At 43.4% G+C, this 143,692-nt stretch overlaps 4 protein-coding genes, 1 long non-coding RNA gene and 2 other non-coding genes across 9 annotated transcripts in view; 4 read left to right on the plus strand and 3 right to left on the minus strand.

Moving 5' to 3' along the window:
* The first annotated feature begins 2,246 nt into the window (after positions 1-2,246).
* LOC129624945 (uncharacterized) lies at positions 2,247-7,614 on the plus strand. Of its 2 annotated transcripts, none has more exons than XR_008701205.1 (3): positions 2,247-4,101; positions 4,421-4,790; positions 6,035-7,614. It is a non-coding gene; the product is annotated as an uncharacterized LOC129624945 (long non-coding RNA). The 2 variants fall into 2 exon arrangements; XR_008701204.1 differs by having other exon boundaries at positions 2,250-3,767.
* TRNAW-CCA (transfer RNA tryptophan (anticodon CCA)) lies at positions 3,485-3,558 on the plus strand. Its single transcript has one exon. It is a non-coding gene; the product is annotated as a tRNA-Trp (tRNA).
* A 2,912-nt stretch (positions 7,615-10,526) lies between the features above and the next one.
* On the minus strand, positions 10,527-46,416 carry NET1 (neuroepithelial cell transforming 1). Of its 2 annotated transcripts, XM_055544154.1 has the most exons (12): positions 46,151-46,416; positions 34,882-34,948; positions 32,243-32,302; positions 17,150-17,257; positions 16,565-16,732; positions 16,127-16,189; positions 15,711-15,807; positions 15,291-15,367; positions 14,454-14,711; positions 13,871-14,041; positions 12,706-12,892; positions 10,527-12,363 (listed from the first exon to the last, which is right to left on the minus strand). In XM_055544154.1, the coding sequence occupies exons 1-12, from the start codon at positions 46,276-46,278 to the stop codon at positions 11,975-11,977; spliced, it is 1,773 nt and encodes a 590-aa protein (XP_055400129.1). In that variant the 5' UTR covers positions 46,279-46,416; the 3' UTR covers positions 10,527-11,974. The 2 variants fall into 2 exon arrangements, with proteins under 2 accessions (XP_055400129.1, XP_055400130.1); XM_055544155.1 differs by lacking the exons at positions 32,243-32,302; positions 34,882-34,948; positions 46,151-46,416 and adding an exon at positions 22,091-22,301.
* TUBAL3 (tubulin alpha like 3) lies at positions 46,277-65,126 on the plus strand. The gene is made up of 5 exons (XM_055543296.1): positions 46,277-46,463; positions 47,926-47,987; positions 61,185-61,428; positions 62,129-62,277; positions 64,182-65,126. The coding sequence occupies exons 1-5, from the start codon at positions 46,277-46,279 to the stop codon at positions 65,124-65,126; spliced, it is 1,587 nt and encodes a 528-aa protein (XP_055399271.1).
* A 6,632-nt stretch (positions 65,127-71,758) lies between these two features.
* Positions 71,759-72,262, minus strand: UCN3 (urocortin 3). Its single transcript, XM_055543286.1, has one exon. The coding sequence runs from the start codon at positions 72,260-72,262 to the stop codon at positions 71,759-71,761; it is 504 nt and encodes a 167-aa protein (XP_055399261.1).
* Positions 72,263-91,438: 19,176 nt separating this feature from the next.
* On the minus strand, positions 91,439-91,510 carry TRNAC-ACA (transfer RNA cysteine (anticodon ACA)). The gene has a single exon. It is a non-coding gene; the product is annotated as a tRNA-Cys (tRNA).
* Positions 91,511-131,982: 40,472 nt separating this feature from the next.
* Positions 131,983-143,692, plus strand: part of LOC129625173 (dihydrodiol dehydrogenase 3-like) — a 14,721-nt gene continuing 3,011 nt past the window's right edge. The window contains exons 1-6 of the mRNA XM_055543297.1: positions 131,983-132,319; positions 134,749-134,916; positions 135,221-135,337; positions 137,130-137,207; positions 137,623-137,745; positions 138,583-138,692. Of these exons, the coding sequence (XP_055399272.1) occupies positions 132,236-132,319; positions 134,749-134,916; positions 135,221-135,337; positions 137,130-137,207; positions 137,623-137,745; positions 138,583-138,692 (680 nt within the window). The 5' untranslated portion in view covers positions 131,983-132,235. The remainder of the gene's footprint in view (positions 132,320-134,748; positions 134,917-135,220; positions 135,338-137,129; positions 137,208-137,622; positions 137,746-138,582; positions 138,693-143,692) is intronic.

A 143,692-nucleotide genomic window follows, 5' to 3' on the forward strand; every position in this document is an offset into this window, starting at 1 on the left:
CCCCCCACCAAGATGGGGGATTCCTCCTGCCGGGGGCAGAGATGGCTGGACAGGACGTTTCAGTGGGTCTCTCAGTGTTGGGGGCTTCGAAGACCACTTGGGCTGTGGGCATTGCGAGTTTCCAGCAGTTGCTCAGAAATGTGTGTTGAGGCCCCCAAGCTCCTGAGGGTGGAGTCAGGGAGGTTCTCCAGCTGCCTGGGCATGCGTCCGGGTGGCCGCCCATCCCTGACCACACGTGGAAAACAGATGATGCAGCACTTGTGGTTTGTTCGGTGAGAACACCATTTGGGGAATAACAGGGGTCCTTGGGGGAGAAGAGTTGGGAAGCACTGATGTGAGGTTCTCCAAGACCCTCTACGGCAAGGCCAGCAGGGGAGGAAGGAGGAGGGTCCCAGGCCCTGAGGGTGAAAGCCAGGGGTCGGGCAGGACTCAGGTTCTGACCTGAGCCTCACTTGCTCTGCCTGCAGCCTGCAAGGATGATGGGCCAGTTGTCCTGAGTCCACCTGGTCTCAGGGAAGGCTGGGAAAGAGCACAGTGGAGACCCTGCCCGAGTCTGGGGAATCTTTACCCATCCCTCGCCCCCTGCTGCTGAGCCCCGCCCGCCCCCCCCCCCACTCCGTCTGCCCCAGCAGGGGGCTTGGGCAGCAGGTGATCCTTGACGTGAGGACCCAGCCCTGTAGCCAGGGCTCAGCTGCCCTCTGGGGCGATGGCCCAGTCGATGACGGGGGTCACGGTCCTTGAGGGGAAAGAAGGCTGGACAAGGCGCCTGGTCACCAGGAGAAGAGCCCAGGGAAGACCGTGGACGGGAGGGTGGGCTGGGAGTACCAGGATCTCCCCCCAGATACCCAGGCTCACTTTGCCAGGGGCCTTGGAAGGAGTGAAGCTGACCTTGGTGCTGACCTCGAGTTAGATCTTGGCCCTGGTTTTCTTGTTTGCAAAATGGAGGTGGCAATACTTTTCCCCTGAGGGCTCTATCAAGTGGTACACAGGGGCCAAACCACCTCAGACATGGTAGAATAAGCACAGAGGCGGCCGCCTGAGGCCGGGGGGTATGTGTGTCTTGTCACAGGCTCCCAGGTCCGTGTGGATCCCCGGGCCCGAGATGATGGGCTTGTTTTACTCCTGCAGCTCTGGGTGGAGCCTGAGAGGTCCACGGGGCTCCGCTTCCTCCTCTGGGTTTTCCACGTGGCAGGGAATTTCCTGGCAGGAACCACTGCGGTATCTGTCAGGGCCAGTGGGCAGGGATGCTGGAAACACAGCCATTATTGCTCCCCGGACAATGCTGGTGTCTTGCTCTGTGGGTTGGTGCTGGCGAAAAAAGAAAAAAATAGACTTTTTCAGCACATACTTTCAGACCAGAGGATTGTACTTACATGTACATTATGATTTTTATGGGGGAAAGAGAGGGGAGAAAGAAACAGAAAAATAATTAAACCAGTAAATCTTTTGGTTCTTTTGTTTTTTTTTTTTTAATTTTTTGGCTGCTCCACGTTCAGGATCTTAGTTCCCCAACCAGGGGTTGAACCGGTGCCCCCTGCAGTGGAAGCATGGAGTCTTAACCCCTGAACCTCCAGGGGAGTCCTAAACTGGTAGATCTGAAGGGAAGTCCATTGTTGACCAAAGTTTGGGCCTGATGGTGCCCGAGGTGGTGTGAGGACTTAACCTGACAGAGATAGCCGAGGAGAGAGCTGGCCTCCCCCTCCGAGGGGGAGTGTCCCGGGCAGGACTTATCTCCTGGTGTTTTGTTTTCAGGACGCTGATTGTTACTGTTTGCTTCTATTTGTAGTGAGGAAAGTTGGTTTTCCACTTATAATCATGGCCTTTAAAATACATTTACTGAGTGCAGAATGTGTGGAGTAAAGAACAGCAGGTAGTGAATGGTACAAAAAAACCAGAGAATTGTGATGGTGGTTCTAAATGACCCGGCCTCTGGAGATATCCATATGCCCAAGCCTTTCATTGTCCTGAAGACTGGCGGAGGCCCCAGGAGAGGTGGGCTTGACCAGAGTCCCAGGAGGGAAAGATGGGGCATTAGTGCCCTGGAGAACGAGAGAGACCGGGGGTAGAAACAGTGATGATGTAGGAGAAAAGGTCAGAAACTCCCCCAGTGGGATGGCTGAGGCAGGGGCGGGAACAGCTGAGGGCAGAGGACCCTGGACCTCGCCCCTCTGCAGGGGCAGGCTCTGTTGCCCTGGGGAGGGCCCCAGCATGGTTACCGCCTGCTCCGTCCTCAAGCACCGGGGGAGCTCGGGACTCAAGCCAGAGGCCAATATCTGGCCACAGCCACAGGGGGACCCTTTAAAAACACAGCTTCCGAAACTTCTGATTCTTTGCAAAGTTTTTCAAAAACTTTTGGAGGTCTAAAAACTTCTGTTTTTGCTCATCTGCACAAGCACCGTGAACCACTTTCTGCCTCGTGACCTGTAGGTTTCCACCCAACTCTGAGGACAAGTCTATCCTCCGCTGTAAAGTCAAGAGATTGAGTAAGAGTGGGCTGTTCAAGTTCAGCTTGTGGGCCTGGGCCAGTGGGACGCAGGATTTAGGGGCAGAGGGCGGCAGGCCTCAGGCTACAGTCCATGTTTGTGACCTACTCCCCTGTTTGCTGCCCTGGGAGAGTGGCCTTGGTTTCTCTCCCTGAGGTTTATTTTTTGCTCCCTCTACTTTGGTCCAAGCCCCAGGACATGAAAAGGGAGAACAACCCTGCCTGAACTCTACCTCCCTAAAGGTGAGGGGCTGGGGTATTCACAGGGTAAGGACGCAGCGTGGTCTGAGGTGTGGGGAGAAGGGAAAGGTGATGGGAAATAAAAGGTGAGTTTCACTGTTCTGAGCAGGCCTTGACTAAGCTGTGGGTTTTCCATAGGACACTTGTTCAGTAGATGGAGCAGTTAGCAGCTTCTGAAGGTAGCCTTTTGGGCCCTGATGTCTCAAAGGTCACCAGGCGGACACTCGTGCGTGCCCAGTGGGAGGCTTGGTGGTCCCAATCAGCCTGAACCAGACACAACTGACTCCAGATTCTTAGAAAACAACTTGGGCAAACATCTTATTGTTTGTGCTCAGTGATGTGTGGAGGACACGCAAGCCTTTTGTGACGGCAGTGAAAGCAAGCTTGATAAATGAGGACAGGTACAGGTGTATTGGATTTAACAATTTCCTTTGGTTTCAAAACCTTAGTAAACATGAGTGTGTGTATGCTAATTCTCTTCAGTTGTGTCTGACTGCGACTCCATGGACTGTAGCCCACCAGGCTCCACTGTCCATGGGATTCTGCAGGCAAGAACACTGGAGTGGGTTGCCATGCCCTCTTCCAGGGGATCCTCCCAACTTAGGGAGTGAACCCGCACCTCTTACATCTCCAGCGCTGGCAGGCAGGTTCTTTACCACCAGTGCCACCTGTGAGGCCCTAATTTCAGTTTCTCCAGGAGCAAAGTAGCTAGTAGCTAGTTCTGGCCCAGTGTCTTTGATAAGGTTGCCAGTGGCTGGGACGTCCCTGGTGGTCCAGTGGCTAAGACTCCATGCTCCCAATGCAAGAGGGCCTGGGTTCAATCCCCAGTCAGGGAACTAGATCCCACATGCCAAGACCCAGTGCAGCAAAATAAATAAAAATTTAAAAAGAAGATGGTGGCTGAGGTTACAGCATCTGAAGGCTTGGCTTGGGGCTCAAGGTTTCCTCCCCTGCTCAGGGGCCCCCTCACGCTCTGGGCAAGCTGGTGCTGACTGTGGGCGTGAGGACTCAGTTCCTCTGCCTGGGGGCCTGTCCACACACCAGCGTGAGTGTCCTTACAGCCTGGTGTCTGGCTCCCTCCAGGACCGAGCACGGCAGAGCGGCTTCAGAGTCATGAGCTGTCAGCTCCATCTTATTCTGTTGGTCATGCAGGCCAGAGCTGAGGCACTCCAGGAGGGGGCGGGGGAAGGTCTGAACTCCAGGATGGTGGCTCATGGCAGGCCTGGCTGCCATAGGGCCCTCACAGCACTGAGGGTCTGCATGGGCCAGCTTCCGTCTGGTACCTTGACTCTCTCTAAGGCTGAGTCGAGATATTGTGGCTTTTCTGGTTCATTCAGCAGATATGTCTGAGCACTTTTTCTGTGTCAGGAGAACTGGTGGTAAGGACGCAAAGGACAGTAACCTTACAGACAGTAGAGAAGGTGATACTGACGGTGGGAAGTGCTCAGTGTTGCGGGGGCAGCAACAGATCCCTGGGGGGACTAGTGGGGGTATGGGTCAATGGGGCCTTGGAGGCGCAGCCTGGAACAGGTGAGGCCTGGCTGGGTCTGAGGGATTGAACCAAGGATTAGTTAAACCCATCGCACCTGCCTTTACTCATCAAGGTGCTTTTAATTGTTGCTGCAGACGTCTGGCTCATCCTCCAGGCTGCAAGGCGCCTAAGCAATAAATAAGACGCTTGCTCCGGTTGTTTTCCAGAAAGCTGGAGTCAGCTGTGTCTAGTTCAGCCGAGCAAGAGTCAGCGGTGTCCAGTTTGAGCTGAGCTGGTTGAGACTGGCTGGGACCACTGACCTTTCAACTGAGTGTGCGAACATGCAGAGGCCTGTTGCTGAGCTATGTCTGCACAAAGCGACGACCGGGGCACCCTTTTCCATCACCTTTCCCCACGGTCCCCGTGTCTCAGACGACCTGCTTCTTCAGTCTTCATCCCATAAACACATAAGCCCCTTGCCTGAGGGGAACTGGATTTGGGGTTTGTTTTCCCATCTCCTTGCTTGGTGGCCCTGCTGATGGACCCTCTCTTTGCTGCAGACTTTGGTGTCTCTGTTTTGGGTTGCTGTACATCTAGGTAAAGAGGAGCTTGGTTGAAGATGGGTAGGAGGGAGAGGGAGGGGGAAAGAGGGGGAGGGGGAATGTGTGGAAGTAGAGGGAGGAGAAGGAGGGAAGAGGGGGAATGGAGAGGGAGGGGGAGGAAGGGAGGGGAGGAGGAAGGAGGGGAGGGAAAAAGGGAGGAGGGAGGGAAAGGGGAAGGGGAGGGAGGAGAAGGAGGAAAGGGGGAGGGGGAAGGGGAAAGAGGGAGGGAGGGGGAAGGGAAAGAGGGAGGGGAGAGGGGGGAGGGGGAAGTGTGGAAGTGGAGGGAGGACAAAGAGGGAAGAGGGAGATGGGGGAGGAGGAAGGAGGAAAGAGGGAGGGGGATGGGGAAAGAGGGAGGGAGGAGAAGGGGAGGGGGAAGGGGAGAGTGGAAAGGGGAGGGGGAAGAGGAGAGGGGGAGGGAAAGAGGGAGGGAGGAGCACTCTCCCAGGTCGGGGAGCCTGCCTGGCTGCTCAGGGTGCGGGGCATTGCAGGTCAGGGTGTTACTTTCCATGGCTCTGACTGAAGAACCTCATTCTGCACCCTTTGGACCCATGCTGATCAGCAGGCAGATGCCAGCATCTGCCCTTGCTAGTCTGTTCCTGCAACAAAGAAAGTGACTGGAAAGTTGGGAGCTCCTGCCCTGGAGGACCTGGCTGTGTTAGCGCTGGAGCATGGCTGCTGAAATAGTTTCCACTTGTGGGAAAGATCGCCTACACGCCCCTACCCCGCAGGCACGCAGCACGTCACGTTCCAGGGACTCTGCCCAGTCACTTAGATGCTGTCCCGAAGTGTGTACTGACATGCCTGTGGGTCTCTTTCCCTTGTTTTGGAAAAGCACGCTGCCCGCTAGGATCAGCCACATGGAGGTCTGAGAGGACTTGCCTGACCCGGGCCTACTGTGCCCCCAAAGCTGTGCTGCTCCCTGTGAGATGCGGGCACCTCTGATGCTATGAAAAAGTCATCGCTGGCTATTCACTGACCCCTGTGGTTTGTGAGGTTTGTCCCATGTGGGCTTCATGCCCTCTTGTCTTAGGCCGCACGTTCCTTTGGGCAGAGACTCTGGGCAGCCCCCTCCTGTCCTGAGGCTCAGCTGGGCCCTGAAAACACGGTGGTGGAGTGGTAAGAAAGCAGGGGTGAGGGCACCCCCAACTCTGCAGAGTCAACCTTGGGGGTGTCTTCTGCCCATCTGCTTCCTGCCCCTCCCCCAGTCATCACAGCTTCCATGTCTTTCTCTGGCAGGTGGGTGAGAAGCTGAGGGCTGAGCATCACACCTGGAGATGGAGCCTGGTGGGAAGACGAGCTCATGTTGGCAAAGCTGCATGCTGGCAGATAACAGCCTCTTTTCCAGCCCTGGGGCGGTTTCCAGCTTCTCCAGTCACGTTCAACCCACAGCTGTAGCCTGAGAAGCCAGAGGGGCGAGAGCTACTCCAACCATGGGGGGAGGCCTGCTGCTTCCTGATCCCATCATAGAGCCCCACTGGGGAGGGGCCAGAGTGGGAGCCCTGCTACGGTCCTCCATCCTCGAGCACAGAGAAGATGGGAGAGAGGCAGGGGTCTCTGCCCGGGGCTGGTCCACCCCAGCTCAGCTGAAACACAGGCGTCTCCAGCCCAGACTCCATGGGGGTGGACAGAAGGCAGTTTTGGGCCCCTCCCACCCAGACTGTGGGGCAGGCCCAGGATGCATGCCTGTCTTAGATACTGGCCCTTCAGGAGTGGCTGCCCTGGGTGGGTTGGGGCTGGGATAAGCCTGAGGCCTGGTCTCTGGGTCACTGTGTTGGGTACCTGCTGGCCATGTTTGTAGAGCATGCACACTGTTACTTGTGTTCTGATCTCTGCAGACTGTCCTTGAAGGATGTGTGCTCCTGGGTCTGGGTAATTTTTTTTCTTTCTCTTAAAAGATAAGACTTCTAAGAGCAGCTTTAGGTTCACAGCTAAACTAGGTGGAAAGTGTGACATTTCAATATTCCTCCTCCCTCACACCCGTGGCTTCCCCGTCATCATCTCCACCGGTTGGTACTTGTGTTACAACTGATGACCCCACATGGACATGTCATTATGACCCAGAGTCCACAGTTGACATCAGGGGTCACTGTAGGTGGTGTGTGTCCTGTGGGTTTGGCCGAACAAATAATGACACGTATATTATACATCAATACAGTATCATACAGAGAAGTTTCACTGCCTTAAAAACTCTGTTTTCCACCTGTTCATCCCTCCCTCGCCACAATCCCTCAAAATCAGACCTTTTTATCCTTGGCATATCTTGCCTTTTCCGTGACATCAAACTAGTTGCAATCATATAGCGTGTAGCCTTTGTTTCCTCCATGTCTTCATGACTTGACAGCTCGCTTATTTTAGCATGTAATAATATTCCCATCTGGATGCCCTGTAGTTCATTTATCCATCACCTACTGAAGGACACCTTGGTTGTTTTCAAGTTTTGGCAATTATGAATAAAGTCACTGTGAAAAAGCACCCATGTGCAAGTTTTTGTATGGACATGAGCGTCTTAAGAGGCAGGGAGGTGGTTTACTGTCTGGTCCTTGCTGGAAGCTTCCCTTGTAGCTCAGTTGGTAAAGAATCTGCCTGCCAATGCAGGAGACCAGTGTTTGATCCCTGGGTTGGGAAGATTCCCTGGAGAAGGAAATGGCAACCCATTCCAGTATTCTTGCCTGGAGAATCCCATGGACAGAGAAGCCTGGCAGGCTACATTCCATGGAGTCACAACAGTTGGACACGGCTTAGTGACTAAACCACCTTTCTGGAAGGTTTCAGGGTCGGGCTGCGTGGAGAAGCTTCCCTGGGGGACCTGGAAACACCTGGTTTCTCACTGGCTTAGCTCCAGGGGGAACCCATGTCCGTGTGTCTGGGAAAGAGGGCAGGCGAAGGAAGCCACTGATGGAGAGGGAAAGGAAAGGCAAACAGGGGAAGAAAAAGAGAGGAAAAGGCTGTGTGGATTAAACCAGAATCCAGATTTTTCTGATTCTGTTGCCAAACGGTAACATAGGACATGGATGTCGAGTTGTTGAGGCAGGTTTGTGTGTCTCTGAGAGGGCAGAGAGTAGACCATCTGTATTTGATGAACATTCTGCCTTTATTATGAAAAGTGAAGCCTGGGGGTTCAGAGGGGGTTAAGAGATTAAGGACTTGGATACAATCCTGGAATTTCATTCTTTTTAACTTTAGCATTTTTAATGAAAAATTTCAAACATCTCTTCAAGAGATATGCAGAGTATAAATTCTCATGATGCCTCATCTTGCTTCAGCAATTCTCAACTTATGTGGTTTCCTTTTTATCCCTAACTATGCTCTTGCCGTATAATTTTGAAGGAAATCTCAGACCTCATGTGATTTTTATCCATAAGGATTTCAGTATGTCTCTCTAGGGACACTGCAATCATAGTACTTCTGTCAAAGAAAATATAACCATATCTTGTGCACTTTATCCAGTCAATTCTGGATATTTTGGATTGTCTTATTTAAAAAACCATTTGCTCGATTTAGGATCCAAACAAGTCCATACATACATCACAATGGTTTGATATATCTCTTAGGTGTAGGATTCCTCCATCTTTCTCTTTGAATTAATTTTACTTTGCTGAATGAACTCATTTGTCTTAACTTCTTGCAGATTGAACTCAGGCTGACTTTCCTGGCAAGACTGCTTAGGTGGTGGGTGGGCGCCTTGTCTGGAGGTATGGTGGTCTTTATTAATGGTTGACATCTAGATCCATCAGGTCATGAGGGCTTACAAAACGGTGCTATTCTATCCTGCCTTCTTCACTGATTAGCTGGGCCACTGCTCTAAAGAAAACATTCCCTTCCTCAGCTATTTAGTTACCCTGAGATATGGTTTGTGGAGGAAAGGGCAGAATAAATGATTATCAGTTTTCAAAGGAGTTGGGTTTCCTGAGATACTCCAAAGGGCGTTTAAAAAGTGGTGTTTTCTTCTTATGGAATCACTTTGCAGCTCTGGGTTTAAATACTCATTATCTTAGTGAACGTGTCCATTGTCTCAAAGCCTCATGATACATAGGACTATGGACACTGGATCTGAGGAAACAACTGTACCTGGTAAGTCCGAAGACTTGCGGTTCGTTCTGGAATTCCTCACTTATGCAGGCAAAACTCCAAGCCCTTCTGATCTGGGAAGGCCTCTGATCTAGGATTGAGGGAGATTTTCTTTTCTAGGATACTCCTCTCATGGGAACTGGCTTCACTGGACAAAGGGATGCGATTCTTTCTAGAGTGTTCTTTAACACTGATTAAGAAAAGCCCAAGTTTGCAGGATGTTATCAGCTACTTTTACCTCCAGGTTGTGTAACCCTAACAGACAATACCACCCATCCACCAGTGAGTGTCTCCTCGAGGGACTGGCAGTTCTGATGAGGAAGAGAACCAGAGAGATGCCCACGCGCGTCTGCATCAGTCACCAAGACTGAATCATGGCGGCCCAGGCCAGGCATCTGTTGATGGTTGTAAAATGAACTCAGTCACATTAGCGTTAGGCGTATGTACAGAAAACCGAGCACTGTGCCAGGTGTGTGCGTTCGCTCAAGCACTAAGCATACAGGAGAGCTAAGTCAGCTCAAGAGGGACCCAAATCAGCCAAAGAGGCGCCAGTCTTAATCGATTCAAAGGCGACTTGGTGACACTGGTGCCCCACTGGCTGACCATTCGGCCCGTACCTCCCCTCCCACCTGTGTGCACACAACCAGACCGAGCCCTGGGTTCAGAAAGACCACTCTTTGCTCAAAACAACACACACAGTGTTTTGAGTATTCTGCTTGTATATATTTAACTTAGATTCTGTGAAGAGTTTAAAGGCAAACTGAGAAGCAGGTTAAGTAGATATATGTCAGTACTACCTACATACCTGCTGGATCAGTGATGACTAAGAGCTGACTTGTGGAATTCTCTGTATCAGAATTACTGGGGGGAGTGTTGACAAATATAAATTAGGACCCCTGTACCCCACCCCCCCTCCCACTGATTCAGTGAAACAGGTGTGGAATTGGGGGAGGGGAGCTGGGGGTGAGGCCCGGTTATCTTCATTTTTTTTCAAAGTACCCCTCATGACTCATGCCCAAACAGGCTTGAGAACTACTGGAATAATCAGAGATTTTCAAATACAGATGCAATTTCTGAAGGGTGTTCATTCTACACAATTACTCAGTTTCTGGGTCTTATTTCTTCCCTAGAGTGATCCCAGGAAAGCTATATAGTTTCCAATAAAACATCTTCTGATTAAGAACATAGGAACTATCATTGTTTCTACAACTTAGGAAGCTTATCAAGGTAACTCTGGAAGAAACTGTATTTTACAACATTTCTAGGAACGATTAGAAATCTTGCCAATTTCCGATCACAACCACTGGTGTAATCTACACTATTAGGTTTGAATTTGCAGAGGCAGAAACCTGAGTTACCTAAATTAAAATCTGAAATTAGATTAATGAAGGACCTTTGTTAATAGCTTGACTACTGTATCCAGAAAGTGGCCAGGTGTTCAGCTGTCTTCAATTCAACTGCTGTTTCTGATTAGAGTGTGTTCTAATTGTTTAATAAGATTCAAAAAACTTGACCTAATCTTTCTCTTTTTGATGCATTTTGAAGGCATATTTGTGACCTTCTAAAACCTCTGTGAAGCTTGTCATCACCTCCTTGGCTGTAGCAGCATGTTCTGGCAGAGGTCCAGCAAACATCCACCAGTCAGGAAACCTTTAGGTGATTATGGGTGTGACTTTTTTTTTTAATTGTATAATTCATTTATACAGAGAAATCATTTGGAATTAATTATTTACAGTCTTTTTCAGTTTTCATTTCCACTGGCCGGATACAGTTCACATAACAGTCCACGTTTACTGGAACAGTCACCATGACAAATCTTCCACGACATGGGTTTTCAGTCCTCCCCCATCCAAGACAATTACATTTGAACAGAAACATTTCAGAGTAAAACACTCACCGGTCTCTTTTCCCCTCTTACGAATAAATCTGCCAGAATGGATCTAGATCTAATATGGTCAAATTTTCAACACATTTCCTTTTCTTTTCAAACCCCTTATTTGCAAGTACTGTAAATCAAGGCAAACACCATTCACATCCCCCAAGCCTTCTACGACTTACTACATACTCTCGACTTCAGCTTTTACTATCTCTTCTCAGAAATGTCTGACACAATCAGACATTTTTACTTTAAGACAAAACTACACTCTTTTTCCCTCTGTTTTTTTAAAAAAATACTTATTACCAGTCAATTGCCTTCCCTCTTGCTTTTCAGAGAATATTAACTTTCCATGAAATCCTTAAGATGGTTTCCTTTCAGTAGTTCAGAACACACTGAGTCATTTCATGTGTGTCCACCACTCTGAAACACTACACTTTAAAAATCGCAATTTTCTTAATTGGCTCAAAAACAGTATGGCTTGATTTCACTTGGTAAAGTTAATATGATTTAAAAACATACACACACACACACATTTTTAATCAAAGGAGAAAAATACTTTAAAGACGTGCCAATTTGAAAAGGGATCAAAGTAAAAAAAAAGGAAATACTAAAAACTACTTTACAATAAAAAAAATTAAATAATCGGCAGGTTAAATCAATGAAAAATGAGGAATGTAGAGTGAAAAACAAACTAATAAAAAGCATTCCAGTTGGCAAAATGGAAAACCGATTAAGTTTGGTTTGTTTTCCAAGAACTTATGTTTCAATGTAAATTTTGAAATATTACAAATATTCCAAGTAGATTTAGATGCCAATGTTACAATTTCAAATTTTGCATGCAAAGTTCATCAAAGAAACACTGGTAAAATCCTGGTATTTGTAAAATTTTAAGTTTTGGCAAATATTGTAAATATCACAATTGGTATTAAAAAGTCATGATGAATGCAGAATGAAAATACCTGTTAAGTATTTCATTTGATTAAAAATACCAGGTTTGCATGTTCTAAATGATCTGAGAAGAAAAAACAAACAAACTGCAGTTTAACAGTAATCTGTATATGTATCTTTAGCTGCCATTAAAAAAAATAAAAGAACAACAACCAAAACCAACCAACCACACAGAAGACATGAGACAGGTACTGAGTAATGCTGCCTTGCTCACAGGACAGAAAGAAAAACTGTACAACGTCATAAATAAAGTCTCTCCTAGCTGTTGCCCAGAGCTTCCTTTATACCAGGGTCTCCTTCCTCTTGCCACCGACCTGGGCTCTGTCCCTGGCTTTGCGGAGGCTGGTGTGGGCTCGGGGTGCTTTCATGCCCGTCGTGTGGTCTGCTGTGTGCACCGGGGCGCCACACTCAGCAGCGTCTCCATCAGCTTTGCCCTGAGTCATGCTAGAGGCCATGGATGCCCGTCTCTGGGCCCTGGCGTTGCTGGTGGTGGTGGGGTTCTCCCTGCATTCCTGGTGGAGCTCCGAGGGGCCGGTGGCCTGCTGGAAAGGGGCGATGGCGCTGCGGATGCAGCTGAACCACTGCTGCTTGTGGAACACGTCGTTGGCTTGGAGAGTGTGGGACTGGCCCAGACAGGGGTCTTGGAAGCGAACTCGGAAGATGTTTTTAGCTAGAAAAATAAACATTGACAAAAGGAAATAGACTTAGAAAGCTATTCCTAGATGTGGTCAGACTACATGAGTATGGGTGCTGGTCTCCCCACAGCAGACATCTAGGAGGCAGTGCCCTATGTATCATGTATGTATGAGGCAGTGCCCATGTATATCAGGTACACATGCGGGAGTCAGAGCACCACAGCACCTGACGACTCAGCGAGTGGACCAGCTCGGGATGACATAACCCATTTCATGTTTAGTGTGTTGTCTGGGGACAGATTCTTAATTATTAAAGCTGAAATCATTTAGGTTCTGAGCTTATGATCATTGAAACCATTTTAAAGTGTGACTGGTACCTTTATCTGAGTTGCCAAAAGCCCCTCGGAAGGACCCTCCCATCCTCACGTCTCCATCCTGCAGGTCTTCCAAGACCAGCTCCTGGACGGGGATGGGCTGCCGGTAAACCTGGTAGGAGTGACGCTCGTTTCGAGTAACAGGCCGAGTCAACACCAAGATGTCTTGAAACAGGAAAATGTGCAGTTTCTGGAGAAGCAAGAAACAAATACTTCTTAAATATAGAACTTTGTGACTTTAAGTGAGTGAAATCCATTGTTAAAAAAATGTGACTGGATCTTAATTTTATCAAATTCATTTACTAAGATCTCCTTACAAATGACTTCATAAAGATGGCGCTTTAAAAGCAATGCACATTCTCCTTGGAAAGCTTTTCTCACTGTAGACTATATACAACTTTTCTGTCCATGTGTAACATTAGATCAGCAGCAGCCGAGCAAACGCCACGCACCACAAAGACCTGTCGGTGGCGACGTGACTGGAAATGCCAGGACTGTACACTACAGTCTTCTAACAGGGCAAGAACTTAAAAATGTAAGCTGGTAAAAATGTTAATGGTTCTGTTTTGTCTAAACAGAGACAAACCTAAGCTTTTATAGAACAATGAAGCCTTATAAGAGAAATCAGAGATGTAAGATTTAACTCTTTCCAAACAGAACCTCAACTTATGAATTGGGCTTCTGAAAAGCACATGATGAAATAAAAAAACCATTCCACGTGTATACTTAGTTTCAGCAGGTACCTTTGTAACTAAGATTGAAAAAAGAAGTCTGCTCTCATTCTATCTGCTGTCAAAGTTTGTTTCATAGTGCTAAAAACTTCCACTACTATAAACTCTTCAAAAAATTATTCTGAAGGATATGCTTTTTTATTAAGCATCATAAAACTAGCAATTTATTTAGAAACGAACCCCTAGCCAAACAAGTTGACTTATGCTTCAAAACTAAAAAATAAATTATTACTGATTCTCCACCAAGACATTTAAGTCACTCTGTAATGACAGAAACCAACTATTTGCTTTATCAAAGCTGATAACATAAAATCCAGTTACTTTCAGTATGTGATGAGTTTATTTTATAAACCTGCTTCATAATTCATGTGGAAAAAACTAAACAATGGGAAGAGGGCAGGAACTGCTCACTTCACATAAGTGTTAAATGCACTTACATGTCCGTTTTTATTTTTCAGTTCCCCATGGCAGAGCAACACTTTGCTTGCTTCAATTCTAGGGTCCTTCTGCTTTTCCTCCAGATACTCCAGCTTGTCAATGTAATATTGGCATTCTGATTCACCTTTCTTCACGTTGATATCAGAGAGAACTCCTTGTATTATTAGTATCTAAAAAATTATATATATACAAAAAAATCAATGGTGCATTTTCAGCATATTAATTTATCCCTGTTTTCCTACAGGATTAAAATGATAAAATTTTACAACTTGAAGGGACCCCAGGAATCAGATAATTCAGTCAGTCCCTTCATTTTACAGTGTCAGCCACACTGGTGATTTGCCTTAAGTCACACAGCTAGCTAATGAAAGATGTCAGATTAGAACCCAGTCTTCCGACTAAAACATAGATAAAACATCTGTTACACCTCTTTACTAGTGCATAGTGTGCTAACACACAAGAACTGAAAGTTCATGTACTCATTCAGCATACAGAAGCTGTGAGGGGATCACTGTGTATCTTTCTCAGGCAAGTTAACATGCAAACTGGCAAAGCATAGGAACCACTTCTTGGGTTACTTACAGCCTTCTCCAGGAGCTGAACATCCGGGTGATCTTTGGGAGTATGTCTAAGAATCTCTTTCAACAGTAAAGGGTATTTGACAAGGCGGCTTCGAGGAATATCGAGGAAGCTCCAGAGATCCAGTTTTCGGCTGAAGGGAGACTCCAGACACCGCTGGAGGAAGTCCTGGACTCTTGGGTCCTGTTTCTTCTGATCCAGAAGAGCCTTGGCTGCCAGCTGGTTACTGCAGTAGCCTTTGTAGGCATTCAAGCCCGGCAACTAAAAAGCAGTAAGAGAAATCAAAGAATAGTCCATTAGTGAGACTGCAACATGTCTAAGTTTCTAAGACATGAAAGTGAAAGTGAAGTCGCTCAGTCGCGTCCGACTCTTTGCAACCCCGTGGACTGTAGCATACCAGGCTCCTTTGTCCATGAAACTTAAGAGCTATTCGTGAAAGTTTTTAACAAGCTGTGAAGATTCTCCTGCAGGTGATAATGGGTGACTGTTCTCTCACTTGACTGTACGTGCAAAGGCTGTCTTTCATCACCGAACCTCAGCCATTCCTCCTAGAACAGGGCCTGGCATCGGCAGGCACTCAGATGTTAACTCAGAGAGTAAGACAGGTAATTAACAGATGTAATGTGGGAATTCTGTCCAAGGAGGAACATATACTTAAAACAAATGAAACAGTGTCATTCATGATATGTTTTTCTTAAACAGTGACTGTAACGTCTATGTACATTTGTTCAGTTTTAGTGCCCCATTTATCTGATTTTAGAATCCACTAACTGGATCAAATCAGTGTGATCCTGATCACAAGTGACAAGCCTGCCCTGTCTGCATAAACCTGCTACATACCCAGTTCACGAGAATCTGGCCAACGTGCTCCACTGTCCCGCCAGGCTTGGTGGCTTCTCCTATTCTCTCCAACAAATCTGAAGTGTAAGAAAGCAGAAATTCCAAGAACAAGTTTATTTAAAAATAATTCAGGGAGGAGCAAGACAGTGGTAGGGGGTTAAGAGGTGCAAACTACTATGTATGATATAAATAAGCTACAAAGACATACTGCACAGCACAGGGAATGTAGCCGTAACTTTAAATGGAGTATGATATTTAAAAATAGTAATCACTATGTTGTACACCTGAAACTAATTTTGTAAATCAAACTCTATGTCAATAAAAATTTCAAAAATATCCTGAACTAAATTAGAAGTTTAGATTTAAAATTACTTGTTGTTGCTGTTCAGAATCTTATGAAAATTAGGGAGCAGATCTTACCTTCATGCAGAGGTATGTAAGCATCCAAATCACCAAATATATGTGTGAGCTCCTCTTCTGACATAATAGACAGCTTTAACATGGGGTCGTGGTAGGCCTGTTGGAGGAGAGAAGTACATCACACACAGATCAAGCAAATAAAACACGAAGAGAGGTCTGCATGTGAATCAAGCCTGACCATGTAAAAACCAGCATGACTACTATTTTATACATAACAGAAATTAAAGTACATGTTAATCTTGAAAAACTCTTCCTGATATTCACATTTGAAGAAATGTGTCTGATAAACCTCATCTAAAATTAGTATACACCAATAGATACTCTCTACTTTTCAATTTCTAAAGGTAACACCCTTTAGAATTTGTGGAATATAAGTCTTAAAACCTATGGCACAGGAGAGAAAGTTCTTTACTGACCTTTCTTGCAAGTTTTAGGTCCTCAATTAAGTCCTGTTCCCCTCGGGACATTTCATAGATTGCCTAAAAAAATCCAGCAAACATCACAGGTCACTCCTTCCTTTCAGAAAGGAAAATTACATGCAATGGATAGTTACCATTATTTAACTGATGTTTGAACAGCGCTTTTCAAAGTGACTCAGTCTGAACACTATAATTCAGAATGGAACCTCTAATAAGAGGATGCCATACGTTTCATATTCTACCCCATCAGGGTGTTAAACCAAATGACCACCACCCTCTGCAAGTGCTGAAAACGGCTACTCAAATGCAAAAATGCAAGTCTATCTTGCCGGAGGTGTTAGTTTGCTATTCTTCCGACAAAACACATGTTTAAGAATCAGAGTCTATGTTTCATCTTATGCTAGAGCACATAAAGTCTTGCTGTGGGGTGCACACCTCTTGACGTCTGATCTCCCTGGAGGTTAGAGACTGCTTCATGCTACCATCTAACGTCTCCGACCACAGGGCGCTGCTTCTCCTCTTGGCAGGCACTGGGACTGTCGACCTGCTGGAAAACTTTTGGGCTGAAGCTGGGGATCTGCTGTCACCACGAAGGGTAAATGACTTAAAAGAAAAGAAAGAAAAGTGAATAAGAAAAAGCTTTGGAGGATACAGAAACTATTTATTTTTTCCTCAAAAAAAAAAAAAAAAAAAAAAGGACAAATTAAAAGGTTGTGGCAGTTTCTTTATGCATAAAAGTCATTTATGCCAGCTTCAATCTGACAGTATTATAAAATATTTGTCAGTCAAAATTACTTTCTGGGAATAAAAACTATCGAAGTTCTTGCTTTGCTCTAAGATGTAAACTAATATAATGAGGTTATATAAATATTGTTTTGACAATAATATTCCTTAACAGCATATTCCAAAAGAGGAAAATTATATTTAAGTATAACAGTACAAACTTGTCTGTACAGCTCAAAGAAAATGCACATTTTAGGCTTCTATAAAACATTGCCTCACTGCATTACTTGCTCCTACCTGTATTGTTTGACCAAAGCGCCTGACGGCTCCATTTCTTACAGGAGAGATTAGATTTGCCAAGGATGTGACCCGAGCTAGAGGTCGCACTCTTTTATTGCTTGGCTCCTGTGAAAACAAGAACAAGTTATACTAAACATGTGTTTAGGTATAACTATTTCACCAAGTTTGTACAAAATGTTAAGCTCTCTCAAAAGTCAGATATTTGTACAGTATATACAAGAAACATGGAACTCTGAAAGTAAATGTTGTTTCTCATTGTTAAAACATAAAGAACACTAATGAGTAATGGAAAATTAAAAAATAAATGGTACAAGAAAGGTCAAATATCTGAACATCACTGAGAACATAACATACTATCATTAAACAAAACAAAACAAAAAATCCAAAATTAAAACAAAAGAATGATACTTAAAATCCTACAGAAACTTTTAGTTTAATATTAACTTTTGAAAAATACCTTCATATTATGAAAAATCAAGCATACACAAAAGGGGAGAATTGCATAATGGATCTTGGTCTAACAACAGGTTTCATCTGTGCCCATACTGAAATATTTTACAGCAAATGCCAGACCTTCTATCATTTCACTCTTAAAATACTTCACTTAACGAACAGCCTTTAAATGAAGGTATCTGACATTGGGATGAGTCAGCTCCAAGGCAGCCAGGTCCCTGTGGTGGGAGGTGTTCAAGCATAGGTAGAACAGTGGTTAAGAGGAGGCTGAGCCTCTGGACTCAGACTGACTGGGCCCAAATCCTGGTTCTGACACTTGACAGGAAACATCCTGGGTCCCAATGTTCTCATCTGTAAAATGGAGTTAACATGAGAACGTCTCTTATAAAGGTGATATGAAGATTAAATAAGATGTTTAAAGGGTTTAGAATAGTTCTCGAAACATACTGAGTTTTATCTATTACTGACATCCTTTCTCAGGAATATTTCCACTTACTATGTAAATACTGATATTTATAAATAATTAGATCCTCTCACACATTTAATTATCAAGGAAAAATATATACAGATTGAGAAGATGTAATTATTTTACATATATTGTTTTTATAACAATAATAGTATAGCAAACACATCATTTACCAAAGATTCCAAAACCTTACAAACTGCATTTCTTTAACTTTACAGCTAGGAGAGTGGAGGCACTCCACCAGGTGACTCACACAGCTGCCTAGGTAATGAAGGTTAGATCATAAAACAGTCCTACCCTTTATAATGTCCATGGTGCGTAATTATTTGTTTGTAATTTTTGGTGCCTTTGGCAATTTGTGGCATGCTTGACAAAATTTTAATGAGGCTACAGAAGGGTACATGATGAAAAATTACACAAAACTCACAACTTAAAAATGACAGATGAAATTTTTTTCTAAAAAAACTTTGATATGACCCAAGTCATGAAAAAGAGGAAAGTGAATAAAAATAATCCCGAGAATAATTTGAGAGTAAAGTGGCAGAAAGGGTTAAAATCCTTCGGAAAGAACTTAAAAGATGGAATATCCAAACAAGCAATGAGACTTTTCAGGCTCTGAAGGTGTGGACATAGCCGTGGCCAGGAGGCTCTGCAGACAGACCACAGTCCAGGCCCCTGGGTCAGTCCTGAAGAGGTAGTGTGGCAGGCCAGCCCCCACCCCCACCCCAAGAAACTGACTCCGAAGTAAAACCGTGAGTATAAAGCCACAAGTGTGTGAATGTTAAATGAACTGAAAAAGAAACCTCCCGAGATATCTACTAAAACAACGCACTGTGTGGCTGAGGACATGTGTGAATGCCTTTACCAGACCCATCTGTGCAAGACTGAAGGGACACATGCGCGGGCAGAAGGCAGGCAGAAGGCATTCCTTTCTATTTAGTAAAGGCAGGACAAAGACGCTTCTGTGTGAACGGAGATAGAATTACCTCACAAAGTAAGATATGCCAGTGCCAAGGAGAAACAGAACAGTTGTCAGAAAGATCTGCCCACCGATTGGAAGGAGAGGTTAATTCCTCATCCTTGTTTAGAGCATAACCAATTTACTTCCTGGTAAATCATAAAGTATTTAATTTCAATTGAGAAGTCTTTGGAAAGGTGTTCTTCCCAGTGAATTTGAAAGGAAAAGTTAAGTTTAGCTGGAAGGAAAGGAATTTCTGATATCTATTTTAATACATAAAATAAAAAATTCTTATCTTTGGATCAGTCAGTACAACTACTAATTTCCTGGTAACGCAAAACTGTGATATTTAAAATGAAAACTACTGAATTTAGATAATTAAATGTAAAGATATCTAAAGCATCTTTCTGAAACTAAAACTGAAATGTGGATTCTTTCTCTGAGGGTGGTGGGGTATTATGCCAGGCAGTATATGTGTGGTATTAATATGTTCCCAGCCCTTGAGAAGCCCACCCATAATCTCCACAAAGGAGATGCCAGTCTCAGGAGTTTATCTAATCTAAAAGGTCTGGGAGGAGCGTCTGGCTAGCTCTGTCACAGAGCAAGATACTCTTGAGTCTGTACCAAAGTAGTGCTGAATCAGTACACGGAGGAGGGCCTGGGGTGAGAGGACATTTTCGTACTTTCCACACTGGCTTTTGGGATCTGAAAGTAATTTTCATGCCTCACTAAACGTTCACATGTGAAGAATGCTTGTAAGATACAACACAAACTTTTAGCATATATATTTATTATAAAACTACAGAGAATTTTAATGAATAATTCAAAAAGTATGATTGAAAGGCAAAGATTTAATACTGAATATGGCTCACTAATCTCAGGATAAACACATTTGAAAAAAATGAGAGACAACTGTTGTGGAAAAGTGTTATAGACCAGGTCACCTATAAGGTAGGGACAACAAATTGTCTGTTATGGGTTAGAATTTGGTCTGTGTGAGCTACAACCAAGAGCACTGTTTCTTGAGAGGCTGAGATGCGCCATCTAACCTACTCTGATTTCTTGTGGGGAATGCTGTGGAATCCACCCATGTCTGTCCCTCTGCAAGTGAAGGAACAGAGGGTAGGAGTCTACCTGTCTTACCAGTACCCAAATAAGGCTTTCTTCCTGGTTTTATTGTCGTGTTATTTTTGTTTTGAAGTGTTGTTAGCAACATTATGGTACATATAAGAAGCTTAAAGAATGCATACAGATACTGAGACTGTACACCCTCCTTCAAAGAGGATCTGAAAACCCAGGGGAACAATAAAGAACATAAACAAGTTTCACATGTTCAAGGAACTTTCTACTGTCGGCAACCTTTCACTAGGGCTAAAGTTCATTTGGAAAAAACCCAACACCCTCTAATATAAACTTATGTTGTTTATTTAGGTTAGCTTTTAACCAGACTATCTAGGTTCGCCAGGCAATCACATGTATTGTTATAGGGAATTTACTTGAGACCTAGAATTTAATCAATTTATTTATTTCACTAACCCAGTTGTACTTAGATTTTATGCCTTAAAATATTTTCTGGATAGCTACAAACAGAAAATTCTTAAAAACAATTTAAAGTCTTTTACTGGGATGTACCTTGTGCATAAAAGCAACAACATGGAAAAGTTCTAAGGTGAACTCTGTTTTTTGTAAAAAGTTTTTTTTTCTCCTCAGGATGTCACATAGAGGATATTTTTTTTTGGGGGGTCGTCTTTTCTAGAGTCAACCAAATCAAGACACAAAAAACCAAGTATGTGTCTAGGTTTACTCATTCGGGTTACTGGATAAATAATTTTCTCTTCTATCTGGCAAAAGCTTTAACAAGAATGAAAAGAAAAGTTATTTATAAAAAGATAAAAATGAGTTATGATCACATAGGATTTCTTCCCTTTCCTCTTAGTACTAAATAGTCAAATATAGTTATTTATTTATGGCTGTGCTGTTAAAAGCCTGATGACATTCTTGGTGTTTTTAATCTTTGGAATAAAGGTATGCTGTAACACGGTCAGTGTCTGATACCAAACAAGACTAGTTCCGCTTTAGTATTTACATGATGACCACTTTCGTGAAAACTGAAACACATAAGCCAAAACCAAACAGAAAAACGAAAACCAAAGCCAAATCATGTCTTTTAAAGATGGCAGTTATTTTAACTACCAAAGGTGTGTGTGTGAGACACACTGCGCATATTTAAAATGTATAATTACATGTTTTGATATACATACATGGCCACAAAACCATCACCTCAAAGCAGCGGCATATAGTTAACTGAATACAGGAATGATATTTCTAGTCCATCAGCAATGATAAAGTATATACCATAAAGTATATCTATTGCCGTGTGCTATATATATATAGAATGAGCACATAGCATTAACTATTAAAATTAGATAAGAGGCATAAAAGTCACTTATTTTGATAAATGTTCACAAAGACCTTAAAAAAGTACAATAACTAGGTAATTAAGGCAAGGACGGCAGAAGTACCTAAATAATGGTTCACTGGCTTAAATAATTTAACATATTTTTCTTTCTGAAGGACAAAGCCACACACAACGAACTTATTAAATGTGGAAAGAAAATTAAAAATGAACGCTGGCATTTTGTTCACTAGCATTAACTTCTAAGTAAGGGATTCCTACTTTCTGCTTACTCCACAACCCAATTCCTAAGACTGACTAGATAACAGAAATAAATGCAAGACAAAAAAACCCCCCAAAACAAAACCTAACCAAACAAAAAACTGTATTAAACATCAGAAATGTGACCAATTCAACCAAACCTAAGTATATACATTTAAAATCTTTTTCTCTTGTATAAAAGTTTGTGTACACTTAAGTAACGCTATGCATAAACACATTTCAAACTTGCATGTGAATCAAGGCCAATTTTTTTTTTTCCAAGGCCACTTTAATGCTCAGTAAGAGCAAAAGTTCAGTTTAACGTCATTCTGTTAATACGCTGTTCAAGAGGCTAAGTTTCGTGGCGTTAGAAACCTTCCCTGGGCTGTTCTCGTCCAGTCTTACCTCCTGCTCTCGGAAGGACTGGTTGTTCACGTCGAGGACTCGTATGGTCCTTTTAATGGGCAGGAGACCTCCGACCTCATCGTGCGCCACCATGCTTCCCAAATGCCCCCGCGTCCCCAGCCCGAATTCCCGGGCTCCTCCCGGCTGGGTGCTCAGCCAGCCAGCGAAGCCATCAGCTAGTCTCCGCGCGGCCGCAGCTTCTGCGGGCGCCCGCCTGGCTCGCAGCCTCCAGGCTCTGGGGGCGGGGCCCCGGGACACGTGACCGCCTTAACTGACAGCCGGGCGCACCTAGGCCTCTCCGCTTTCCCTGCCAGAGAAAAGCTATCAGGGGTTTTGGAATTTCTACAGTGAGGCCAGAGGGCAAAAGGAAACTGGGTTAATGTAAGGCTCTTCCTGATTTAAAAAGCATTCCCAGAGACAAAGGAACTGCTTATTCAGGTTACCTTTTTCGTACTTAGCTGCAGACACGGATACTTTTTCTATAAAACCCTGTTACTAAAAAATAAATTATGGACTACTTGACAACGTTCAGTTCACTTCAGTTCAGTCCCTCAGACTCTTTGCGACCCCATGAACTGCAGGACGCCAGGTTTCCCTGTCAACTCCCGGACAACTTTAAGAAAATCGTAATTCAGAGTTAAATAATGTCGATACTGAAGACAAGAGTAATTGTCCAGGGACCTCGCTTTTATTTTACATAAGTGCAATTTCTAGTCCAAAACCTTACCTCTATGAAGCAACCCTACTTCTGTTGGTTTGGCAGGCCTACAACCGAGCAGGTTTTCTTCTTTTTTGGCAGGCCTACAACCGAGCAGGTTTTCTTCGTAGACAATAAGTACTGTATTCCATTTTGAAAAGTAGAATTTTCTCTTAATTATATGGTAATTAAGCCTGCCAGGAGAAGGCAATGGCACCCTACTCCAGTACTCTTGCCTGGAAAATCCCATGGATGGAGGAGCCTGGTGGGCTGCAGTCCATGGGGTCGCTAAGAGTCAGACATGACTGAGCAACTTCACTTTCACTTTTCACTTTCATGCACTGGAGAAGGAGATGGCAACCCACTCCAGTGTTCTTGCCTGGAGAATCCCAGGGACGGGGAAGCCTGGTGGGCTGCTGTCTATGGAGTCGCACAGAGTCGGACATGACTGAAGCGACTTAGCAGCAGTAGCAGCAGCATGAGCCTGCCAATGCAGGAGACCCAAGACATGGGTTTGATCCCTGGGTCGGGAAGATCCCCTGAAGAAGGGCATTGCAACCCACGCCAGTATTCTTGCCTGGAGAATCCCATGGACAGAAGAGCCTAGAGGGCTACGGTCCATGGGGTCGCAGGAGTTGGACATGACTGAGCAACTAAGCACACATGCACTATGAATGACAGGATGCTGGTAATTTATGAAAACAATTCTTAGGATTTATTCAGTTCAGTTCAGTAGCTCAGTCATGTCCAACTCTTTGTGACGCCAGGGACTGAAGCACACCAGGCTTCCCTGTCCATCACCAACTCCTCCTGGAGCTTGCTCAAACTCATGTCCATTGAGTTGGTGATGCCATCCAACCATCTAATTCTCTGTCATCCCCTGCTCCTCCTGCCTTCAGTTGATTAGGATCAGAGAAATCTGAGGCATCTCTGTAAAGGCACTATTCTAGATGATGCAGGTGATCGAAAACAATAGGTTCCACATCCACTTCTGAAGTGCTAACAGATCATTGTGTAAAGCAAGGCCACACAGAGAGATAAGTGATGCAAGACAGCTTCTTACAAGTCCCAAAATAAGTTGTATGGCTAGTGAGGCATTCAGGAGAAGAGACCACTTCCAGAGTCTTCCCAGCTGAGAGGAGGATGGGAAAGACATTGGGGGCGGGGCTGTAAGACATTGTTTCAGGGCCTTGGAAGGTCATGTTGTGTTTTTCATAGGTCTGAGCAAGGGAAAAGTACAAGGCCTTCCCAAAGGAGCACAGGGAACAAACTCATAGCATGAGGTCACAGGCACAGATGAGCACATGGTTTTATTGAGCAGGTGAGAGAGATAAGAGGTGTGTTGTAAGGTGGGGTTTATGATGGTTTAAAACATGGCTGGAAACGTAACACAAAAATCATAGCCAGGTATCAGGAACTTTGCCTAAGGTGGGCCAGTGGGAAAAGCAAAGGACAGATGCGAGACAACATGTGCAAGACCTAGTTAGAGATTCCGACGACTGTAAAGTTAGGAGGTAACTGTTAATGCACATAAAGAAGAATCAGCTTTGAAAGGACATTCTGAGTTTCATTTTAGATATACTGAGTCTGAGGTGGTGGAAAAACATGCAAATAAAACTGAAGTTAGTAGTTGGAAATGTTGGACAAAGACTCATGAAGAGGTCAGAGAGTGGATTTAGACTGTGCAGTCAGAGACACAGGGATCAGAGTTGAAGCTCTGGGAGTGAATGAGATGCCTGGGGGAGAAAAGCTGGACAAAAAGAAAAGAGGCCCAAGGATCTAACTTTGGAGAAATGCCAAGGGAAAAAGAATTTTGCAAAAGGAACTGTCAAAAGGAAGGAAACAAAACAGGATGCCAAGGGAAGAAAAGGTGTTAATTATGGCAAAAAGGTTACGAAGGGTAAGAAAAGATTCATGTATTTACTGATTATAGGTCTAATGAAGACCTTAAGTGTGCTAGCTCAGCAGAATAAAGACAGAAGAGAAACCACAAAAGTTGAAGACTGAATCAAGCAGAACAACAGTGGGCATAGACTATAATGACAAATAATCTATAAAAAACAATATACTAAGATTTGCAGAACAGCGTTACTTCTTGCAGGGAGGAAGAATGCTGTCCTTCCATAAACACCAATGTGTTTTGCATTTAGGATCGTGTTAATAATCTGTCGGCTTTGAGACTTGGAAAGAGTAATGGCAACTGGCTATCATCAACTAATCTTTATTACCAAGTCACACCTGGGCAACATGTGCGACGCACGGGGCCTTAAGAGAGGCTGCTTGTAGTAGACAGTTCTCTGCTATACAGCATAAAAGTGGAAGCACCTTAGAGATCCTGGAATCTTGTCCCCTTATTTTACAGGTGAGAACACTGATCTGCTTAAGCCCTCGGAGCTCATAGGGTCCAGTAATCTGGTTCAATTAGTTTCATCCATTAAAAAATAGTTGCAAGGAAGGCTAATACCTTGTGGCTACTTAGTTTCATAGGGAATAAAGGACTTATGCAGAGAGGGATTGAGGAAAAAAGCTGCTAGCGTATTTTCCCAGTCTCTTACCTGACGTCTTTCTCAAGGCTCTGTTTTTCTATTTAGTTCTGATAGAGGTAAGGCCAAGGTAATTGGGGGGAAACGACTATCTCTCACTTCTCTCCTTCAGTAAGGATGTAAGGGATAAAGGTAGAAATAGCCACAAAAGCCAAGGAGGTATAGTGATAGTCCCAGTGGAAAAAAATCTCAGCTCATCAAACCTAAAATCTTAGATTCAGTTTGGATGTCCAGATTTGTGGTCTATATCCAATTAAGACAACTGTAGAGATTATCTATAAAAGCAACAGTGACCCTGGGATTCAGTTCAGTGAGCACTCTGAATGATGAGTCTGAGGGACTCTTGACTCTAACAATACTCTATTAAAATCCAATGGCTGAAAAAGGTCCCTTGTGACCGCTAACTCACCCTCCTAAGAAAACTTAAGAGGAAAATGGACAGTGGGGAAAAGAAAAGGGAAATGTGAGTCCTTATTCTGTGCTGGGAGCTTTATGCATATTATCTTGTTCACCAGACTTTATGAAGTATGTATTATTACCTTCATCTTATAGATGGAGGAAATCAGGCCTCAGAAGGTTTGAGAAACCTGTCCCAAGTTTCAGGGGTCATCAGTGGCTAGACAGGTTCGAATCTGGTCTGCTCAACTGCTGCTGCAGTGTCCCTTCCCCATGAGACAGTCTGTGTAGCACCTTCAGCTCAGTGCTCAGGCATGGCTGGTTGTCATTCTGTGAGTTAGGAGCAGAGCTGAGTTTAAAACCCAATCTTAGTCCCAGGCTAGTTTTAATAGGTAACTGCCAACAGTTTACAGGGAAGCAAACCATAGTAGAAAGATTATTTGTATTATAGGCAGGTAAATAAAAAGATAATAATGAAATTATTATTAAGCAGTTCCAGCTGCTTAAGTTTTAGAAAAAAACCCTATTTCAATCAAGTTTACTTTAATGATGTTATTAACAGCAATTTGACTTGCAACAACTGGCATTAATTGGAACACAAATTGGTTAAGTGTCCTGTCTGTGTATAAAATCTAGAATTTATAAACATAAAAACAAAATTGCATTATCTAAAAATAGTAATGCAGCTTTGTTTAAAAAAAAAAAAATCAAGTTTTTGGTAAAATTACTGTTTTCCAAAAACCAAGTGTAATGATAGCCTATGTTCATCTGTTCGCATGGTGCCTTCAATGCTTACTTTCCTAAAATTTGAATACTGTGAAGAGAAAGATGTTTTCCTTCTCTATAGACAAAGGACTATTAGCCAATTTACCTTTTTTCTCCTTTTAATGTGAAATAAGAATTCTGGAATTTAGAAATAAATTAGAGCTGAAGAATAATCATTACTTTTTTTGGGTCTAGATACTATTTGTTCTTATTTACTTTTGTCTGGAACAATAACAAGCAATTGGAAATTAGGCTAGGAAACCCTTCTTAAAGGTAAAGAAGAAAACAAAATCTAAGCTCTCTGCTGCCCTCTACAAGGGATAATGTGAAATGCAACCGCCAACCTGCTTTTCTTCAACTTTGTAAGGATCTTATATTGAGGACAATAAAATTTTTATCTTTAGCCCTTGTATAGCGCTCATGTTTTATATTGCTAAATTAAACATATTTTAAAGTTGTAGAAGTATATAAAGAGATTGCAAAGTTCACAAGATATATTTTAAGAACTTTTTATAAATATAAAAATCTATGTTCAACTTTAAAACAAGTTCAAGATTACAAAAACTACTGTACTTCACTAAAAATACTTGAGTTAAAAACAGAATTTCAAATCTTACTAAAAAAGGAAACACTGATTGAAATATTAACAAAGTGGTACTTCTGAGGAACAAGTGCTCCACAATATCTAGTAATGAGTTAAAAACAACACCAAAAAGGCGTTCACATTTGGGTGAGATGCGTATGAGAGAAGTCAGCAATGAAACTATATGTGGATCTGAAATTGTAAAACATTTGGATTAAAATTTGAGTAGTATGTCCAAGCTTTACTAAGAATTTATTTTGGGACAAGATCAACTCAGATCAGTTAATACTATGAGAAAGACTATAACCAGAATAGCTGACAGGCTAAGAAGCTTGGTATTATCAAATCCACAGTTCTCTTTGCAATGATAACCCAAGCATCAAACAGAATCAGATACTGCTGCTGTAAGTGATGACTTTTTATCTCAAGTGTACAGGATAACATTTCTTGCATCATTTAAGATGGCCTGTGCTTATGTATTAATATCATGATGTTGAGTGGGATTTCCCAAATTTTTCCCCTGAAAATCAGCTAAGGCCCAAACCCAAAGACCAACTGCACTGCTCTGAGCCAGTCCTGTGTTTTCAACTCATATCTCACTCCAGCTGCTCCTGCAGCAATGGCTCCGCCTCAGATAGCCCCTGGCCCCAGCTGCCCTGGCCCCAGCTGCGTCGCGTTCTCACCCTGGGCTTCTCAGAGGCGGAGAGAGGCATTTACACGTGGTTGCCTGGAAGTGTGAGGGATTAACATCCCTTGGGACACCCACTGACTAATGGAGCACAGAAGCTGGTGGGTAAAAGCTCCCCGGTGAGTCCCCGGAGAAGACAACTGTGTGGTGTATTTTATGTGGCTCTTTAGAAGGTCCCATAATTATACACTTGCAGTAGCTGCCTCCATGTTCCTTGGCGCCACACCTGGAACCCAACTACCTGTCCACTACCTCATGCCTCAGGCTTGGATTTCTGGAGGGACCACAGGCTGAGACACCGACACGGAGACTGGCCCTAGAGACCAGACACTCGGGATGGGAGTCTGAAACTGGTCACTCATGGATGAAGTGGTGACAAGGACCACAGGTATGGACTGGTACAGATGGAGCGGTGAAGCAATGGTATATGTAGCAGGGATGACATGGGGGCAACAAACTGTAAGGACTACTGAGTTGGCTGGCTTCTGTTAATTACTTTAAGAGACTGAAAAAGAAGATGGTAACCTTCATGTTCTCAGAAGTCATTGCAGAGGGAAGGGCAAAGTGGGAGCCCCTGAAATGTAACCCCCTACCCCTGGGCCAAGGTAAGAGACTGAAGCAATATTGCATACCGAGAGAAAACGCAGAGACAGCTATCAAATTTGGAGTAAGCAAGAGCGGTGATCTCTACTGGACCTCTGTTAAGCCTCCTGCAAGGAGGTGGTGGTTCTTTCTCTGAAGGTTCAGATTTGGGGATCTCATTTTCTTAAAAGTTAATAATGCATTGAAGGGTTACATTTTGAGTACTGGTATACTCAAACTGTATACCAATCTGCAGAGTATAATGCTATACTCTACAATTTTAGATTATACCTAATACTAAATTATATATTTTATTCTTTAATGACTATGACAGGCAAGTGGTACTTTAATACTATGAAATACTATAAAAAAGCATGAGGTAGCCCTATATATTGGAGAAGGCAATGGCACACCATTCCAGCACTCTTGCCTGGAAAATCCCATGGACGCAGGAGCTTGGTGGGCCGCAGTACATGGGGTCGCTAAGAGTCGGACACGACTGAGTGACTTCCTTCCACTTTTCACTTTCATGCATTGGAGAGGGAAATGGCAACCTACTCCAGCGTTCTTGCCTGGAGAATCCCAGGGATGGGGGAGCCTGGTGGGCTGCTGTCTCTGGGGTCGCACAGAGTGGGACACGACTGAAGCGACTTAGTAGTAGTAGTAGCCCTATATATATTTATAAGATATAAATTAAAAAAAAGCAAGCTATAGCATATGTACAGTAAACTCATATGTGTCACCATTATACACACTGTGCGAAAATAGGTAAATAAAAAGGGCCTAGAACACATAAAATAATAATTAGTTACTTCAGAGGATGGAGGTGAAAACTGGAGACTTGAAAAAGTTTTAATTTTGTACAAGGACAATGCATTTGTGTGTTATTTTCACAATGAAAAAACAGACAAAAGTATTTTAGATCACGCAGTTTAGACTCGACTGTCCCAGACCACTACTAACCTAGACTTGCTACATAAACAGAAGGATTATATTTCAGAAAATAATTTCAAGAATCCAGAATGTTGCTTCTGTTGTTTTTCATGGGAGATCAATAAATTCTTCAGCCTATCATTTATAGCCTTCAACTAAGTGGTCAATTAGCCCTCTGTACTTCATCTCTTAGTTCTTCTTCATATATTATTGGACTCTTTTCAAATCATTTGTTCATCATTATGTTAACATACTACTACTACTACTAAGTCGCTTCAGTCATGTCTGACTCTGTGCGACCCCAAAGACGGCAGCCCACCAGGCTCCCCTGTCCCTGGGATTCTCCAGGCAAGAACACCGGAGTGGGTTGCCATTTCTTTCTCCAATGCATGAAAATGAAAAGTGAAAGTGAAGTCGCTTAGTCATGTCCGACTCTTAGCGACCGCATGAACTGCAGCTCACCAGGCTCCTCTGTCCATAGGATTTTCCAGGCAAGAGTAATGGACTGGGGTGCCATTGCCTTCTCCATATGTTAACATAACTGATCTTAATTATTGGTACTTGTAGATGCCCCTTCTCTATCTGGGCTGGTTTTCCCTAGTTCACATTTGCTTTCCCAAACACCCAACTCCAAATCAAGATCTCCACAGTATCTTCTGTTACTGTTATAACTCCTCCTAATACCAATTGGGGAGAAGGCAATGGCACCCCACTCCAGTACTCTTGCCTGGAAAATCCCATGGACCGAGGAGCCTGGTGGGCTGCAGTCCATGGGGTCGCTAAGAGTCAGAGACGACTGAGCGACTTCACTTTCACTTTTCATTTTCATGCATTGGAGAAGGAAATGGCAACCCTCTCCAGTGTTCTTGCCTGGAGAATCCCAGGGACAGGGGAACCTGGTGGGCTGCCATCTATGGGGTCGCAGAGAGTCGGACATGACTGAAGTGATTTAGCAGCAGCAGCAGCAATACCAATTGGTACTTCTGCAGTCTACTGTAATCTATGCAGGTATGATTCTGTCAGAGGTTCTTGTTTCCTGTTTGTATACAGTCTTCTCTCTAAAGTTCAGTATAGTATTTGAAATATTGTGGGTACTCTAAATGTCTGTGGTATTTTTTTTTTAAATAAAAGAATAAAAGAATTTAGATCAGATCTCAGTGAATTTTGGGTATACAAAGATGATGTTCAATAAATAATTATTTCAAATTCATTCTTTCATTACTATAGTTGTACACGAATCCTTGGCTTTGGAACAAATGGAGACTGCATATCGCTGCATTATTCTCTTTGCAGCTGGGCATGTACTTAATGCAACCAAAATTTTATAAGGATTTCCTTCTTGAATATAATTCCTCAGTTTAAAGGAAGTTAACAACAGTATGTACAAATATACAACTACTGCCCTAAAATGTACTATTAATAAATTCTGAAGGGCAACAGAAGCCTGTCTTTGGCTAGTTGGTGAATATTAGTTCATAATATAATATCTGCCCTCAAAATTATAGTAATTCAAATAATTCCCATAAATTCAATGTCAATAAAAACTGCTAAAATGACATCAGGTTTAGAAGAAAGCTGAATTTCCCTTTCACCAGACTGGGGACAAAATAACACGAGGCAAAGACCATATGACCCACAAAGGCTTGGAATACCTTGTCGTCCAGGAAGAAAAGGAGGCCATTTAGCCTCTGGTTTAGCTGTGAGGTGAGGCTATCAAAAGGAATGGGGAATCAACCTGCTGTATACATTAAATTTACCCAATGTTGTACGTCAATTATATCTTACTAGAGCTGGAGGAAAAGGACATAGGAGCCATCCAGAAGCCAAAGATGGGACAATGTGAGCCCAGTAAGAGTAACAGCTAAAATGGATCAAAACACAACAAACGTGTTCACATCCATGAGTTCATAGTACTATTAAAAACAAAAATCACTAGTTACTTTTAGAGGATTTTAATGACTAAAACTCATTATTTTTGAAAACTGATAAAGGAAAGGAATCAAGCACTTGTCCAGCCTTTATTATAAAAGAGTACTCTGAGTAACCAAGGTTGATGAGAGGAATTTTCTCTTTACAGAAGTGTTCCAGTTAATAAAGAGCTGATAAAGGCACAATAGAACTATTCTGCAATGTCAATGAATAAATGAATCTAGGCAATGACAATTAATCTTTGATAATCAAGCAAATTAACCAGATTTGCTAAAATGTTGAGGGGCAGACCTGTAAAAATCTGATTTTTAGAAAATATCTGTCTTTAAAAAGTAGCAGCTCCCATCATTAAACATGATGGCAAACATATTTTAAAAAACCTCACTTAAAAATGTATAATTTTTTCATAACAATCTTTTAAAACCAAGTTTGTTAAAACCAAGGTGGTTCTGTAAAACTTCCAAGTGACAAGAGTGAAATAAGTAATTCCAAAACAGTAGTTTTGGACTTCAAAGTACAATTTTACAGAATAGGAGACATAATTTGTTTCTAAGTGTGCACTGAGCTCTGGTTGATCATACACCACACACTGGAAACCCCGGGCCACATCTGGCTTGCAGATAAGTTATTTGGCTTGCACAGTTGTTAGAAAAAATCTGATCCAACATTTAAAATTTAGGATTTCATACAAAACCCCAGATTTGGGGATAAGGCACAGGAGAAGCTGCCTCTCAGAGGAGGGACACGTGCTCTCCCATCCATCAGCCACCCCCATTCCTCTGCACAGATGACAGGCCTGGTCTCCTCAGGTACAGGAGCATGTGGTCACTACTGTTTTGAGTGACATTTTCTGCTCATTCTTCACAGAGAAGTAGAACAGAAAAAGGAGGGTATCTGTAAGAGCCAATACTACTCAGTTCTGCACTTAGAAAATCCAAAATGCAAAAAACTCAGCATTCGCTATTTTTATAGCACAGAAATTAAGTGCTATCTGCATATTCTTAAAAGCTTTTCTTTGCTAGAGCATAAGGCTTACCTTCAGATCAAGGCTGCTAAGGCTTACGACATCATCATCTTTCTCTCTTCGTTTTCTTTTCTATAAAAAAAGGAAAAGATTTCATTCTTATATAGAAGGAAAATCACTTTTAAAAAGTGAAGCCTTAGGCTGTATTCATAAGAAAGTTATTTTTATGAGGGATACTCATAATTTATCACTGCTGCTGCTGCTAAGTCACTTCAGTCATGTCTGACTCTGTGCAACCCCATAGAGGGCAGCCCACCAGGCTGCCCCATCCCTGGGATTGCCCAGGCAAGCACACTGGAGTGGGTTGCCATTTCCTTCTCCAATGCATGAAAGTGAAAAGTGAAAGTGAAGTCGCTCAGTTGTGTCTGACTCTTCGCGACCCCATGGACTACAGCCTACCAGGCTCTTCTGCCCATGGGATTTTCCAGACAAGAGTACTGGAGTGGGTTGCCACTGCCTTCTCTGATAATTTATCACTAGCACATACTATATACTTTCTAAAAAGTTCCCTCAGATTGAATTATCTGGTGTGAAGTGATTCCACTCTACTAAAAAACTTATCTAAAGTTTTCCAGAACAGAACTCTTATGTAAGTCAAGCCTATACTTGTTAGAGAAAAAGTAAAATATATTTTATATATACAGGCAGAAATATTTTTAAAAAGGAACACATTTTATTTATTCTATGAGGGGGTGATTTCACTGGGAAAGAAATATCCTTTTTTCCTGGTCCAAGTAATTAAGGTTTGTTGCCCAAAGCAGGACTTTTCAGCTGGAGGAACATGCACGTACCTAAAGAACCTCCAGTAATCATTACCACCTTCCTTCAGCCCTACAAGTGCCAGCAGTGACCCAACTGTGTATATAGCTTTAACTTCTAGTCCTTAGTCAATATTGCTGGGAAAGATTGAAAGCAAAAGAAGAGGGAGGCAGAGGATGAGATGGTTGGATGGTATCACCAACTCAATGGACATGAACTTGGGCTAACTTTGGGAGATGATGAGGAATAGGGAGTCCATAGGGTTACAGAGTCAGACATGACTTAGCGACTGAACAACAACAAAGTCAATACTGAAAAAGAATCCTTAAGTAACATTTCTTCTGTATCTCAAAATAATTTTCTGATTAAATATGACACAGCCCAGCTCCTGTGAACTCTCAACACTGAGCAGCCAGGACCTGGCCACCCCACAGAAGAGGAACTAGGAGAACAGAATCTACACTGCGCAGGATGGGGACAACTGAGAAAAGGAAAGATAAAGTCCAGGTAGAAGTGGGGGAAATACATGGAAGGGAACATGGCTAGCACTTTATCATCATGTATGTTGCTAGTGGTAGGTCTCAGGCTAAGTACAATGTTCTAGTCTATATTCTCACCTTGGTTTGCCAAGACTTTTACCATGATTGGGTGTTGACTTTACTTTTCCACTCTTACTTCTCTTCCTCTTTTCTTCAGTTCACTCTATTGTTCTTCTCCTCACCCCTTGAGTTAGATGCTTAATTTTTGATCTTTTCCTTTCAACTATGTATTTAAAAAGTAATAAATCTCCCTCTTAAGTTTTCTTAATCATATTCCAAAAGTGTTAATACATGAACCATGAGATATTTCTTTTGTCATGGAGACCTCTATAGAAGTGTTTTCACAAGTGAGATGCACCTATCTCAGAGAAAATGCAAGATATCTTTCCTGGAGTACAGGAGTAAAATATTATAACTTCATTTCTATGTATTTCTTACTCCTTAAAGTGAGCTACTAAAATTTAATATACAGATGACAAGCTCATCATCACTCACATTTTCCAATGTGAGTTAAAGACAATGATAATCTAATCAGATCCAATTCAGAAGTCAGTCCCCAGATGTGAAATTATTCTGGCTATCTGAAATACACATTTACGTCCACTCTCATTAACCTCACCCTGAGTATTATGTTTTGATACACTAAAATATCAAATTAAATACAAGAGAATAGAATACAAATGAAGCATGTATTATTGGACCATCATAATACATGCACACAGGTAAAGTTTGGCATACTAGAAGCAGAACCATTTTTTCTATTTCCCCCAAATAAGAAAAGCATAAGAATCATGCTCTCTTTGTACATATTTTATTTATATGAGTATTATGAAGCAATGAGGTTTTAATTATTTAAATTAGTTTTTAATTATTAAAAAACTCCAATTTTCTGGTGTTAGTTTCCATAAGGTTGGATGCCTTTGGAAGTCTCCTAAAAATAATGAAGCAGTCCCTCTATACTAAGATTATTAATAAGAGAAATAATTCATTTGTCATATGTATTACCTACAATCATTTTTATATTTTTCAACAAAGGAGAAGCCTGTCAGAGTATGTACATAAAAATATTAATATATTCATGTTTCATAATATATTAATTTTAACACTGGTAGAAATAAGAGAAAGAATTGAATAAAGATGAATAGATCCAATACTTTTCAAAATATATTTTGCATTTAACTGAAATAAAAATTTCAGTCTGTTAGCAGAGAAGAGTTAAATTAGGCTGGCAAAGACAGTGACACAAACTCTGTACCTTAAGACTTTCAGAGATGCATAGACAACTAGACTGAAGGACAGCCAGGAATTATTTCTATCTAATGTCTTGAAATAAAAACCCAGGTGTCTACTCACCAAAGTGAAATCCCAATGGGGGCCAGGTGTTAAAAATGTGAAGGAGCTACCTCTCCGAAGGGAGTGTCTGTTAACAGAAAATTCAAATACATTGAGAGGAACTTCAGTAAAATTAAGCATTAACAGGTAAAAAGCTATCTTTTTCGTAGTTTCAAAACTCTTCAAAGTAGCCTAATTAATCAGAATTAAGAGGGAGAGTATTTAAAAACAAAACAAAACAACCCACAAAAACCAAAATCCAAAAAAATCAGGGTAGGGTTCTAGTCACTTCCGGAAATTTTCAGGAACATTACAAAAGTGAAAAAGCCTTTATAAAACTAGTAGACAGATTAAACTAATTCACCAAAACAAGCAGAGTTTATTTTAGAAACATATACATGGCTCAATGATATGAAATATATTTTATATATTTCACTAATAGGTTAAGAAAACAGTAAATGATGCAACAAATTACTTGATAAAATTCAGCATTCATGTTTAATATTTTAAAAATAATAGTAAAAAACATAATAAACAAAAGTTAAATGAATTTATTTTGTATTTTATGTGTAAATCTCTTCCATGTACTGATTGTTTTTTTTTTAGTGTTATAACTTAAATAAACCAAATAAAAAGCTTTGAATAACTATATCTGAGACAAAGGTCTCAAGTAAGGTTAAAATTTGACAAGGATTTTGTTCTTTACTACTAAGTGACACGGGCTTCCCTGGACAGAGGAGCCTGGTAGGCTCAGTCCATGAGTCGGGCACAACTTAGCGACTGACCAATCCTGCCTTCAATCTTTCCCAGCATCAGGGTCTTTTCTTATGAGTCACCTCTTCACATCAGGTGGCCAAAGTATTGGAGCTTCAGCTTCAGTTCTTCCAATGAATATTCAGGATTGATTTCCTTTAGGATTACTGGTTTGTTCTCCTTGCAGTCCAAGGGACTCTCAAGAGTCTTCTCCAATACCACAGTTTAAAAGCATCAATTCTTCGGCATTCAGCCTTCTTTATGGTCCAACTCTCACATCTATACATGACTATAGGAAAAACCATAGCTTTGACTATATGGACCTTTGTCGGCAAAGTAATGTCTCTGCTTTTTAATGTGCTGTCTTAGGTTTGTCAAACATGTAGAAAATCACAAAACATAGGTAGTGCAGAAATGTTTATAAACGATGTACACATGTTCAGTCACTCAAGTTGTGTCTGACTGACTCTTTATGACCCTGTGGACTGTAGCCTGCCAGGCTCCTCTATCCATGGGATTTTTCAGGTAAGAATACTGGAGTGGGTTGCTGCTATTTCCTCCTCCAGGGGATCTTCCTGACATAGGGATTGAACCCGAATCTCCTGCTCTTTACCACTGAGCCACCTGGGAAGCCCTTATAAACTACATTTATGAGAAAAGCAAAGGTTATTAATTCAGAGCTTGCTACAGCAAGGGAGCTGGCCACCATCACTGGTGTTTAGGGAGACTGAAAGGCAGGCTGGGGAATGAGCAACAAGGGAAGGCTTCAGGTGTGTTCTGACTGGAGGCTGTCAGCAGGGGGAAGGTGCAGGCAAGCTAAGTGGGACTGGGGCTCCTGTGTGATTTACTGGGTGCAGATAGGATTTGCTTGAGTTGGTTTTAAGTTGGAAGTGAAGTGTTAGTCGCTCAGTCATGTCTGACTCTTTGTGGCCCCATGGACTATAGCCCTCCAGGATCCTCTGTCCATGGGATTTCCCAGGCAAGAACAACTGGAGTGGCTTGCCATTCCCTTCTCCAGGGGATATTCCTGACTCAGGGATCGAACCCAGGTGTCCTGCGTTGGAGGGAGATTCTTAATTTGGAACCAAAGACAAAAACTGGGGAAGCTGGCTGTTGCTGATCAAGTCTTGGCCATTTGGGCAAGCAATAACAGAAGTTATTGCTTAGCTCCTGCACTGTCAGGCCACTGTCCACTTGTGTACTCTGTCTCTCACCTTCATTCTCAGTCACTGTTTAAGTTACAGAAACACCACAGATGGCGGTTATTTCTATAAACATTTACAAGCTTAAATCAAACACAGGCTTTTGTAGTTTTCTAAGCTAAATATAAAGCAGAAGTTTGTTTATTTTTGACAAGGAGCACAAGTGAAAATGGCTACAAGGAGAAAGAGGACAGCAAAATGGCTTTGCAGAAGAATTAATACTGCTGCTGCTAAGTCGCTTCAGTTGTGTCTGACTCTGTGCGACCCCACAGACAGCAGCCCACCAGGCCCCCCCCGTCCCTGGGATTCTCCAGGCAAGAGTACTGGAGTGGGTTGCCATTGCCTTCTCTGAACTGTAAAACTGGAGCAAAGAGAAATCGCAATCAGCAAAGCATATAAGAGCCAGGCAGGCTCTGTGGGGAAAGGGAAAGGCACAAGTGAAGCAGGGGGTGAAATGAATTATATACAGGAAACTGCAAGTAGCTCTTTATGTTTGAGCATCAAAAGAAATAAAACAGGGCTTGATCATGATAAAAGGCCTCATGTACAGCCCTTAAAAATATGAACTTGATCTTGAATATGTATGGCAGCTGTCGGCAATTGAGTTCTAAGGAACAAGAAGGCTGAGTTGGAAGAAGGCAGCACTGGTCAGGAGGTTGGTTAAGAGGCAGTTCTGATACTGCTGACAACAGATGGCGAGGGGCGGAGGGACAGCAGCAACGGCAGAGTAGTGAGGTGACTAGAAAGGGCTCAAGGTCCGGTTGGAGAACTCTCCCTTCTTCCCAAGGCCTGTTCAGTTCCTGGGAAGGGTCCTGACACAGTGAAATAGGATACCACTAATGATAATTAGAAACAGATACAGAAAGATCTGAAGATATTTAAAGAGAATGCTCTCTAAATAACTATTTGTAGCTCAAAAATTGTTTTGAGGGCCTCTCTGGTGGAGCAAAATAAACTAAGGAACTGGTGATTTCTTGCCACTATAGAAAAGTCAAGTAACAATGAAGGTTGCATGATTTCTGATAAAACAGTAAGATATCAGCAATAAATTATAATTCATATGACTAAAGAATACATAGATAAGAGTATACAGAGATATAGTACTATAATCAAATGCCAAAGGATTACAGGGCAAATGGAACCTTCATGTTATGATTACTTTTTAAAAACACTGTTCTAGGTATCATATACTACACAAAGAGCCACCAGTGGAGACTGGGTTGAGAAGCAAAAATTATGATTTCTCAGAAGATTATTTTTAAAGTAATACAAATATTCATTACAAAGTAGTAATCATAGTGGCACTTAAAATAGTCACTGAGCACTTCCTTTCAGATATAAGACAAGGAGAACACAAAACCAAAGATATTCATTTCTTTATTCCCTAGAATTATCCATTCTGACCTCAGAATGAATTTGATGTTTAAAAGCTGGAAAGAATTAGCTGTTAGGAATTTTAAACACACTGAAAACTGGAAAAATATTTCCAACTGGATGGCAAGATTGTTTCCAGCACCAGCTGTAATCAGCTTTATAGTAATGCTATTTTTTCCTATTTCAAAAGCAAGTACCTATTTATTTTGAGAACTAATGGAAAATAGGAACCCAAAAAACAAACTGTGCCCTGAAAGTATGTGAGTCAGTGCCAGCTTTCAAAAAACTTGGAAAGATATATAGTCATTTTTTCATAGGGGTCACACTCAAAATGTAGCAGCTATTTTAAATCCTCGTGGGAAAATTTTTTATTTCATAAAACATTAAAAGTGGCCTTTAAAAGATATGCAGTACAGTCCGTTTAAAAAGCAGCTCAAAGGCTGAAATAAGAAGTGACAGTTCATCTTTTTAAGAATTTTTGTCCAATCTTTTTTCATATATCCAATTAATTACTAACTTTTAAGGCATAAAATAAATGAATACCCGAAGGAACTAGCTTGATATATTAAACTGTGTTTCCTATTAGCCCCACTGATTACTCCTTGGTCTTTACATACTTCTTTTTGTGTCATTTGATGTATTTTCAAACTATGTAAATTATTTTTACACTCAACTAGATTTAGTCTAAACAAAACATAAATAAAATGGTACAGTTGATGTTCCACAAAAAATCACCTGTTATTTCATTCTCAAGCCAAATTATATTTTCAGAGATTATGACTTATGTCATTGCCCTCCTCTATCATATCAGGTAATTAATACAGATGAACTACAAAACACGCAAATGTGAAAGATTATATTGTGTGGTTCTATTTAGATGGATATCCAGAAACAGAAATTTACAGACATGGAAAACAGACTAGTGGCTGCCTAGGCCTGGGGGTAGGAGGAGGACTGACTGCAAACAAACTTGAGGGAGTATTTGGGATGATGAATGTTCTAATGGTGGACTGTGTCTATACTGCTGCTGCTGCTGCTAAGTCGCATCCGTCGTGTCCGACTCTGTGCGACCCCATAGACGGCAGCCCACCAGGTTCTGCCATCTCTGGGATTCTCCAGGCAAGAACACTGGAGTGGGTTGCCATTTCCTTCTCCAATGCATGAAAGTGACAAGTGAAAGTGAAGTCGCTCAGTCGTGTTCGACTCTTAGCGACCCCATGGACTGCAGCCTACCAGGCTCCTCCGTCCATGGGATTCTCCAGGTGAGAGTACTGGAGTGGGGTGCCATTGCCTTCCACTTACTAATAATTACTGAATTGCATACTTACAACAGGCGAATGTTATGACATGCAAATTATGTCTCAATAAAACTGTTAAACAGTACAGTCATTTTGATGTGGGAGGAAACAGCCTTAGGAGCTAGTGGGGGCATCCTTTTATTTTCAGCAACTATTAATATAAATAGTAATAATGATGACAATCCCGGGTTATCAAGGACTGGCTCAATTTCTGTTTAATTTGGTTTTTTAAATGTTTTGAAAAACAGTCCATCCAGGAAGTTAAATTCCCTTAAAGGCAACAGGAACCCTTAGCTCAAAATTAACAGAACTTGCTTTAAGAATATACATTTAACTCTGGATGTCCACTCTACAAATCCATCAGTTTCACTAGAAAAACAAAAGTCAAAGATCTACCATCTAGTCAGAGATCCACCTCTACAAAACTGATAACAGAGATAATTGCTAAATACTTCTTGATAGAGGGTAAGTTATAGCTCTTAGTGTTTCCTGCAGAAAATGAAAACAATGATACCTAAGATTTATGGAGCATTTGCTAATATCTAGGTACTATTCTCATGTTTTACATGAATTACCTCTTATAATTTCCACAACCTTATGGGACAGATACTATAAAGTGAGATTTAAAAAAGATTAATCACAGCCTGCGGAGACAGATACTACTAATGAGCTAGCAAGTATGAAGTGAGGTTTAAAGAGATTAAATCCTCAAGAGCCAGAATTTGAACCCAAGGAGTCTGACTGTAAAACCTAAACTCTTTAAACACTAATGTTTTATTCAGCTTTGGATCTCAGTCTAAAAGAATGTCCATTCCCAGAGAGAGTAATTAACTGAATCAAAGCTGGGGCTAGAACAGACTCAGTGTCAGGAAAACTAGGCCAGAGAAGCACGCTGCTTTCTGAGTTCTGAGCCATGTAGCGGGGCCCAGGGCCGCCTGTGGACAAGAAACTGGCCTATTACTACCAAGAACAAACAGAGCGGGACAAGGAGGAGGAGAAAGCAGCCGACAGCCACTGCCACAGAGCAAGCTTAGACCCCCAATGGATTCCAGCTGTCTCTACTCGCTTTTTCTCCCTAATTATCTTGCCCCAGCCATGACCTATGGTAGTCAGCATTCACGTTATGTTCAAAATTTTTTTTTACCTCTGTGTGAAGCAATGCCCGGGATCAGTCTTTAGCAGAGGCAGATCAGCATCATGATCTGTTATTTAATTTGGTACAGTAGGCCCTCTCTCTCAGGTTCTGCATGTATTAGCCATTCCAACTCCTGAGCTCATTCTCAAGTCTACCCGTTTCTCATCTGGATGGCTAGGATTAACAATTAGCAAAGATGTGGCTGAAAATGAGCTCCAACCACGTGGACAGGCTGATTAAATGGCAGGCCTGTAAACAGCAGTGTGCATGCAAATATGTGTACAAACACACACGTGCTGGATCACTCTGCTGTACACCAGAAACTAACACAATGTGTAAATCAACTGGACTTCAGTTAAAAAAAAGACAACCCACAGAATAGGGGAACATATCTGCAAACCATGCAGGGACTTGTTATCAACAGTAGAGTTCTTATATCTTAGTAATAAAAAATACAAATAACCCAATTTTTAAAATGGGCAAAGGATGCCTCATTAAAAAATGGCCACATATGATTTCATTCATGTGCAATGTCCAGAACAGGGAAATTCATAGAGATAGGAAGCAGGTTAGAGTTTGGGGTAAAAGAAGAGAGAGGAGTTAGGGAGAGAGGTATGGGCTTTCATTTTGAGGTGAAGAAAAAATTGCCTGGTGATGGTTGCACATGTCTAGAGGACATTCACATGTCTTGAATCTAGAGGAAAACAGTGAATTGTACACTTCAAGTGGGTAAAACTGTATGGTATGTGAACACTGTTTTATAAAAAGGTGATACTTTCATTTTCCTTTTTTTGTCCTTCAAAAAAATAACAGGTAATGAAGTAGGACAACTTCATCATTCTCCTAACACTGCCTATGGTGGTGGTTTAGTTGTGTGTAGCCTGCCAGGCTCCTCTGTCTATGGGATTTCCCAGGCAAGAATACTGGAGTGGGTTGCCATTTCCTTCTCCAGGGGATCTTGCTGACCCAGGGATCAAACCCATGTCTCCTGAATTACAGACAGATTCTTTACCACAGAGCCACCAGGGAAGCCTATGTCACCACCCTTTTCTCAGCTGACATAAATTTACAACCTCACCTAAAAAACACAACCCTAGTGGGAAAGCCCCCAAATTCCTGCTCATAACATCCCACATTCCCCAAACTTACCCCAAAGGCTACTGTCCACAGCTCTCAGACAGGCTAGACGGTCTATCTTTACACTTAGGAGTCCATCCTTCTCTGTCTTTCTGGTTGCTTGTTTTATCACCTTTTTTCTTTCCTGTCTCTTCAACCTCTCTCTGTACTTGCTTATTCCCTCATCTGCCCCATATCAAGTTCACCCCTTCTTCAGAATCTACCCCACAAACTGGTGTTGCCTCCATTATTCTTTCTTGCCCTCGGGTTGCAATGAGACTTCCTAAAAGTGTAACCCAGTGTTTCAAGTTCTCCAACCTCACTGCCAGCCACCAGATTCAAACACTCATCCAGGTAACTGCAAATTGACTTCCCACCAATGATGAATTCACTTGCGACTTTTAATTTGGTTCCATAGTTGGGCTGCAAGAGTCCACAAATTTGGAATTTTGTGTATATGAGCACTTGTTTGGGGGCTAGTTTTCATCAGGTTTACTATCATGGCATACAAGGCTCCCCTCAGTGATGTGGCTCTTACTTCTTCAGTATCATCACTAATCACTACCTCCTCTCTATCCTCATCTCAGTCTTCTCCCTATACAGTCAGTGTCATGATACCTAAAACTCTTCACTCTCATTTGTGTAAAGTGCCTTTTAACATTTAAATGCTTCCCCCTACATGATATCACCCAACCACATCCACTCTCTAAACTGGCCCTCTGAGACTCAAGGGTTCCTGTCCTTTCCAACCAGAATTTCTCCTTTTATTTGCATCTATGGCATCATATACCTAACGCGATAGTAACTGTCATCATACACGATTATGATTATTAAGTTTCTTCCCTATACCATTGTAAGTTCTTCTGTAAGAGCAGAAATTGGTTAAGGCTGCTTCCAACATGCTAGGCCTTATTCTTTTAAGTCCACTAAGCCATTTTCTCAGAAAAGCTTCTCTTGCTTACTTAATTACATTTTGAAAACGATTACTTTCTAATCAGAGCTGTGTACAATGCATATGGTGTTCACTTCTCTGAGGAAGCACTTCCTAACACTCCCTTCTTTTGTTAGCATTCTTTATTCTAGAAAGTCAGTGCAATAGCCTCAAGGACACTCCCGACAGCCTGACACTGACTTAGACCACGCAGAGATTTTCCAAAAGGAAAGAATGCAAGCTTGGTACTGCCCTATTCCTTATCTACAGCACTCCCTTCCCCTCCTGAACTTTAAGATCCCTTCCTATTTTTCCCAAAGGAGGACAGTCTTGAGGGTGCTAGCCTACTGTGGCCTCCTTTGCCTGGCAAAACAATAAAAGCTACTCTTTTCAACTTCACCTGTCTCTGTTTCTATCCGGCACCAGAGAACAGAGGCTGGGATCTCGGCAACACTCCCCGAGTAAGGACAGTATTTTGCATCTCCATATTTATAGTGTCTGACACTCACACATTTTTGGAAAAAACCACACCTCATTCTCTTCTCAACCCTCTACAAACATTCTTAATAGTTTAATTATTTTATGGAAACTACTGGAGGTCAATATGCTCTTCTCACGACCAGATTCAACGATCACTCATTCCTCATCTCACTAAACTGTTCATTCCTTCCTTATCAGTAACACTTGACATACTTTCCCATCTCCTTTCTCAAAACCCTTTTGCCACTTGGCCTCCTGGACACTGATCTCACCTGGTTCCTCACCAGCTGTGGCTCCTCTGAGCTTGTTCATCTCCTGGACCTTTACATGTGGGGAGTGTCTCGGGGTTTAGGCCCCAAACTCTCCTCTAGTTAGACTATCTAGATGACTTCCCGGTGCTGATATTTCAAGTCTATTTGCTGATAAGCCCTCAATTTATATTTGGTTACACAGATGTGTTTACTTTGTGAAATTTCACTGGGCAAAACACTTATGATTCATGCACTCTTTCATTTGACTGTTAAACTTCAATGAAAGTTTTTTTTTTTTTTAAGAGAAAAAAGCAAAAAAAGAGAAAAGGGGGAAAAATTGTTGTGATGCACTGCTTAATAGGAGCCTCATAACGCATCCCAAACCAAACTTCTCTCCAGGAACATGGAAACCTGGTCTTCTGGTGCTCAGATTAAAAACCTCGGAATCATTCTTCATTTCTCCTTCTCTCTTAACTCCACACTGAATCCATGTGCAAATCCTGTCGGTGCTACTTTAAAAATACATCCCAAATAGGAGTATTTTCCACCATGTTTACCACTCAGATGTCTCAAACTGCAATAACCTTTTCATTAGTCTACCTGATTTTCTCCCAGCTACATAACAGACCAATCCTTTTAAAATACACATCACAGAATTTTCTACTGTCTCCCAACCACAGATTCAAATTTGAAGTCTTTCTGGTGGTTGGCCATGTACTACCCAATCTGACCCCAGGCATCTCTGTGACCTCGCTGTCCACCTTTCTCCAGTTGTTTTGCTCCACTCCAGTTACCGTGGCTTCTCTAACAGTCCTTGAACACACCAAACAGGATTCTACTATGAAGCTCTGCACTTACTGCCTTTCTCTCCAAATCTTCACATGGTGGAGTTCCTTAATTCCTTCAGATCTCTGCTTAAATGGCATCATTACCATGGAGGAGGCTTTTTTTGATCTTTTAAAAATAGCAACACTGCCCCTCTCCTTATTTCTGCCTGCCCTTACCATGCCTTAATCCTCCTCACAGGATGACCACCTGGTATTTCATTATCGTCTTTCATCCCTAACCAGAATGTAAGCTTTATGAGAGCAGAAGCTTCATCTGTTCACCCAAATCTCCAATATCTACAACACCATGAGGATCTAGGGAAGTGAAAGTGTTAGTTGCTCAGTCCTGTACGACTCCCTGTGACCTCCACAGACTGTAGCCCTCCAGGCTCCTCTGTCCATGCGATTCTCCAGGCAGGAATACTGGAGTGGGTTGCCATGCCCTCCTCTGGGGATCTTTCCAGGCAAATGCTCAAAAGCTTTATTGAATGAACACAGAATGAATTTATCACTGTTTTTCTTCCCTTCACTACATGGTCCTGATTCTCTAGGATGATGACGTCTTTCTGCTCTTTCACTACCTCTTACATATAAGTTGTAATCAGTAAAAGGTTTCAGGCAAGGATTATCCTAATCTTCAAAATAAAAAATCAATATCTAATGAGAAGGTCTAGTTCTCTGCACGATGACTTATTAACAGTGAGTTTACAAATGCTCTGTCCATGAAAGTAAGGTGTTTTCCTTTCTCTGAAAAAACGACTGGCACATCCAAGCATGACTGGAATGTAACTTCAGTAAGGAACTGTAGTTTAAGAATAAGTAGTGGACCACAGGGACTTCTGAAAAGAGAAGCAGATGTGGAATTACTGATAAAAATCAGCAAATAACAGTTTGTTTCTAACTCCCTGCATATAGGCTCACACAATGACCTCACTGAATTGCACAACTTGGAGGAAGTGGATACTATTTCAACCCCATATGACGGATGAGGACCCAACCTCAGAGATGAAAGGTCCAACGGCCGGTCACAGGAACCCAGGGCCTGCAGCATCCTGATGGGAAAGCAATGCCCCCAGTCCTTGTTCACTGCTTGCCTCGCAGACATCACCTCTGACACCCTCGGCCGGTGTCCTCCCTTCGCAGACGCACCGGACAGAATGAAATGTGTCAACAGCTAAAAAGTCCAAGACGGGCCTCTGCGTCCTCTTTACCCGGGAGGCTGGGGCCCTGAGCTGCGCCCTAATCGCCGACTTGGTCAGAGGCTCGAAAGGAGGGACTCTGGCCTCGGAGAAACTTTTTATTTTAATGCTTGCTTTTAGGCTAAAAGTTTGGTGTCTGGTAGAAGTCCTCGGGGGCTTCCCTGGTGGCACAATGGTAAAGAATCCGCCTGTCAATGCAGGATATGCTGGCTTGATGCCTGGGCTGGGAAGATCCCCCGGAGAAGGGAATGGATCACAAGAATCCTCCAGAATTCTTGTCTGGGGAATCCATGGACAAGAGGAGCTTAGCGGGCTGCGGTCCATGGGGTCGTAAGGAGTCGGACACGACCGAGCGACTGAACAAAAGAAACTCTCCGGCTCCAGGAACGATTCCAGTCCCCTGAGCTAGCAGCTTTCTGTGGGCATTTAGGAACCGCCCCCGCCACCCCCAAATCCAGCCCGAAACCTGCTGGGTGTGCAGAGAGGACGTCCACCCCTTGAGCGGGGAAGGGAGGAGACGAGAGGGAGGAGGGAGAGGAACCGGAGGTAAAAATAAAGGAGGGTCAGGCGATCCGAAGACGGGGACGAGGGGAGAGAGGAGGAAAGAGAGGAGAGCAGGCAGCCTGGCTCTCCTCTGCCCCCGGCCCCTTCCCTGCCCGCCACCCCCTCCCCAGCCTCGGGCCCGACACCCCGAGTCCCCAGGCGCCGTTCACCCCGCGCTCACCTGCCATCCGGGCCGGGCCTGGGGGTGTCGGCCGCTGGCTCGGCGGCGCCGCCGGCGTTGAGCCCCGAGGCCCGGCGGCTTCGCCTCCGCGGCCGGCTCTGCTCCTGGGCCTCCAGCTCGGGCTCCATGGCGCGGAGGGGGCGGCGCGGTGGCTGGGTGCCCGGGAGGCCCGCTGGGAGCCGCACGGCGCCCGGCCGCTGCGGCCCGAAGACAGGTTCCTGTCAGGACGGCGCCGCCACCTCCGCCGCCGCCATCTTCCGGGGTTTGAAAATGGCGGCCGCGCGGCGACCAGCCAATCAGGGGACGCGGCGCGGTTGCTAGGATCGTGGAGTCCCGCCCCTCTCCTCCCTTCAGGCGCTAAACTGCGGAAGCTGTGTAGAGGAGCGTGGTCCTCAGGGTCGCCCGGCTGATGAGCCGGTGGCCTGGGGTCTAGTTCCTAAATCGCCAAGGCCCGGTTACTACTGTACAGTTCATTAGGACTTTCACCACAAGTCGAGGGAAACTGGGAAGCATTTTCAGCTCAGTTCAGTCGCTCAGACCTGTCCTACTCTTTGCGACCCCATGGACTGCAGCACGTCAGGCTTCCCTGTCCTTCACTATCTCCCAGAGTTTACTCCAACTCATGTCCATTGAGTCGGTGATGCGATCCAACCATCTCATCCTCTGTCGTCCCTTTCTACTCCTGCCTTCAATCTTTCCCAGCATCAGGGTCTTTTCCAATGAGTCAGTTCTTTGCATCGAGTGGACAAAGCATTGGAGTTTCAACTTGAGCATCAGCCCTTCCAATGAAAATTCAGGACCTATTTCCTTTAGGATGGACTGGTTGGATCTCCTTACAGTCCGAAGGACTCTCAAGAGCCTTCTCTGAAATCACAGTTTAAAAGCACATTTCTTCAGCGCTCAGCTTTCTTTACAGTCCAACTCTCACATCCATACATGATTACTGGAAAAACCATAGCCTTGACAAGACGGACCTCTGTTGGCAAAGTAATGTCTCTGCTTTTTAATATGCTATCTAGGTTGGTCATAGCTTTTCTTCCATGGAGCAAGTATCTTTTAATTTCATGGCTGCAGTCACCATCTGCTATGATTTTGAAGCCCAAGAAAATAAAGTCTCTCACTGTTTCCACTGTTTCCTCACCTATTTGCCATGAAGTGATGGGACTGGATACCATGATCTTATTTTCTGAATGTTGAGTTTTAAGCCAACTTTTTCACTCCTCTTTCACTTTCATCAAGAGGCTCTTTAGTTCTTCATTGCTTTCTGCCATAAGGGTGGTGTCATCTGCATATCTGAGGTTATTGATATTTCTCCCAGCAATCTTGATTCTAGCTTGTGATTCATATAGCCTGGCATTTCACATGATGTATGCTGCATGTAAGTTAAATAAGCAGGGTGACAGTATGCAGCCTTGACGTACTCCTTTCCTGATTTGGAACCAGTCTGTTGTTCCATGTCCATTTCTAACTGTTGATTCTTGACCTGCATACAGATTTTTTCAGGAGGCAGGTCAGGTGCTCTGGTATGCCCATCTCTTGAAGAATTTTCCACAGTTTCTTGTGATCCACACAATCAAAGGCTTTGGCATAGTCAAAGCAGACTTGGATAAAGTTTAGCAAATTCATCAGTGGTTGTGCATAGATTTTTATCCCAGGGGACTCAGGCAGGCCTGTCACACCTCCTTTGATCCCAGAAAAGTGAAAAACTGAAGAGAGGCTGTGCTGCTTTAAGTGTGCAGCCCTCAGGTGGGGTCATTTCCTGCCCTGTGATAAAGCTTACCTGGGCTGGCGCCTCCTGTCATTACCATGGGCAGTGGGGCACCTTCAGATCAGCATGGTAAGTGCTGCTGTCAATAGTTATAGCAAACTTTACTCATCCTGTGTCTTTCTTTTCCCCACCAAACAATTCTTCATAGATTCTTCCTACAAGAGACAAAATATTTAAAGAGACATTTGTTTCTTTCGATATCTGTGTTTGGATCAGATTTAAATCTACTCTGAATTTCACCTGTTCATCTATAATTTTGCTACTTTGGGGGAAAGCTTCATTGATTTGCCTTCAGTGGAAGCACTAAGGCCCACTTGACTTTGCATTCCAGGATGTCTGGCTCTAGGTGAGTGATCACACCATTGTGATTATGTGGGTCATGAAGATCTTTCTTGTATAGTTCTTCTGTGTATTCTTGCCACCTCTTCTTAATATCTTCTGCTTCTCTTAGGTCCATACCATTTCTGTCCTTTATTGTGCCCATCTTTGCATGAAATGTTCCCTCGGTATCTCTAATTTTCTTGAAGAGATCTCTAGTCTTTCCCATTCTATTGTTTTCCTCTATTTCTTTGCACTGATCACTGAGGAAGGCTTTCTTATCTTTCCCTGCTATTCTTTGGAACTGTGCATTAAAATGGGTATATCTTTCCTTTTCTCCTTTGCTTTTCACTTCTCTTCTTTTCAAAGCTGTTTGTAAGACCTCCTCAGACAACCATTTTGCTTTTTTGCATTTCTTTTCCTTGGGGATGGTCTTGATCACTGCCTCCAGTACAATGTCACGAAGCTGCATCCATAGTTCTTCAGGCACTCTATCAGATCTAATCCCTTAAATCTATTTGTCACTTCCACTGTATAGTTGTAAGGGATTTGATTTAGGTCAGACCTGAATGGTCTAGTGGTTTTTCCTATTTTCTTTAATTTAAGACAGAATTTGGCAATAAGGAGTTCGTGATCTGAGCCACAGTCAGCTCCCAGTCTTATTTTTGCTGACTGTATAGAGCTTTTCCATCTTTGGCTGCAAAGAATATAGCAATCTGATTTCAGTGTTGACCATCTGGTGATGTCCACGTGTAGAGTCTTCTCTTGTGTTGTTGGAAGAGGGTGTTTGCTATGACCAGTGCATTCTCTTGGCAAAACTCTGTTAGCCTTTGCCCTGCTTCATTCTGTACTTCAAGGCCAAATTTTCCAGTTACTCCAGGTATTTCTTGCTACCTACTTTTGCATTCCAGTCCCCTATAATGAAAAGGACATCTATTTCTGGTGTTAGTTCTAGAAGGTCTTGTAGGTCTTCATGGAACCGTTTAACTTTTAGATCTTTCTTAACCTTTGGGGAGAAGAGAGGTTGAAAGTCATGAGCTAAAATGAATTATTCATGTGCGATAATCCCCAGTTGCCAAAGGTACTGGAGATGAGTTCTCAGGTTGTCTCTAGGAATCTATTCTGAGACCTCCTCCCTCCCAGTGCAGCAGGGACAGCATCTCCTTAGCAAAAGAGAGTGAAAGTGCTTCATCCTCTAATTATAAGAAAGGACCACATCACCTAAAGGACCTTCTTAAATAAAAAAGGCAATTTAACAACTGTTATATAGTACATTCTTTGGTTTAAAATACTGCTTTGTAAGTGTTCAAAGCTTTTAAAAAATAGCCTCTCCTTTCACACCAGAAAGGGAATCTATCCTAAGAAATGAAGTTATATACACATTGAAGGGCAGCAGAATGTGCTGCCCCAAATATTGCCAGGGTCCAGCCCCAGCTGATCCAGGGTATTCGAAGGAGAGACGGCGTAGGCGAGGGTCAGGAAACAACTGCTTAATTAAACGTTAATTAAGGATATAAAGAGTAATAGAATAAGGATAGCTCAGTAGGAAAATTCAGTGGAGAAAAGAGGCTGAGTAGCTTGGTTTACGCGGGAGACCAATAAAACTTCAAGACAAGAAGTTTGCACCACTTACGTAGGCCACAGGAGTCCTTCCGTTCTCCCGAAGGAGAGGAGACACTGAGGCCTCCCCGGTCGGATCTTAGAAGCCCAGGCATAATTAGTAAGCATGGTGGGTTCCGCGCTCCAGATGGAGACTCAGCCAGAGTGAGAGAGAGACATGGGGAGACCAGTCTTTCGAGGAACTGATCCCAATTCTTTATTTTCCATGGTCTACTTTTACACACTGAGATGTTATGCAAAAGTCACGCGGGGTCAGCAGTCCTGACTTTTATCAAAGTCAGGTGCTTCATACAAATGTATACAGAGGTCTTAGGGATGTTACATCATCTTCTGGCCAGGGGGGCCTGCTGACAATTTATGACCCTCTCCTTGTGACAGCAGTCAGTCAACCAGGACACTTATTTCTCCAGGGGTGATTATTCTTAAAACAGACGCCACCCAAATAAAGTTACATTCCTATAGGGTGAGGGTATAGTGGGTTTTAGTTAAGGAAAGAATTTACTTAGCCTAAGGTCTAACGTGATTTATATCAAAGGTTAATACTTATTTCTTATATATATTCATTAATGTGTGTAAGGGCAGGGGATATGGAGACTTAGCAATAAACATTGGCTCAACAAATGAAAAAACCCTTCACCAATACAATTTCTAATCAGCCCATTATACTTATACTAATAGCTTTCTAACTTCTCTAAAGAACCTGTTTTTAGAAGGTTTAAAGCATCTCATGCCTCTCACGGTTGGGAGGCTGTGAGCAATCACATGTGGCCGGACAAGCCTGTCAGGCAGGCTAGAGAACCTTCAGAGGAGTTTGTAGGTTGAAACACTCCTATCACGCCCAGGAATTATTACTCCTTCTCCGAAAGAGGTGGTGGGGGACAGCCCCCCGTAAAGTCAGAGGTGTAGTAGGCAGGCTCTGGTTATGGGGGTAGATGCTTAAGGATTTCCAGGGGGACTCCTGAGGCTGGATCCCACCTTTGCGTATGTTGAGCCTCCTTCCTCATGACCTTTGCCATGGGCGGAGTGCCTCACGCCGGCCCCCAACAAAATATGCCACTTTGGAAGCAGGATTCTTTTGAGCTGAAGAACAACAGGTGCCAGAAGCACCTTCTGACCTCTCCTTTCTTCCTAAAGGCGGGAAATAAACCTCTCTTGTGCGAGGGGCCCTCCCGGCATCAGGGGGAAAGATACATACTTATTACCAGAGGTAAGCAGAGCCAAGAGACAGAGAACTGTGTGGAAACAGACTTTGTTTAAGTAGCTCCTATCTTCCTTTGGTGGCCCTGTGTGTTTTAGCTACTTTTCTACAATTCCCTCTCATTGTCCCACCTCATGCGTAAGCACTGAGGATTTGCTGCCTTTGTTCATCTTTGTTTTCTTATGGAGGCTCCTCTGTACATGTCAAAGTCTGTTTGCTTTTCTCCTGTTAATCCATCTTCTGTCATTTATATTCTCATGTCTACTGGATACCCTAAGAGGGTGAAAGGCAAAGGAGAAAAGGAAAGATGTATCCATTTTAATGCAGAATTCCAAAGAATAGCAGGGAATGATAAGAAAGCCTTCCTCAGTGATCAGTGCAAAGAAATAGAGGAAAACAATAGAATGGGAAAGACTAGAGATCTCTTCAAGAAAATTAGAGATACTGAGGGAACATTTCATGCAAAGATGGGCACAATAAAGGACAGAAATGGTATGGACCTAAGAGAAGCAGAAGATATTAAGAAGAGGTGGCAAGAATACACAGAAGAACTATACAAGAAAGATCTTCATGACCCACATAATCACAATGGTGTGATCACTCACCTAGAGCCAGACATCCTGGAATGCAAAGTCAAGTGGGCCTTAGGAAGCATCACTATGAACAAAGCTAGTGGAGGTGTTGGAATCCCAGTTGAGCTATTTCAAATACTAAAAGATGTTGCTGTGAAAGTGCTGCACTCAATATGCCAGCAAACTGAGAAAACTCAGCAGTGGCCACAGGACTGGAAAAGGTCAGTTTTCATTCCAATCCCAAAGAAAGGCAATGCCAAAGAATGCTCAAGATACTGCACAACTGTACTCGTCTCACATGCTAGCAAAGTAATGCTCAAAATTCTCCAAGCCCAGCTTCAGCAGTACATGAACCATGAACTCCCAGATGTTCAAGCTGGATTTAGAAAAGGTAGAGGAACCAGAGATCAAATATCCAACATCCACTGGATGATTGAAAAAGCAAAAGAGTTCCAGAAAAACATCTGCTTTATTGACTATGCCAAAGCCTTCGATTGTGTGGATCACAAGAAACTGTGGAAAATTTTTCAAGCAATGGGAATACCAGAGCACCTGACCTGCCTCCTGAGAAATCTGTATGCAGGTCAAGAATCAATGGTTAGAACTGGTGTTGAAACAACAGACTGGTTCCAAATTGGAAAAGGAGTACATCAAGGCTGCATACTGTCACCCTGCTTAATTAACTTATATGCAGCATACATCATGCGAAATCCCAGGCTGTATGAAGCACAAGCTGGAATCAAGATTGCTGGGAGAAATATCAATAACCTCAGATATGCGGATGACACCACTCTTATGGCAGAAATTGAAGAACTAAACAGCCTCTTGATGAAAGTGCAAGAGGAAAGTAAAATGTTGGCTTAAAACTCAACATTCAGAAAACTAAGATCCTGGCATCCAGTCCCATCACTTCATGGCAAATGGGGAAACAGTGGAAACAGTGAGAGACTTTATTTTCTTGGGCTCCAAAATCACTGCAGATGGTGACTGCAGCCATGAAATTAAAAGACGATTTCTCCTTGGAGGGAGATTCCTGGATAGCTCAGTTTGTAAAGAGTCTGCCTGCAATGCAAGAGACCCTGGTTTGATTCCTGGGTTGGGAAGATCTGCTGTAGAAGGGATAGACTACCCACTCCAGTATTCTTGGGCTTTCCTTGTGTCTTAGCTGGTAAAGAATCCATCTGCAATGGGGGAGACCTGGGTTCGATCCCTTGGTTGGGAGATCCCCTGGAGAAGGGAAAGGCTACCCACTGCAGTATTCTGTCCTGGAGAATTCCATGGACTGTATAGTCCATGGGGTTGCAAAGAGTCAGACACGATGGAGACTTTCACTTTCACTTGCTCCTTGGAAGAAAAGCTATGACCAACCTAGATAGTATATTAAAAAGCAGAAACATTATTTTGCCAACAAAGATCCATCTAGTCAAAGCTATGGTTTTTCCCATAGTCATGTATGGACGTGAGAGTTGAACTATAAAGAAAGCTGAGCACTGAAGAATTGGTGCTTTTGAACTGTGATGTTGAAGACTCTTGAGAGTCCCTTGGACTGCAAGGAGATTGAACCAGTCAATCGTAAAGGAAATCAGTCCTGAATATTCGTTGGTAGAACTGATGCTAAAGCTGAAGCTCTAGTACTTTGGCCACCTGATGTGAAGAACTGTCTCATTTCAAAAGACCCTGATGCTGGGAAGGATTGAAGGCAGGAGGAGAAGGGGACGTCAGAGGATGAGATGGTTGGATGGCATCACCAACTCAATGGACAGGAGTTTGAGCAGACTCCAGGAGTTGGTGATGCACAGGGAACCCTGGCGTGCTGCAGTCAATGGGGTTGCAAAGAGTCAGACATGACTGAGTGACTGAACTTGCACTAGAATCATGACACAGGGAAAAAAGTTTTTTTTTTTTTATTCAAGTTTAGTTGATTTTCAATATTGTGTTAATGGACAGGAGTGATTCAGGTAAAGGGATATATACCGTATCTATTTTATATATTTCTTTTTAGATTCTTTTCCGTTATAGGTTAGTACAAAATGTTGAAATAGTTTTTAGTTGTAGAAAGAATGAGAAGTTAGAGAGTAAGAAGCCGATAGCTAAGAATCATCTCTATACTGCTTTGGAGCAGTTTGAGTAAAGCAGTACAGAAATGTCATCTAGGGAGCTGGTCCCCACCCAGACAGGGCTTCAGAACATGCAGGGATGTCAATGGTACCTAAGAAATTGCTGACATTTGATCTTTTTACTCAGAGAAACAACAATTTCACCCTTTCAACCTAGCACTTAGTTGAGATTTTCTGAAGTTAGAATCTGTCCTTAGCTCTTTGATGGTGTAAAAGGAAACAGTCCTTTGGGATTTGTGATCATCAGTTCCCACAGTGACAGGTAATCCAGGATGTCGACTGGGATTCTCAGTGGGGAGGGGTTTCTTATCAGTAATCAGAATACTGTCCTTTTAGGCAGAGCCTCCCTTTCCTATTTTTAGACACTTGGTAACCTACTATTTTGTTCAGTTACTCACAAGTGTTTATTGAATTCCTACTATAAGATGCCCTGGCTACACACTAGGGAAGTGATGAACAGGAGACAAATTTTACTAGGTACTGCAGAAACAGAGCAGAGGATAGTGGATTAGTATGAGGGCTGGGTACTCAAAGATGTGAAAAGTCTGGTGAACCATTTTGATCCTACAAGAGATCAACTTTCTGTTCCTAAATCCCATTCCCAAATGGAATGTCTTACTCTGCCTAGGACAGTGCTGAATACATGACAAACATTCCCTGAATCCTCTTTCTCTCATTATTTTTCTTGTAATAATCAGACTCAAGATTTCCCTCCCAGAGAAGATGTTCCTGTTACCTTAATTGGACCTAAATGTCACCCAAATTCCTTTAATCATGGATTTACAACAATAAATTTACAAATACTGTTTAGGGGGATTTCCTTCTAGATTATTTCCAGAATCTTCAGCTGTATGCAATTACATCGATCACTGTGTAGGTTGATATTACATATATTCAGCAACTAGTATACTAATATAAATTAATGTGTAAATCAATCATTCTAAAACCAACACAACATTGTAAAGCAATTACCTTCAATTAAAAATTCAAAAACAGGATTCAAAGAGGCAGTAACAGATACAAATGTAATGAAATAGAAAGTAAAGTTAAGGAGTAAAGAGGAAAAAAAAAATCAAACAGTGTTTTTGTAAAACTACTTACCAAGTGAAACATTCATCTGTTGTCATACATTCTTAATATGAGAGGAGGATTATTTTTTTTAAAAGACATTTGTTATTTTCAACCTAGGTATATGTTAGAAGCAGATCTGGATAAAGTTTAGCAAATTCATCAGTGGTTGTGCACAGATTTTTATCCCAGGGGACTCAGGCAGGCCTGTCACACCTCCTTTGATCCCAGAAAAGTGAAAAACTGAAAAGAGGCTGTGCTGCTTTAAGTGTGCAGCCCTCAGGTGGGGTCATTTCCTGCCCTGTGATAAAGCTTACCTGGGCTGGCGCCTCCTGTCATTACCACGGGCAGTGGGGCACCTTCAGATCAGCATGGTAAGTGCTGCTGTCAATAGTTATAGCAAACTTTACTCATCCTGTGTCTTTCTTTTCCCCACCAAACAATTCTTCATAGATTCTTCCTACAAGAGACAAAATATTTAAAGAGACATTTGTTTCTTTCAATATCTGTGTTTGGATCAGATTTAAATCTACTCTGAATTTCACCTGTTCATCTATAATTCTGCTACTTTTGGGAAAAGCTTCATTGATTTGCCTTCAATGGAAGCACTGAGCCAAGATCTTCTTTCTTTAGTTTTTACATTTGCTTTAGAGCGAGTGTGCTGATCTTTCAGTAGGAATCAGTAGCTTTGCTTTTAGTTACGCTTTCAGAATTTCTGGGGACTTCAGACCTAGGTTGCTCTTGCTAAGCTCACAAATGCGTGGCTGGGTGAAGTACAGGGACCTCTGTCTTATTCTCTCTTGAGTGTAGTTCTTTGTGGACAATAATTAATACACACTTAACAATAATTCTGTTTGGAGACCACCTTTTAAGATCCACTTTCCTTTCATTCTCTCTTTTTTAGTTGACATATAGTTGCTTACAATATTATATAAATTACAGGTATATAGTATAGTGATTCATAATTTGCAAAGGTCATACTCCATGTATAATTACTGTGGCATATTGGCTATATTCCCTGTGTTGTGTACTATATCCTCGCAGCTTATTCTTTGTACATAATAGCTTGTACTTCTTAATCTCCACCCCTGTCTTGAACCTCCATCCATCCCTCTCCCCACTGGTAATCAGTAGTTTGTTCTCTTTGTGAGTCTGTTTCTGTTATTATATTCATTTGCTTATTTTTTTTAGATTCCATATATAAGTGATAACATGTAATCTTTGTCTGACTTTATAATACACTTCAGGTCCATCTAGTTTACTGCAAATTGCAAAAATTTGTTCTTTTTAATAGCTGAGTAATATGCCACTGTACCATACCGCTTCTTCTTTGCCCAGTCATCTTCAATGGATATTTAGTTTGCTTTCATCTTTTGGCTATTGTTAATAGCGGTGCTCTGAACACTGAGGGGCGTGTGTCTTTTCAGTGTTTTTGTTTTTTTTGGAATACAAGGAGTCAAATTGCGGATTAAGTGGTAGTTCTATTTTTAGTTTTACACAGTGGCTGGACCAATTTACGTTCCCACCAACAGTGTAAACTCTTACGTTCCAGTCACAGTAAATTTTAGTATCTTAGAATTTTTTAATTCTTCAATGGAAGCAAGCATTCAAACTGCTTTTTTTTTTTTCATCTTTTATCATCTCTCCCTGTTGGACACTCTCTCCAAATTTAAGGATGTTTGTTTTATATTGTTTTGATCTGAAACATTTTGCCTTTCTACATGAGGAGTGCTTGCAGCATTGGAAACCCACTGTGTTTTTACTGTATCAATTTTGATATTCTGGGTGTGACCCTGCAAGATATTTCCATTGTGGAAAAATGGGTGAGCGATCCATGAATCTACAATTCATATTTATCTCAAAATAAAAAGTAATTAGAAAATTGTGGTGTCCCAATAATTCCAGTAAGCTTTAAAGCCGCATTTATTAGTGCTTGGACATCACTACTGATATTCTGTGGGCATCTCTTTTTGTTTGTTTGTTTAAATAGTGTGATCATTTTAACAGATAGTTTGGAAAGGAGGAAGAGGCTAAGAGAAGAATAAGGTGGAGATAGCCTTCTGTCCCTAGGGACATAGTTATGAGATAAACCTGGCTGCTTCTGCAACCAGTATGGGCAAGATTTGTCCTTCTTGGGCCAAGTATTCTTGCTAAGTTCAAAAGGCTCAGTCTCACTCCGATGTCTGCATCACACAGGGGAATAGTCCCCATGAAGAGCAGCGATTTTTTTCCATGTTGGTGTTTACTTTTACTGTGAATAATTAAGACAAGTGCCCTGTGGACTGGTGGACTGGGTAGAAAACAGCCAGGGGAGGATGTTGTGAGAGAAGTCCACATGTAAGTGGTTTTAATGATGTAGAAACAACAAACCTCCACCCCACCCCCACTGCTTTCAAGTCTGTACCTGAATCTTGAGATGTAGGTAAGTTTTGATCTGATTACAGTAGCTGATGTACTGAGATCATCTTGAGTTCTTCCTGAGGGGAGAGGAGAAAGCTGTGCTTTGCAGATGGGGTGTGAGGAGGCTGTTGATGAAATGTGCTGTTTAGGCTTTCCTGTGCCAGAAAGAGATTGGAAAAATTGGTTGATACTAAGTGAAGTTCACTGCTTTTGTCGTGAGAGACATGGTGGCACAGAAAAATGACAAGAGGGAAGTTCTACTCGATTTGTGCACTTGAATTCCTGATAAAGCACTGTTAGGCCACATGACTCAGAGAGGCAAAGTACAGGGTTTGTGCAGCTAAGCAGGAACAGAGTCCAGGTCAGATGATGGGGGTGTGACCAGCCAGAGAAACTACCCCCAACCTCCAGCTAGTGTCTTTTTGTGGTCCAGTCTCAGCCACTTTGGATAGTGACAGCAGCCATGAAATTAAAAGATTCTTGCTCCTTGGAAGGAGAGCTATGACAAACCCAGACAGCGTATTAAAAAGCAAAGAAATCACTTTGCTGGCAAAGGTTTGTAGAGTCAAAACTATGGTTGTTCCAGTAGTCATGTACGGATGTGAGAGTTGGACCATACAGAAGGCTGAGCACCGAAGAATTGATGCTTTTGAACTGTGGTGCTGGAGAAGACTCTTGAGAGTCCCCTGAACTGTAAAGAGATCAAACCAGTCAATCGTAAAGGAAATCAGTCCTGAATATTCATTGGATGGACTGATGCTGATGCTCCAATACTTTGGCCACCTGATGCGATGAGTCGACTCATTAGAAAAGACCCCCATGCTGGCAAAGATTGAAGGCAGGAGGAGAAGGGGATGGCAGAGGATGAGATGGTTGGATAGCATCACTGACTTAATGGACATGAATCTGAGCAAATTCTGGGAGATAGTGAAGGACAGGGAAGCCTGGCATGCTGCAGCCGATGGAGTTACAAAGAGTTGGACTGAACAATAACTCAGACCTTGGGAAAGTGCAGCCATGGACAGACAGACGAGGGCAGAGTTGCCTATTAGTGGATCAGACAGACAGCCTGAAGGGTCCTGATATTGCAGCAAATAGACCTCTTACCCTTCTGCACAGACTTGTTCCATGACAATTGGCAATTGGAACACAGTGATACCAAAGCCAGCAATTGCTGTTCTTTTAGATTTTTAGGATTTAACTTTTTCTCCTCTTAGGTGAGTAGATACTTAAATTACCACAAAAAGTTGTTTGCCTTAAAAAAAAAAAAAAGAAGTGATTTAAAAGTGGGAGAGGAGGGGGAGGCCAATGGAAATGAAAATAGGTAAGTTTAAAGAGGAAAAAAATTCTCCCCAGATATAACTAGACTTAATGTTTTTATGCATTTTTAAGACTTTTTTCTATGCTTATTTTTATTTTACTTCATTTATTTATTTTTATTGAAGTATATATATGTATATACTCTTTCATATTCTTTTCTATTATGGTTTATTGCAAGCTCAGATGGTAAAGAATCCGCCTGCAGTGCAGGAAACCTGGGTTCAATCGCTGGGTTGGGAAGATCCCCTGGAGGAGGGCATAGCAACCCACTCTAGTATTCTTGCCAGGAGAATCCCCATGGACAGAGGAGCCTGGTGGGCTATAGTCCATGGGGTTGCAAAGAGTTGGACATGACTGAGTGACTAAGCACAGAACACTGAATATAGTTCCTTGTGCCATGCAATAGGACCTTGTTGTTTACCTATTTTATATATGAGTAAGTGAAGTCGCTCAGTCGTATCCGACTCTTTGCGACCCCATGGACTGTAGCCTACCATGCTCCTCTGTCCATGGGACTTTCCAGGCAATAGTTCTGGAGTGGATTGCCATTTCCTTCTCCAGTGGATCTTCCTGACCCAGGGATCGAACCTGAGTCTCCTGCATTGTAGAGATGCTTTACCATCTAAGCCACCAGGGAAGTCTTATTTTATATATAGTAGTGTGTGTATTTTAATCCCAAACTGCTAATTTATCCCTCCCCACTTTCCCTTTGGTAACCGTAGGTTTGTTTTGTATGTCTGTGATCTGTTTCCATTTTGTAAATAAGTTCATTTTTATCATATTTTAGATTTCACATATAAGTGATATCATATGATATTTGTCTTTCTCTGTCTGACTTACTTCACTTCATATGATCATCTCCAGGTCCATCCATGTTGTTCCACATGGCATAATTTCATTCTTTTTTTACGCTGAGTAAGAAGGCAATCGGAGAAGACAATGGCACCCCACTCCAGTACTCTTGCCTGGAAAATCCCATGGACAGAGGAGCCTGGTGGGCTGCAGTCCATGGGGTCGCTAAGAGTCAGACACGACTGAGCGACTTCACTTTCACTCTCCACTTTCATGCATTGGAGGAAGAATGGCAACCCACTCCAGTATTCTTGCCTGGAGAATCCCAGGGACGGGGGAGCCTGCTGGGCTGCCGTCTACAGGGTCGCACAGAGTCGGACATGACTGAAGCGACTTAGCAGCAGCAGCAGCAGCAAGAAGGCAATGGCACCCCACTCCAGTACTCTTGCCTGGAAAATCCCATGGATGGAGGAGCCTGGTGGGCTGCAGTCCATGGGGGTCTCGAAGAGTCGGACATGGCTGAGCGACTTCACTTTCACTTTTCACTTTCATGCATTGGAGAAGGAAATGGCAACCCACTCCAGTCGGACATGGCTGAGCGACTTCACTTTCACTTTTCACTTTCATGCATTGGAGAAGGAAATGGCAACCCACTCCAGTGTTCTTGCCTGGAGAATCCCAGGGATGTGGGAGCCTGGTGGGCTGCCGTCTATGGGGTCGCACAGAGTTGGACATGACTGAAGCGACTTAGCAGCAGCAGCAGCAAGCTCATTTTTAAATGTATCTGACATCATACTTTATATAAATTATATAACATATGCTTTTCATTCAATATTTTAACATAAGCATTTCCTATGTCATATAGGTTTTTTTGGGGGTGGTAAATATAAAAGTTTGCATAACATACCATTGTATTATTTTCCTTTAAATGCCACCAAAAAGTGAATGGTTAACTATGTTGGTTCTTGGTTTTTACCCTTGCAAATAATGGTGCCGTGAATGCCACTCTGCCTAAATCTTTCCGTTTTGGATTCTTTCTTTTGTAATTCATTCGCTTATGTCATTTGCCCATTTTTCTAATAGATATCTCAAGTATTTTAAAAATGATGTATATAAAATTGCCTTATACATAGCTCTTATATATGAAGGGTTATACATAAATCCTTTTTATATACATCAACATTTTTGCCTATTATGGAGTTTTTGTATTTTGGGGTTGTTAAATCTCTAGCCTGTTTCCTTGGTGAAATTTGCTCTACTTTTAAGCTTAGAACATCCTTTCTTATTTAGAGCACATAAGAAAAGTGAAATCTCAAGATATGAAATGATAACATCTTTAATTTACTGCAGTTGGTTTTAATATGTATCAGGCTGTACATCAATTTTGGTTTTATTCCTTTCTAATAACAAATTTTTTTCTGGGTGAGTAAGCTTGATTTTATTCGTATGTAGTATGTCTTAACTCATTCTTAGCTCATCATACAATAGGTGCTTAATTTATGTTCCTTGAACTAGAGTCCTTGATTCACTTGTTCCTTTTCTTTTTTTTGGCTGCATCACACAGCATATAGGATCTTAGTTCCCTAACCAGGGATAGAACCCATGCCCCCTGCAATGGAAGTATGGAGTCTTAACCTCTGGACAGCGAGGGAAGTCCAATTCAATCATTGCTGAAGCTTACCCGTACCCTGGTTTTTGGTTTCCACGACACAGCTTTCATTAGCCTTATCATCAAGTTCTCTTGCTGGCATAGGCTGCCTGGTTTCTGTCAATCATGAGCAGACATGCTGAGTGATGTAGTTCATGTTGTCACGTTAGGAAGATACACACAGTTGTAACTTCTTACTATGGCTCATTTCAGAGGGAGTGCCTGTCTATCCACATTGGCCAAGCCGGTGTCCAGATTGGGGGTGCTTGCTGGGAGCTCTATTGCCTGGAACACGGAATCCAGCCAGATGGTGTTGTTCTCAATGGTGGTCAGGATCTGCTGGCACCTGCTAAAACAGAGCCCATGCGTGCATCTTTCGATTCCTTCTTTTGTGAGACCAGAGCTGGGAAGTATGTGCCCAGAGCACTCTTCATGGACCTGGAGCCTACTGTCGTAGGTAATGTACATTCCAGCGTGGTTAACCCGGTCCACAACCCAAACAAACAAGTACAGAGACTGGCATGACTAGCTGTGGGCCTGGGAACTCCAAGAACTGTCCACAGTCACCAGGAGCTGGGAGAGAGGCAGGGGGCAGTTTCTCCAGCAGAACCTCCAGAAGGAGCCAACCCCACCAATGCCTGGACGTTGAACTTCCGGCCTCCTGAACTATGAGACCATAAAACTCCCTTGGTTTTGTTTGTAAATTAATTTATTTTATTTTTGGCTGTGCTGGGTCTTTGTTGCTGTGCTCTCTCTCGTTGCGGTGAGTGGGGGCTACTCTCTAGCTGTGGTACATGGGCTCAGTCGCTCTGTGACATGTGGAATCCTCCTGGACCAGGGATCGAACCTGTATCTCCTGCATTGGCAGGAGGATTCTTATCCACTGCACCACCAGGGAAGCCCAACCTCTCCTGTTTTAAGCCACCAAGATTGTTGTAATTTGTTAGGGCAGCCCCAATAAACTAATAAAGGGTGGGATGATGGAAAAATGTGCTTTCCATTTACGTGGGAATAATTACACCTTTTCCTAGACTAAAAAAGCCAATTGGGCAGTTTAAATTCATTTCTTTCTATGATATTGGTGGAGAGAAAGGGGGCTGCGCACGAATTAGGGGTGGGATGGTGTGGGTTGCACTGACCTCCTTTCCTGTCTGCAGACGGGGTGCGTGCAGGCAGCTACCGCTCACTCTTCCGCTCTGAGCAGCTCGTCAGTGGAAAAGAAGATGCTGCGAACAACTACGCCCGAGGTCGCTACTCTGTGGGGCCGGAGATCCTCGACTTGGTGCTGGAGAGGATCCGCAAGCTGGCAAGTGGCTCCCTTCTCCTTCCAGGGCCATTCAGAGTGCCCGGGGTCCCTGGGGACCCACCTAGCCAGCACCAGCACTTTCTCCCTCCCCTCCATCACCCAGCTTCTACCGTGAAGCCTCCCGGACATGAGCATGCTCAGAGCTGGGTTGGTCCTGATGCTGGCACTGCCAACCTTCCTTACTAGAGAGGGGAGAAGCCTCACACTTACCCCACGGGCCCGGTCAACTCCTTTGTTTCTTTTTCCTTTTCCCATGCATGAAGAAATGTTTTATTTTATTCCCCCCCTACTTTATTGAGATATAATTGACATATGGAGTAGAGTGTGTTAGTTGCTCAGTTGTGTCTGACTCTTTGCAACCCCATGGACTGTAGCCCACTAGGCTCTTCTGTCCATGGAATTCTCCAGGCAAGAATACTGGAGTGAGTTGCCATTCCCTTCTCTGGGGGATCTTCCTAACCCAGGGATTGAACCCAGGTCTCCCACATTGCAGGCAGATTCTTCACCATCTGAGCCACCAGGGAAACACTGTGTAAATTTAAGGTGTAAAACAAGATGATTTAATTCCTATTATCAAATATACATATATATTATCAAATGATCACCACCATCAGGATACTTAAGACATCCATCCCTCACATAATTACCTTTTTTGGGTGTGGTGACAGCATTTAAGATCTATTCTCGCTTCCCTCGCAGTTCAGTGTGACCACTGGACTTCACCTTCCAATGCAGGGGATGGGGTTTGATCCCTTCTCAAGGGAGCTAAGATCTCACATGCCTCTCAGGCAAAAAAACCCAAATCATAAAATGGAAGTAATATTGTAACAAATTCAATAAAGACTTTAAAATGGTTCACAGTAAAAAAAACCTTTAAAGAAAAAAGATCTCTTCTCTTAGTAGCGTTCAAGTATACTATACAGTGCTGTTAACTACAGTCACTATGCTGTACGTTAAACCCCCAGAACTTATTAATCTTATAACTGGAAGTTTATGCCCTCTGACCACCAGCATCTCCCCCTTCTCCTTCATGCCCCCCACCCCACCCCACCCCAGCAACTACTATTCTACTCTCTATTTCTATGAGTTTGGCCTTTTTCGATTCCACATGTCAGTGAGATGATTCAATATTTGTCTTTCTCTATCTGACTTATTTCACTTTGCTTAATCACCCCTGAGGTCTATCCACGTTGTCGCAAACGGCAGGATTTCCTTCTTTTAAACGACTAGCCACCGTCTACTCTTGCTTCTGCTGACTCATGACTTGTCTGGTTACCAGAGACTTCCCTCTAAAACTTGTCATTTTCCAATAGTGACCACGAGTTGTAAAGTTAACAGGAGGCACGTCCTCCCTGGAGATCAGTTCCTCTATTTACTGACAGTGAATTCTTCTTTAAAATCCTGTCTGGAGAATCCTCTGTCTAGTAAATAGTTTGGTGTTTGGCATCATCATTAGAGAATATGGTGCTTTTTTCACACCAGCACAGTAGATTGGGTACAAAAGTGACAGATATTTCATCTACTGAGGGGTGGTGGTGGGGAACTATATTGCTTCAATATTTTGCTTGTCATTTTCTTCATTATTGATAAACACCTTACTTTAGCTCACATATACATTTATATACTCATACACATATACTTTAGCTCATATACACGTACATTCATAGAGGGTAGCAAAAGACAGTTGAATGTTTATGCCCAGCTTATAGCAAAACTCTAAAGGATTTCCCCCACTCCAGAAGTAACTGCTCAAGTATGTTTCAAAGTAAACATGTTTGTGATGGTGATAACAACGGTAAATCAGAACTTTCTGTTTTTGGGTACTGGCTGTGTCCCACAGTTACCACTGCTTCTGGGTTTATTTGGCTGAATTCTCATTTCTTATTTATGAATACTTTCCCCAGGCGGAACACTGCAGTGGGCTTCAGGGGTTTCTCATCTTCCGAAGCTTTGGAGGAGGCACTGGGTCGGGATTTACGTCTCTCTTGTTGGAGCAGCTCTCCGTAGAATACAGTGGGAAGACTAAATTGGAGTTCTCCGTCTACCCAGCCCCTAGGATCTCAACCGCTGTAGTGGAGCCTTACAACTCCATCCTCACCACCCACCCCACCATAGAGCATGTGGACTGTACCTTCCTGGTGGACAACGAGGCCATCTACAACATCTGTCATGGCAAACTTGACCTTGAACGGCCCTCTTATGCCAGCATCAACAGGCTGATCAGCCAGGCAGCATCTTCCATCACTGCCTCCCTCCGGTTTGAAGGCATCCTGAATGTGGACCTGATTGAATTCCAGACCAACCTGGTGCCTTACCCGCGGATACACTTCCCAGTGACCAGCTTTGCCCCCATCCTGTCTGCCGACAGCACCCACCACAAGGAGCCCTCTGTGTCAGACATCACAGCTGCATGCTTTGAGCCCTCCCACCAGCTAGTCAGGTGTGACCCTCGCCTGGGGAAGTACGTGGCCTGTTGCCTGCTCTACAGAGGGGATGTGGTCCCCAAGGAGGTGAACGCGGTGATTGCGGCCACAAAGTCGAGGAACTCTATTCAGTTTGTAGACTGGTGTCCGACTGGATTCAAGGTGGGCATCAACGATCAACCCCCCCGGGAGGTGCCAGGAGGGGACCTGGCCGAGGTCCAGCGGGCAGTCTGTATGCTGAGCAACAGCACGGCGGTTGCAGAGGCCTGGGCCCGTCTGGGCCACAAGTTTGATCTCATGTTCGCTAAGAGGGCGTTTCTGCACTGGTATATCAGGGAGGGCATGGAGGAAGGTGAGTTCGCAGAGGCCAGGGAGGACTTGGCGGTCCTGGAGAAGGATTACGAGGAAATGGGGAGAAGTCTCTGATGCAGATCTGACCAGTGACAATGAACCCTGAGTTGAAGTGTCACGCTTTATGTTTCAAGGCTAGAGTTCCCTCAATGAGAAGAAAAAGGAAACTAAGTCAAGAAAGACCCCAAGTTTCATGTTCAGTCAAATGGGGTCAACATTAACAGTAAGGCCAGACTTCCCTGGTAGTCCAGTGGTTAAGAATCTGCCAGCCAATGCAGGGGACATGGGTTTGATTCCAGATCTGGGAAGATCCCACATGTTGTGGAAAATAAATAATTAAACAAATAAAATACCAACAATGTACCACTTTGCCTGTTTTCAGCTCACATTGTTGTTGCCACAGAGGAGAATGACTGCAGTTTGGTAGAAATGATGTGTATAAACACATACTTTTCACCGTGTTCTCACGCACTCCAATCAAGCTAGACAGCTTGCCCCTGCCCACGTTTTTCTCTCTCTTGACTGCTTCTCTCTCTCTGTTTCTCTCTCTCCTCTCTCATTCTTTCTTCTCACTGCTTTCTCTTTTCTTTCCTTCTATGACTGTGGGGTATAATTCCAACTTCGGACCCAGTTCAGGTGTCACCTATTGCATGTAGCCTCTTTGGAATTCACTTACTTTCACCCAGAATACCGGGAGAGTGAAGGTACACGGTGAAGTTTCTCACTATACTAAAAATACGCACTGATAAAATATATTTTTTCATGTAAATATCTTACATAGTAATTTGAACTTTCATTAGGCTGGTTCCAAATTGGGAAAGGATTACATCAAGGCTGTGTATTGTCACCCTGCTTATTTAACTTATATGCAGCATACATCATGCAAAATGCTGGCCTGCATGAAGCACAAGCTGGAATCAAGATTTCCTGGAGAAATATCAATATCCTCAGATACGCAGATGACACCACCCTTATGGCAGAAAGTGAAGAAGAACTAAAGAGCCTCTTGATGAAAGTGCAAGAGGAGAGTGAAAAAGTTGGCTTAAAACTCAACATTCAGAAAACTAAGATCATGGCATCCAGTCCCATCACTTCATGGCAAATAGGTGGGGAAACAGTGGAAACAGTGAGAGACTTTATTTTCTTGGGCTCCAAAACCATAGCAGATGGTGACTGCAGCCATGAAATTAAAAGATGCTTGCTCCATGGAAGAAAAGCTATGACCAACCTAGATAGCATATTAAAAAGCAGAGACATTACTTTGCCAACAAAGGCCCATCTGGTCAAGGCTATGGTTTTTCCAGTAGTCATGCATCGATGTGAGAGTTGGACTATAAAGAAAGCTGAGCACCAAAGAATTGATGCTTTTGAACTGTGGTGTTGGAGAAAACTCTTGAGAGTCCCTTGGACTGCAAGGAGATCATACCAGTCAATCGTAAAGGAAATCAGTCCTGAATATTCATTGGAAAAACTGATGCTGAAGCTGAAGCTCCAGTACTTTGGCCACCTGATGTGGAGAACTAACTCATTTGAAAAGACCCTGATGCTGGAAAAGATTGAAGGCAGGAGGAGAAGGGGATGACAGAGGATAAGATGGTTGGATGGCATCACCGACTCAATGGACGTGAGTCTGAGCAAGCTCCGGGAGTTGGTGATGGACAAGGAGGCCTGGTGTGCTGTAGTCCATGGGGTTGCAGAGTCAGACAGGACAGAGAGACTGGACTGAACTGGAGGCTTTTACAAAGTATTTTGTTTACCTGTGCTATTTCTCTATTTAGACACTAGAGGGCGCTAGTGAAATGCTTAAATAATTGCTCGATTTAGAGGGAAGCAGGCATACTGCAGTACACGGGGTCGCAAAGGGTCCAACACCACTGAGCGACTGAACTGAACTGAAGGGTATTTGCATAGGGCATTTGTATCTCTATATGTATGTGTACGCATGTGTGAAAAGACATTTAGAAAACTCAGAAAAGAACTTTTAGAAGTTTCCTTTTATTTTTTTAAAATTAGTAATCTACTAAAATTAAGATTAAAATCCTAATAATTCCTTAAATTTTAAGTTCAGCTTGTAAATCTTATTTCTAAGTTTAGCAAAATTTAAATAATCATTTTAAATATGTATGAATTTTTGGTCCCCTTTGCAATCTTAGATAAATGCTTAAATACTTTACGTTATATTCATTTTAATTTATTTTATTTTAAGAATTTTAATTATGTGACAAACCTTCCCAAGAGCTCTAGTTCTTTTAAAATAAAATAAACTAAACTATAAATGTGGTGACTGGTATTCTTATGTTCTCAAAACTGTCTATAAATTAATAAGATTTTTATTTAAGATCACATGCATAAATCCTTTACTCAAAATATGTATTTAAACTTGGAATTATAAGGCTGACTATAATTCTATTAGGCCAAATACTCTCAAATATTATACACATTGCACTTTAAATGCTAAATATGCACGGATTCCTATGTCATAAGAACTTTAATGATCTGTATTCAATTCACTCATTCACCAGTTATTTTCTGAACACCTGTCATGTGTTCCTAATTATTCTGACCACTGAGGATAAACAGTGAACCAAAAAAAAAAAAAAAATTCTTGCCCTTATGGTTTATATGACAGTGAAGTTGGGGGTCTATTTCCTGAGTATGTAAAGATGCTCACTCCTTAAGAAAACACCATGTCTGGGACTTCCATGGCCGTCCAGTTAAGACTCTATGCTTCCATTTCAAGGGGTGCAGTTTCGATCCATGGTCAGGGAACTAAGATCCCACGTGTCTCGAGGCATGGCCAAGAAAACAAAAGAGAAACACACTGTGTCATCCCATAGGCTTGGGTTATCTTCCCAAGATACCTTTTTTGTCGTTTGCCTTCTCAGCTTGCTGCAGCTCCTAAGTGATGATGGCCAGGCTGTGACAGGATGTTTGTGGCTCTAATGGACGTGCTGAACCCTAGCAACTGCCTGTAACAGGGACTTCATTAATTAAAGGATGATGTGGGATCTTTGTGTTGTGTGCCTGGAACTAGTGCAATGGTGTATGTCGATTACACCTCAATAAAAATAAATGTTAAAAAGAACGAAGTGTCCCACAGCGCACTTAGATTTGAGTTACATGTTTAGTTTTTCAAGTCTGATTCCATCTGTAATTCTTACAGAGGTAGCTAGCTACACCATTTGATTAGATTTTGTGTTTCTTCAGCTCTATCAATGTCTTTTAGTTTAATACTACATACCTTGGAGCATATGTACCTCCCATTTCTTGGAATTATATTGAATTCTGGGTATCACTTGGCTTTTGCTGATGATTTTGTTACAGCTTCCAAAATTATTCTGCTATCAGGAAGCAGAAACCATTTTTGGTTTTTAGTATTTGTTTTTGGGGTTTCTTGTTGGGTAGACCATTTAGAGATCCTGTCTTCCAGGCACTGGTCTCTTTGAAGAAGGTTCACTTGGCATTTGAGCCTTGTTTTAAGTAAAAGTTGCTCAGTCATGTCTGACTCTTTGTGACCCCATGAACTGTAGCCCCCCAGGCTCCTCTGTTCATGGGATTCTCCAAGCAAGAATGGAATTCCAGTACTGAAATGGGTTGCCATGCCCTTCTCCAGGGGATCTTCCCGACCCAGGGATCAAACTTGGGTCTCCTACATTGTAGGCAGATTCTTTTACTGTCTGAGCCACCAGGGAAGCCCCTCGAACCATTTTTTATTTTAAAAAGAGAGCTTAAAACAGTTTTTTTCAAGGGAACTCAAACCAGCACAGTTCTCCCCTACTCCTCTGCCCCCATCAATGATTTTACAAAGTGAAATCAAGAGAATCTTGGTTTTATGAGGTGAACTCAGGGGTGGGAGAAGGCAGTGGTAGTAGTCTCTGGATGTGGCAGTCTCCTCCACGTGCTTTTTTTTTAAAGTTTTTTTTTTTTTTTTTTTTGATGTGAACCATCTTTGAAGTCTTTATTGGATCTGTTACAATATTGCTTCTATTTTATGTTTCAGGGTTTTTTTGGCTGCAAGGTGTGTGATTCTGGCATTTGCAATGATCTGTGTCTTCTTTTTTTATTTTTAATCACCCTCTTGATTGGAGCTTTTGTGATGCAGGAACCATGATTTAAAATAAAGCAAAATATGAGAACCAATGTTATAGTACAGAGAACTCTACTCAGTGGACTGTGATGACCTAAAAGGGAAGGAAATCCAAGGAAGAGGGGATATATGTACACACATAGCTGATTCACTTTGCTGTGCAGCAGAAAATGACACAACATTGTAAAGCAACTATACTCCAGTACAAAAAAAAGCGAAACAAAACTTTGTAAAGCCACTTACTAAGTCCACTAGAGGTTGCTGTCTTCAAGGCTTTGTTCACCTAGCCAAAGGCCCTAAGAGGAGAGAGCTGTGAACTTGGGTGTGCTTGCAGGTACCAGCTCCAACTTGGAAGCTCTCCTAGTGTTTTTGGTTGTTCAGGGAAATGTCATACCTGCTTGAGTTTTCTTTAACTAAGCTAATTCCGCGCCTCCCCCCCCCCCCCCCAATTTCCTGTCCTTTGCACCTTTGGTGTGAGCAGAATGCCACACGCACTGTTAGAACAAAAATAAATGTTAAATATACTTGTGAGAACTCCGTGACATCTCGTTCCTAAAGAGGGTTCCTGGCACACCAACGCTGAGGGAAGTTAAAGGATTTGCTCAGAGACACAGAAGAGGAGGAACCCAGACTCACATAGGTATTTCTGCTGTGTCACAAGGGTTTTTTTCCCCCCACCCAGGATGGAAAAAACAGCTGCATTTCAGCTTTTTGAGCATTGGTTCTCTTTAGAGGTGGGGTATTTTTCATTTCCAAGTTAGCTTAACATTTAAAAAACTGCACAGTTTTGCCTTTTCAAATAATGTTCACCAGAATCAGGGTTGTTGAGTTAAAGGTAAAGTGAATTTGTGGTTTTGATACAGATTTTCCAGATTGCCTCTCAGAATTCACATTCCCACCAACCATCAGTGAAGGAAGGCGGCTTTGCACCTGTCAGTCATAGTGTGAACCTATTGTCAAACAGATTTTGCCAGTCTGATATGTGACAAATTCTGTTAGTGCAGTTTTGCTTTTTTTAGCAGTGAAGTTTAGCATCTGTTTGTACACTTAGGGGTCACTTGTATTTGTGTGTGTGTGATATATGTATTCCTGCTTATTTTTTTGAGGGCGATTGTTTTTTTTTTTCAGTTATTTTGTGTGCGTGTTTGTGTGTGTTAAGTTGCTCCAGTCATGTCCGACTCTTTGCAACCCTATGGACTGTAGCCCGTCAGGCTCCTCTCTCCATGGGATTCTCCAGGCAAGAACACTGGAGTGGGTTGCCATGCCCTCCTCCAGGGGATCTTCCCAACCCAGGGATCGAATGTCTCCTGCAATGGCAGGCAGGTTCTTTATCAGTAGGGTCACCTGGGAGGTTATTAGCTCTTTATATATTTGATCAGTAAGATACTTGTCTTTTGCCTGTGTGGCAAACATTTTTCCAAATTTGTTGTCCGTCTCTTGACTTTGTCTGATGGTGGTGGTGTGTGCATATGAGGTTTATTTCACGTGAAGACGTTTTTTGTATGTATTCATGACTTGTCACCATGCAGAAAGCTCTGCTGCCAGAGGCCATCAGGGTGCTTGCTGATGTCCATTTTTAGTGAAGTGCTTCTCATATTAAGCCTTCTCATCTTGCTCTGATTTCCTTGTATTTTTTACACTAATTGCTATCACCTTGCAGTTCATCACTTATATACTCCCTAGTGAAATTGCTTCTTTTCACATTTTGTTTTTGTCTGTTCTCTTAAGACTGTTGACTCATGGACAGCAAGGGCCTTGGCACCTCCCACGTCAGTATCCCTAACCAGGCCCAGCACTGGGCTGGACAATGACCGTCGATTCTAGAAGCACCTATGACAGACTTAGTGGCCCAGGCCCTAGCAAGCCAGGGAGGAGCTGGGGGTGTCTTTCGTTCTACCCAGGGGCCCACTCTGTAGCAGACCCAAGGCTATGCCTCTGGTGGGACCTGGCCACATAGCCAGCTTCAGATCCAGTGATGGCCAACAGGGTCCTGCCAACTTGGCCTTTCCCAAGCTCTTGATGCCTCCCAAGACCTCCAGGGACTGTCCTGGGAGGGTCAGGAACGGACTCACCTGTACCCTGTCTCACTAGCTGCCCCTTTCCAAGCTTGGAGGCCTGAAGGCAGCCGACCGAAAGAAGAGGAATTGAAACCAGTCAGGGGTTCAAGAAGCCATGGGTTTTAATGTGGGTGAGACGGGTTTTAATGAGGGTCTGGGGGCAGGGTGCTCAGCGCCCTTGCCTTCCTGCCTGGGTTGGTGTTGGTGTGGGGAGGGGAGGGCCTCCCTGTACTCCTCGTCTTGGGGTCAGAGAGCGGAGTGGAGGGCAGGGGTGCCTGACCTTTGCCTCTCCTTGTGGGGAGGGAGAAAGGAGACGCCTAGGGTAGAGCTCAGTGTCTCAGTATCAGTACCGTGGCCTCCATCTGTGGATCTGGGACAACAGGCCGCTGGTGTGTGTAGGTATAGAGGGTGGGGGGGCCCAGCCGGAGGCGGGAAGGCACAGAGGGGTGGAGAGCCTGGAAACCAGGGCCGATCCCTCCGATAAAAACCGGCGGGACGGGCCAACCCTCCCTGTCCACCCCCCAACCTCCGTCCTCGTCCCAGGGGGTCCCCAGCCTCCTCCTCTACTTCTTCCGCCCGATCTGGGCCATGAGGTGGGCGTTGGCTGCGGCCTTGGCTCGCAGGTTCTTGGCCTTGGCGATGTTGAAGAGGATGTTCATGATGTTAGTGGGGACGTCCAGGGAAAGAGTGACCTTGGTGCGCCGGTCACTCTTGGCCTTGTCCTGGGACGGCCGCCCCTGGAACTGTGCCTGGGATGGGTACTTGTACCGGGTGCTGCCGGCCCCACCACCACCACCGCCGCCCACGGAGCCAGGGAAGGTCCTTTTCTCCGTGTCGTCCTCCTCCTCCTGCCCCTCCTGGTCCTCCGGATCTCCGCGGGGCAGGGCGGGGAAGATCCGCTTGATCAGCAGCGACGTGTCCTTCCACTGGCTCTTCTCGGCCTCACGTAGGGCTGTGTGGAGGCAGCTGGGGCTGGACCCGGCTTTGGGGGACCTCTGGGAGAGGCCCACCTGGGGGGCCCCGAGGAGCAGTAGCAAGACCAGCAGGAAGGGGGCCGGCACGAGCATCTCTCCCTGCAGCGGAAAAGACCGATAGGTGTGAGAGGGTCTTAGGGTTCAGGGGGAGACGGGGCAGATCTACCAGGCTTTGTGCAAGTTCAGCTTTGCCGGGTTTTGAAAGCGTGTTCTCTGGACTTGCAGGCCGCGTATCATGGAAATTTGTTAGCAATGCAGGGAATTCTCGGGTCTTGCTCCAGAGCTGGTCAATCAAAAGCTCTGGGGCCAGCAATCTGCGTGTTAACAAGCCTGATGATGACAGACCGTTGCCAGATGTAGGAATAGTCCAGATGTAGGAACCAGCTACCTAGCACGTGGAAAGAAACACAGGCTCTGGAGTTAGACAGAGGTAGGTTCAAATTCCAACTGGGTCCTTGTTTGCTTGAGGGTGGCAGGCAAATTACTTAACCTCTGAGAACGTCAATTTCCTCATCTGATAATAATAATGATAATAATAATAATGGGGGATAATAGGTACTACCTCATAAAGGTTAAATTAAAGTGGAAAAGCTCCCTGTCTAACCAAATACTTAACGAAGCATGTTGGTTCATGACTGTTTACATGTAATAATCCCCACGTGCTATTAGGATAAGATTCAGTACACAGGCAACCATCTCAGAAGTGATCTATCTGTATCTGTGTATCTGTAAATGTACTATACATTATATAACTAATGAATATAATTCATATGAATATAAATATAGATGTATAGTGTGCCAGGGAACTTCATCCTGCAGACCATTATCTTGGTTGTGTTGCGTTTCTGGCTTTTCTTTTTTGTCTCTTTGCTCCACTCTTACCCAGGTAGGCTCATCGTGCCTTGAACTCTAAGTCAGCGGTTCTCACGCTTCAGAGTGTTCAGAATCATGTAAATGGACTGTTCAAACACCAGCTGCTGGGCCCCATCCCCAGCATTTCTGAATCAGTAGATTTGGGGCAAGGCCTGAGAATCTGCATCCCTAACACATCCCTAGAGGATGCTGATGCTGTGGGTTCATGGACCACACTTTGTGAACCACTTTCTCAGCGTTCCTATCCATCTCCGAGATCCTTAGAACTGTGTGCCCGATTCCCGGAGAACATTTTACAGGGCTCTTTAGACTGTGGAAGAATGGACTTATCCTTTCTTTTGATACTGTGCTCAATACCCAGACTTCTGGTTTCCTCATTCATTGAGGCTGTCCTTCGTTGTTTTGCATAAACGTCCATGAATTGTGGCTTTAGCTGCCTTATGCCTTGAAGGCATTTTAAAGCTTGGGAGCACTCTCAAAGGGCTTGTTAAGCCTGAAAAGATTAAAAAAACCAAAAACCAACGCACAGAGAAAGGGTTAATAACGGGGTGGGGGTCGGGGTGGGAGGGGATCTGTCTCTCTCTGTCACTATCTCTCTCTCCCTTGGTCCCCTGCTCTTTTCATGGGTCAGGCTCGGCCCTACCTCCCACTACCTGGCTCAGTGACTAAATGCCCCTGGTCCCTATGTTCCCATCTGTGAGATTAGGGGATTGAGCTCCAGGCTCTCCTCTCTCTCTCCTTTTCTCCCTCTCTCTCCAGTTTAGCTTTGTTTAGCATTTGCATAAAAGCATGGGAGATCGTGGGGCTTTCCAGGTGGCACTAGTGGTAAAGAATCTGCCTGCCAATACAGGAGACACAGGTTCAATCCCTAGGGGGGGAAGATCTCCTGGAGAAGGACATGGCAACCCACTCCAGTATTCATGCCTGGAGAATCCCATGGACAGAGGAGCCTGGTGGGCTATAGTCCATAGGGTGGCAAAGGATTGGACATGACTAAAGCGACTTAGCACTCACCCCTGCGTGGGAGGATGTTTGTAGATTATGTGCAAATAATACATTATTTTATATAAGGGACTTGAGCATCTGGGATCTGTGATGGTCCTGGAGCCAATCCCAGGAACAGAGAGGACTGTCAAAGAAAAGAAACGTCCTTTCCTCCTTACTCAGGTCTGATTCCTAAGCAAGTTTCTCCTCTTACATTCTTTGGATTCCTTTGCCTTTACCATAGTGCAAGAGTACAAAGATTTAAGATTTCCCTGCTACCTGCTCTGAAAACACGTGGCCCCCATCTAGTTAGATTTACAGGGAGAAGTTCTTCATCTTCATTTTTCTCATTTGGGTACCTGACACTCAGCCATTCTTCGGGGGTTATTAGGGCAGTGCTTCTCTGGAGACGGACACTTGCTTCTAAGAGCTGTGACAGTCACCTCAAGCCCAGAAGGACAGGCAGCGAGGGACTCAGCTGGCCTGAAATTCAGAGCACCTGTGAGACACAGCGTCCCTGAAGGAAAAAAGTGAAGCTAGAGGCAAATGCAGGACACCATGGGCTTTGCCCAGAGGCAGCCCCATTTTCCAGCATCCAGGAAGGCAGAGATAGTTCGCAGTCTGCAAACACGGGTAAGAAGTTGAATTAAAAAAACACTTTATAAAACCGTCACTGCTGAACCCAGGGACCCTTTAAGCATTTTGAAAGATATTATAGTAATGAGCTGCAGACTCATGGAAGCATTTATGTGTAACACACACACTTCTTAGCAATTCACACTTGAGCAAGCAGAGGGGGTTCATTCATGAAAGGCCTTTCCCCCCAAGAGGGAGAAAAGCCAGGAGAAAGTTGACAAGATCTAGATAACACTTGTTACTGGCAGCTTTTGTGTTGCTTTTCTGACTCCATTCATCCTCAGAAGTGGGAATGCTGGCTAGATTGCTGTGTTACAGGAGAACCCTGCAGACAGGATTTCTCGGAACACTTGGACATCAAATGGAGACATGAAACATCCATCTTTATGGCCTCTCCCCTTCAAGTGGGGGCATCTAATTGTTACAGACATCTGTTCCCTTCCTCCAGTGTCCCTGGTGGCCAGGGGGAAAGGACTCCAGGCTGTGAGGGCAGAGGACCTGGGCTGCGAACCTCCCTTACCCTCAAATGCCTTCCATCAGTCACTTAACCTCTCAGTCACCGCATCTTAAAAAGCAGACGTTACCTGCCTCACAGGTGTATGAAGAGAATGAAAGGAGATGACTTAGCAACCAGGAAATGCAAGCATTTTCCCGATCGGTCAGGCAGCGGGGACTGGTACCCCAGTTTCCACCCCTATCTTCCCCATCCACCCCATCTGGAAACACGATTTTCATGTTCACAGCTGGACTCTGTTCAGAAAAACACATTTGTGAGAACCCATCCTGCTTCTGGTTTATTACCTTTTGCAAAGCAGGCCTCTCTACTATTGGGGGGAGGATGCTCTTGCCCCCCCTGAGAAACCTCCCCCTGGTCCCTTTGGGGCTGCCTTCTCCCCATTTAAAACACAGATGTTGACGTTTCAGCACAGTGCCCCCAGGGGTGCTTGCAACTCTTATCGCTCACCCCATCCAGTCCCCAGCACCTCCTGCATAATTAAGGGCAAATCAAGTGATCCTTCATAGGAAAGTCCCAACCAGAGCCTTACCTGTGAGAAGACTTCCCTCTGGAGTGCAAATGCTCAGTGAGGCGGGCGGGCAGCTTCAGAACCGAGAGGTCTGCCCCAGGAACATCGCCCCCGAACTTCTGTCTTCTCTGGGGTCGCCGGCTCCTTTTCTTGAATTGTTTGTAAGTGGGCCGTGATCTTTCCTCTCTATGGAAACCACTCCACTCCCTCGTGTGTGTGCATATACATAAAAGTGACAGATCACGGGGTGGATCATAAATCCAGACGCGGTGTCTACCCTGGGATGTGATCCCGTTTAAAATACAACCCAAGCAGCTGTGCACGTCACGGAGATGACAAGCTGTCAGCATCTCTGACCGCTCCTACCCGCCTTCTCTCCCAGACCTCCCATCACTGCCCCCACCCCCCACTGCCCTTCCTGCCCTAGCAACTGGCTTCATTGATAAAAAGAAAAAAACACACTCTGTTGAACTGAGAAGCAGCTTCTTTGAAGAGTTTTATTACTCATCTTCGTTCTTACTAACTTCAGTCTCTCTACCCTTCTTCCTGGAGCCAACACCTGCTTGAAAGTAGAGAAGAAATTTGTCTGCTGTCCTGTGATTAGTTTTAGTTTTTTTTTTTTTTTTAAATTTCTTTGGCATCACCAACTCAATGGACAAGTGTTTGAGCAAACTCCTGGAGGTTATGAAGGACAGGGAAGCCTGGCGTGCTGCAGTCCATGGGGTCAAAAAAGAGTCAGACACGACTTAGCTACTGAGCAATGGAAACACTTATTTATTATTATTTTGGCTGTTCTGAGTCTTCATTGCAGCGTGCAGGTTTATCCAGTTGCGGTACATGGGCTCAGTAGCTGCAGTGTGTGGGCTTAGGCACAGTTTGCATTTTCACCAAGACCTTTATTGAACAGCCTAGCTACATTCCAAATGAACTTTTTGGCCAGCTCAATGCAAATAACCCCTTTAATAATTTGACTATAAACCCTTTCAAATCAAATACCACTTTTTGTCTTACAGTCTGCTTTGTCTGATATTGAAATAGCTATTCCAGTTTTCCTTTGGTTGACATTTGCTTGGTGCATTTTTTCCAGTTTTTTTTGTGTCAAAGTTCTTTTGTAAAGGGTATGTGCTGAAATTAAAAAATCTAATCAACCATCTCTGTATTAACAAGGCCTTAATATTAGTATTAGTTTGTACTAATAGTGATCACTAACGTGACACATTTGTATGAATAATGATTACTGATGTTTTCGGATTATTTTCTGCTGTTTCACATCGTAAAACACTTCCTATTTGGTCTGCTTTTCCCCTCTGTTTCTGTTTATTTCTCTTTTTCCTTGTCTGTGTTCTTCTAAATTGATTAAATTTTCATTTCATTTTCCCCGCTATTAGTTTGTATATAAGCATTTAAAGCTACAACTGGGGCTTCCCTGGTGGCTCAGTGGTAAAGAACCATCTTGCCAATGTAGGAGCTGTATGAGACCCTGGTTTGATTCCTGGGTTGGGAAGATCCCCTGGAGGAGGAAATGGCAGCCCTCTCCAGTATTCTTGCCTGGAGAATCCCAAGGACAGAGGAGTCTGGTGGGCTATAGTCCATGGGGTCGCACAGTGTTGGACACCACTGAGCAAATGAGTATGCAAAAACTACAGTTCTTGCTCTGGGCACTGATTCACTACACCTCACGCATGAACAGAGCCCCCTGTAACCTAGTGAAAAATCTCTGGTCTGTGAAGTAAGGGGAGACCCTTGCCTTGACTCTTGTTTTTCCCAACAGGCAGGACTGATTTAGTTATTAGTAACCGTACTTCTATAATAACAGCACACCCATGATCCTGCATTAACATCCAGTCCTTTCTGATATGGGTTCTCTAGCGCTGTCTCCTATCCACCTATCAGGAATCAATCTCATTGGACTTTGCATCCCCCTTGAAACCAGCAGCGGTGGGAACAGGTGGGGACAGTTGCAGCCTGTCTCTGTGTCCAGGTGCCATGGTGAATTACAGACGTTTTATGATCCTCTCAGATGGACTTTTAGTGGCTGATTGATTCCTGGAGCAAAGCTCCTGGGAGCCACAGGCTAGAGGCAGCTGCCTCCCTCGGGGCCTCGTGAAACAGCATCAGAGCTTTCTGTCTGGGACTTACTTCCTTGATGGTCCAGTGGTTAAGACTCCATGCTGCCCTTGCAGGGGGTGTGGGTTTGATCCCTGGTCAGCGAACTAAGATCCCTCATGTTGCATGGCCAAATAAATAAATAGTAATGGAATAACCTTAAAAAAAAAAAAAGCTTTCTGTCTCCCTCCAGGGGAAGGGGAGGACGTTGGCTTCTTGGGCAAACTTGCAAACTGCCCCATAGCCACTTTTCCACATGTGGATACAATCACAGTGCCCTGTTTACCTGATCTGTAGACAAGGGGATCAACACCAACAGATACACTTAGGGCACATGTTTTCTCTATTGACAAGGGAATTGGAAACTCTTCTGAACATCTTACAAAGCAGTGGACTGGCAGCATGCTCCCAGACGGGGCCAGGATGGCGAGCTCACTTGTGGTTCTGCTCATGGGAAAAGTAAGTAGTAATGGTAACCAAGCAGCCCACGTTCTTCCAAGGCTAATACACGCACTCTGCCACCCTCCACCCCTGAACATGTTTTGGAATCTCTTATCTACATGTTGTTCAGTTGCTCGGTCATGTCCCACTCTTTGCAGCCCTGTGGACCATGGCCCACCAGGCTTCTCTGTCCATGGACTTTTCCAGGCAGGAATACTGGAGTGAGTTGCCATGGCCTCCTCCAGGAGCTTTTCCTGACTCAGGGATTGAACCCACATCTCTTACATCTCCTGCATTGCTGGCAGATACTTTACTGCTGAGCCATCGAGGGGAAGCCCAATACATAGCACACTGTGTTACTATTCAGTTCAGTTTAGTCGTTCAGTCGTGTCTGACTCTTTGCGACCCCATGGACTGCAGCACACCAGGCTTCCCTGCCCATCACCAGCTCCTGGAGCTTGCTCAAACTCATGTCCATCGAGTTGGTGATGCTCTGTCATCCCCCTCTCCTCCTGCCTTCAATCTTTCTTGCATTGGGGTCTTTTCTAATGAGTCAACTCTCTGCATCAGGTGGCCAAAGTATGCCTGCCAGCTAATCAGGGACTATGCTTAATCAGTTCACCAATCAATCAATCAATCAGAAATAAACCACCATGTTCCTATCTACTGTGAATTTTAATCTGTTTCCCCAGGCAAGTCTAGGCTTTGAGACTGGCTGTGGTCCACTCCTGACTGTGTCCGTTTGTCTGTAAGCAGCTTGAGACTGAAGTCTATGCCAGGAAAAGCACCACGAACACAGCATCTGCTGTTTAGCAGAGACTCAACAAGTGAGGTTGATTCTCCTTATTCAGTAGCTCCGTGTATGTGCATATACAATTGCAACCCATCACATATATCCAAACAGATAATACATATTTAAAAAAATTTATTTGGCTGCATTGAGTCTTAGCTGTGGCATGTGGGATCTCGTTCCCTGACCAGGGATAGAACCTGGGCCCCCTGCATTGGGAGCGTGGAGTCTTAGCCACTGGACCAGCAGGGAAGTCCCAACAGACATTCTTTAGTATTTTAAATGCTTTTGTTTTCATGAACTCTTTCAGAATCACAGAATGCTTGGCCTAAAAGAGAGTTCATGATCTAGTTCAGTCACTTAGCTGGGGTCACACACAGGTGAACCTCAGAACTCAGGCCCCCGACATGAACATCCTCAAGGATGATCTCTTTTGCAAAGCTGGATAAGCCTGCATTTCTAACCACAAGGAGAGAACAGAACTTGGCCTTGAGAGTGAGGGATTGTTGTAGACACGGAGCCCATAATTGAAGATAATAGTATTGAAATGAAATTAAAAAGAGATTATTAGAGGTTTATTCAAAAAGACAAGTTACGGGGACTCAAATTGCATTGAGATTCCATTTCATCTCTAATAATCAAGGGAGGGTGAAGGATGTGTGTGCAGGTCTCCACAGAATGAGGCTGGGTTAGAAGACAGTGATGTCATCACTATAGTTGGCTTTTGAGAGTATAAAATCCTACAGTTTCCATTATAGAGGCAGAAGGAACAATTCAAATTTCAGGGAGTACACTTGTTTGTATACAGGTGTACAAGACAGAAATAGTAGGGGGAGAGTAAAAAACAGACAGTTCTGCAATTTTGGCCAGTAATTGTCATGAGGTTAGGGAGGAGAGCTGCTACAAACAGGAAAAGCAGGTTCATCCCATGATGCTGGATCACTGGCCACATGGGCAGAGACCTCCACCACTGACTCCACCTCCAACCTTTCTTGTTTTGCTCTATAAGCCAGAAAAGAAACACCACTTTGCCAAGTCTGCCTCCACCCAATTATGCCCTGGCTTCCTTAACTCCAAGAAAAGAGAGGGAACATGAGTAGGATGAAAGACTGATGTGTTGGTAAAGCTTTCCCTCTTTATTCTACTACTGTAGAAACATTTAATAAATTCAATCATAGCTCCATGGGATGAATTAGGAGATTGGGATTGACATATATACACTATTGATACTGTGTATAAAACAGATAACCAATGAGAACCTGCTGTATAGCACAGGGAACTTTCCTCAATGCCCTGTGGTGACCTAAATGGGAAGGAAATCCAAAAAAGAGGGGTATATATATATACGTATAGCTGATTCACTTTGCTGTACAGCAGAAACTAAAAGCTCTAATACTTTGGCCCCCTGGTGTGAAGAGTCAACTCATTGGAAAAGATCTTGATTCTGGGAAAGACTGAAGGCAAAAGGAGTAGGGGATGGAAGATGATGAGATGGTTGGATAGCATCATCGACATGAATTTGAGCAAAGTCCGGGAGGTAGTGGAGGACAGAGAAGCCTGGTGAGCAGCAGTCCATAGGTCACCAAGAGTTGAACACGACTTAGTGACTGAACAACAACAACAGCAGCATCAGAATCTAAGACAGCATTGTAAATCAACTATACTTCAATCAAAAAGCCATCCCTCCAAGTCAGGTTTATTGTAGACCTACTAAGGACAAGAAACACAAGTGCTTAATATTTAATACTAAGGACTATAGTAACTACTAAGAACTATAGAAGCCAGCTGCTCAAAGTGTGGTCCATGGACCTTCAACCTCAGCATCCCTGGGAGCTTTTAGAGATGCAGAATCTCAGTTCTCACCTCAGCCCTAATGAATCAAACTTCCTTTTAATAAGAGCCTCAGGTGAGAAGAACAGCCTTTGGAAGCACTAACCAAAGGCTGTATCACAGGAGTATTTTTGTAGACAAGTTTGAAGAATCAGGTAGTTAAATGGGAAGAGAGCCTCACAAGAAGATTAGAAATGATAAGCTTTTAATTTGTTTTTAAAATAATTCTATTTATTTTTGGCTGTGCTGGGACTTTGTTGCCGCTTAGGCTTTTCCTCTAGTTGCGGCGAGTGGGGGCTCCTCTGTAGTTGTGGGGTGTGGGCTTCGCGTTGCGGTGCGTCTCAGGGCACGAGCTCCAGGTGCAGGAGCTCAGCTGTTGTGGTTGTGGGGTCAGTAGTTGCGGCTCCTGGGCTCTAGGGCACACAGCAGTTGTGGTGCATGGGCATAGCGGCTCCTGGGGGGCTATGTGGAATCTTCCTGGACCAGAAATCAAACCTGGGTTTCCTGCACTGGCAGGCAGATTCTTTACCACTGAGCCACTGGGGAAGCCCAGACATGATCAGCTTTTTAATCCTTTGTGGAACACAGCTTGACTTTGCTGCTGTTGCTGCTAAGTCGCTTCAGTCGTGTCCGACTCTGTGCGACCCCATAGACGGCACCCCACCAGGCTCCCCCATCCCTGGGATTCTCCAGGCAAGAACACTGGAGTGGGGTGCCATTGCCTTCTCCCAGCTTGACTTTACTCCCCAGTGAAAGCCCAGTGTCACTTTGGTCCCATGGCCTGTAACTTTGGGAAGTTACAGGTCCCAGGGCTTGTAACATTGAAAAGTTACAGGTCCCAGGACCTGTAACTTTGGGAAGGACATCTTTTTACCATGGTGAGGGGCCAAAAGTGGATGAAATTAAAAGTATTGTTCAGTAAGACAGGCCCAGAAATCGCTTGTTGGGCCTTGGAGGCGGTGTGGACTGCAGGTCCCATGTCATCAGACCAAGGCATGAGAAACTGAACTGGTAACCTGAGAAAACATGGGTGCATGAATTTGTAGCCATAGCGTAGGTGTTATTTTATATTCTACCCTTTCTCCCTCTCTCCCTGCCTTTGTGAACATTTAAAAATCTGCATTTCTCTCTGTCATCCCAGACTTGCTTTCCACCTACTCTCTGTCCTGGGGCTGATGACATCTGTTCCTTCATGTCACACTCTGGACGGTGGACAGCTCTCAGGATTGCTCATGTTCCCATGTGGGAAGGGATGTCTCCACAGTCATCTTGGTGAGCAGCGGGTGCCTGCTGAGGTCCTGGGGTCTGCAGGAAATAGCGCTGATGTTACGCGGTGTAGAAGGTAGAGAAGCCTGGGCTGAACCTGAGCTGCTAATGAGAACATCACCACACCCTGGAGTCTCCCTGCAGCAGCTCAGAGGTGAAAATGAGATCCTTCCTCATGACAGTCCATTGTTCATTCCCACCAGCTGGTCCTTCTCTCCTAGGCTTGTTTTCAACAATCCAAACCTTGTTATTGAAGATGGCAGCTTCTTAGTGCCTTACCATGATTGCAAGCTCACTGTCCCCCTTGTAAAACAAGCATTTGTGCTCAGTCGTATCTGACTCTGCGATACTATGGACTGTAGCCTGCCAGTCTTCTCTGTTCTTGAAATTTTGTAGGCAAGAATATCGGAGTGGGTTGCCATTTCCTCCTCCATAGGATCTTCTGGACCCAGGGATGAACCTATGTCTCCTACATTAGCCTGGGAAGCCCTGTAAAACAAGGCAGTTGCCCCAATAACTTTCTGTGCACTCTTAAAACTCCAATTGTTTTTCAGAAAGTTTCCAGGAAAGTAGAAATGAGTGTGATGAACAAAGGTATACTCCTTATCTAAATTAACCAAATATCAACATTGTGATTGTGTATGTGTGTGTGTGTGTGTGTGGGGGGTGTTGTATGAGGAAATGATCAGCTTTTTAAATCTTCGAGGAACACAGCTTGACTTGCATACCCCTTGAAATTTGAATTGCTCCTTCAATATATTAAGAATTGTGGCATGTATTCAAAGCAGCATACAGAGGAAATTTATAGTTTTAAATGCTTATATGGGAAGAGAAGAAAGGTCTGAAACCAGTGATCTAAGCTTTCACATAGAAAAAGAAAAACAAGTTAAGTCCAAAGCAAGGAATTTAAGTAGTAAAGATAAGAGTCAGTTCTGTTCAGTCACTCCATCATGTCCAACTCTTTGTGACCCCATGGACTGCAGCACGCCAGGCTTCCCTGTCCATCACCAACTCCCGGAGCTTGCTCAAACTCATGTTCATCAAGTTGGTGATGCCATCCAACCCTCTCATTCTCTGTTACCCCCTTCTCCTGACTTAATCTTTTCCAACATCAGGGTCTTTTCCAATGAGTCAGTTCTTCGCATCAGGTGGCCAAAGTATTGGAGTTTCAGCTTCAGAGTATATATATATATATCTTAGAGTATATATATATACAGTGTGATATACATCATTGTGTATATATACATATATGTATGAAATAGAGACTAGAAAATGAGAGGAACAATGAAAACAAAAGCTGGTATTTTTTGAAGAGCAACAGAATTTATAAACCTCTAGCTAGACCGTGAATAAAAGAGAGAAGACCCAAATTACTGATATCAGGAATCCAAGAGGGACTTCATTACTGACCCTTCAGGACAGTAATGACTGTGACAAACACCTGTCTGCCCTTAAGTACATTGACTTAGATAAAATGGAAAGATATCTTCTGTGTTCTTTGTAATGCGGTCACGATGCAGAGTTCTTTGCTGCGTACTAGAACAGGCACCCAGTTCCACCATCTCTTACTTTATTCTGACTAATTGCCAATTAAAGCTCTACACTCACTCGAGTCTCTGGTTGTCACCTTTCTCTGATGCCCTAACCTTTGCTGGCCCTCCTCCACTGAGTGTAATATGCAGAGAATTAGATGCAAATGAGGATATATCTATCTGGAAATGAGTTTTCTTCAGAAATATTTGCAAAGGGGGAGTAGGTGGGAGCAACACTTAAATGTCAGTAATAAATGTTTCAGTTTTCAACTCAGGAAGAGCTTCAGAGACGCCCTGTTTTGCCCTTTCAAAACAATAGGTCTAGTTAACCGTCCTGTTTGGAAGAGGAGCACACTGAGTTTATAAAAATAGGTTTTACATGATGAAGGAAATTTGAATTTTTGGTAAGGTCATTTGTTCACTTAAATATTTATTGAATGCCTATGGGTGTTAGGGACAGTCTTGACTTCTGAAGATTGAAGATGGAGCAGGATAGTCACGATTCTTGCCTTCAAAGCAGCATCTTTCAGAACAAATGATGAACTCATTTCCTGTTGAGAGAGGATCATTCCTGTTCATCCTTCACTTGGAAGATTAAGTGTTCGGTTAGATGTGTAAGAACTGCCAGATCAAAGACTGTTCTTTTATAATTTTTAAAGCCACCAGGGAAGCCCAAAAGATATGATAAGATTAGACAAATATTGCCAATTTTCCTCTATAACAATAAGTAGCAGTTTTCAGTCTTAATAGCAATGTATCAGAATGCAAATTAAGGTCTCTTGAATCTGAAGCACCTGCCAGGTGGGCTGGAGTAAGCTGAAGATGGATAAAGAGGAAAGTGGCTGGACAGTGGGATGACCCATTACTATAAGAGGGAAAGACCAGGGTACATTAAGGACATCCAAGTCCAATCTTGGGGGCCACCAAAAGACTCAGACATCAAAATTCACACTTAGTATAAGAGGTGAGGATGAACAGGACGCATCTATCTCCAATGGGAAATAAGTTCACCATTTCTCTGGGGGATGTTGCTGTCTTGTTCAGTCTCTAATGTTTCTCTCTATAAATCTCAGATGAAGATAAGATTTCCTGTCTTTCTGCATACATGAAGGGATGGTTGTTTTTCTTCCCTTTTCTTGAACATGCACTTAAAAAGAAAGTATGTTTATAAAAACTTTTCATTTCATGCTGCTGCTGCTGCTAAGTCGCTTCAGTCGTGTCCAACTCTGTGCGACCCCATAGACGGCAGCCCACCAGGCTCCCACATCCCTGGGATTCTCCAGGCAAGAACACTGGAGTGGGTTGCCATTTCCTTCTCCAATGCATGAAAGTGAAAAGTGAAAGTGAAGTCGCTCAGTCGTGTTGGACTCTTAGCGACTCCATGGACTGCAGCCTATTAGGCTCCTCTTTCCGTGGGATTTTCCAGGCAAGAGTACTGGAGTGGGGTGCCATTTCATTTCATACTGGAGTATAATTGATTAACCATGTTGTGATAGTTTCAGGTGTAGAGCAAAGTGATTCATTTATGTATTTATACATTCATTTATTCATTATACATACACATGTGCCTCTGTGTGCTCTGTGCTCAGGTGCTCAATTGTGTCTGACTCTGCAACCCCATGGACTGTAGCCTGCCAGGCTCCTCCGTCCATGGGATTCTTCAGGCAAGAACACTGGAGTGGGTTGCCATGCCCTCCTTCAGGGGGTCTTCCAGGGGATCTTCCTGACCCAGGGATAGAACCTGCATCTCTTGTGTCTCCTACATTGGCAGGTGGATACTTTATCACCTGGGAAGCCCCAACACATGTACCTATTCTTCTTCCAATTAAACAACAAAACACTTTTTACAAATACATTCTTTATGATTGTTTCCCTCAAGCAAAGACCTTTGATGGATGGTTTAATATCCTTCCCTCTGATCAGCTTCTGATAGAATGAACAGGAGGGCAGAAAAGCTTTGAGAACACCAACATAACAAGATGATTTCTTAGTACACTCCATCAAGACTTAACTCCAAATGGTATCGCAGCCCTGATAGCCTTAGCACATCTGAGAAACTTTGGCCTTGTCTGGCCTGTGCAGGAGGAAACATGAGCAAGCTGTCCCAAGGACAATGAAGTACAGACAAAGCTGAGGGGAGAGAGACCTGCCAGGCTCGGCTGGGCCCCCGCTTCCCCAGACTGATCTTTGGCTTCCTTAGCAGCTTCACTAAGAAATGTGCATGAATATCCACCAGCTTGTTCAACTTGAAGAAATATGAGTGAGAGTCTGGCTCAACAATATCTAGGGAACATTTTTGGGAACACGGTTCTGTACTGAGTTCTGTTTTTGGGTCCTCACTACTAAAACAGAGGGGAGAGAGTCACTCCACCCTCCTCTGTGACCCCTACACAAATCAAGGAAATAGAAATCACACAATTCAGTCTGGGAGACAAACCCTTACATTTTTGAGATGCTATAGAAATCAAGTAGTTACGATATGAGTTGGATATATGTCGGTGTCCTTATTAGGTAAGACAATACCTAGTCTGTCGAGAACAAATGACTCAAGGAGGTAAAAGAGATATATTGATGAAGCCTGCATGTAGTGACAAAGGGTGTGAGTTATTCCTCTTCTTAGAGCTTTTTCTCTGGATGTTAAGAATTACTGTTTTAGTTGGGAGGCTGGCATTTCCAATTCGATCAACGCTTTTTGAGGAGAAACCACATGAGATGTCCTGCAAGGGACACAAAGATGAACAGCACTGGCACTTGTCCTCAGGGCTCACAGTGTGTGTGTGTGTGTGTATGTGTGTGATTAGAGACAAAAAAAAATAGCTACCAGAAAAGCTACCATAGATTGAGTACTTCATATGCCCGGCACAACTCACAGTTATTTTTATTTATTTATATTTTCTATTTATTTTATTTTTTAGGCTGGTTGCATGGTATGTGGAATCTTAGTTCCCAGACCAGACACTGAATCCATGCCATCTGCATTGGGAGCTCAGAGTCTTAACTACTGAATCACCAGGTAAGTCCCCCCAAGTTATTTTTAATCTCATTTAATCCTTTCAACAACCATGTAAGGTAGGTATGATTCTCTATTTATGGTTAAGTGATTTTCCCAGTTCAGTTCAGTTGCTCAGTCGTGTCCAACTCTTTGTGACTCCATGGACTGCAGCATACTAGGTCTCCTGGTCCATCATCAACTCCCAGAGTTTACTCAAACACATGTCCTTTGAGTTGGTGATGCCATCCGACTATCTCATCCTCTGTTGTCCCCTTCTCCTCCCACCTTTAATCTTTCCCAGCATCAGGGTCTTTTCCAGTGAGTCAGTTCTTCACGTCAGGTGGCCAAAGTATTGGAGTTTCAGCTTCAGCATCAGTCCTTCTAATGAATATTCAGGACTGATTTCCTTTAGGATGGACTGGTTGGATCTCCTTGCTGTCCAAGGGACTGTCAAGAGTCTTCTCCAACACCACAGTTAAAAAGCATCAATTCTTCAGTGCTGAGCTTTCTTTATAGTCCAACTCTCACAACTATACTTGACTACTGAAAAAACCATAGCTTTGACTAGACTTTGTTGGCAAAGTAATGTCTCTGCTTTTTAATATGCTATCTAGGTTGGTCATAACTTTCCTTCCAAAGAGCAAACATCTTTTAATTTCATGACTGCAGTCTCCATCTGCAGTGATTTTGGAGCCCCCCAAAATAAGATCTGTCACAGTTTCCATGGTTTCCCCATCTATTTCCCATGAAGTGATGGGACCAGATGCCATGATCTTAATTTTCTGAATGTTGAGTTTTAAGCCAATTTTTTCACTTTCCTTTTTCACTTTCATCAAGAGGCTCTTTAGTTCTTCTTCACTTTCTGCCATAAGGGTGGTGTCATCTGCATATCTGAGGTTATTGATATTTCTCCTGGCAATCTTGGTTCCAGCTTGTGCTTCATCCTGTCCAGCATTTATCATGGTGTACTCTGCATATAAGTTAAATAAACAGGGTGACAATATACAGCCTTGACATAGTCCTTTTCCTGTTTGGAACCAGTCTGTTGCTCCATGACCAGTTCTAACTGTTGCTTCTTGACCTGCATACAGATTTCTCAGGAGATAGGTCAGGTGGTCTGGTATTCCCATCTCTTTAAGAATTTTCCACAGTTTCAGGCATAGTCAATAAAGCAGAAGTAGATGTTTTTCTGGAACTCTCTTGCTTTTTTGATGATCCAATCTAGTTGGCAATTTGATCTCTGGTTCCTCTGCCTTTTCTAAAACCAGATTGAACATCTGGAAGTTCACAGTTCATGTACTATTGAAACCTGGCTTGGAGAATTTTGAACATTACTTTGCTAGCTTGTGAGATGAGTGCGATTGTGCAGTAGTTTGAGCATTCTTTGGCATTGCCTTTCTTTGGGATTGGAATGAAAACTGACATTTTCCAGTCCAGTGGCCACTGCTGAGTTTTCCAAATTTGCTGGCATATTGAGTGCAGCACTTTCACAGCATCATCTTTTAGGATTTGAAATAGCTCAACTGGAATTTCATCACCTCCACTAGCTTTGTTCATAGTGATGCTTCCTAAGGCCGCCTTGACTTCACATTCCAGGATGTCTGGCTCTAGGTGAGTGATCACACCATTGTGGTTATCTGGGTCATGAAGATCTTTCTTGTAAAGTTCTTCTATGTATTCTTTACACCTCTTCTTAATATATTCTGCTTCTGTTAGGTCCATACCATTTCTGTCCTTTATCGAGCCCATCTTCGCATGTAATGTTCCCTTGGTATCTCTAATTTTCTTGAAGAGATCTCTAGTCTTTCTCATTCTATTGTTTTCCTCTATTTCTTTGCACTGATCACTGAGGAAGGCTTTCTTATCTCTCCTTGCTATTCTTTGGAGCTCTGAATTCAAATGGGTATGTCTTTCCTTTTCTCCTTTGCCTTTGGCTTCTCTTCTTTTCTCAGCTATTTGTAAGACCTCATCAGACAACCATTTTGCCTTTTTGCATTTCTTTTTCTTGGGGATGGTCTTGATCAATGCCCCCTGTTCAATGTCATGAACCTCCATCCATAGTTCTTCAGGCACTCTGTCTATCAAATCTAATATGACAAAACATGGTCCACTGGAGAATGGAATGGCAGACCACTTCAGTATTCTTGCCTTGAGAACGCCATGAACAGTATGAAAAGGCAAAAAGATAGGACACTGTAAGATGAACTCCCCAGGTCAGTAGGTGTCCAATATACTACTAGAGATCAGTGGAAAATTACTCCAGAAAGAATGAAGAGATGGAGCCAAAGCAAAAACAACACCCAGTTGTGGATGTGACTGGTGATGGAAGTAAAGCCTGATGCTGTAAAGAGCAATATTGCATAGGAACCTGGAATGTTAGGTCCATGAATCAAGGCAAATGGGAAGTGGTCAAAGAGGAGATGGCAAGAGTGAACATCGACATTTTAGAAATCAATGAACTAAAATGATCAGGAATGGTTGAATTTAACTTAGATGACCATTATATCTACTACTGTGGCCAAGAATCCCTTAGAAGAAATGGAGTAGCCATCACAGTCAACAAAAGAGTCTGAAATGCAGTACTTGGATGCAGTCTTAAAAATGACAGAATGATCTCTGTTTATTTCCAAAGCAAACCATTCATTATGACAGTAATCCAAGTCTATGCCCCAACCAGTAATGCTGAAGAAGTTGAAATTGAACGGTTCCATGAAGACCTACAAGATCTTCTAGAACTAACACCCCAAAAAGATGTCCTTTTCATTATAGGGGACTGGAATGCAAAAGTATGAAGTCAAGAAATATCTGGAGTAACAGATAAATTTGGCCTTGGAGTATAGAATGAAGCAAGGCAAAGGCTAATAGAGTTTTGCGAAGAGAATGCACTGGTCATAGCAAACGCTCTTTTCCAGCAACACAAGAGAACACTCTACACATGAACATCACCAGATGGTCGATACCAAAATCAGATTGATTATATTCTTTGCAGCCAAAGATGGAAAAGCTGTATACCATCAGCAAAAACAAGACCGGGAGATGACTGTGGCTCAGATCATGAACTCCTTATTGCCAAATTCAGACTTAAATTGAAGAAAGTAGGGAAAACCACTAGAACATTCAGGTATGACCTAAATCAAATCCCTTACAATTTTCCCAGGGTCACGTGGTAATAAGTGAAGGGTCACAAGAGAATTCCTAGCTAAGTGAGATGGGGGCTTAGAGGAGGAAATCATCACATCTTAATAAGAAAATGTCAAGAGCTTCATCAGGGAGGATGTCTTTGCAAGGTTTAGATATCAGGGAAAAACTTTGAAAGGCAAAGACTGGTTGTGGGGAGTGGGATGTATTCTTGGTGGAGGGAATATTTGAGCAAAAGCTGAGGGTGTTCGTGGAACAGCGAGACTGATGGACTGGGCTGTGGTGGGGTGCAGTGAGAGACAAGGCTGGAGAGAGAGAACATTTTGGGGATGACAGCTGCAATGTAGGGGACATTAACGACTGTGATCTTAGCTGTACTCTGAGGAGGACTGTCAGGATTAATATTGGAATCCAGGAGTGCAGAAAACAGTTAGGAGTGTGCCCTAAGAATTTCATTAAAGGTAATGAGAGTCTTAACTAGGGCAGTGGCTTTGGGAGTGGATGGCATTATGATTTTTGAGATGAGCATCCTGTGGGTTATATGGTTTTAGGATTCTCAAGGAAGAAATTGTGCCGGTTTCTACTGGGTAAACCCTGACTATAAATACTCTGATGTATAATATGGTTCTACTAATTCTTCTAGAAATTATACTAACATATGTCAATACTTTCCAAGCAATGTTGTTTCCAAGTAGCTCCAGGAGCTATCTGCTGATACTAAAGGCAAGCACAGGTGGTAGCATCAGCCCCCAGCCCGCAGTCACCTTGGTGAGGCCAGCAGCTCAACCCCTCACTCACAGGCTGCAGTGGGCAGACTGGGGTGGATGCTGTACCTCCTGGTGCCCACATCACTAAGGGATTAATCTCAGGAGGCTGAGCCAGGTCATACAGGGGTCCTTCTTCTCAGGTGTTAACTATTTAGTTCAGTTCAGTCACTCAGTCATGTCTGACTCTGCGATGTCAAATGTATGTGGTGTAAAACTAACTTCCTCTATGAAAGTTTTCTGCAGGCTGGTCTTTTCCTTCTTGATGCTGCTGTATCACCTTGTATGTCCTCTCATGAGACCACTTATCTCATGTCACTGTTACTATCTCTTTCCCCAGCTTCTGCCTCTATTATCTTGTGAGTTTCCCAAGGTCAAGGACTGTGCCCTGCTTAATCGAGGACTTTTATCCCAAAGCCGAGAACTAAGGAGATGAAGCTGACTGAAGGAGAATGAGCTGTTAGAAGGAGCACACCATTTTGGGGGACCAACTTTGACCAACAGGGACCAGGATCAGAGTGACATAAGCCTTGTGGAGGAGGGCAGACCATGGTGGGAAATGTCAAGATTCCCTGCATGTTGAGTGCGCCTTCTCCTTCCCATCCTAGAGATTCTCCTATCCACCACTTTTTTTTGTTCAAACCTTGGAAGATTTTTTGTTTTCTTTTAAATTTTAATTAATTTGTTTTTTAATTGAAGGATAATTGCTTTACAGAATTTTATTGTTTTCTGTCAAACCTCAACATGAATCAGCCATGTACGTATGTGAAGTTGCTCGGTTATGTCCGACTCTTTGCGACTCCGTGGGCTATAGCCCACCAGGCTCCTCCTTCCATGGGATTTCCCAGGCAAGAATACTGGAGTGGGTTGCCATTTCCTTCTCTAGGAGATCTTCCCAACCCAGGGATTGAACCTGGGTCTCCTGCATTGTAGACAGATGCTTTACCATCTGAGCCACCAGGGAGTGTACATATGTCTCCTCCCTTTTGAAACTCTCTCCCATCTCCCTCCCCATCCCACTCCTCTAGGTTGATACAAAGTCCCTGTTTGAGTTCCCTGAGACATACAACAAGTAAACCTTGGAGGGTTTTCAGCTTGGTATTTACCACAGAGGTCATTCCCTTTCAAAACTAGAGGAGCTTGGCAGATGGTCCATGAAAACTATGCTTTTCACCACAATGCAGCCAAACTCCTCCAGCCATAGTGGAAGGAAACTTTTGATCTTCTTGGTGTGAAAATGAGGAAGGAGGTGAGTGTTGGGAGTGAGGACAGCAAAAAGCAAAATCTTTGGGGGACCCACCGTTCCATCTTTGAGGAGACATTGCGCAGAATTCATCTGATCAAATTTTGTTTTTGGGAACAGGTGAGGTTTTGTTATCCTCATTTTACTGAAGATGTACCTGGGCCCAAGGTTAAGAGGTTAAATCATTTGCCCAATGGCTAGTAAGAACCCAAACCTTATGACTTTGAAGGCAAGATTCGTTTTCTCAAACTCTCAGAAGCTACTTGAGCAATAAAGAGATCACTTGAGGTTCCTTCGAGGAGTGAGTCAGCGTCCCCACTGTTTCACACTGACGTAAATGCCTTTCTTTTCTGGGCTCTGGGATGATCAGAAATCATCTTAGATGTAGACACATCACATTGTTAGGGCTAAAGGCAGGGGGTTGTGGACTGTCACCCCCACCCCCAGGGGTAAAGCCATTTCCTGCCATCCCAATACCCTTACACAGGAAGGCATTCTATAGAACAGTGCTCTAGAGAAATGACATCCTTTTCTGAAAGTTCAGTATCTTTTAACTTTGCTGAATACTCACTAATTCTATTTCTTTTTGTTACAAACTCAACAGCAAACTCATTAGTAGCTTATTAGCCAGGGCTGTTGAAGCTGAGCTGATGAGGTTAAGGAAAATTAGTTTCTGAAATTTGGTCAGTGCCGGAAGTGATCCTTGTTGGGGCTAATGAGAGCTTGATGAATGCCACAGCACAATTGACAAATGCCACCAATCAGAGATAATAAGACCATTAATGAATTTCAATAATTCCAACAAAAAGGTCACACATTAGTCAAGGATAGGATGAACAAAAGGAGGATGTGGGAGTCAGAGAGTAATCCCAAAAGGAGTTCAATAAATTTGCCAAGTTTTGGAAAGGAAACAAAGTGATGCTGAAGCCAACACTTCTGGGCGATGGTAAATACAGTAAAGAAATTCTGATGCTAAATGTTAGAGAGGTACGTTAATTCTTGATAACTTTATGACTTTGATAGAAATGATTGGTAAGCTTGGATTCACAGGGAAAGGGAAGAAAGGGGAAAATTTCCACCTGTAAATCTCTTAACTCTATCCTTAGCCATTGACTCTCTCATGCAATTCTTGTTATAATTCTATGAGACAATTAAAGCATTTCAGTCTAGGATGGCTTTGTGTGTTATTTAGTTCAGTTCAGTCGCTCACTTGTGTCCGACTCTTTGCAATCCTATGAACTGCACCAAGCTAGGCCTCCCTGTTCATCACCAACTCCCGGAGTTCACCCAAACCCATGTCCATTGAGTTGGTGATGCCATCCAACCATCTCATCCTCTGTCATCCCCTTCTCCTCCTGCCCTCAATCTTTACCAGCATCAGGTTCTTTTCAAATGAGTCAGCTTTTCACATCAGGTGGCCAAAGGATTGGAGTTTCAGCTTCAACATCAGTCCTACCAATAAACACCCAGGACTGATCTCCTTTAGGATGAACTGGTTGGATCTCCTTACAGTCTAAGGGACTCTCAAGTGTCTTCTCCAACACCATAGTTCAAAAGCATCAATTCTTTGGCGCTCAGCTTTCTTTATAGTCCAACTCTCACATCCATACATGACCACTGGAAAAACCATAGCCTTAATGAGACAGACCTTTGTTGACAAAGTAATGTCTCTGCTTTTTAATATGCTGTCTAAGTTGGTCATAACTTTCCTTCCAAGGAGTAAATGTCTTTTAATTGCATGGCTGCAGTCACCATCTGCAGTGATTTTGGAGCCCCCAAAAATAAAGTCTGTCACTGTTTCCCCTGTTTCCCCATCTATTTCCCATGAAGTGATGGGACCGGATGCCATGATCTTAGTGTTACTTAGAGGCAGCACAATGATGGATGACTAGGTGACTGTGCCATCTCTGAAGGCTGCCTTCAGCCTCCAGTTTGAATGTTGTAAAATTAGATCCATGAACCTATACAACAAGGGACTTTGGTTCAGTTAGACCCCAAATAATAAGAAGCCCCCCTGTCACAGGCGCCCCACTTTATAAATACCTGCACTTCCATCTTACTTAAGTCCTTTGGACTGAAAGGAGATCAAACCAGTCAATCCTAAAGGAAGTCAACCCTGAATTTCATTGGAAGGACTCATGCTGAAGCTGAAGCTCCAATACTTTGACCACCTGACATGAAGATCCAACTCATTGGAAAAGACCCTGTTGCTGGGAAAGATTGAGGGTAGGGGAGAAGGGGATGACAGAGGATGAGGCAGATGAATGGCATCTTTGATTCAATGGACATGAGTTTGAGCAAGCTCTGGGAGATAGCGAAGGACAGAGGACCCTGGTGTGTTGCAGTCCATGGGGTTGCAAAGAGACGGACATGACACAACTTAGCGACTGAACAACAACCACCATCTTGCCTGAGGAGGTCATTTCTTCTCTTTAGGCTGATGAATTCCTTTGGAAAACTTCAAAGGCAGAATCTGTGAGGCAGAAGCATTAAAATACTTATTTTATTTATTTTTTTAAATACTTATTTTTTATTTAAATTTACGTAGAGTAGAATTGACACGTTTGTGTGGGTGTGATGTTTCAGCTTTGCTTGCCAAGTAGCAAAACTTCCATTGTATTTCACAAAACAAAAGACCCTTGCAGGCAACCTATCAGGCAAAACAACTACTGCCAGGAAAAATTTACATGGCTGGTGAGGAGTATCACTCAAGTCCAGAGCAAAAGCCTCTGCCAGATAGCAGACATGATAGACAATCTGTCTGTACATGCACTTTGTCCTAAATGAGAGACAGAACAAGCATTCTGCATGTAACGTTGAGATCTATTTACTCTTGTAGATGTGTACTCTTAAGAATGTTTTATTCGGCTATTTCCTCCAATGCTTATGATTCCCACATTTATATAGTCATATCTTTGGCAGTACCTGTCTTCTAATTCAATTGTCCACAGTCCTTTTCAGTGTCTTTTCTGCATCTCACATTTCACTTGTACAGAACTGAGCTCTGATTTGGGCTGAAAGTTTCATCCCTCTAATCAGTGACTGGTTCCCCTGGCAACCAGCCCACCCGAGGGCCTTTTCCAAAAGTCACCTTATTAGCATAAACTGAGGTATGGTTGAAAGGAGTAGGGGCCCTGGTTCGATCCCTGGTCAGGGAACTAGGTCCCACCAGGTGGCTCAGTGGTGAAGAATCTGCCTGCCAATTCAGGAGATGCAAGAAAAGTGGGTTTGATCCCTGGGAGTAGGGAAGATCCCCTGGAACAGGAAATGCAACCCACTCCAGTGTTCTTGTCTGGAAAATTCTATGAACAGTGGTGCCTGGAGGGCTACAGTCCATGAGGTTGCAGGGTCAGACACGACTGAAGAGATTGAACACTCCTGGAGTCCTGGTGCTATGTGCTTATGTCCTCAAGTAGTTAATATCTTCCATTGTTGGAGATGGGGAGGTTTTTTACATCTGCAAAACAACTCAGGAGATGTGCATTAAATACTATTATCTAGGTACTTTATTGGAGAAGGCAATGGCACCCCACTCCAGTACTCTTGCCTGGAAAATCCCATGGATGGAGGAGCCTGGTAGGCTGCAGTCCATGGGGTCGCTAAGAGTCAGACACGACTGAGCGACTTCACTTTCACTTTTCACTTTCATGCACTGGAGAAGAAAATGGCAACCCACTCCAGTGTTCTTGCCTGGAGAATCCCAGGGTTGGGGGAGCATGGTGGGCTGCCGTCTATAGGGTCGCACAGAGTTGGACACGACTGAAGTGACTTAGCAGCAGGTGCTTTATAGAAGAGCTAAAGAAAAGGATGGAGGTGGGGGGAGGCCTGTCCTGGGAAGGCCATATGAAGTCCTGCTTGGTTACACCTGGGCTTTAAGGTACAGGAATCCTAGCCTTGTTGAGAGAAAAATAAAATGTTAGGATCTAGCTCATGGTGCCTGCTATTTAATATATATTTGTTGAGTGAATTTGTTATTGTTAACCATTTCATGTGTAGGTTTATATTGTGGGCACAAAATTGTAGACTTATTCAAGTGCATTTAATGGCAAGGAGGATCCTAAAGGTCTAAATCCTAAAGCTCTAAATCAAATCCTATAAATTCACAGGAAGATAAAAAGAAGCAGTAGAAGGTTGGGACCAGGGCCTCTGCACTCATCAGCAGGAATTGAGCTCAGGGGTATGGTTCTGGGGTGCTCTTTGTGCTCAGCATATTTTAGGGATGTGTAAGAAAGCATATTCAAAACCAGAGACATTACTTTGCCAACAAAGGTCCGTATGGTCAAGGCTATGGTTTTTCCAGTAGTCATATATGGATGTGAGAGTTGGACTGTGAAGAAAGCTGAGTGCCGAAGAATTGATGCTTTTGAACTGTGGTGTTGGAGAAGACTCTTGAGAGTCCCTTGGACTGCAAAGAGATCCAACCCGTCCATTCTAAAGGAGATCAGTTCTGGGTGTTCTTTGGAAGGACTGATGCTAAATCTGAAACTCGAGCACTTTGGCCACCTCATGCGGAGAGTTGACTCATTGGAAAAGACTCTGATGCCGGGAGGGATGGGCGCAGGAGGAGAAGGGGATGACAGAGGATGAGATGGTTGGATGGCATCATCGACTCAATGGACATGAGTTTGGGTAGGCTCCAGGAGTTGGTAATGGACAGGGAGGCCTGGCATGCTGTGGTTCATGGGGTCACAAAGAGTTGGACACGACTGAGCGACTAAACTGAACTGAAGGGAGCAATTGTAGGTGACAGAAGTAATTAAAAGGAAAGGCACAGAGGTGGGAAGCGTGAAGCACAATCCAGTATGGTTATGGAGCACTCAAAAATATGAACATGGAGCTGTCCAGATCAATTTCACTAAAATTTTCCACCTTCATTATCTCATCTCTTCTGCATAACTCATTTTTTTTAATTCAAAAAATGGCTATTATTACATCACCTTTAAACCATGATGACATTTTAGAAGATTAAATATTTGTCTCAAACTCATGTAGAGCTACTTTCAATTAGGTATCCTTTTAATATCTTCTGACATAAATGAATACTTTTGCTATAATTTTAGGGCATATAATTTTCACTTTGTTTAATACTGTATGTTAGGACTTCCCAGGTGGCACTAATGGTAAAGAACTTACCTGCCAATGCAGGAGACGCAAGACACGTAGGTTTGATCCCTGGGTCGAGAAGATCCCCTGGAGGAGGAAATGGCAACCCACTCCAGTATTCATGCCTGGAGAATCCCATAGACAAAGGAGCCTGGTAGGCTACAGTCCATGGGGTTGTGAAGAGTTGGACATGATTGAGTGACTGAGCACACATACAATATTACATGATAAACATCTTGCTCTGTATTTGTCTTCATGTGTCTTAAAAAAATGGCTGCAGAATATTTCCTGAAGTTGCTATGTTTTGTCTCTCCTCAGTTTGTGAGTATTTTGTATTTAAAGCTTTTTCTCTCTCTTGTGACTGCCTTGGTACACAATACCTTTAGTTAGATAGCTTCCCCCCAACCTTTTTTCTGAAGTATTGGCTTGGGAATAAATCCCCAAGATTCAGTTCGGTGGCTCAAAGCATAACATTAAAAATTCCTATTGAAGTATATAGTTCATTTGCAATTCTGTGTTAATTTCTTCTGTACAGCAGAGTGACTCAGTTATATATATAAACTGGTAGGGGGCTAAAACCTTGGCCAGAGGGGTCAGGAGATGTGCTAGAGCTGAGAGGGCTTGGGAGCAGGGGGCCCTGCATGCAGGAAACTTTGAGAAGCTCTGCCAACTGAAAATCCATCCATCTCAGCATCATTATCTGTGGAAGGCAGGCACCATCCCCAGGGCCGTGGTGTCTAATGAAGACAGGAATAAGGCAGGTCCTGATAGGTCTCTGAACTCATCAGCAGGAATTGAGCTCAGGGGTATGGTTCTGGGGTGCTCTTTGTGCTCAGCATATTTTAGGGATGTGTAAGGGAGTAATTGGAAGAAGCACAAGCTGGAATCAAGATTGCCAGGAGAAATATCAATAACCTCAGATATGCAGATGACACTACCCTTATAGCAGAAAGCAAAGAGGAACTAAAGAGCCTCTTGATGAAAGTGAAAGAGGAGAGTGCAGGCCTGGTGTACTGCAATTCATGGGGTCGCGGGGAGTTGGACACAACTGAGCCACTGAACTGAACTGAACTAACTGATAGGTCTCATTCTCCAACTGGGGTGACTGGACAGACTTATACTTCAAGTTTTGTCTGCTCCCTCCCTTCTCTCCTGTCAGGATGTGGACGCGAGAGCGGGGCTTCAATTGTATTAAGCCCAGTATTGTGACTGATCTGTGTTCTCTGCATCTGGAAATCCAATCAGGATCAAATCTGATCACTGAGGAACAGAGAAACTCATTTAAGTCATGGGCTGTGCTGAGCAGTTCCATCACTTTCCGTGGGGAAAGGAGGTGGTACTGGTCCTACACACCCAGAGAAGGGACAGGGCTTCTGTCGGGAGAATGGATAAGAGAGGTTAAAACAGAGCAGGGATGCAGTCCTGGGGCAGCATCTCTCCACACATCTCTCCACCCATGAGAGGTTCATGAGCAGCGCGGTGCTCCCTCCTGGCGAGGACCTGTGTGTCTGTTCTCTGTCCTCATCCTTGGAGCCCTGAGAGCAGGCAGGGTGTCACTTTAGGAGCCGAGCTCAAAATTATTTCCCCGCTGTCTGATCGTTGTGTCCGTAATCAAACCATTAGATATCTCTTGCCCTAAGACTTGTCAGTCTTAGATGCAGATGCCATAGAAAGAGTAATTCCTCCAACCATCACCGGAAGGGGGAGCCTTGAAAAGCTAAACAAGGAGGTGATGGGACAAAGCCATTTAGGGGAGAAAGAAGAGGAGCTAAGAGTCAACTCAAGACAAACCAGACCAGCTTCACAACCTCGTCCTGTGGTGGCTCTAATTCCAAACACTGCTGGGGTAATTTGCTTCTAAAGTTGGTGTTTTAGGGAAGTGAGAAGAATAAGCTGGGCTGTTGGAGCCTCTGGTCTATGGAAGCTCACATTCTAAGACTTCGAAGAAATTCCCTTCTTTTCTTTGCTAATGTTGAACCTTACTTCATGATTTTCTTTTAATGCTATTAAAATAATATAAACTTGAGACTTCCCTGGCAGTCCAGTGGTTAAGACTTCATCTTCCAATGCAGGGGATGTGAGTTCAATTCCTGTTCGGGCAGCTAAGGTCCCACATGACTTGTGGCCAAAAAACCAAGGCATGAAACAGAAATGATATGGTAACAAATTCAATGAAGGAGTTTAAAAGTGGTCCACATCAAAAAATCTTAAAATACACACACATATAAAGTCCATGCAGGAGGAATCACACTATCTTGTTGGTACTGTAGCCCTGGCACAGACAATAAATTGGTGAGCAAGATGTGTGAACCGCCGTGTTTTTCAACCTGTAACACCTCCAAGGGAAGCAAGTTCCAAAGATTGGCTGCCCTCCATGTAAAGCAACGCTTCTTTTGCTTTGTTCTTTAAAAAGAAATCAATATTTCAGGTTCAGAAGAAAAGGTGGTTCCTTTGTAAGTGGTTTTAAATTTCTCTCTTTCCTTTTTTTTAAAATTGTTTTTGTTTAAAGCAGTGCAGTGATTTGAACAAGTACAAATTTACTTAGAACTTTAATACAGAAAACGTATATGAAACAGGCTGCTTCATTCACAGTGGGGCAAACTTCCCCTTCATTAATTCCACAAGGCAGCTCAGATGGTAGCAGAACCCTGGCCCCCCTGGGAATTCAAACAACCCCTGGACCTTCCAACCCCATCACCTTCTCCATGAGTGTCTCTTTCACAAACACCCTATAAATGTTTAAAGAAGCAGAGTTCACATTCTCCTTTCATCCATTTTAGATGGATTTTATACTCACCAATGTTAGGAAATGATATTTTTTAAAAATCTAAGCTTATTTTTTTTTAAGGCTCCATCTCTGTTTAGGAGAGCGTTCAGTTCAGTCACTCAGTCGTGTCCGACTCTGCGACCCCATGAATTGCAGCACGCCAGGCCTTCTTGTCCATCACCAACTCGTGGAGTTCACTCAAACTCATGTCCATCGAGTCGGTGATGCCATCCAGCCATCTCATCCTCTGTCGTCCCCTTCATCCCCTTCACTTCCTGCCCCCAATCCCTCCTAGCCGGAGAGCATTAGATGACTCTAAAGTGACTTGAAATTCAGTAACCTCTTTTCAAAAACCAGTCATAGTCTTTTTTTGTTTGTCTGTTTAGAGTCAAGCTCCAAATGAAAAAGTAAAGAGATATAAAATTCTTGGTTGTTTTATCTGATCATTTATCTAACTTTATATGACTAGGTCTTTGGAATGAGTAGAGATTAAATTTTTTAAAAAATTCATTCTTTTCCTTCTGAAAACAAGAAGACACAATTTTTAGGAGCAGCTTTAAGTTCATAGCAAAATTGAGGGGAAGGTACAGAGATTTTCCATTCCCCCTCTACTTCCCAATGTGCACAGCCTCCCCCACAATCAATATCCCCCACCAGATGGTACATTGTTACAATCAATGAACCTAGGTTGACACATCATCACCTAAAATCCAGAGTTTACATTAGGCCTTGCTCTTATCCTGTGAGCAGTATTCTGTGGGTTTGGACAAAAGACTGGCTCCAAATAGGAAAAGGAGTACGTCAAGGCTGTATATTGTCATCCTGCTTATTTAACTTATATGCAGAGTACATCATGAGAAACGCTGGGCTGGAAGAAGCACAAGCTGGAATCAAGATTGCTGGGAGAAATATTAATAACCTCAGATATGCAGATGACACCACCCTTATGGCAGAAAGTGAAGAGGAACTAAAAAGCCTATGATGAAAGTGAAAGCGGAGAGTGAAAAAGTTTGCTTAAAGCTCAACATTCAGAAAACGAAGATCTGGTCCCATCACTTCATGGAAAATAGATGGGGAAACAGTGGAAACAGAGTCAGACTTTATTTTTGGGGGCTCCAAAATCACTGCAGATGGTGACTGCAGCCATGAAATTAAAAGACGCTTATTCCTTGGAAGGAAAGTTATGACCAACCTAGACAGCATATTGAAAAGCAGAGACATTACTTTGCCAACAAAGGTCCGTCTAGTCAAGGCTATGGTTTTTCCAGTGGTCATGTATGGATGTGAGAGTTGGACTGTGAGGAAAGCTGAGCGCTTTCAAAATTGATGCTTTTGAACTATGGTGTTGGAGAAGACTCTTGAGAGTCCCTTGGATTGCAAGGACATCCAACCAGTCCGTTCTGAAGGAGATCAGCCCTGGGATTTCTTTGGAGGGAATGATGCTGAAGCTGCAACTCCAGTACTTTGGTCACCTCATGTGAAGAGTTGACTCATTGGAAAAGACTCTGATGCTGGGAGGGATTGGGGGGAGGAGGAGAAGGGGACGACAGAGGATGAGATGGCTGGATGGCATCATGGACTCGATGGATGTGAGTCTGGATGAACTCCGGGAGTTGGTGATGGACAGGGAGGCCTGGTGTGCTGCGATTCATGGGGTTGCAAAGAGTCGGACACGACTGAGCAACTGAACTGAACTGAATACTGATATCTTGGAGAAGGAAATGGCAACCCACTCCAGTACTCTTGCCTGGAAAATCCGATGGGCAGAGGAGCCTGGTAGTCTGCAGTCCATGGGGTCGCTAAGAGGCGGACACGACTGAGCGACTTCACTTTCGTTTTTCACTTTCATGCATTGGAGAAGGAAATGCATGTGTTCTTGCCTGGAGAATCCCAGGGACGGGGGAGCTTGGTGGGCTGCCATCTATGGGGTTGAACAGAGTTGGACACGACTGAAGCGACTTAGCGGCAGCATACTGACATCTATCCATCATTACAATAGCAAATGTAATTGGGTCGCTGCTCTAATCTTCTTTTCCACCTGTTCATCCCTCCCTTTCTCAAACCACCCCCTGCCCCTGGCATCGACTGATCATTTTACAGTCTCTGTAGTTTTACCTGTTCTAGGATGTTATGTACTTGGAATCACAGGCTGTAGCCTTTTCAGATCGACCTCTTTCACTTAGGAATGCACATTTAAGCTTCCTCAATGTCTTTCACGGCTTGATAGCTAATTTATTTTTAGTTGTGAATCATATTTCCTTTGTCTGAACGGACCACGGTCTATTTGTCCATTCACCCTCTGAAGGACATCAGGGTTGCTTCCGGTTCTGGCGTTTGCAAATAGAGCCACTGTAAGTATCTGTGTAGGTTTTTGCATGGACAAACATTTTCAGTTCATATGAGCCAATACCTAAGAGTGTGATTGCATCAGGGTATGTTTAGTTTGGTGAGAAACTGCCAGACAGTCTTCCAAAGTGAAGCTATTGGCCACTTACTATCTGTTGTTGCCTCTGAGTCTCATCTCCTCACCCTATAAGCAAAGATTTTGAAAGTAAACAGACCTGAGCTGTCAACTACAAACTGGCACTTGCCTTGTGCTTCTGCAAGGATTATATCATGTGCTGCTCCAGCAGCTGACTTCCAACACCCCCTGAAAGGTGCTCAGGGGGGCGAGCAGAAATGAGGCGCTCTGTGCTTGGGGAAAACTGGCAAGACAGGTCTTCAGATAGATATTTTCAGGAGCCAATTTTATGAACCTGTCTTGTATCTCCCCATATCTAGAAAAGCACTAAAATCCTTCCTGGTGACGACTGCTCCGTGACTAGCAACACTTAATAAAACCAGTAGAAACCGTCTTGAAAAAACATGTGCTTGATTGTACTCCCCCTTCACCAAAATCACTTATATACTGACCTTCCCCCCCGCCTCTTTCGAGCAGTTTCTCAGAGCTGCAGTCCTCATTTTGCCCCCAGTAGAACTTAACTACCAACTCTCACGTTGTGCATCTTTTTCAGTCGACAGCTCAAATCCTAGTTCTCTCATTTACCAGCTTGCCTTTAGTGAGTTACCTTCTCAAAGCTTCTGTTTCTTCATGTGTATAATGGAGAACACCGTATTTATTTGGCAGGATTTTGGTGAGGATTTAACGAGGTTGTGTATATGCAAGTGACTTCTGCCTGGTAGGAACCCAGTAACCGGGAGCCATCCTTCCCTCCCCTGCTTTGAATAGCCAAGAGGCATGGCACTGCCTCCAGGATTTCCTCTAAGCTTGCTGGGGAAGTGGGGGGTGTTACCCACTCCAGAGCAGATGGCTCTGATTCACTGATTCAGTGTTCACAGTAACTCTTTCAAACATCATTGCTACAAATAATGAGAATCTACAGTATCCAAAAATTTCTTTTTCTCTATCCATTTCTGGGACCTAATACCATTTGATTGTACTGTGTTATCCTCCTTACATATTGTTGTGTTTGCTTACTTTGTTGAGGATTTTTATACGTATGTTCACGAGGGATATAACCCTGCACTTTCATGTTTTGGTGAGATCTCTGTGTGGTTTGGTGTCAGGGTAATAAGATTTTAAATTATGAATTAAATTTCACTTATAAATATATGGCTAGGATATATAGGGGGGCTTCCCTGGTGACTCAGATGGTAAAGAAACTGCCTGCAATGCAGAAGACCTGAGTTTGATCCCTGGGTCAGGAAGATCCCCTGGAGAAGGGAATGGCTACCCACTCCAGTATTCTTGCCTGGAGAATCCCATGGACAGAGGAGCCTGGTGGGCTACAGTCCAAGGGGTCACAAAGGGTGTATAGAGGACACAAGATCTACCCTCTTGGTAAAATTTAAGTACACAATACAGTTTTTACTTTGTCACTATGCCTTATATCGGGTCTCCAGAACGTACTCATCTTGTACCTTGAACTTTGTACCCCTTAACTACCCCTAGGCACCCACCCTTCTGCTCTTTGCTTCTACGAGTTCATCTATTCTAGATTCCACAAACACTCGAGATCATGCAGTATTTGTCTTTGTCTTATCTCACTTAGCATTATATGCTCCAGGTTCACCCGTGTTGTCTCAAATGGCGAGAGCTCCCTCTTTTTACGACCAAAGATCAAGCTTTCATCAGGGATCAGATGCGGAAGTCCAGGGGGGACATCTATGCTGTCACAGCAATTGCTAACCATCTGTTGAACTCTTACTCAGCGCTGGGCACTGAGATAAACATTTCCTACATATTTATTCATTTATTTATTTTTACTGAAGCATAACTGATTTACAGTACTGTATTAGTTTCAGGAGTACAGCAAAGTGATTCAGTTACATATATATTTATATATGTAAATATATGTATTCAGATTCTTTTCTATTATAGGTTATTACAAGATACTGAATATAGCTCTCTGTTTTTTCATTAAAGTTTCTTCCAAAGCCATATTGTGTGGTTATTAACGTACAGCACCTGCCCTGTGACGAAGATACAGGAACTCTTCCCACCTAGGGACGAAGGAGCCTTATCTTCCCTGTCATCCCACAGGTTGGAAGTGGAAACACAGGATCTGAGTTCAGGTCTGTCTGCCTTTGAAGCTTTGACTCGCTTTGTCCTCCATCCACTTTGGATAAGACAGGACTTACTTCCCTCCTCTGCTCCCCCTCCACAGCTGCTGGAGGGCAGCTTCCCCATTTAGAAACATCCTTTATATTCTCCCAGTGCTTGGGGTCAAGGGCACGCCTCCTCATCCCTCCTCCATTCTTCCCAGCACAATAGCCCAGCTATTATTATCATCAGTATTAATTAGTTTCCTATTTAATGCGGGAAGAGACTGGCAATTGGGAGGTGTCCTCAGGTGATGGATCCCTGCCAGGGCTCCCTGCCCTTTAGAGAAGCTGATTCACAGACTGTCTCCTTATTACCAGGAGAGCTGGGGGCGGAACTATCCTGTTTCTGGTTGCCACCAGCGTTTTTTATTTTGAAGATTTTTTGAGTAATGGGTTTACTCAAACTCTCATTCTCAAGAGTTCTCTTAGGGATTTGTTGGTACCTGCGGAAGGAGTTTCTGAGCACTGTCTAAAAGAGAGAGAACAGATGTAGATTATCTGAACCAACACTTAACCCCCAAGGATGTTTAGAAAAACTTTGGAATGCTGCCTTTGGGAGAAGATTTGAGGAGGAAGCCAGATAGGCTAGGTACCCTGATGGAGGCTCCAGCGGGGATCTAATAGCAGGAGAAGGAATTCAGTTTCTTCCTGGTGTGGTGTGTGCCAGCATGCTGAGTTGCTTAAGTCATGTCTGACTCTTTGTGATCCTATGGACTGTAGCCCACCAGGCTCCTCTGTCCATGGGATTTTCCAGGCAAGAATACTGGAGTGGGTTGCTGTGCCCTTCTCCAGGGGTTCTTCCTGACCCAGAAATCAAAGCCTCATCTCCTGCATTGGCAGGCGGGGTCTTTACCACTAGCGCCACCTGGGAAGCCATGGTGTGGTGGGATCAGTCAAATCAAGGTGTGTTCAGAGCCCAGACAGTAGCTCTGAACTAGGAGTCACCCTTACAACCATCTGGAGAACTTCTAGGCTTCACCCACTACAGACTCTTATTTCAGAAGCTCTTGTGGGGTCCTGGCAGTATGTTTTGACAAAGGTCCTTGGGAAGATGGTGCACCAGCCACCACTGCCCAGAGGAGGCAGGCCCTGGGGTCTGTGGTCACTAGTATCGTGAGAGAGCCCAAGCTGATTAAATAGCTCATGTAAATTGCTTGCACTGATTGTCTGGACTGAACGATTGTTATTACTCTCTCTGGACCAGAAGCAGGGTGGGTACTCCTGGGATGCAGAGGGGAAGTAGGGTCAGGGATGCTGAGGGGTATTGAGCCAATGACGGTGAGAGGCAGTCAGGGATGACTGGGGAGACCCAGGATTTGGGTTTTAAGGTTGGAACAATCTAGAAAGGAGATATGTTCCCAAGGGATGCAGGTGATTCAGGGCCTTGAACACCTGACTCTATGGGGTGCCCCACCTGCCTTCCACTGCTCCCGACTTTGCTCTTAACTTCTGCCTGTTCAGCTGTGCTGGTTCCCGGCCCTGGTTCTGACGTGATCCCCCAGACATGTCAGGGTCCAGACGCTGAAGGAAATCAATTAACCCTCTGTGCCCTAGTACCGTCGTGGTAGATTGTCAATTTCCTGGGTGACTGGTACTTAATGACTTATGTTCCCTTGTGGCCCTAGGCAGCATCTCTGGCCACAAAGAAGATGGAGAAGGAGTCAGCCCAGGGGAGGGAGGTGGACCCGGAGCTCTGCTGTGGCTGGGATGAATGAAGTGAGCCTCTCTTGCTGGCAGAGTCAAGTTTTTCATTTAGCTCCAAGTGACCCACCCATCTCAGAAACGTAATTGTAAATAGATTCACTGCTGAGTTTGGAAAATGAGATAACCTGATGGCAGAGCCGTCTCCTCTGTTTGGGACAGCCAGGGATCCAGGGTATTGAAGGTCGTGGAGGGATGAAGTGCTGATCCCCAGGTTGGCCCCCCACCCTTCCTGCTCAGGTACTGGCTCTGCCAGCTCCAACCTGGCCCCTCCTGGGGGCTGAGATGCCGAGGTTTGCAGACATCCTCCCCTATCCAGGCTCCCAGCCTGATAACATTTGGTCTCTAATTTATGGTCTGAGTGACTCTCTTTACTCCAAGAGTGGCAAGTAATGTGTTCATTTGCTTAAACATAGAAGTAAAAAGCCGGGGATTTAGTGTCAAGGTTGTTGTTCAGTCGCTCAGTTAGCGTCCAGCTCTTTGAGACCCCATGGACTGTAGTACACCAGGCTTCCCTGTCCTTCACTGTCTCCCAGAGCTTGCTCAAACTCATGTCCATCAGGTTGGTGATGCCATCCAACCATCTTGTCCTCTGTCGTCCCCTTCTGCTCCTGCCTTCGATCTTTCCCAGCATCAGGGTCTTTTCTAGTGAGTGGGCTCTTCGCAGCAGGTGGCCAAAGTGTTGGAGCTTCAGCTTCAGCATCAGTCCTTCCAAGGAATATTCAGGATTGATTTCCTTTAGGATTGACTGGTTTCATCTCTTCACAGTCCAAGGGACTCCCAAGAGTCTTATCCAACACCCACAGCTCTTTGACTTTCAGCCTTCTTTAGCATCAATAGATTTAACTAATTTGCCCTTCAATGTAGTTACACAGTTTCCTTCCATCAGCTGGGGGTGAATGTACAAGTTCCACATGCTCCTCCATTTCATCAAACAAACACATGTTCCCCAGACTGAGGAAGGAATAGCTCACTTTGCTTTCCTCTGCTTTTCCCTAGTTATGAGTCGACCACCTTCTTGTACGTTGATTGGACGATTTTGCTGCTGCTTCTTTGAATCATTTGTTTATGTTCTCTGCCCAAGTTTTTTATTTCTATAGTCCTTTTGTCTTGATTTTAGGAATTCTTTCCCTTTTATGGCTTTAAATCCTTTGCTAGATATCTGATATTTTTCTGGGTCTGTCCCTTGATTTTAATTTTCCATGTGGTCTCTTATTAGAAAACAAGTGTTTTAAATTCTGATGTCAAATTGATCAGTCTTTTCCCTTTTGGCTTTTGCTTTCTTGTGCCTTATTTATGAAGGTTTCTCATCCTCCTGGAGAGAGTCTCCTATATTTTTCTTGTAGTATTTTTAAGATGCTGCTTAATTGTCATTTTAACTGAGGTTTTCCATCTCTTTCTTTTTTTGGGGAAATATTGTGAAGTGGCGATTTAACTTAATTCCCTCTGAAACAAATAGCATATGATGCTATTGCCCATCAGGACTGCTTCTTCATCCTCCCCAATCCTGTGACCCTCCTGTGAAATGGTGTGTTCAGCGTGTTACCAAATTCCATGTCTACTTTGCTTTGTGTCTGGGCTGCATATTCTGTTCCTTTGATATATTTGTTGACTCCTGTCTAGTAACACTGAATCACAGTACGTCCAGAATATTTGCAATCTTAGGACTGGCTGCATATCCTGCTCTTTACCAACACTTTCTTGGCTCTTCCTATGCACAGGAATTTTAGCATCAGCATTGATTTTGATGTTCTTTGCTTGTTTCCATTCCTTTCCCAGCTGGATTTTTCACCCTTTCCTCTTTTTACCCTTTGCTTTATTGCTTTGTTTACTTTGTCACCCACATTTCTCATTTTCCTCCATTTTCTTTGAGGAGGTGACCAGAAGCCTGCAGGGGAAGTCAAGGAATCTGAGTTTTAATGTGAGTTCTGTCTCGAGTGAGGCGTGTGGCTTCAGGCAAGTAATGCCTCCTCTTTGCGTTTTAGTGTCCTTTTCTATAAAATGAGGGAGTGGATGAGACTAGTTCTGGTCTTCTTTTCCCATAGAACAGCTCATTTCTTCCACGCGACTCAGCTCTGCTCATCAACGTAGGACATAGCAAAGCCCGCATTTCTCTCTGCAGCCTCCCATCCCCACCTCTGTCCCCTGCCTGCACCTGCCTTCCCTCCAGGGATGGGAAGGTGGGTAATTACAAGGTGATTGGAGTCCATATTTCCAGGCTGCTTCTCAGTAGAACAAAGAAAGGGGGCAAAGGCTTCTGGGGGTTACCACGGGGAGGTTGAACTCTTCCAATGGGCTGCTCCAGCTCCCTTTCTCTGAGTTCTGCTTGAAGACACAGAGGGCCTCCCTGCCAGCTCACCTGGGGAGGATTAGCTGACAGCTCGCTGCCCACGTGATCACCGCCTGTTGGCAGCAAGGCTTCCATCCTCAACCTTGCAAACTGGCAGGGCTGTGTTTGCCTTGGCCGGCTGCTGTGTTTGCGTCTCTAAATGCAGTGGTCACAGTTAGACAGTTAATGAGGCAATAGATGCTCTTCTGGGTAATTCAATGCTCAGTGAAGGTGAAGCATCAGCTCAGGCTGTCTACAACCTCATTTGTCTGGAGGGAATGCTAGTGGGCCACTCTGCTCCCGTGAGTATTCTACAATCTTGGGGGAAGGTGTGGTCCCTTCACCTGGGCAATGATGTAAGCTCTCCAGACATTTGAGGGGGGTGTGTGTGGCCGCTGTGGCATTATAATTTCACTGTAGGGAATTTTAAAATGTTTAACATTTTATATACAGTTTTAAAAGATTATATTCCACATTCAGTTACTACAAAATACTGACTGCACTCCCTGTGCTGTATGACACATCCCTGTAGCCCATCTTACGTGCAATAGCGGTGTCTCCCACTTTCCCACCCCTCTGTTGCCTCTCCCTCACTCTCCCCACTGGTAACCACTAATTTGTTCTCTATATCTATGAATCTTCTTTTTCATTACGTTCACTGGTTTGTTGTATTTTTTTTTTTTAAGATCCCACATATAAGGGATATCATACAGTATCTGTCTTTGTCTTATTTCACTGAGCATAATGCCCTCCAAGTCCATCCATGTTGCTACCTGCTCTGTCGCTCAGTCATGTCTGAGTCTTTGCAACCCCGTGGACTGTAGCCTGCCAGGCTCCTCTGTCCATGGAATTTTCTAGGCAAGCGCAGTGGAGTGGGTTGCCATTTCCTATTCCATCATGATGCTACAAATGGCATTATTTCATCCTTTTTACGCTGAACAATATTCCATTATGTATACATACATAGTAGTAGTAGTATTTTAGTCACTAAGTCATGTCCGACTCTTGCAACCCCATGGACAGTAGCCTACCAGGCTTCTCTGTCCATGGGATTCTCCAGGCAAGAATACTGGAGTGGGTTGCCATTTCCTTCTCCATATATATATACACATATATACACCACATCTTGTTCATCTACTCAGTTGGTGGACTTGGAGATTGACCCCAGAAGCAAGAACAGTTTCAACCCAAGGTTGGATGTCCTATTGGGATAATTCCCTGCCACTGATCACTGGTGCCCATATGTACACAAGGGCACGGCTGCTGCCAAAATTCAACAACTTGCCAAGAGCATCCCCAGCGTGGTGGAGCCTCAGCTGCCACTGCTTGCAGATGAGCTTCTCCCTTGGCCCAGTCTCACCATCCTTATCTCCTCACAGGTGTGTCTCCAAGAGCATTTGCCCAAACCTTCTGCATGCAGCTCTCTGTCTCAGAGTCTGCCTGGGGACCCTAACTTCAGACATGCCGAGGAAACACATGCTGCATCATCAGCTTGGGTACCAGCACCCTCCTTGGGGTTAGTTGCTCCCATGTCTTGGCTTCCTTCATGTGGTGTCTGACTTAGAGTGCTCACGCAGTGCTCATGGAATGAGTGATTGAAAGCAAAGCTTGGTAGATGGAGATGTTTGGAATTATGTTCAGGCACATGAAAAAAGAAACAAGAAAAATGGATAAAAAAAAATCCTTTTAAAGGCAATTCCTGAGAAAGCATGGCAAAGGACTCTGGGGGAGGGAGTATGTCAAGAGAGTACAACTTTTACTATATTGCCTGTTGGGCATGGTTATTATCTTTTCAGCAAAACGACTTCAGATTTGGCAGGTGGGCAATGGGGACCCAGTGCTGTGAGCCTGTGACCTGAAGTGGGCGGATGCTCCCAGATGCTTGCTGACTCTCCCTGGGACCCACAGCCGGGTCAGGGCTGTTCTTGACTGAGTTGTGTCTTAATGCCATCCCCCCGCACCTGCCTCAGCCCTGCGCTCTGCTGACACTGGCCTTGAGCTTCTGGCTCAGGTCTGATCACTCCCTGGCATCCCTCCCACCAGGCGGGTCTGCTGGCTGTGGGACATCATCCAGGGACTTTGCACTCAGCTTTTCTCCTCTTGAGAAATCTGTATGCAGGTCAGGAAGCAACAGTTAGAACTGGACATGAAACAACAGACTGGTTCCAAACAGGAAAAGGAGTACGTCAAGGCTGTATATTGTCACCCTGCTTATTTAAATTATATGCAGAGTACATCATGAGAAACGCTGGGCTGGATGAAATACAGGCTGGAACCCAGATTGCTGAGAGAAATATCAATAACCTCAGATATGCAGATGACACCACCCTTATGGCAGAAAGTGAAGAACTAAAGAGCCTCTTGATGAAAGTGAAAGAGGAGAGTGAAAAAGTTGTCTTAAAACTCAACATTCAGAAAACTAAGATCATGGCATTTGGTCCCATCACTTCATGGCAAATAGATGGGGAACAGTGGAAACAGTGGCTGACTTTATTTTTTTGGGCTCCAAAATCACTGCAGATGGTGATTGCAGCCATGAAATTAAAAGATGCTTACTCCTTGGAAGAAAGCACTCCTTGGAGAATGCTTACTCCTTGGACCAACCTAGACAGCATATTAAAAATCTGAGACATTACTTTGCCAGCAAAGGTCTGTCTCATTAAGGCTATGGTTTTTCCATTAGTCATGTATGGATGTGAGAGTTGGACTATAAAGAAGGCTTAGTGTTGAAGAACTGACACCTTTGAACCTTTGATGTTGGAGAAGACTCTTAAGAGTCCCTTGGACTGCAAGGAGATCCAAACAGTCCATCCTATAGGAGATCAGTCCTGAGTGTTCATTGGAAGGATTGATGCTGAAGCTGAAACTCCAATACTTTGGCCACCTGATGTGAAGAGCTGACTCATTTGAAAAGACCCTGATGATGGGAAAGATTGAAGGCAGGAGGAGAAGGGGATGACAAAGATGAGATGGATGGATGGCATTACTGACTCAATGGAGATGAGTTTGAGTAAACTCTGGGAGTTGGTGATGGACAGGAAGGCCTGGTGTGCTGCAGTCCATGGGGTCGCGAAGAGTCAGACATGACTGAGTGACTGAACTGAACTGAACTTTCTTCTTTCAACCCTGAGGCCACCCTCAGGGGCTGCTTGAAGAACCCAGTTTGTGGTGAGCTCATGACATCTCCAAGGTCAGGAACCTGGCCTAGAAGCGAAGAGTAATCATTCCTGGGATTTTGCAACTTCTGTTGACCTTCTCCATGGTCACAAGGCATTCCACTTTTTGCTAGACTTTTTGTTCCTTCCCTCACTTGGGCTCTTTTCTGGTACAATTGTTATCCAGTGCTTGGATTGGAATGTCCCAGGGAGACGGTAAGTAATAAATTAACATTTTCTGAGTGCTGATGATGTGATAAGCTAAGGTTTAGGTTATATACATCCCAACACTTCTAGGGTGTGCTGCCCAGGGAGGATACCTAACTTGTCCCATTTACCGCAGGTGGAGTAAAGTTTCAGGAGGTTGCCTGAGGTGACCGCAAGTTGGGGCTGGGCATTGAGCCCAGCAGTTGGGCTCTGCATCCACTTTCTGGGGACCCTTGATGGTGCCATCATTCTAGGTGTGCCAAGTCACTTTAGTTGTGTCCAACTCAGTGGGGCCCCATGGACTGTAGACCGCCAGGCTTCTCTGTCCATGGGATTCTCCAGGTGAGAATACTGGAGTGGGTTACCATGCCTTCCTGCAGGGGATCTTCCTGACCTAGGAGTTGAACCTGCATTTCTTATGTCTCCTGCTTTGCCAGGTGGGTTCTTACCACTAGCCTGTCCTTCTGGATAGTGTAATATTTTTCAAAGAGCACCAGGTCACCTGGCTTATAATCTCAGTTCTGCTCTGTACTTTCTGGGTGAGCTCCAGAGAATCAACCAGCTCCCCTGGGCCTTAGTGAAACAAGGGAGCTTGTCTTGGAGATTCCCGCTGGCTGGGGGATTCTAAAATCCCTCTTCTTCCCTCCACCAGTTCAAATGTCCTCTCCCATCCCATCTTCTCATTCTTGACATAGAAAAGTGAAAATGAAAGCGTTAGTTGCTCAGTCGTGTCCAGTTCTTTGAGACCCCATGGATTGTAGCCTGCCAGACTCTTCTGTCCATGGAATTCTCCAGGCAAGTAGGTAACCATTCCTTTCTCCAGGGAATCTTCCTGACCCAGGGATTGAACCCTGGTCTCCTGTATTGCAGGCAGATTTACCGTTTGAGACACTTGGAAAGCCCATAGAACACTGGTGGTATTTGGGGAGAAAGGATAGTTTCCTAGTGCAAAGAAAACTTCAATGCCTACTTCCTTTCAACTGAGGTGATCAGTTGTTTTGCCACTGGTGCCAACTCTCAAAATATGCTTATTACTGGTATGAGCACCTTGATCAGCAAAGAAGCCCTGTGGGTCCGGCAAGCATAAGAAGGCAGGTTGGTAAGTTATTTTCTCATGAGCTGTGGGAACTAATGGGGAACTTGATACCATTTAACCGCCTCTCCAAGGTCAAAACAGTTAATTGCTGCTGTTTTGATTTCTTCCTGGTGTTGGGGAATATTAACTGATTAGCATCTGCTACTCTAAGTCTTTGTACTGCACTTAGAATTTCCTTTAAGGGGCAAACAAACAAAGATCTCCAGGTGCTGGCCGTGGAATGCGGTTTAGCCACCAGCTTGGCCAGTGACGGCAGTGTGGCATCCTTCTCAGGGGCCTGTGGCCTAGCTTTGGCCTGAGACCTTGTGTTCCCTCAAGAGGTACATATCTTACCGGTAACATTCCAAGGTGGTATGCATGAGTTTTTCTCACAGGTGTGGGGTTATACAACTCTTAATAGAGAAACTGTTATTTAAGAGCAGGTTTGCTTAGAGCCAGCAAGAGAGTTTCTCTTTTTCTCATTTCTCTTTTTGGCAAAAGTGCTAGAAAATATCCAATATTGGGACTACTCTGGTGGTCCAGTGGTTAACACTTTGCACTCCCACTGCAGGGGGCATGAGTTCAATCCCTGGTTGGGGAACTAAGATCCCGTGTGTTGAGTGGTGTGGCCAGAAACAACAACAGGAAATATCCAGTATCCAATATCTTTACTCCCTTTCCATCTTCTTTTAAATCCACTCCCATGGAGCTTTCTCCTCTTTGACCCCATGAAATCCTTCTTCTCAAGGACACCAGTGACCTCCATGCTATCAGATCATGTGGTCTGTTCTCTCTCCTGTTTGGCCTGACCTGTCAGCTCCTTTGACCTTCTGGGGGCCTGGAGGGATTCCCCATACACAGGGGGTGTGCACTGAACCTGGAGGATTCACCACCTTGGCAGCAAGAGGAATCAGCCTGCCGTTTGTGGAGAGACGTCACTCCACCCTGAAGACGGCTTGCTGTGATTACAGCCAGAGAAACAGCCTTGGGAAAGAGCAGTGAGACCACCAGTACATCTGGTGAGAGTGTGCAGGACACCCTGGCCAGGGCCTACTGCCTCTCCCAACAGTGTTTTCCAAAGGCGAGCCTTTTCCAGTTGTCAAGTCTGAGTCTCCAGTCTGGTCCTAACCACTGATCCCTGGCAAGTATACCAACAACACATACCTCAGGATATATGGCAAGTTGATTGAGGCCCATGGGCCCTCATTATGTGTGTACTCAGTTGCTCAGTCATGTGTGACTCTTCCCGACCCCATGGACTGTAGCCCACAAGACTCTTCTGTCCATGGGATTCTTCGGGCAAGAATACTGGAGTGGGTAGCCATGCCCTCTCCAGGGGATCTTCCCAATCCAGGGATTGAACACTTGCATCTTCTGCATGGGGAGGTGGGTTCTTTATCACTGTGCCACCTGGGAAGTCCCCTTATCTTGGTAATGTTTTAAATCCAGAAAATAAAGTAAAAATACACAGGATTGCAGAAGACAAACACTATTGAAACTCAGTTCTATTGGTTTCTTATTGCTGCTATAACCAATTAACATGAACTTGATGGCTTAGAACAACACAGATTCATCTTACCATCGGGGAGGGCAGACACCCAGAATGGGTCAGCAGGGCTGCAATTTTTCTGGAGCTCCTAGGGGAGAACGTTCCCTAGATGTTTCTAGTTGTTGGAAGTTGCCTGCCCTCCAGGGCTCCTGGCTCCTTCCTCTGTCTTGAAAGCCGGCAGTTCCCCTGCTTCTGTCTTTGCTTCTGTCTTTGTTGCCACATGGCCCCTCTGGCTCTGCTCTCTGCCGTCCTCTCATGAGGAGGCTGGTGATTATATGGGGATCACCTGAATAATCCAGGACAACCTTCCCATCACAAGATCCTTAGTTTACACCTCCAAAATCTTTTGTTAAAATTTTTATTTATTTATTTGACTGTACCAGGTTTTAGATGTGGCATGCAGGATCTAGTTCTCTGATCAGGGATTGAACCCAGATCACCTGCACTGGGAGCATGGAGTCTTAACCACTGGACCACCAGGGAACCCCCCCTCCCCCCACTTTAAAAAAATTATTAAAAAAAATTATGTAACTGTGGGCCGTATTTGAAGTCTTTATTGAATTTGTTACAATATTGCTTCTGTTTTACACTTTGGTTTTTTGGCCCTGAGGCATGTGGGATCTTAGCTCCATGACCAGGGATCAAATCTACACCCCTGCATTGAAAGATGAAGTCTTAACCACTGGACCCCCCCAGGGAATTTTTTTTTTTACTATATAAGGAAACATCTTGTAGGTTTCTGGGATGAGAAAGTGGACATTTTGGAGAGGCCATTTTCTTATCCAACTGGATAAGAAAATTATCCAGGCCATTATAAGGCCATTTTCTTATCCAACAGTTGGATTCTTTACCAACTGAGCTATCATGGAAGCCCTGTGTCTCCTTAGTAGTTAACAAAGCATCTTTATTATCTCATAATCCACAGGCGTCTTTGTTGTTGTTTAGTCACTAAGACATGTCTGACTCTTTGCAACCCCATAGAGTGTAGTCCATCAGTCTCCTCTGTCCAAGGCAAGAGTAGCGGAGTGGGTTGCCATTTCCTTCTCCAGCGAGAAGGAATTTCCAATCCAGGGATTGAACCTGCATCTCCTGAATTGGCAGGCAGGTTCTTTACCAACTGAGCCACCCTGAGATTTGTCATCATATTCTCTGTTTTCAGTGACAAATTCCTGGGGGGCGGAGAAGAATACTGTGCTTGATGGTTTGTGGAATTTCCCAAAGCCTAAAGGGGAGCCGGGCAGTCTGAGTGGATCACTGTTACCTGGCCCGCCCTCCCCGGCTGTTATCTGACCAAAGGCAGCAAAGATGGGAGACGGGCATCCTGAAGTCCCATCACCTCTGCCAGCCTTGCCTGTGGGACCCACGGGGAAATCCCGGTCTCGTCAGTTTCCTTGTCTGTGGAATAAGCTGGTTGACAGGAGTTTGAAAGTGTCTCTAGGTTTTCCTCAAACGCTTGTCTGCTATTTATGGTCACAATCCTGGGCTCATGCAGTATCTCAGCCACACACCAGGGGGAAACATTGGCTAAAATGTTGAGAAGTCCACATCAGCTAGACTCTAGCTTGCAAGTTTATTTTGGTTTGTTTGAGCAAATATTGGTGATGAGGATCGCAGCAGAGTGAAGGCTGTTCATCTCTTTAGAGCATGAGAGTTGCTTAATGTCATAGTTTGTTTGGACTGGAGGCTCCCTTAACCTTCCCAGAGGGGCATGCGAGTTGGAGGGCCGGGGCGGGGGAGGGGGGAGAGGGGGCGTCCACCAACCTTTTAACCCTAGAAGGGATAATGCAGAACTTTTCTTTGCAAAGTGGGCCAGGATCACTTTCCTTGTGTCTGATTGAACTCCTTCCGCCTGAAATAAGCTCTTCTGATCTTGTCTTAAGTGGGGATGAGTAACAAGAGACCGTATAAGAAAACCTCCAACATTTAAAGTGATTTGCTCTCAATGTGTCATCTTTGTTTATTACAGGATGAGCATCTTCAATTTACTCAAACTCTTCTTTCCTCCCAGGATGCTCTGAGTTCTGCCTGTAGCTATGGAGCGACAGTTTGTGAATAGGGATTCTGACCGTGAATCTAAGGTAGAGCATGATAGATGAGGGAGTCTCATTAAGGAATACTTAGAATCATGCACATCCACTGGAAGAGCTCAAAGGTTTGGAAATATCTGTTGTCTTCACTTGTAGGGCACGAAGGGCACACTCATCCTACAGGCTCTGGGGGGAGAATCCCTCCTGCCTCTTGCAGCTTCTGCTGGTTCCAGGGGTTCTTGGGTCTGGACCCGTGATCCCCAGGGACTGCCTCTTGCTGCATCACTCTGGTCTCTGCCCACATCTTCTTGCAGCCTCCTCTTCTCTCTCTGTCTTCTTTTCTGTCTCTTATAAGGACACCTAGGACTTCCCTTGTGGCTCAGATGGTAAGGAATCTGCCTGCAACACAGGAGACCTGGGTTTGATCCCTGGGTTGGGAAAAGCCCCTGGAGAAGGAAATGGCTACCCACTCCAGTATTCTTGCCTGGGAAATCCATGGACAGGGAAGCCTGGTGGGCTACAGTCCATGGAATCGAAAAAAAGTTGGACAGGGTTGAGTGATTAAAACATATCCTTAGATTTGTGGATCACCTGGATAATGAAGGACGATCTCAAGATCCTAACTTAATTACACCTGCAGAGACTTTTCCCCGAAATATGTCATTTATAGGGTGGGCATATCTTTTGGGGGCCACCCATTCAATATACTCTAAGACCTCTTCACTTTTCAGCATGGAGCTCTGTGTTATGTCCTCTCTGAAGAGTTTTTTTCCCCCAAGTGTGTGTGTTTTTTTTTAAAATTTCATCCATTTTTTAAACTCTTCATTGAATTTGTTACAGTATTGTTTCTATTTTGTATGTTTTGGGTTTTTGGCTGCAAGGCATGTGGGATCTTAGCTCTCCCACCAGTGATCAAACCCACATCCCCTGCACTGGAAGATGAACTCTTAGCCTTCACCTTCTTCACAGACCTCATGGACTGTAGCCCACCAGGCTTCCCTGTCCATGAATTTCCCAGGTAAGAATACTGCAGTGGGTTGCCATTTCCTTCTCCAGGGGATCTCCTGATCCAGGACACCAGGGAAGTCCTCTCTGAAGAATTCATATGCATTTTTATGTATGAAGACAGATTTATAGTCACGACTGATGATATTAATTAGCTCGACGATGAATGCCTTACAAAGCTGGATGTTGCAGAGGTTACTGATGCTCTGCCTCGTGTACTGTCATTCCTCAAATCTAAGATATAGACAGTTGTATGATGCACTAAGACGTTCTACCTAAGAAAGGAAAAAACTCTGTCCATTAGACAATGGTATACTATCAATTTTAAGATACACTTTGGTTTTATTTTTTGTGAAGGAATGTGCAACTAATGAAATGCAGCATAGCCTAGAAAAAGTCAGTGTGAATCATGAAAGTATTAAAAGTTTAGTATAAATAATTTCTAAAGTGACAGTGGTTGTTTTGCAAGAAGAAGAGACTCCTCAGAGTAGGTATATTCAATATTGGGCTTCTAAGATAGCACTCGTGGTAAAGAACCCACTTGCCAGTGCAGGAGATGGAAGAGACAAGGGTTGTTGGGTCCCTGGATTGGGAAGATCCCCTGGAGAGGGAGGGCATGGCAACCCACTCCAGTATTCTTTCCTGGAGAATCCCATTGACAGAGGAGCCTGGTGGGCTACAGTCCATGGGGTTGCAAAGAGTTGGGCATCACTAAGTGACTAAGCACAGCACACAGCACAGGGGCTTCAAGATTCAGCAACAATTATTCCTATGTTTTTTTTTTGCCTTTTATTTTTATTTTATTTTTTAACTTTACAATATTGTATTGGTTTTGCCATATATCAACATGAATCCGCCACAGGTAAAAAAGTTTTTAGATCCAGGGCAAGATTCAAGGATATAATCCTGTAAATTGCAAAACTCTCAAGCTTGTTTATGTGCATGACCTAAAAAAAAATTATGAAGTGTTTTGGATGTAGGAGAGACTCAGTAAATATTTGCCTAACTGAATTCCAGTTTCAACATCTTCTGCAGCCCCATCTGTGCCAATCCCAAGGTTCAGTGCTAAAAGCGTTTTTGCATTTCCTCAGGAGCAAGCTTTACCTACCTAGTGATGCATTCAGTTCACCTTCTTACATAATCCAGTGTTCTGTTCTATTTGCATGGAATACAAAAGAAGACCAACGGGTAATGTTTAAATAAAACATTAAAGTTGCTTAAAGAGGCTCCCATGAAAACACATCCTGCAGAGGTTTCTCCACACCAGTCCTCATTAAAGCGTTCATGGTTACCAAGCGTGATCATCCAAAAGCGTTTCTGTACCATTAGCTCTCTAATCTCCTTCTTTTAAAAATACTGCTGACTCACAGTGAACAAAGCTCTTGGACAGCACAATAGGACTGTTGAGGGTACTACCTTGACCCCCAGAACCACTGGGCGGTTGAGGAACCCCACCTTCTTATTGAGAGCCAGAGTCCATGGACGGTTTTAATTGGAACCTGGCATTGCTTTCTGAGAAAACAGAAGAGTGAAACTTGGATCTGCTTGCATTTTTTAGTGTCTTGAGATTTCTGCCTCCTTGCTATCAAAAATAGCACCCTACCCTCTTTCAAAAATACTGCAGACTCACGGTGAACAAAGATTTTTAGAGCAGTATAGAGGGATAGAAGCAGAGCCCTGGATGGCTGCACAGACTCTGAGCCAATAGGCTCCCTCTTTTGGTCCCACTGGATAGAAAGGAGCTCCAAAATGAAGGCTACTACTTAAAAAATTATTCTATTTCTTGCATCTCTCTTCCACTGTTTCCACGACCAGTGTGTGTTTTCCTAGGAGGCAGGGGTGGGGCCACTGACCAAGGGTTTCTTGGTGCAGTTAGGTTTTTAAGATTTATCATAAGGTGTGTCTCTACTTGGTGCAAAAACCAGATGAGATAAAGGCAATTAACAAATTACAGTCCTAGAAGTAGCAAATATAACCCCGAAAATGGCAGGAGGGAGGGGTGCTCTGCCTGTAAATAATATATTTAGATAATTGAGGGTCAGAAAGCATAGATCTTTTATCTTCCCTCCCTCCCTCAGCTGCCCACAGAGGCAGAGACCTATGGCCATAGTAAGGGTTGGTTAGGGAGAGCAGATTAGAAATTGTGTATACCTCTGTGTGTGTGTGTGTGTGTGAGTGAGTTAAGAGTTGTGTTCAGCAGAATCTTTCCTTGTGCAAATATATTTCTGTGTATAAATGTTTTTTTTTTTTTTTTTTTTTCAGATAAATGTAAGACCTCTGAGAGCCTACAGTTGGAAGTATGTGGTGGTCCCCCCTAGGAATGTTCAGTCAGGGTCCACCTTGTTGTCCTCCTGAGGGCTGAGCTCGCTGTCCCACTGATACCAGCGGTGAGGCCTCCTGCAGGAAACCGCCCAGTTCCTGTGCTCAGGGGCCATTGGTCTACCTGGCTCAAATGCTTGCACTGAACTGAAACTTTTCACCATAACAAGCACCAGGTTATGAGAGACTCTGAGAAACAGAGTAAAGAAGAAATAGATTTTGTGGTAAAACAAAGCTTTGGTTCACTTAGGTAAAGGCTGGTTCTCTCAACCTTGTCACTACCCAGCCCCTTCCATGACTTCCACAAGGCCGTCCATCCACCTAGAATTCCTCGTGTTGTGGGGGAAAACCTGCTCGGCCTCTTTTCCAGATCTGATTCATGAGCGCACCCTCCTCCCCTGTCCCCTTACTTATGCATCTCCCCCGAGGCTGTTCCACAGGCTGGCCTCTGGCATGGAGGTTTTTCTCCTGGAGTTGGCATGCAAGTCTGTAGAGGTCACTCTGTACCATTCAATCCTGCATCGGTGGTTCCTGCCAATGGAGAGGACAAACTTGTGCCCCCAGTTTCTTCTTCCTGTAGGTTTTTCCTTCCAAAGTCCCCAAGTTGCAAAAGAGTGGACGTTACAGAGTTGCCCTCCCACAGCACTTCAAAATCTAGGTTCTGGATGGTGGGGGGCTGGGGAGGGGGTGTCTGAAGAGGGAGGAGACATATGTATACACATCCTGATTCATGGTATAGTAGAAACCAACACAACATTGTAAAGCAATTATCCTCCAGTTGAAACAAACAGGGGCATCACCATTGTTTGGCACCAATGGATGATATCACTGACTCAGTGGACATGAGTTTGAGGAAACTCCAGGAGATAAAGGACAGGGAAGCCTGGGGTGCTGCCATCTATGGGGTTGCCAAGAGTTGGACACGACTTAGTGACTGAACAAAAACAAAAAACCAAACAAAATCTATGTCCTTCTTTCAGAGAAGATGGCTGTCAAGTGCCAGGGCAAGCTCTGAGAATATAGCCCTGCAAAAGCAAATTTCAAAACTCTTAGGCTTGTTCTTGTGTGCACAACCTGGAAAAAAAAAAATAGCAAGGGTGTTTGCTGTTAAGACAGTTTCATTGTTACCTAACTGAATTCTAGTGAGGACACTTAAGCCACAGAAATGTTGCTAATCCCAGCATTTGGCAAAGGTGACCTGAATATTGTGAATGCTGAAGTCTTGCATTTCCCCAGGAGCAACTTTTAACACATCTAGTTCTCCTACTCTGGTTACCGTCTTCAGTTCATTCGCTCAGTTGCGTCCAACTCTTTGTGACCTCATGGGCTGCCACATGCCAGGCCTCCCTGTCCATCACCAACTCCCGGAGCTTGCTCAAACTCATGTCCATCGAGTTGGTGATGCTATCCAACCATCTCATTCTCTGTCGTCCCCTGTTCCTCTCGCCTTTAATCTTCCCCAGCATCAGGATCTTTTTCAATGAGTCAGTTCTTTGCATCAGATGGCCAAAGTATTGGTCACTGTCAAGTTCATATAACCCTGTGTCCTGGCTTTACTGAGTGGAGCACAGAGGATGGCTATATTTCATCAATACCAAATTTTGGCCCTGAACCAGGACCAGCTCAACTGATCGATGTTACTCTGCTGGCCCTCTTTTTATTGGTTAGTAAAGATAAAGTTTTGTCAGTTTTGCAAATTTTTCTTAAAGGACTGCGAGCCTTATCTTTGAAATATAAACATCAGAGAAAAGAGGTTTCTATTTCTCTGGGTACCTTGATCCAAACAATAATTGCCTGTTGCCACAGAGGCTTCATTTTTCCTTGGGATAAAGGCAATTAACTAGCACAGATGGCTGCCCCAATGACCAGGTGAGTTTAGGATTAAACTATGAAATAAGGCATCCCAAATGTTGCATTATCTCATCTGAGAACAAAGTTATCATGTATCTTGAGAGCATATCTGCTGAATATATAAAATATATATCAGAATATTTCAGAATATATATCTGAATATATATAGGGAAGAGGTTCCATCCTGTCTTTATAATCTCATTAGCAAATTATTTTAGTGGTCACTGCAGCTTGGTTTAATGCATACTCAATAACAAAACCATTTCTTTTCTACATGTGTGGAGAGGAATTTCCTGGGTTAGTCTGAGATTTTCTTTATAACTTTCCCTCAAACCTGACTGTGGAGAAGTTTGACTATCAGTGTTCCATGAGAGGTAAGAGAAGATTGTCATTGGATGTCACTACGGGCTCAGAATTTCCACCTTTGGTGAAATAATAAAGGACACAGAACCATCTCCTTCCTGAGTCCTCCCCAGGGTGGGTGCTGTCCAGTTATGCCTGCTGACATGGGCATGGGGACTCTTCTCTCCTTCCCACGTTCATCTCAATAAGGGAGCAGTGCCAGCCTTGGACCCCAGAAGCACTGGGCAGTTGAGGAACCCCACCTTCTTATCGAGAGGCAATGTTCATGGACATTTTCAGTTAGTACCTGGCATTGCATTCTGAGAAAACAGAAGAGTGAAACTTGGACTTGCCTGTGTTTTTTTAGTACCTTGAAATTTCTGCTTCCTTGCTGTAAAAAATATCACCCCACCCTCTTTCAAAAATATTGCTGACTCACGGTGAACAAAGATTTTTAGAGCACAGTAGAGGCAATGGAAGCACAGCCCTGGGATGTCTGCACAGGCTCTGAGCCAACAGGTTCTCATTTGGTCCCACTAGATGGAAACAAGCTCACAAAATGAGGACTATTACTTTAAAAATCATTCTATTTCTTGGATCTCTCTTGCAGTGTTTTCACAACCAGTGTCCAGCTTCCCAGAAGGCAGGGGTGGGGCCACTGACCAAGGGTCTCTCTTGCACTTAGGTTTTTAAAGTTTATCATAAAGTGTGTCTGCATTTGGCATGAAAACCAGATGAAATAAAGGCAGTTAACAAATTTCAATCCTTGAAGTAGCACATATTACCCCGAAAATGACATGAAGGAGGGGTGCACTGCCTGTATATATGTATTTAGATAGTTGAGGGTCAGAAACGGTAGGTCCTTCATCTTCTTTCCCTCCCCCAGCTGTGCACAGAGGCAAAGACCTATGGCCATAGTAAGGGCTGGTTAGGGAGAACAGATTGGATATTGGGTGTGTGTGTGTGTGAGAGAGAGAGAGAGACAAAGAGTTAAGAGTTGTCCTTGTGCAAATATATTTCTGTGTATAAGCATTGCTTTTTTTTTTTTTTTATATAGGTAAGTGTAACACTTCTGAGACCCTGCAGTTGGAAATGTGTGATGGTCCCTTAAAAGGACATTCAGTCAGGGTCCACCTTGTCCTCCTGAGGGCTGGGTTAATTGTCCCACAGATGTCAACGTTGAGACCTCCTGCAGGAAAGTGACCGGCTGCTGTGCTCAGGGGCCATCGGTCCACCCAGCTGAAACTCCTGCACTGAACTGAGACTTTCCACCTTGAAAAATGAAAGTCTTGGTTGCTCAGTCGTGTCTCTTTGCAACCCCATGGACTGTAACCTGCCAGGCTCTCCTGTCCATGGGATTCTCCAGGCAAGAATACTGGAGTGGATAGCCATTCATTTCTCCAGGGGATCTTCCCGACCCAGGGATCAAACCTGCATCTCCTGTATTGGCAGGTGGGTTCTTTACCATCTGAACCACTGGGGAAGCCCCTTTCCACCATAACAAGCACCAGAATATGAGAGTCTTTGAGAAACACTCAGAGTGAAGATGAGATAAAGAAAGCTTTTCCTTTAAAGAAAGTTTTATTTGTGGTAAAATAAAACTTTTGTTCATTCAGGTAGAGTTTGATTCTTTCAAACTTGTCACCACCCAGTGCCTTCCCGTGACTTCCACAAGGCCGTCCACCCACCCAGAATTCCTTGTGTTGTTGAGGAAAACCAGCTCTACGTCTTTTGCAAGTTCTTCAACTTGGCCACTTATTTTATTGAAGTTTGCAAACTGGAAGGACACTAGAGTTTGCAGTTGAGGTGGAGGACACAGTCTTGTACAACCTGATAATGGCAATCATATTCCTTTTCCTTATAACATTCTATTGGTTAGAAGCAAGTCATAAGTACTACCCATCCTCAAGGAAAGGGTATTTCACAAAGTCATGACTATCAGTCAATGAAATTGGGTATCATGGGGGTGTCTCCCTGTGTGCCCAGTACCCCTCTTGTGGACCAGGAGTTGCTTGAGAGCATCTGTCTCAGTGGTAGCCTTTGAGAAAACTTAGACATGTCTGAAGAAAAGATACATTTCTTCTCAATTACAAAGGGAAGCTGGCTGCTGAAAACTATTAGCCATAGGTGTGATAGTAATCTCCATACATATTTCAGGATACTGTTTAAATGCAAGTTTTTTGAGACCTTTTAAAAGAGGCAGGAAGCATGAGAGCTTGGTGTGACTTTACCAGGGAAGAGGCTAATTTATTCTCTTTTACTGACAATGTCCCTCAGCCAGTGAATCAGGAAGGCAGGAAGAAACTGCACCTCTGCTTTCAACAGAGCATTTAGGCCAAAATTCAGATAAACTTTGCAAGGGGTCTTCAACAAATGTGATGTAATCAAGGCTATCAACACTGATGGAGAGAATTTTCTTATGACCTGACACAGAACTTACTCCTAATTTTTAACAGTGGAAATGTAAAGGGCATACTCATCAAATTTAGAGCTGATAGAGAGTTGGAATAAATACTAACTATATGGGATAACAGAATCAAGGCAGAATTCTGCCCTTAAACACCCAGAGGGATGGGTTGATAATAATAAGATAAATGAGTGTTATGTTCTGTGATTTGCTCTAAGATGTCAAACTGTACAAATACTGGGTGGGTAAACATGACATGATTGTAACATGAAGCAACAGTCCTTAGAGGTTTTATCCAGCACAAGCTCCTTATAAGTGTAATTTCATTTATGGGGATTTTTGACCTGCATTAATAGGGGCTATAATAATGTGAGGGCACACAAGAGAAAGCGATTAACCTCACCTGGCAAGGTTATAGGCATTGTAAAGAATATGGGCTGGAGCTCATGCTTTTAGGATAAGTATTCACAGTGCTGATGGAAACCAGGTGGGAATAGAGCAGGTTCTTCTAGGAGGAGGTGATGGCTGAGACAGAGGCATCTCAGAGATCAGTGGAAAGACTTTTCTAGGGAAGGGTGAACACAGCTAGAAGGGGAAGGGTGTTGGGGTGGGAGAAGCAAGGGCTGTGACTGATCAGGGACAGCTCTTTCCTGAGGTCAGCAGAGCATTGGAGGGGCCTGACAGGGAGGTTGCTCTCCCCACCGACTTGCTTCAGTTCAAGGCTGTGCCAAATTCTAGAGGGACGTGTGGAAGGAAAAACCTGTGTAAAGTTTGATTAAGTGCAGGTAGACTGTCCAGATGGTCCAACTATCTCTTTATCTGGAAAAAAAGAATTTTTCTGTCTAAAGCATTTCCCTTAGAAATGTTTGGGATTGATGCATGGCAAGCCTTTTTTTGAAAGAGAAGAGAAAGAAAGAAAGAGAAGTTGTGGGAAGGAGAGGTGAGAACTCAGCAGAGGGTCCCAGGCTGGTTCAGCTAGAAGCTGAGGACAGACACAGCTTCCCTGTCCTCTCCTCTTGTCCCCATCCAGCTGGAAAGTCCTCCAGTCCCCAGGGGGAGGCCAGCTCCTTGGGGGAGAGGTTAATATGATTCTTCCTTCCTTCCAGGTGTTTGACTTTAAACTGCCTGCAGAAAACATATTCAGAGAAGAGGGAACAAGAATTAGTAATAAAATGATTTAGTTTGCAATTTAAATCTTCATTTTAGTAATGCAGATTACTGAATAACCAGTGTTTCACTAAACTATAAATTAAGAAAATAATAATCCAATTTATGTTGTATGATAATTCAAGTGTATGTAGTATCTCTTCAATAGATTAGAAGTTCCTTACTGCAGACACCCTGTATTTTAGGGGTGCTGAATTTTTTTTTTTTGAATGGATGCATGAAAAAGAGCAGCAAATTACATAACTGTGATCCTTCTCATCATCTAGGGTCAAAACTTCTACTTGGGGCTGAAACGATCTCCACAGTTAGCCCTAGGTCTTGCACCTCCTTATAAATTGTAACCTGAGTCAAACTACCTGTCACTGTGGAGTGAATATTACATAGAATGTTGGGACTGGACATGTAGGTGCCATGTGCACATGGAGCAGATACCTGCATGTGTGCTTGTTGGGGGAGATGGCAGGACATTGTTGTAAATTTAGAGTTTTTAGCCTGTTCATACTGCATCCAGATAAAGCCTCTCTTCGACAACATAACAGAGTTAATAAACGAATCACCTCTTTCTCTTCCAGTGGTGTCGGTCACCCTGAGTATCCATTCTCTGAAGAATATTGACTCAGCTCTCACTGTGGTTCTTCAAAAATTTCTGGCTTCTAGGGCTGTGAAGAGGGTTTTTTATATAGAACAGATGCTTAAATGAAGTGTCTGAACTTTTGGAAGCTTGCCTTTCCTATTTTTTTTTTTAAATTTGTGAAATAAAAGACTTCAAAGTAAGAATACTCATTTTTTCTGATGAATAAAATAATACAGGTAAATTACAGAAAATTTGGAAAGTAGAAGGGAAAGGATAGAAAATGAAGATAAGCTGTGATTAATCCATGTAATAATACTTTAGTGCAAACTACAGGAGATGGTGAAGGACAGGGAAGCCTGGCATGCTGCAGTCCATGGGGTTGCAAAGAGTCGGATATGACTGAGTGACTGAATAACAAAACTTTGGTGCAGTTTCCTTATGTTTTTCTTATATAAATGTGTATGTGTGTGTGTTTATTTACAAATAGAGATAATCTTCAATCCACAGGTTGTATACATATTCTTTTACTTAGCATAAGTATCTTGCTAAGCTAAAAATAGGATTTAAAAAATGCAGTGTTATATTTTGCTTCCTGTAAAGCAGCAGAAAGTGAAGAGGAACTAAAAAGCCTCTTGATGAAAGTGAAAGAGGAGAGTGAAAAAGTTGGCTTAAAGCTCAACATTCCGAAAGTGAAGATCATGGCATCCGGTCCCATCACTTCATGGGAAATAGATGGGGAAACAGTGGAAACAGTGCCAGACTTGATTTTTTGGGGCTCCAAAATCACTGCAGATGGTGACTGCAGCCATGAAATTAAAAGACGCTTACTCCTTGGAAGGAAAGTTATGACCAACCTAGATAGCATATTGAAAAGCAGAGACATTACTTTGCCAACAAAAGTCTGTCTAGTCAAGGCTATGGTTTTTCCAGTGGTCATGTATGGATGTGAGAGTTGGACTGTGAAGAAAGCTGAGCGCTGAAGAGTTGATACTTTTGAACTGTGGTGTTGGAGAAGACTCTTGAGAGTCCCTTGGACTGCAAGGAGATACAACCAGTCCATTCTGAAGGAGATCAGCCCCGGGCTTTCTTTGGAAGGAATAATGCTAAAGCTGAAACTCCAGTACTTTGGCCACCTCATGTGAAGAGTTGACTCATTGGAAAAGACTTTGATGCTGGGAGGGATTGGGGGCAGGAGGAGAAGGGGATGACAGAGGATGAAATGGCTGGATGGCATCACCGACTCGATGGACACGAGTCTGAGTGAACTCCGGGAGTTGGTGATGGACAGGGAGGCCTGGCGTGCTGCGATTCATGGGGTCACAAAGAGTCGGATATGGCTGAGCGACTGAACTGAACTGAAAGCAGCACATCTTACTCATTTATGTAATTTCTTGTCTGCCCATGTTCAGCATTTTGATGAGTCCTTACATATTTTGCTGTTCATTCATCAAAACTTGATTGAACATTCTTTAGTAAGACATTGTTTTATCAGTAAATATCAATAAGGAAAATGAGAAATGTCTTGAATCATTAGTCTAGTGGAGAATGAAACTGTGAATGACATCAGGAAAATTTAGCTGTTAGAAATGGGTAAGGGCCTGTTGAGATAATTGTGCACAGTCTCTCCCGTTTCTGTACATTTGTTAGGCAGAGCCATCTGTTACTCTTCATCCCACAGTTCTCATCTGTACAAAGAAACAGCCTTGAAACATAGAGACAGTGGCTCCCTGCATTCTCTGGAATAGAAAATGCTAAGTCCAGGAAGAAAGAGTATTCATGTAACACTGAAGTGACAGCAAGTTGGCTGATAAGGGTAGAGTTTAATGAGGTGGGGAGACAGGAGTTGAAGATAAGGCCAGAGAACCCATGGGGCTAAGGGATCTGTATCATGTAAGCTTTTCAAAGGACTTTACTGTGAGGGAAATGGAGAACGATATTTTGGGTTTTGAGCATAAGTTACATGAGCTGACTGACATGCTTTTGAAAGGATGACTCTGGTTGTTGAGAAGCAAAAGAGGAAAAAGAGCCCTCTTTTAGGACTCTACAGGTATCTAGGTGAGAGATGACGTTGGCTTGGACCACAGAAGGAGCAATAAATGTGGTCAGAGGTACTAGAATAGGGATATATTTTAGGGGCAGCATTAACTAGACTGTTGAACATGTTAGACATACAGTGAGAGGTAAAGGGGAAGCAAAGTTGACTCCAGGTGTTTGTGGCTAAGGGACAGGAGATGGAGATGCCATTTTCTCAGAGGGAGACGATGTGAGGGAGCACACTTTTGTGGGAAGATTAGGAGTTCAGTTACAGACATGTATCTTTGAGATGCCATTAGGCACCCAAGTGAAGATGCATGCATAGAGTTGGACATAGAAGTCTATTAGAGGACAAGTTTAAACAATATTTATATTTGTGACTTATCAAATTTAGTTGCCGCCTAATGTCATGAACCCACTCCAGTACTCTTGCCTGGAAAATCCCATGGACTGAGGAGCCTGGTAGGCTGCAATCCATGAGGTCTCGAAGAGTTGGACACGACTGAGCAACTTCACTTTCACTTTTCACTTTCATGCATTGGAGAAGGAAATAACAACCCAATTCAGTGTTCTTGCCTGGAGAATCCCAGGGACAGAGGAGCCTGGCAGGCAGCCGTCTGTGGGGTCGCACAGAGTCGGACATGACTGAAGTGACTTAGCAGCAGCAGCAGCAATGTCATGAAAGTAGACAATCAGAGATATTATATTAAACAATGAGTGGTGTAGACAGAGAAGTCAAGCTTCATGAAGACCCAGCATTAAGAAGGCTTTTTTTTTTTTTTTTTAAGTGGAGGAATCAGCAAATGAGGCAGAGAAGAAGAGGTGAATGAGGTAGGAGGGGTTGTCCTCAGAAGGCACGTAAAGTAGAAGTTTGAAGGAAAATAGAGTTCAATGCTTCCAAGGGGACAGGTATGAGAAGACTGAAACTGACCACTGGATTGGGCAGTTAACCTTGCAGCTTTGGTAGAGTGGTGAAGGCAAACCCTGAGTAGGGTGGTTTCAAGAAATGGTGCCAAGTTTTCAAAGGCTTTTCTGTAATGAGGACCAAGGAATTTGGCAGTCGCTGAAGATGAAAATGGAATCAAGAGATGAGGTTCCCTATTGGGAGAGTTGACCACCTACCTCTGAGATCAGAGGAACAGTCCCCAGAGAGAGGAAAACCCATGATGAAGCAGATGGAGGTGGGATGACTTGAACCACATCTGTATTAGTTACTGTTGCTGCTCCAACAAATGACCAAAACCTTTGTGACTCGAAACAACACCAATGTGTTAGTTTACATTTATGGAGGTCAGAAATGCAAAAGCTGGTTCAATGGACTAAAATCAAAGTGCCAGCAGGCCTGCATTCTTTTCTGGAGGTTTCAGGGGAAAATCCATTTTGTTGCCTCTTCCAGCTCCTAGAGAACATTCTCCATCTTGGAGACATTCATTCTCCATCTTGGAGACACTCCCGCCATCTCAGAGACAGCGGATCAAATCTTTGATTCTCTTATCTAATCCTCCTATCTTCCACCTCCTCTTCAACTACAACCCTCCCAGGTCCAATGCATAAGGACTTTGTGATTACACTAGAGTGATCCAGGTACTCCAGGAACATCTGCCATCTCATAATTTTAATCACTTTTGTTAAGTAGTTCCCTGACCAGGTTCAGAACCATGCCCCATGCAGTGGAAGCAGAGTCCTCACTATTGGACCACCAGGAAAGTTTCAGGTTCAGAAAGTTTTTAGCCATAATTTCATCATATCCATTTCTGTCCCTTTTCCTCTCTCTCTTCTCCTGAAACCTTTATCCTGTGATTGTTACTGTGTTCTATTTGCTAGTTAGGGAAGCATTCTTATTACTGTTCTGAATTCTGGCAAATGATTATTTTGGTAAATTATTAATCTCTGTATTGTTAGCAGATTTTTTCATGTGTTTTTCTTACTGTTTCACTTGAAACAAATTCCTGTCTTCTCATTTTGCTTAATTTCCTCTGTCTCTATGAAATTATTTGAAAAAGTTTCCTGCCCTAGTCTTGTAGGGGTGTCCTTGTGCAGATATGTCTCTATGCAGTCTGTGTGCCCACAGGCTTTGGGACAGAGCTGGAGCTGAGCTGGTCAGAGGTCACCCCTTCCCAGGGCCCGCTGGCAACTTTTAAGTTGGTAGGAGGGGGAAGTGGAGGCTAGGGCCAGAGCCCAGTGTGAGCACTGGTTTCTCCAGTGCTCTGTGGCTGCCCCCACCCTACTGGGCTGGGTGGGTCCCAAGGTGGTGGAACAGAAGCCCTGATCGTTGGCCTTAACTTGGTTGCACCCCTTCGAAGTGTGCACCCCGCTCCTCCCCCACTCCCAGCACTGGCTCCTTTGCCCAGAGGGTGGCAGAGCTGGAGGAAGGCATGCTGGAGCAGCCCCTGGTCTGGGTGGCTGTGCATGTGGTAAAACCCTGGCACACCATCAGAGCCCCAGACCTTGCTCCTCAGGCTCCTCTGTGATGGCTGCCCTGCCCATCCATATAAGTGCGTGTTCCTTTGTGTGTGTGTTCCTGTGTGTGTTTGTGTATGTGTGTTCCTGTGTGTGTGTCTCTGTTTGTGTGTGTGTTCCTGTATGTGTGTGTGTGTGTGTGTGTGTGTGTGTGTGTGTGTGTTCATAGTTGGGTACTTGAAACAATGGGCAAATACTCACTCTTGGTAAATTTGATTCCTTGTCCTGATTGGCTTTCACTAGTTTGCTTGGCATGCACTTAGTCCTTGTATCAGCCCAACAGGAAAGTTCAGGGCAATTCAGTTCATTTCTGAGTCAGCATCTGGGTGGCTTTTTGAATCCGGTGTACTTATGACTGTTTTTGAATGCCTTACTATCTCCCCAAATCCACCCCAGTTCTATTCAAGATTTCGTTAATACATGATATAGTCTATGTCTCCACCCTTATTTCTTTGTCCCTGGCCCCATATATAGCTCCCCCCTCCACAGCTGTAATACCCATTCCAGCTACTCTTCAGTTTAAGCTCAGTAAATCAGACACCAGTCTCCAGGCAGTCCCAAAGTAGGTTGCAGATAAGGTTTTCTATCACTCTGGTTTGAAGGAGGCAACTGGGAGCTGATCAGAACTGTACTTCCTCAGGCAGGAGGAGAGTACATGTGAGTAAATACACGATGAAATTTCCTACCATTCTAGTCTGGATTTTTCCTAGTTGTATGTTCACATTGTTGCTGTAGATCTGTGACTGTTTCCCAGAACTCCTATGAGGTTTTTCAGCTGCCTTTTCTTTCTTTTCTTGCCTTTCCAAGGGAGAAATCAATCCTCCTAGCTCACCATTTTGCTGGTATCAGTGTACATGTTAAATTTTATTTGTCTTCACAATGTCCCCAAGTATCAGTGCATCACAGTTTCCTTTTCTGTCCCAAATTTGTCAATTTTTTATAGGTTTTTCTTTTATGAATAATGTTGCACAAGATAGTAAATTATGTAAAATATGTATCAGTTACAATATGAGAGTACTCTAGAAGTTACATAGCTAGGTACAAGGTATAAACACTCAAGAGTCTGTTTGTACACTGCACATGGTATCCTAAAGCTATTAATAATTAATTTCCTAAAAGTATTTTGCCAAAATGTCTGGTTTCCATATCCTGTTCAGGATTTCACCACTGTCAGATCTGTAAAGCAAGTAATTTTGCTGGTGGGAAATGTAAAAAGGCAAATTTAGCTTCATCTGAAGTTTTGATTCTTTATTAAGAGGTAACATTAAAAAAATGCTTATTAAACACTTTTAGTTTGTGTGATTTATGTATGTGTGTATGTTTGTTCTGAAAGATAGTTGTTTCAATTGATGTTTGATTGAGATTGGGCTTCATAATAGAAAAGTGGAAAACAGTTGCTGTGTGGAAGTTTGGCATATGGTCAATAATTGTTCAGCCAATCTCATCATTACATAATACTTAAGGTTATAGGGAGTTGGTGATGGACAGGGAGGCCTGGTGTGCTGCGATTCATGGGGTCGCAAAGAGTCGGACACGGCTGAGCGAGTCAACTGAACTGAACTGAAGGTTATATGGATTAAAAAAGGAAACAAGTTGTTTAACTCACTTCAATCCTCTTCTTACTCCATGTGTACGGATTTAATCCTACTCCTTCTATAATATACGTGCTAACATTTGACAGAGCATCTGGTATGTTACCTTTCTGTTATTTATAACTTGTAAAGGTTGAAGAAAAAAATCACTCTGCTTAGTTAGAGGAGCAACAGGCAATGGATCTCAAAAGCCAGAAGGTGAAGCTTAATGATGGCCACTTCATTCCTGTCCTGGGATTTGGCACCGCTGCACCTGAGGAGGTAAGAGTAGTGGTTTGGGGTTGAGATATAAATAGTAGTGGATGTAACATGAGAGGAAGGGTACTTGGGTTGTCAAGCACTGAGCTCCTGTGTGACTCTGGGAGGATCATGTGGTTTCACTAACCAGGCTAGAACCATACCCTGTGAAAGGGAAGAGAGCATCCAGTCTTCACTCTGCGTCAGGGTCTGAGGCTGTGCTCACCTGCAGATTACTCTGGGTTCCCCTGCAGTTTCTGTCTCTTTCCCAGCTTGGCACAAGAGGTGAGACTCGGGTGTCAAGAACACTGACTGTAAGCTGCTTCTCTCTGAGGGGGATTGCAATGGTCGGGTTTCTCTGTGTATTTTATTAGTTCCAGAACTCCTTCCTCCTTCCAAAAAGACATGACCCAGAGAAATATTTGAGGTAAAAGGTCCTGAAGATGAAATGGCTGAAAACTAATGGGAGAGAGTTGCTTTTCTACTGTGGGGTGTCTGCTTGGTCCCAGGCCAGACACATTCCAGCTGTGTTTTACCCTGTACTTCAGTTTCTGCTTGACTACTTCTTCTTATGGGAATTACAGTGTCATTTGAGGGGATACACTACAGTCTTACAGGCTGGGCTTTGTAATGTATTCTTGGGTTTTGCAGTGTCTTTTTATTAAAGTATAGTTTTCAGTGCTTGGACATGAGGGGCTAGTGGACAAGTCTCTGGACTGGAAACCAGAAAGTTTGCTGTCCATCTGGTCTTTAGAGTATGTAGCTGTGACAAGGGGCTGCCTGGTCCTTAAACTTTGTGTCTCACTTCTTCATCTATAAAACAGAAGGAAATATTCAGAGACCCTTTCAAGACAGAAGACAGGGCTTGTTTCCTTGTAGTGCAAAGTGGGATGAGGGGAGGAAATGGACCAGCTATACTGAAGCTCACCGGTTCATTCCTCGGTACAGTCCCAAATACCTGAGTATTTAAGAAAAATCAGGACTAGACCCAACAGAGGGAAGTTAGACAAATTATTCAGATCCTTGAAACAGGAAAGATTCTGAATCACATAAAAAGAAATGGAGTATTATGCAGCATTAAAAACAAAGTTAATCCTGCCATTTGCAACCACACAGATCAACCTGGAGAACATTAAGTTAAATGAGAGAAGCCAGAAATAAAAGACAGATACTTTATGATCTTTTTACGGGTGAAATCTAAAAAAGTGGAATGCACAGAAGAAAAGAGTAGAGGAATGGTGACCAGAAGTTGAGGACAAGGCTGGGAAAAAGGGAAAGATGTTGGTCAAAGGGACAGACCTTCAGTTTGAGATGAATAAGTCTTGACCCCTGATGTTCAGCACGGTGACCCCAGTTAATAATAATGGATTCTATCTTGAGATTTGCTAAGAGAGCAGATCTTTAGTGTTCTTACAAACCCCCTCAAAAGTTAGCTATGTGAGGTGATGGATCTCCTGGTAGCTTGATTGTGATCATCAGTAACAGTGGGTAATTATAAGCAGTACTCACACTACTTTACCACTAGCGCCACCTGGTGCTGGTTGTAAAGAACCTACCTGCCAATTCGGGAGACATAAGAGGTTAAGGGTTCAATCCCTGGGTTGGGAAGAACCCTGGAGGAGGGCATGGCCATCCACTCCAGGATTTTTGCCTGGAGAATCCCTTGAACAGAGGAGCCTGGTGGGCTGTGGCTGCTATAGGGTGGCAAAGAGTTGGACATGACTGAAGCAACTTAGCTTGCATGCACTTGTATGAAAATATTGCTTTGTATACCTTGAATACAAAGAGGACTTCCCTGGTGGCTCAGAGGGTAAAGCATCAGTCTACAATGTGGGAGACCTGGGTTCAATCCCTGAGTCAGGAAGATCCCCTGGAGAAGGAAATGGCAATCCACTCCAGTACTATTGCCTGGAAAATCCCATGGACAGAGGAGCCAGGTTACAGTCCATGGAGTCGCAAAGAGTCAGACAAGACTGAGCAACTTCTGAGCTACTGAGTGATACCTTGAATAGATACAGTTTTTTTTTTTTGGTGTATTCTGTGTAGCTTCAGTGGTAGCCAGAAGTCTTAGAAGCTTCCAGCTTGTTTCTTGATGCTTTTACCATACATCTTATACCTTTGTCAATTTCGCTTCAAACATCTCACAGTATAAATCCTATCCACGACTACAACTTTATGTTTAGTCCATTGGGTTCTAACAGCAAATCACTGAACCTGGAGGTGGTCTTTGGGTCCTCTGATACCTGTGATCAACCACTAATTGCCTGGGGTTGATAAGTTCCTGGGTGTCCATTTAATTACTGACCAGGAACGTTCAGCAAACTGTCATGAGTTCATCACCATGCATACAGAACTACCCAAAGAAAAGCTGAATCTTGGGAAGACTAAAGCTTGTACTTTAGCAATCTTTTAACCATGTGAATATGTAAGTACTACCTTTGTTGCTCATGTAGGTTCCTAAGAACGAAGCTCTGGAGGCAACCGAATTCGCTATAGAGGTTGGGTTCCGCCATATTGACTGTGCTCGTGTGTACCAAAATGAAGAGCAAGTTGGCCAGGCCATTCGAAGCAAGATTGCAGATGGCACTGTGAAGAGAGAAGACATATTCTACACTTCAAAGGTGCTGTGTGTGTGTTGTGCATGTGCACATGTGGGCAACTGATTGTGCCCAGGTGATTATTGTATAATAGGATCATTGTTTGGTAAAGAGTTGTTTGGTGACCCATGTTTATTATTACATTCCTAAAGTATTGGAATTCCCTGGTGGTCCAATGGTTAAGACTCGGTGCTTTATTGCCATGAGCCCAGGTTCAATCCTTGGTCAGTGAAGTAATATCTGAAAAGCCATGTGGTAAGCCCCCCTTCCTCCTCCCAAAATTTCCTGAAGTATTATTAACACAGCTTCCATTCTTTAATCTCTACAGCTTTGGTGCACTTTCTTTCAACCAGATTTGGTCCAACCAGCCTTGGAAAAGTCACTGAAAGATCTTCAACTGGATTATGTTGATCTCTATCTCATTCATTTCCCAGTGGCCATGAAGGTTGCAAATTTGTGTGATTGTTTCTATTTTACTTCTTTTTTTTAGAATGTGTATCAACTTACATGGATGGTTGAATTAATATTTGTCTTAGTAGGTTGTAGAGAGGGTTTCACTAGGGTAGAATCCCCCTGATAATCATTCATGATCATCTTTTTACTTATTTTCTTTGAATCCCTTACACACCTCCCAGAGAAAGGAGTTAAAGAATCTCTCAGTGTCTGCCTTAAAAACTTGAGGAAATAGAAATAGGTGAGTTCTAAAACTAATACAATTATGTAAAGTTTAAAAAAAAAAAAAAAAGAAATAGGTGAGTTCTGCACACAGTCCTGAATATGACTCCTGAGTCTCTAGGGATTTCATGAAACAAGAGTTTGGTGCAGCCATGATGAGCAATGACACAATCTTACATCGAATGTGATCAGTTCTTCTCCTCTTTCACCCATTCGAGTTGAGCAGATTTGGTGGTGCTCCATCTGGATGGATCTAAAACTAGCAGACATTACAGGGACTTAGAAACCTTGCCTACACTGTTGCTTGTCTTCATGATGAAGTTATAGACTGCACTTAGACTTTAAGAACTGTGTCATTATGCTGTATTATTATGTAGATGGGAATTTCCTGGCAGTCCAGTAGTTACGACTCCATGCTTCCACTGCTGAGGAAAGCTGAGTTGTGGGAAGGAGTGCAATCCATGTTTGGGGAACTAAGATCCCATAAACATGAGACAGAACAAAACAAAACAACCCCCCCCCCAAAAACAAAAGCAAACCCCCAATGAAACTACAACAACAAAAAACTGTGTTATTTAGAACTCTTGATTTTAAGTTACAGAAATCTACTCAAGCCATCCTATGCAAAATAGCTTAGAGGACTATGTAGATGGGAAGTCCAAGTCATGGATAGATTTAAGGATTTGCTGTACTCTTCAGAAATGTCTATTTTTTCTATCTCTTATCATGACATTGGAGGCTTCCCTTGTGGCTCATCAGTACAGAACCTGCCTGCAATGCAGGAGTTTCAGGAGATGTAAGTTCGATCTCTGGGTTGGGAAGATCCCCTGGAGGAGAGTCTGGCAACCCACTCCAGTATTCTTGCCTGGAGAATCCCATGGACAGAGGAGCCTGGTGGGCTACAGTCCATGGGGACACAAAGAGTCAGAAACGACTGAAGCAACTTAGCACACACAGACGTCATGGCATTACTCATGATTCGCTTTATTTTTAAAATAAAGCAAATGGCATTTACTCATGAACATTTTCAACTGGTGGCAAATATAGTCTTGGGGCAGCTCAAGGCTCATGGTCATGAACGTTTGAGAGCATGTCTGGATCTTCCACATTCCATATCAACCTAACGAGAGCCTTGCTGGTTCACATGCCTGCCCTAGGGCATCTGATGCTCAGATGGAAAAGGAAGTCTGATTATCTAGTCATATCAAGATTGAAATTTTTATTCTGGAAATTATGTCATGTAACTTACTGCCTTTTCCAACTCAAGAGAAGCATTTCAAAAGAGACAAGTACAAGGAACAGAAGTCACACAAAAGTCATGGGAATTCCCTTTTAGGACCTAGAAAAACATATGTATTACAACATATACATATATTAAGTGTAAGAGATTAGAATATGCCTCCCTCCTAAAGACATTGCTTACAACTCCATATATGCAAATACTAGTATCCAGAATATTGTAACCCCTACCTCATGGAGGTTTGCTACCTGGTGCCAAGCAGCCAGGCTAAATGTAGAGATATTACTTTGTGACATCTCTAAAATGACTACCTCTATTCCAGCCAGCGGAGGAATTGCTTCCAAAAGATGAAAATGGAAAAATAATATTAGACTCAGTGGATCTCTGTCGAACATGGGAGGTGAGTCTGGGGAGGAGAAAATCAGGGGAGGAGCCAGGAGAGGGGGAACCTCCTTCATTTCTTCCACCTGTGAGAAAGGGCTGTGGACCATCAGACTCAGCAGTTCATGAATCTAAGGGTTGTGATGCTGGGGTTTTGGGGAGGAAACCATTGCTGGAATGCTCACAGAGAGGAACAAAGGAGGAGAATATGGGACACTGAAGACAGGCATCTCTTTCATTCTATGTAATATGTCTTCTTAGGGATTTTTCTAAGGAGGAAATGGTAATTGTTGTTTTTGTGTCACAACTTCATTTTTCCTCTTAATAATCAATGCTAATTCTTGATGGGTGACCCTGTTGACAGAGAATTTTCAGCATTTATTTTTGCTCTATTGCCCATTCTAAATGACTGTGCACACCCCCTTCTTCCCTAGGCCCTGGAGAAGTGTAAGGACGCAGGGCTGACCAAGTCCATCGGGGTATCCAACTTCAACCACAAGCAGCTGGAGAAGATCCTGAACAAGCCGGGGCTCAAGTACAAGCCCGTCTGCAACCAGGTGAGCAGCTTGGCTCCTCTCCCTCCTGCTCTTCACAACCTCCTTCTTGCACTGGAGCCCGATGTCTGTCTGTCCTCCCCTCCTGTTCATCCGACCTTTGTGGACAGAATATTCTAGAGGGCAGAGCCTCTGTATGGATGGAATACTATGAATAGAACCCACAATGGTATCTCTGTTCGATAAAGTCTGGGTGGAAAAGCTGGGGAGGGGGTCCTGCTAAATTGTGGTGGAGACTGAGGAAAGGTAAAGAAGGTGAAGAAGGGTTATACTAGTCACCCAGAACTTAGAGGAAGGTGGTGTTTACCTGAGCCTAAAGGGTGTCCAGAAATGGATGTTGAAAGTGCCTGGGAGGGAATGGTGGACGGGAAGGAGGACCATGAAACATGGCATGGAGTGTAAAGAAAGTTAAATTGGATAATATTGGTTGAAAATTTGTGTGGGGTTTGGATGGCTGAATCCTTAGTCTTAGTGTTTCAGCTTTTCTGGGTCTTCAGTACCGAATATGTGCTGAAGACTATGAAAGTCATCCAGGTGAAAGTCTGAAGTCAAAGGCTCATGGTGATATTAATGATCAATAAAATGTTTACTCAGAAACATTTACTCATATGTAGAGCTCACCTTGTGATTACTCAAGCTTGGAATGGTTCTCTCATCCAAGTCTATCATAAAATTAACTTTTAAGCACACTTCTCTCAATTTTTATCTTGATGTTGATATTTCAAGTTTATATTTAAGTTGTAGTTTTTCCTTTAGCATTTTTTTAAACTTTTAATTTTCTGTTTTATTAATATTACTTTCCCAAATAATCTGACACTCTTCTCTGTTGGCATTCTACAGGTGGAATGTCACCCTTATCTCAACCAGAGTAAATTGTTGGATTTCTGCAAGTCCCATGATATTGTTCTTGTTGGCTATAGTGCTCTGGGATCCCAAAGAATAAAAGGATGGTAATGAATCCTAAGGAAGACAACACGGTGTTTACCTAAAATTCAGTTTTTGAGGAAATGGTTTCAATCATACAGTACTCAGTGGTCTGGAGATAACTCTCATAGGCAGGGGGAATAAAAGGGAAGGGTGGACTGATTTCTTCCTTTTATCTTCTCATCACCCAGACAGTTTCTCTACACTGTATTAGCTTGTGTGAAAGAGTTAGTTGCTTGTTGTGTCTGACTCTTTGCGACCTCATAGTCTGTAGCCCACCAAACTCCTCTGTCCATGGGATTTTCCAGGCAAGAATACTGAAGTGGGTAGCAATTCCCTTCCCCAAGGGATCTTTCTGATTCAGAAGTCCAACCCAGGTCTCCTTCTTGTAGATTCATCAATTACATTAAAATCTGTACATAATCTTCTAGTTGAGACCAGAAACCCAAGCTTATGTCATGATTTTGCTTATTAACTAATGAATGCATTTCTAAAAATAGATGTTCCAAACCTCACTTACCTTATGTCTAAAATTGGGACAATAATATGCAACTCCTAGGTCTATCATGCTAGAAAAAAATTTCAATTTGAACCAATTATGTAAACATCTCTAGGAGAATAATGATGAAATAAATGACTCATTCTGGGACTACTCAGTTTTTATCAAAGCCTAGATAAGTGACATTAAAAAATTTCCTGGTATTTTTCTTCTTCTCTACTCATGATCTTGATTATCAAAGAAAATCAATAACTGAGAAGTAAATAAAAAATTCCAAGAGTTTGGCAGTCCTGGTCTCAATTCAATCCTGAATCTGAATTACATGCAGAACTTTGTAAACACAGAATGGGAGGTGACCCAGTTGAGGTTCTGCTTCAGTTTGTCTTCAACTAAGTCATGGAATTTGTATTTCTAACAAGAACATACAGGTGATGATGAGTGGGGCTGTGGGCAGAAGGCTCCTAGGGAATATCCTTCACGAGGGTCATTCTTTGTCCATCTCTCAAGACTTTCCTTGAGTCAAGACAAGTCACCTGTTCTTCCCTGTGCATGAATGCCTTATGTGTATTCCTGGTAGTTTTCTCCTCCTGATGTGGCAACAGGAAAGGTGGCATGGCTGGAGAGGGTTAACGTTGGACAGTGTGTGTGCTCAGTTGCTCAGTCTTGTCTGACTCTTTGTGACCCCAAGGACTGTAGCCTGCCAGGCTGGTCTGTCCATGGGGATTCTTTAGGCAAGAATAATGGAGTGGGTTTCCAGCCCTCCTCCAAGGGATCTTCCCAACCCAGGGATTGAACTTAGGTCTCCCACATTGCAGGCAGATTCTTCACTGTCTGAGTCACCAGGGAAGACCAAGAACACTGGAGTCGGTAACCTATTCCTTCTCCAGGGGATCTTCCCAACCCAGGAATTGAACTGGAGTCTTCTGCATTTCAGGCAGATTCTTTACCATCTGAGCCAAGGTTGGACAGATAACAGAGATTCATTTCCAGTGTTATTTCTGCAATTTATTCTGTCACCCTGTGCAAATGATATCTTATTTTCTTTGTTCTCAATTGATGAAACTGTGAATTTTTTAGGCTGTTTGGACTGCTCCAACAAAATACCACAGATTGAGTGGCTGAGAAAAAATTGAAATTTCTTTCTCACATTTATGAGGCTGGAGTCTTGAGGTCAGGGGGCTTGTGTGGTTGGGTGAGGGCTCTCCTCCAGGTCACAAGCTTCTCCTTGTAATTTAACATGGTGGAGGGGAAAACAGAGTATTTCCCTGAATACTAACAAGGTTGCATCTTCATATATTTAATCTCCATGAGTTTCTGCCTTTGAGAAGCTCCTCTTCAAGACTTTGTCCACTTTAGCTAGGTTGTTTCTATTTAGACTTCTGTGTGGGAGACCAATATTGTCGTCCCCTTAGAGTAGCTGCACAGAAAACTCCCCAATTTCAGAATTTAATGTAGAGATCAGTTATGCTTCTCTTGATTCTGGGGTTTGACAATCAGCCTGCACTCAACTAAGCTATTGTCCTCTTAGTTGGGCTGTCTTATGCATTTGTAGTTCAGTGCAGAGCAGCTCGGCAGTTCTGCTTTAGCAGGTGGATGTGGCTCTTGTTAGAGGAGCATGCATGCTTCTCTGAATAGTTTTTCATATATGTTTGGCTAGACTGTTGTCAACTGACTTGGTCTTCATCTCAGCCCAGTGCTGTGATCCTGTCAGTGATTAGGGAAAAAATCCTCTTCCTGTCTGGGCTCAGATCTGATTCAGCACTTCTGGGAAATATCACTGTTTAGTGCCACAGGTTACAGGTCAGGCCAAGTCAAGGGGAAGGGAAATTGTCCCCTGATCAATTGTTTCCGTGTTTCCATTTAAATTTGGTTCTGTAATCTAGCTGGAACTGATTATCTAAGATAATATGAAAATAGATACATACACCTTTACTGCTACAGCTGTTGCTAAGTCACTTCAGTCGTGTCCAACTCTGTACGACCCCATGGACTGTAGCCCACCAGGCTCCTCTGTCCATTGGATTTTCCAGGCAAGAGTACTGGAGTGGGGTGCCATTGCCTTCTCCAACATACACCTTTACGTATATTTAAATTTAAACCTAAGGTTTCATATTTCCTCACAGATTTTCATTGTCAACTCTGTCATATATCAAGTGTCCAGAAGTACATTTCTGGTGTCTCTCTTCTATTTAACTATTCTGTTTTCTGTACCGTGCTATTAAAGTGAAAATAAGTATGCTTTTCAGAATAATTTTTTATTTTTTAAGAATGTCCTGATTGCTTTTGTTTAGCTCTCTTTTATTGCAAATTTAGTATCACTTTACCAACTTCCAGGGAAGAATACATGCTCAAGTCTTTGGTTCATGTTGCACTGACATACTAGATCATTTGGAGAAAATGAATTTCTTTACAAAATTGAGCTTTCTATATCATGAATATGATATGGATTTTTAATTATCTAGGTTTCTTTAATGTTAAACATTTTTCATAACTTTCTCCACAAACACGTTTACATAAAATTTTTGTTAGATTCAGTCATAGATAATGAATAGTTTGATATCAGAATCTTGAATAGGCTTTCACAGGGAGCCTCCTTCCCACAGTGCTTCAGCTGAATGTTGTCACCCTTAGGGCATGTTGGAGAGAGTTAATCAGTTTAATGTTAACTCAGGTTCAGGTATTTAGTCAGTTCAGTTCAGTCGCTCAGTCGTGTCTGACTCTTTGTGACCCCATGAATCGCAGCACGCCAGGCCTCCCTGTCCACCACCAACTTCTGGAGTTCACTCAAACTCATGTCCATTGTGTCGGTGATGCCATCCAGCCATCTCATTCTCTGTCTTCCCCTTCTCCTCCTGCCTTCAATCTTTCCCAGCATCAGGGTATTTTCCAATGAGTCAACTCTTCACATGAGGTGGCCAAAGTACTGGAGTTTCAGCCTCAGCATCAGTCCTTCCAATGAACACCCAGGACTGGTCTCCTTTAGGATGGACTGGTTGGATCTCCTTGCAGTCTAAGGGACTCTCAAGAGTCTTCTCCAACACCACAGTTCAAAAGCATCAATTCTTTGGCACTCAGCTTTCTTCACAGTCCAACTCTCATATCTGTACATGGCCACTGGAAAAACCATAGCCTTGACTAGATGGACCTTTGTTGGCAAAGTAATGTCTCTGCTTTTTAATATGGTATCTAGGTTGATCATAACTTTCCTTCCAAGGAGTAAGCGTCTTTTAATTTCATGGCTTCAATCACCATCTGCAGTGATTTTGGAGTCCCCCAAAATAAAGTCTGACACTGTTTCCACTGTTTCCCCATCTATTTGCCATGAAGTGATGGGACCAGATGCTATGATCTTAGTTATCTGAATGTTGAGCTTTAAGCCAATGTTTTCATTCTCTTCTTTCACTTTCATCATAGGCTTTTTAGTTCCTCTTCACTTTCTGCAATAAGGGTCGTGTCATCTGCATATTTGAGGCTATTGATGTTTTTCCTGGCAATCTTGATTCCAGCTTGTGCTTCTTCCAGCCCAGCATTTCTCATGATGTACTCTGCATATAAGTTAAATAAGCAGGGTGACAATATATAGCCTTAACGTACTCCTTTTCCTATTTGGAACCAGTCTATTGTCCCATGTCCAGTTCTAACTGTTGCTTCCTGATCTGCATATAGGTTTCTCAAGAGGCAGGTCAGGTGGTCTGGTATTCCCATCTCTTTCAGAATTTTCCATAGTTTATTGTGATCCACACAGTCAAAGGCTTTAGCATAGTCAATAAAGCAGAAATAGATGTTTTTCTGGAACTCTCTTGCTTTTTTGATGATCCAGCAGATGTTGGCAATTTGATCTCTGGTTCCTCTGCCTTTTCTAAAACCAGCTTGAACATCAGGAAGTTCATGGTTCACATATTGCTGAAGCCTGGCTTGTAGAATTTTGAGCATTACTTTACTAGCGTGTGAGATGAGTGCAATTGTGCGGTAGTTTGAGCATTCTTTGGCATTGTCTTTCTTTGGGATTGGAATGAAAACTGACCTTTTCCAGTCCTGTGGCCACTGCTGAATTTTCCAAATTTGCTGGCATATTGAATGCAGCACTTTCACAGCATCATCTTTCAGGATTTGAAAGAGCTCAACTGGAATTCCATCACCTCCTCTTTGTTCATAGTGATGCTTTCTAAGGCCCACTTGACTTCACATTCCAGGATGTCTGGCTCTAGGTCAGTGATCACACCATAATTATTATCTGGGTCGTGAAGATCTTTTTTGTACAGTTCTTCTGTGTATTCTTGCCACCTCTTCTTAATATCTTCTGCTTCTGTTAGGACCATACGATTTCTGTCCTTTATTGAGCCCATCTTTGCGTGAAATGTTCCCTTGGTATCTCTAATTTTCTTGAAGAGATCTCTAGTCTTTCCCATTCTGTTGTTTTCCTCTATTTCTTTGCATTGATCGCTGAGGAAGGCTTTCTTATCTCTCCTTGCTATTCTTTGGAACTCTGCATTCAAATGGGCATATCTTTCCTTTTCTCCTTTGCTT

Source organism: Bubalus kerabau, chromosome 13 (assembly GCF_029407905.1).
Source record: "Bubalus kerabau isolate K-KA32 ecotype Philippines breed swamp buffalo chromosome 13, PCC_UOA_SB_1v2, whole genome shotgun sequence".
Taxonomy (NCBI): Eukaryota; Metazoa; Chordata; class Mammalia; order Artiodactyla; family Bovidae; genus Bubalus; species Bubalus kerabau.

Coding starts and splice junctions, on each gene's coding strand:
- TUBAL3 (XM_055543296.1), top strand. CDS start 46,277: ATGGCGCGGAGGGGGCGGCGCGGTGGCTGGGTGCCCGGGAGGCCCGCT. Junction 46,464..47,925: donor CAATCAGGGGACGCGGCGCG/GTTGCTAGGATC, acceptor CCTGTGATAAAG/CTTACCTGGGCTGGCGCCTC. Junction 47,988..61,184: donor GGCACCTTCAGATCAGCATG/GTAAGTGCTGCT, acceptor GGCTCATTTCAG/AGGGAGTGCCTGTCTATCCA.
- NET1 (XM_055544154.1), bottom strand. CDS start 46,278: ATGGAGCCCGAGCTGGAGGCCCAGGAGCAGAGCCGGCCGCGGAGGCGA. Junction 14,712..15,290: donor GCCAGATTCTCGTGAACTGG/GTATGTAGCAGG, acceptor ACTGCTTTTTAG/TTGCCGGGCTTGAATGCCTA. Junction 14,042..14,453: donor TTCAGCTCCTGGAGAAGGCT/GTAAGTAACCCA, acceptor ATAATTTTTTAG/ATACTAATAATACAAGGAGT.
- UCN3 (XM_055543286.1), bottom strand. CDS start 72,262: ATGCTCGTGCCGGCCCCCTTCCTGCTGGTCTTGCTACTGCTCCTCGGG.